This window comes from Heptranchias perlo, chromosome 16 (assembly GCF_035084215.1).
Source record: "Heptranchias perlo isolate sHepPer1 chromosome 16, sHepPer1.hap1, whole genome shotgun sequence".
Classification (NCBI taxonomy): domain Eukaryota; kingdom Metazoa; phylum Chordata; class Chondrichthyes; order Hexanchiformes; family Hexanchidae; genus Heptranchias; species Heptranchias perlo.
In genome coordinates this window covers 17,461,510-17,605,688 of record NC_090340.1, presented here as the reverse complement: position 1 = coordinate 17,605,688, position 144,179 = coordinate 17,461,510, and the positions used below count along the sequence as shown (strand labels likewise).

Genomic DNA, 144,179 nt, shown 5'->3' with positions numbered 1-144,179 from the left:
GTGATTTTAGCAATGATATCATGTTACACAGGAAATTCAAGTAAGTATCTCCCAACCTCCTTACTGTTTAATGATGGGTAAATTCAAGTGTTCTGTATTAGGTGACAGAATCTTCAAACATTACAGTCCACATTTTCTCTTCCATTTCTTGGAGATGAGGCTGCTCAAAGACTCCTGTTAACCTCCTGTTAATCATTGTGTGAATGCATGTGAATTGTTGCTCTTTGCTTCATATCCTCTTTGATGTTGGCCCTTCATCATGTCTCTAAAGCAATTACCTTAGATTTACCAAGGGAGACCAACATGGGTGACAGTTGCATTTGTACAATAATGATGTCTGTGATCCTCTCAACACTTTGATTAAACCACAATCATCTTGAAGTTCATTCTTCTGTGTTTCCTCATTTTGAATTCTGTTCTTTCTGTTAACATGCAACTCATCCCAATAACCAGCCAGCTGTCTAACTGACTGGATGACAATTGAGGGAAGAAATTGCCGTGGGAGAAACAAGGAGGAGATGAAATGTTAAGAACTGAAAACATCAGAATAAGAAGTGCAGCCTATTCTCAAAACACTGAAAAATTAATAGTTTCTACAAGTTTATTCGGTTTAGTTATCCATTTACCTCTGGCCAAAGGCTAGTCAGGTGGATTCAAAATCTCTGGCTATGAAGGGTTCAAAGAATACAAGGTGGTAAAATCTCAAATAACTTGCTGGGTGGAGGGAGTTAGGAATCAACACCACAGTATCACTCCCCAGTTGCAAAATGGGACGTGGCTGCAGTGCTGGATGCTTGTTTCAATTGAACCATGTTATAGAAGGTCGATGTTGGCTGGAAAAGCCTGATGTTCCAAGCACAACATTTCTCTCCTTTAATAAGTGCAAACACACAAAAGTTGCAATAAGAAAGATTGTATACCTCTCAGATTTGTACTGTTATAGAAGTCCAATATACTATCCAACAATATTAGTTAAGAGATTCAGGCCAGTGCTGCAATGGGCTGTCTGTTTTAAAAGGATTGTTTTAATCGCAGGGAGTTTGAAGGCGATTGGTCTTGCACTACCTTGTTGAGCTACTTCCCACCTTTTTCACTGGGTAAGTACAAGTTTGTCATATTTCATGCTCACTGCTAACAAAAAATAATTGATATTTATTCATATTTTAGTCATTCTTTCTCCTCAACTCACAATTTGCAAACTTGACAAATGGGCATGTAAATAGCAAATTAATTTCAATATAGATAAGTGTGAGGGGGTGCATTTTGGTAGGAAGAATAAGGAGGCCACATACTGCTTAGAAAATAAGAGTCTAAATGGGGTAGAGGAGCAAAGAGGTCTCGGTACAGATTCACAAATCATTAAAAGTAGCAACGCAGGTTAACAAGACCATTTTTTAAAAATTGCAAATAAAGCACTGGGGTTCATTTCTAGAAGAATAGAATTGAAAAGCAGAGAAGTTATGTTAAATTTGTATAGAACCTTGGTTAGACCCTATTTAAGAGTACTGTGGACAGTTCTGGTTTCCATATTACAAAAGTGATATAGAGGCACTGGAGAAGGTGGAAAAAATATTTAGAAGATTGATACCAGAACTGAGAATTGTCTTAACTATCAGGAAAGACTGAACAGGCTGTGGCTCTTCTCTAGAAAAGAGAAGGCTGAGGGGTGACCTAAGAGGTCTTTAAAATTATGATGGGGTTTGATAGGGTAGACCTGGAGAAAATGTTTCCACTTGTGGGGGAATCGAAAACTAGGTGTCATAAATATAAGATAGTCACTAATAAATCTAAAGAAACTGACATTGTTCTCCTTCGAGCAGAGATGGTTAAGGGGAGATTTAATTGAGGTGTTTAAAATCATGAAGGGTTCTGATAGTTAATAAGGAGGAACTGTTTCCACTGGTAGAAAAGTTAGTAACTAGAGGACACAGATTTAAGGTAATTGGCAAAAGAGCCAGAGGTGAGATGAGGGAATTGGATAAATGCTTGAAGGGGAGAAAATTGCAGGGCTATGGGGAAATAGCAGGGGAGTGGGACTAATTAGCTAGCTCTTTCAAAGTGCCGGCAGAGGAATTATGAGCCAGATGGCCTCCTTCTGTGCTGTAAGATTCTATGATTCTGTGAAATTCAATAAGGAATTCAGGAGTGATTAGAGAGTGGAACTTGCTACTACGTGGAGTAGTTGAGGTGAATAGAATAGATGCATTTAAGGGGAAGGTAACACAAAGATTGGTGGCATTGTAAGCAGCGTAGATGAAAACATAAAATTACAAAGGGATATTGATAGATTAGGTGAATGGGCAAAACTGTGGCAAATGGAATTCAATGTAGGCAAATGTGAGGTCATCCACTTTGGACCAAAAAAGGATAGAACAAGGTACTTTCTAAATGGTAAAAAGTTAAAAACAATGGATATCCAAAGGGACTTAGGGGTTCAGATACATAGATCATTGAAGTGTCATGAACAGGTGCAGAAAATAATCAATAAGGCTAATGGAATGCTGGCCTTTATATCCAGAGGACTAGAGTACAAGGGGGCAGAAGTTATGCTGCAGCTATACAAAACCCTGGTTAGACCGCACCTGGAGCACTGTGAGCAGTTCTGGGCACCGCACCTTCGGAAGGACATATTGGCCTTGGAGGGAGTGCAGCGTAGGTTTACTAGAATGATACCCGGACTTCAAGGGTTAAGTTACGAGGAGAGATTACACAAATTGGGATTGTATTCTCTAGAGTTTAGAAGGTTAAGGGGTGATCTGATCAAAGTTTATAAGATATTAAGGGGAACTGATAGGGTGGACAGAGAGAAACTATTTCCACTGGTTGGGGATTCTAGGAGTAAGGGGCACAGTCTAAAAATTAGAGCCAAACCTTTCAGGAGTGTGATTAGAAAACATTTCTACACACAAAGGGTGGTAGAAGTTTGGAACTCTCTTCCGCAAACGGCAATTGATGCTAGCTCAATTGCTAAATTTAAATCTGAGATAGATAGCTTTTTGGCAACCAAAGGTATTAAGGGATATGGGCGAAAGGCAGGTATATGGAGTTAGATCACAGATCAGCCATGATCTTATCAAATGGCGGAGCAGGCACAAGGGGCTGAATGGCCTACTCTTCCTATGTTCCTATAAATACACGAGGGAGAAAGGAATAGGTTATGCTGATAGAGTTAGATGAAGTAGGATGGGAGGAGGCTTGTGTGGAGCATAAACACTGGCATTGTCCAGTTGGGCTGAATGGCCTGTTTCTGTGTTCCTGAATTAGCTGGGCAAAAAACCTACTTGTAGGACTCCAATAAAAATGCTCTGTAATTAGCTGTTAGGCAATGCATAAATGGGACAGGATGCCTCACCGCTTGATTTTCTTCCTCGTTTCCTATTTTTTTTTATTCGTTCACGGGATGTGGGCGTCGCTGGCGAGGCCAGCATTTATTGCCCATCCCTAATTGCCCTCGAGAAGGTGGTGGTGAGCCGCCTTCTTGAACCGCTGCAGTCCGTGTGGTGACGGTTCTCCCACAGTGCTGTTAGGAAGGGAGTTCCAGGATTTTGACCCAGCGACAATGAAGGAACGGCGATATATTTCCAAGTCGGGATGGTGTGTGACTTGGAGGGGAATGTGCAGGTGGTGTTGTTCCCATGTGCCTGCTGCTCTTGTCCTTCTAGGTGGTAGAGGTCGCGGGTTTGGGAGGTGCTGTCGAAGAAGCCTTGGCGAGTTGCTGCAGTGCATCCTGTGGATGGTACACACTGCAGCCTATAAAGAAGCATTGTATCTTGTCCAGATGGACAAGTCGAGATGGTGAATACATTTAACCATTTAATACATTTAAGCAAAATGCTGCAGATGTTAGAAATTTGAAATGAAAACAGAAAATGTTGGAAACACACAGCAGGTCAGACAGCATCTGTGGGGAGAGAAACAGAGTTAACGTTTCAGGTCGATGACTGTTCATCATTCTGAGCATTTCCAGCATTTTCTGTTTTTAGTTGGGAAAACATTTATATGGGGAATTGTAAATGAGGACTCAATATTAGGTTTTTCTATTTGGCTTACCTATCCTAATAGTTTTAATAACTTCAATAAGCATTTCTTAATACTAAAACACTCATACTAAACTAAAATTTGCAGAGGAACTAGTTTTGAGAGGTCATATACAGGACAAGGTTAAAGCCTGGTCACAGACATTAAATCATTAACAGTCTGAGAACAGACACAGGATGTACTAGGCATGGGGCCAGATGATCAGGAGACCATTTGGAACACGAAGAATGAATAGAAAAATATCAAGAAAAAGCAAGACAGTGAAGGACAGGCCATGGAATGTAACAATGGACAAGTGAGAGATAATGTTGTGTAGGCGCACAATTACATAATGAACGTCACAACATGGTGACATAATAGGCTAACGTACTCGCGCATTAACTGGACGTAGGTAGAACGTGTTGACGTAATAGCATCACGTTAGGAAAATGTGATTAACCCTATAAAAGATACAACGCTCCAGAGCTCCGTAGGGACTTCGATCTAGCCTTGCTGAGGCTAGCGTGAGCAGTTAGGACAACGAGCTTGCAATTTTCCTGATGAGTGTTGCTCATGAGCTACTATCAGTACCAGTGTTACGGGCACTGCATGTAATGGGTTGTGTTGTGTAAATAAAATATATTAATCGGGCGTCTCAGTATTTCCTGGTCCTCGAGTTTGTTTTAGGGGTCTGGATGAGAGACTATCCTGCAAAAACCCAACACCCAATGCACAGTGCGTTGAGACAACATTGTGAAGTACCACTGAACAACTACATATCTTGTAATCTTCATGTCAGAAATTGGGTTCTATTTTGTGAAGTCTTTGTGGGGTGGAAAGTAAATTCAATGTCTAATTCTAGTATCTGATGTTCCGAAGTCTCTTACCATTTCCATTTCAGAGAGAGTCTGTGGCTCTTATATTTATTTCAGATCCTCCTTCAAAGAAGTTGATTGTCATGAGATGTTCTAGAAGAATAATTAGCACCCTGGAATACAGCTCAAATGCTTATTCCTTTGCAAAGATTGAGCACATATGGTATTGACTAATTTTAAGCAGGAATACTATGACGACTCTGGTCTAACACCTCATTCCATTTCGGTCTTAACACTTTGTTGTCACCTTCAGAATGGGCTCATCCAAGAGAGATAATCTGCCACCAGTTTTACATCCCCTTGGATTTCCCCACCAACTTTTCTAAATTGCAGAATCTAATCTTCCTCGTACTGTAGAGAAAGGATTTGGTCTATGACATAAAGTCTTAAGTGTCTTACCGAAGTGCTACTGGTGGATACAGTATGACCCTTCCCATTACTACAATGTGACTTTCACCTTAAAGGTGCTAACTTCTCTCCACACCGTACGAACATACAAAATTGACGGGCAGGAAAAGACCAGCTGGTCCATCAAGCCTGCCAGCACCATGATGGCCAGACGATCATGGCTAAACATTTCTTCCTTCCCTCCCACCCACCCCCACAGCCATGTAATCTCCATGGAGAGGCAAAAAATCCAGAGAAAAATCCCAGGGCCAATAAGGGAAAAAATACTCTGGAAAATTCCTCTCCAACTGCCTCAGGCGATCAAAACCAGTCCAGGAGATCACATGGACCAAGTGTTATCTATAAAGACACTTACCTTCTATATGATGTGATCTTGCCCCAGTGAGGAACTGGTCCCGCTCTCTCTTGAAGGCGTATGGAGAGTCAGCATCCACCACACCAGCCGGCAATCTATTCCAGAGGCTCATTGCTCTCTGAGAAAAGAAGAATCACCTAACATGCAGTCTATTCCTACTCTTACATAGTTTAAAACCATGTTCTCTGGTCCTCCCTAATCTGTTAAACTGGAATTATCTATCAATAGGGATGCTATTCAGTCCTTCAATTATTTTTATAGACAACTATCAGATCACCTCTAAGTCTACGCTGCTCTAAAGTAAATAGATCAAGTTCCTTGAGCCTATTTGAATAGCTGGGGTTCTTGTGCCGACCGAAAAGGTGCTATACCAGGGGGTACACTACGCGGTAGCTTCCATGATTCTAAACCTCACAGAGATACACTTACCTGAGTGGTGCCCCAAGGAGACAGAACAGCTATACCAGGCCCTGTTAAGAGAAATGTTCAGGAAATTCTATGAGTTCGATTTTGCCAATGTAGACAAAACAGAACTGTACACTACACACACTGAGTACTTTAGCAATGCGGGGAGACAAAGAAGGGGAGCCTGGAATTATGTTTTCACAGCATATAATACAGGATCCTCTGTGATTAACAGTCTGGATGACATAGAATTGCAGACACAAATAAACGGTTTAAAAACACAATTACGAAAAATCTTAACAGAGGAGAACACAGTGGGAGGCTCAGAGCTACACGAGGACCAGGCCATGACGGTCCATTTAAAGGAGATTATTGCTGAGTTGGAAGGGCACGCCAAAACAGTGAATGCACTCATTCGAGAAGATAGGAATGCATCAGACCAGGCTGCACAGAATGAGGTGTGCGTGCTGTACGGGGCATGGTTGCTGGGCGAGGGCCGCAGCAACCTGGAGGATTTAAAGCAGGGTTGAGTCCTCTCCTGGATTAGCAACAAGCACCTCGCAGCCCTCCACCCATTTGAGAATTCACTAAGCCTGTGTCAGTTCCGCCTAGCCTCTGAAGCCTACCCTGTCCCAGTAGATTGTGGGCGCTCCAACCACACCATCATGGGTATAGTAGTGAGGATGCCGGTCATGGGTGGGACAGCCCGACCTGCACCGGTATATAGGGTGGAGAACATTGGAGTCATTCAAGGGGGTGCACACGTCCGTTTCGCAGCGGTCCCACCTTACGTCATAAAGTGGGAGCACATGATGACAGGTACAGACCTCTCCGGATGCCGGAGCCGAGGTTCACACGTAGTACTGTGTCCTCAGCACTTGAATGCCTATTCCAGACCACAGTGCGGGTTTAAAACTGCTGGTGCACGGCCTATATACTGTACCATGGAGGTAATGGCACAAGGCCATGTTCCCCCACAGGTAGCATATATAGGGGGTGGGACATATTGTGTCACCACAAGTGCGCCCCACTACCAGCTTGGACAGCACATCTGGTGTCTGGTAAGTGACAGCAGTTTTTGTTTTAAACCCAAGGCAGAAGTTCAAGTGGCCCATGAACGGATTGTCCCCATTCCTGAACCCTCCACTGTTCACCTCACTGCTAGGGAAAACATTACCAACCTGCAGAGCTATGTCACACATTTCGGTTACGAAATTCCCCCTCTACCAGAACATCTTACTAAACTGTAGAGTTATAACAAAAGTATTTCTATACTTTGGAACAGAAAACACACGAGATAGAGGGAGAGATTCAAGATATCACAGTCCCACCCTGGTGGGACATTTTCGAAAACATAGAGGTCCCTTCATGGGTCAGACTGACTTCCCACATCCTCGTGGTTTGCCAGCTGGGAATAGTGTTGTACTTGTTGTGCTCTCAGTGCAAGGGAAAAGGCAAAATCCTAGAGTTCCAAAACGAAAGGACCTGGAAGAAGCATTACGCTAAGGTGGAGAGAGATACACCTGTTTGAACCTTTCATATTTTTTTTTGTGTTCCTGAAGAAAGGTTGTTGTTTTTTTTGTGTTCGGTTATTTTTAAGAAAGACTTTTACGTGTTGTTTTCTTTTAATAAAGATGTATGTGCACCAAGTGGGGTGTTGGACCCCCTCCATGTTTGGATGTATGTAAATAACTGTATTTTGCTTTTGCATGCTTACATACACCACATTTTTAAAGAATGGGGAATGTATGTGTCATGAGATCTTAGATAGGTAATTGCAGGGGAAGATTGACTATGGAGTATCGGGAATTTTGCTCACCTTTTTCCAGTATGATACTTGAAGCAAGGTTTAAGTATCACGGGGGGGAGGGGGTGCTGAAGGGTTCCTCAAAATTCCCACATTTTTCATATCATCAACAAGGATATGACTTTTGGACTTTTATGGCAGAGGACCCAACTGCTGGGTTAAATGTGGAACCCTGCAGACAGGACGTTAGGCCCATGAGGGCCTGGGACTTGACATGCCCGGGCTTGTTGGGTGCAGTGTGGATTGTTGCCTGAAACCAGACAACGAGAGGAGACAGAATACGCATTTTTCCCTTTAAAACAATCAACCCAGAGAAAGACTTCATCTTACACGAAACTAAAGCCCATCAAAATCTTGCATAAATAATCACTAAAGCAGGGAGGCAACAATGGAGCAATTATGCAAGCTATCAAGACTTCATATATACAATGGCTTTCGGTTCAAGACTAGTTACGGGGGCAGGAAGGCAACGATAAACATTATGCAAGCCCATTAAAAACAACAAGACAACAATCACCTGAAGAAGCCCACCAAAATCAGACAAAGAACTAACCTTGATTTAGCGCTCAGATAAGAAATTATAAAACAGTATAACTGGGCCACCAGTTACAAAGGGGGCAAGGTTGTAAGCAGGTTTTTGATCAGTTTAAGCAGGGAGAGATAGCTGAGCCAAGCGGAGGAAGGAGATCCGGATGTTCGCAGGCCCGCAGGCAACATCACGGCGAGGGGCACGGCGTGGCAGGCTCAACCGAAGACAACAAGGCCGCAACCGCAGCCCTCCATGAAGATCGTCCACCCACAACTGCGCCTTACCGTACCAACAGACTCTATCCAACTGAAGAACCTTCGCAGATTCCACAGACCAGGACCACGTGGGGACGGCAGGCCCCAGAGGACACAAAGAGCGTACCCCAAAACTGCAACCAGCTTACCTGACTGGATTTCGAACTGTCAAGGAACCCTGGTTGGTGAGCATGATCCCTGACCTCTCCTAGTTCAATTTAGTTAGGTTTTGGGGGTGGGACAAGGGTAAGGGGATTAGTAGCGTGATTTTCCCTCGTTATGCCGTGTGTTCCCGATTCTTAACTAAGTGTACTTTTGTAGGTCTGTATAATCTCAGTGTAATCCTAATGTTATAAGTTCATTTGTGACTTCAATAAACCCAGTTTTTTCTTGCACCAAAACCAGTTGTCTGCTGCAATTTTTATCACAACCCCCAAATAAGTCCAAGGTCTAGAACCAAGGGAGTGGGAGCGATTCGAACCGCTCAGAAGTCAGAGGTGAAGCTGACACACACAACCACCCCCCTACAAAGCTAGGAATCATTCTTGTAGCTCTCCTCCGGACCTTTTCCAAGGCCACTATCACCCATCAAATCGGAGGACCAAAACTGGGAACAGTACTCCAGATGCGGGCTGACCGGCCTGTGTAGTGTCAAAATGGTGTCCTTTGGTGTTCATTTATACTGACCGGTTCTAGTAATACCAATATCCTGTTAGCTTTAGCTACAATTTCTCTGCATTGGTCATGAACGTTCAGTAATCAGTGCACAATAACACCTAGATCTTTTTCTCTGTCAACCTCTTTCATTAATGTTCCCTGCAAATAATACGTGTATTCTGTGTTGGCCTGACCATCTTAACCCTTGCACAGATTTTGGTGTCATATGAAAACTTGCTCACTATACTCCCAACACCACTGCCCAGGCCATTAATAAAGACTGTGAAGAGTAGCGGGCCTAGGACTGATCCCTGGGAGACACCACTAGTAACATGTCTCCAAGCTGAACCACATCCATTAACTACAACTTTTTGGTTGGGGGTTTGGGGCCAATTCCTAATCCAGCATTTCAAATTTATACTGATACCACAAGATTCTATCTTGTGAAGTAACCTAGTGTGAGGTACCTTATCAAAGGCTTTCTGAAAGTCCAGGTAGACAATGTCTACTGGATTTCCCTCCACTACCCTATTGACCTCTTCAAAAATCTCTAACATTTGTTAGGCACAACCTATTTTTTCGAAAGCTGTATTATGAATTTCTGATGGCCCCTTCCCTTTCCCAGTGATCATAAAAGGCATCTCTTATGATCCCTTCTAGCATCTTCCCAATAATGGATGTCAGGCTGATGGGCATGTCATTCCCTAGCTCTGTTTTGTCCCATTTTTTTGAAAATAGGAACTACATGAGCTAGCTTCCAGTCTAAGGGAACTATCCCTGATTCTATTGAACTATTGAAGATACGGGCAAGGGAATTACGGAGTAGCTGTCCTATCTCTTTAATCACCCTTGGATGGATATTATGCGGACCTGGAGCCCTATCAATTTTGAACTTTCCTAATCTATCCAAGATGACATTACCATCTATTTTAATATTAATAATGCTATTCAATACAGAGCATTCCCCATCTCGAACATAAGCATCATCTACAGGAGTATAGACTGATGTGAATTAGTCATTTAGCAGCTCTGCCATAACCTGAAAATCATTTTAAATCCCACCTTTAGTGGCCCTATATGGTCCTCAATAGTCTTCTGACTTCTGACATAACTGAAAAAGCTTTTGCTATTACAGTCACAATTACGCACCGTTGTCTTTTCCAGAGATCTCTTGACTACTCTTATGGCTGTTTTTGTCTCCCTTAATTGTATGCAATAAACCTTGTTTTCACTTTCTATTAAAATCCACACACATGGCTAAGGCTACTCAATATTTGGATGGCACTAGAAGGCTTACAATCCACCTAACTGATCAGTCAATTACCTCTTCTGCTCTATTCTTCCTATTAACCCACTAGGTTCTCCACCTACATGACGGCATGGGGTGCTGATTTGAATTGAATAATAAGAATTAATGATAGAATGGAGTATATTTTCTCCTACGACTAATGTTAGTGGGAAAAGTAAGCACAAGTATAAAGTGGGATTATCTGCTTTATACTCATGGTATTGAGCATTGGAAAATAAGCCACAATATCTTATCACCATTTTCTTTACAGAGTTTTTGGTTAATAAATACTAAAGTATTATGCACCAAGAAAATGTGGGACAGAAACATATATTGAATGGAATTGAATTAACACAGGAACAGTTAGAGGGACCTGAGGCTAGTGGTAGATTCATCTCTTTTGATGTCCAGGTAAAGCAATTTTTTAAAAAATGGATAGGATATGTAATCAGATTAAAAGAACGTAGGGACGATTTTCCAAATGTGCATTATTGGCAGGAGGACTTGACCTTTGGCCTGGCATGTTGAGAAATAACAGGCATGCTGCCCATGATTTTGCATCCATCAATTTTCATAAAATCAACCCTTATAAGTTTACAGATGTTATGATAAGGCTTTACAATGCACTGGCCAGAATGCATTTAGAATGCTGTTCAGTTTTGTCCACTGTGCTGCAAAAAAAAAGATATATGGGAACTGGGTGGTGCAGTTGGTTAGACACTGGCTTTTCACCTCTGGGTTTAAATCCAGGCCAGACTGCTGGGATGAAAGTATCCTCTGTCTGTAAGGGTCCTATGTGAACTGTATTTGAGCCAATGAGGTTCCCGATGAGCATGGGCTCACAGCACAAAACTGTCCCTAAACCAGCACTAATTGGCAATCTCGCTCAGGGAGGCCACTGGATGGCTGGTGTGGGGAATGGAAAAAAACATAATACAGATGCATTTGGACATACTCTGAGCTAGCGGCAGAGTAGAATGAGCTTTACCGTTCATTTGGGAGTGCTTGAAGCTGGCGCATCCTGAAATGGAAAGAGTTCCATTCCCGACCACTAACATTCCCTTGATGAATGTAAAAAAAATAGGGAAAAAAGGTGCGTGACAGATAGTGGGCACCAATGTACAGCACAAAAGATAGATCTAACACCTTTACCGTTTGCCTTTTTCCTTCCTTCCTTTATCTTGAACCCATGGCAGTATGAATATGTTACTCTCAGCCTCACTGATCAAACGCTTTTAAATGGGTAAAACTATTTCCAATTTAAAATAAATTAGACACACTTCAGTGGACAAATCTGCTGTTCCCTTTTCCAAATTGTTTTACTTTACTGTAATACCATGAGAGGAAGCTACCATAACAAAATGTCACAAGGATGCGGGGTTGAAAACTGCTAGAAATACCGTGGTTTTCTATAAGCTTGTCTTCTTACCATGACTTCATCACAATTATGATGTAGTCCTGCCCCAAACAGAAGTAAAAATAAATCGAAACCACTAAGCCCTTTGGACTTGCTACGGTTTTGAGAACTGGGCCCAAAGTAATCTCAGGTTTTCTCTGCTTGACACAAATGCATGTAGTTTCACACCCAATGGCATTTGCGCACATGGATGACGCAACTTCTTCCATGCGGACTCTTCATTCAAAGAAGCTCTGCTTTAACTTCATATCCATCAATATTAATTTGTCCAACATTATTGCACGCTGTTCTGATGCCGATGGTACTTTATCTTTCAAACTGGATAAAATAAGAAGCAGATGTTACAAAGACACATTCAGTGATCTGTCAGTTTAGAAAGTGTACTTGTGTGCCATGGAGTGATACGTTTGGGTTAGTGCCTGTGATTCCGCATATGGTTATTTCCCTACTTCAGCTGTGCCATCACAGAGATGGATAATGGAGGCTAGTTATTTCCCACAGAATTCGTAACATCTAAGCCTTTACTGCCCCTATATCATTCTAGTGTACCTCCCAGCAGCCAGCTGGGAGGTACACTAGAATGATATAGGGGCTCTTCATTTGGTGAATATTGTGTGTTCCAGTTGGTGCTTTCTCCCAACACCTTTACTTATGTAAACAGCCTGATGACAGTTTCCGCAAGTAGGCCGAGTTTCCTATCAACTAAAATCTGCCATTTTATTCATTGCCATGTTGGTTTAGCTTACCCTAGGTTCAACAATTAAACCCAGATCACAATACACTGCTCACTGAAGAATACATGCTGTCACATGAGGAGGTGAAAAAGATCACACTGCACCATTCCATCTGAGCTGGAACTAGTATCCAGATTTATTTACCAATAAGATAATACAATAAAATACACAGAAGCCAAAATGTACAAAAATCAAACGTCCATACAAACTAAGTTGACTGTATTAAAACAACTTTGTGCGATTCTACTAACTTCTCTCAACAAGCTCGTATAAAGACACAGTCTCCGGCGGTATATAAATAAGATGATTCTTTTTACAAAGGTCTATCCACAACTGCCATTAGTGGTGGAGGCACAATAATTAGAAAATTGAAGACTACAAGAAAGTCCCTAGATTATATGGATGTTTTTCTTTGAAGTTGAAACAATTTATTTATGGCAGTCAGGCAATCAAATTATTAAGTTTTAAAAACTTTAATCAGCAATGGGAAAATAGCTTGTGTTACAAGTTCAGGTCTCTCGTTAGATATTCTCTGAATTACACTGATGCTGGTCACTCCCATCGGCAGCCTGAGTGTCTTACGTGTAGGGGTGTTCCCATACTGCTCAATATCTAACTATATGATAACGTAATCCAAGGGTGTAACAATAAGACCCCCTTGTCATCTGAACTGCATGTCTTTTGCATGTGTCTCTACCTGCACCTCTCCAATGTTTATTAAGGCAGACCGAGAAAATAGTTGATAAGGTGAGGCCAGATACGAATTGTGGGGCTCCTTTATTTCAGAGACAGCAAGTGAATGTACAGAGCAACAGTCATGATCAGACTCATTTTGTTCAATCAGCACAACTTGTCATCACGTAATAATGCTAAGTAATGAACACGCTACATTTCCCTGCATTGTCTTGATTAACTTAAACAAAATAACTTTAACTACCCTCCTGAATTCTACCCTCCTGATTCTGGCCAAAGCCTGCCCCAACAGCTTTCTGTTTAAAAACCTGACTGTTAGGGAGATAAAATAGGGACAGAATCTCACACTATGTTCACAACCAAAGGGAAGTACAACGATGTGGAGATGCCGGTGATGGACTGGGGTGGACAAATGTAAGGAATCTTACAACACCAGGTTATAGTCCAACAGTTTTATTTGAAAATCACAAGCTTTCGGAGCTTACCTCCTTCGTCAGGTGAGTGAGTGAAACGGTCTCAAATCGCATAGCATATATTAGGCTGGGAGACGATCACACCCAATCAAAGGTGTCGTTGGTGTTCAGACAGGTTAGCCACGGAAAACATTACATCCCAGTATACTGAATACACAATGGGTCAGATTACAAAGCCAGAGAGAAAAAGAGACCCGAAAGGCAGAGAGAGAGAGAATGACAAGTTGTATTAAAAACAGATAACTTTTTTTTCTGCTGGTGGGGTTACATGTAGCGTGACATGAACCCAAGATCCCGGTTGAGGCCGTCCTCATGGGTGCGGAACTTGGCTATTAATTTCTGATCGACGATTTTGCGTTGTCGTGTGTCTCGAAGGCCGCCTTGGAGAATGCTTACCCGAAGATCGGTGGCTGAATGTCCTTGACTGCTAAAGTGTTCCCCGACTGGGAGGGAACCCGCCTGTCTGGCGATTGTTGCGCAGTGTCTGTTCATCCGTTGTCATAGTGTCTGCATGGTCTCGCCAATGTACCATGCTCCGGGGCATCCTTTCCTGCAATGTATGAGGTAGACAACGTTGGCCGAGTCACAGGAGTATGAACCATGTACCTGGTGGGTGGTGTCCTCTCGTGTGATGGTGGTATCTGTGTCGATGATCTGGCATGTCTTGCAGAGGTTGCCGTGGCAGGGTTGTGTGGTGTCGTGGACGCTGTTCTCCTGAAAGCTGGGTAATTTGCTGCGAACGATGGTCTGTTTGAGGTTGGGTGGCTGTTTGAAGGCGAGTAGTGGAGGCGTGGGGATGGCCTTAGCGAGGTGTTCGTCGTCATCGATGACATGTTGAAGGCTGCGGAGAACATGGCGTAGTTTCTCCGCTCCGGGGAAGTACTGGATGACGAAGGCTACTCTGTTGGTTGCGTCCCGTGTTTGTCTTCTGAGGAGGTCTATGCGATTCTTCGCTGTGGCCCGTCGGAACTGTCGATTGACAAGTCGAGCGTCGTATCCCGTTCTTACGAGGGCGTCTTTCAGCGTCTGTAGGTGTCCATCGCGTTCCTTCTCGTCTGAGCAGATCCTGTGTATTCGCAGGGCCTGTCCATAGGGGATGGCCTCTTTGACGTGGTTAGGGTGGAAGCTGAAAAAGTGGAGCATCGTGAGGTTGTCCGTGGGCTTGCGGTAGAGTGAGGTGCTGAGGTGCCCGTCTTTGATGGAGATTCGTGTGTCCAAGAAAGAAACCGATTCTGAGGAGTAGTCCATGGTGAGTTTGATGGTGGGATGGAATTTGTTGATGTTATCGTGTAGTCTCTTCAGTGATTCTTCGCCGTGGGTCCATAGGAAGAAAATGTCGTCAATGTATCTGGTGAATAGCGTTGGTTGGAGGTCCTGTGCAGTGAAGAAGTCGTGCTCGAACTTGTGCATGAAAATGTTGGCGTATTTGGGTGTGAATTTGTTCCCCATGGCTGTTCCATGTGTTTGGGTAAAGAACTGGTTGTCGAAGGTGAAGGCATTGTGATCCAGGATGAAGCGGATGAGTTGTAGGATGGCGTCTGGAGATTGGCTGTTGTTGGTGTTGAGTACTGAGGCTGTTGCAGCGATGCCGTCATCGTGGGGGATACTGGTGTAGAGTGCCGAGACGTCCATCATGGTGAGAAGTGTTCCTGGTTCGACTGGTCCGTGGGTGCTGAGTTTTTGTAGGAAGTCTGTAGTGTCGCGACAGAAGCTGGGGGTTCCCTGTACGATAGGTTTCAGGATGCCCTCGACGTATCCAGAGAGGTTCTCACACAGGGTTCCGTTGCCTGATACGATAGGACATCCGGGTGTGTTGGCTTTGTGTATCTTTGGGAGGCAGTAGAAGTCTCCCACGCGGGGAGTACGTGGGATGAGAGCACGTAGGATGCTTTGAAGGTCTGGATCGAAGGTCTTGATCAGTTTGTTGAGCTGGTGGGTGTGTTCTTTGGTCGGATCTGCGGGTAACCGTCTGTAGTGTTCCTGGTTGTCCAGTTGTCGGTATGCTTCTTTGCAATAGTCCGTTCTGTTCTGTATGACGACGGCTCCTCCTTTGTCCGCTGGTTTGATGACGATGTTGCGGTTGGTCTTGAGAGCGTCGATGGCGTTGCGTTGTGCTCGGGTGACATTCTGGACTGTCTTGTGAGTGCGGCTGATGAATCTGGCATTGACGCATCTCCTGACAGCTTGAGCATACATGTCAAGCTTAGGGCAGCGACCCTCCGGAGGAGTCCAGTTTGATTCTTTCTTCTTCGGTTGCTATACCGCGGATCCCTCTGTCTGCTGTTCCGGATCGTTGATTGTCTCATTGGGTTCGCTGCTGAAATCTTGGGATTTGTGGAAGAATTCCCGGAGCCTCATTCTCCTGATGAATTCCTCTGTGTCCGCCGTGAGACCGATGGGGTCCATTTTGGTGGTGGGGCAGAAATTGAGCCCTCGGCTGAGAACTTCGATTTCGTCTGGTTGAATACTAATGAGCTAGGCACTAAAATTGCTTCTCCAAAGACTGAAAACAATATGGAATTTATTAGCCTGCCTTGGTAATGATAAACACCTCACACCCCTTGTGTTGGGAAGTATCCTCAGCCCAGGTGTTAGGCAGGGGCTGTCGGGCACAAGTACTTCCCTTTGGTTGTGAACATAGTGTGAGATTCTGTCCCTATTTTATCTCCCTAACAGTCAGGATTTTAAACAGAAAGCTGTTAGGGCAGGCTTTGGGTAGAATGCAGTATGGTAGTTAAAGTTCTTTTGTCTAAGTTAATCAAGACAATACAGGGAAACGTAGCATGTTCATTATCAGTAAGCCTTGACCTCCTCTTGCCTTCTCTCACCCTTACACCATTGTTTAGGACTGCTTTGTTACTGCCACCTGATGCTGCTCCCTTAATGACAGCAATCAAGAGGGGCATTGGATTCCATCATCACGTTGGGGGGATGGGGGAAGACAATGTACCTGGTGTAGTCACTGATGGGAGAGGTAATAAAGCTCATGATAAGGACTTGGGTGTAGTCTGGAGCATTACCAGTGGTATGACTAAAACGTACACCCACAGACTCCCCACGCAATGTGATGTGAGCAGTCCCATGCGGCACGGGCTGTTTTCTGGAACTGTTCAGAAGTGGTGAGCCTGCGTGCACTGTATACAAGTCACTTCTGTACAAAGTTCCAGTCTTAAACTGGAAATTAGTTGAGGCAAATAGCATAGATGCATTTAAGGGGAAGCTAGCTAAGTCCATGAGGGAGAAAGGAACAGAAGGTTATGCTGATAGGGTTAGATGAACCAGGGTAGGAGGAGGCTCATGTGCAGCATAAACACCGGCATGGACCAATTGGGCCAAAATGGACTGTTTCTGTGCTGTAAATTCTATGTAATTCTATGTAAACTTGCTCACTGGATAAAGTAATCAGTGATCAGCTTAACCGTTTGTTATAAATGTACATTGGAGAAGGTGAAATGATAAGTGGGGTGTAAATGTCAACTTCTTTTAAGCTCCTTTTTCCTTTAGCCTGTAGGAGTCTGGTATCAGTGTGCAGCATTGATCTCAAATGTTTATCACAACTCCAGCTTTTAAAACATATTAATTAGATGGAGATTTCTGAGTAGATGCATTCTAATGCCTATAATCTCAGTGAAGCAAAAGGAAACTGGTTGTGCTTCACTGCTGCCTAGTGTCTGTACAGCTGAAGTGGTACAGTGAGAGTGGGAGTATTGACTGTTCTAAAACTGGTTGTATTTGCTATTTTATGATTCTGGTTGTACTTGCTCTGTTTTGACTGTGACAATATAATCTGACACCTCCACCTGTTACACCATATTATGTACATACGATCTTACGAATTAAGAGCAGAAGTAGGCCATTCGGCCCCTCGAGGCCTGCTCTGCCATTTGATAAGATCATGACTGATCTGATTGTGGCTTATGTGTTTTTCCATAGGAGAGACAAATCATTGGCTGCTCATCAGGTCCAAGCTGTTTGCATGACCAGACTGTTGCACGATATCACAGCTTTAAGAACTCAGGTACGATTCATATGCTGGTAGTCCCAATTGTCCATGGGAAGTACCCTGAAAAATGGTGCAACACAAATGGTTTTATGCATTTTGGGGTTCCTGACTGGCTTTCCCTCTGTTGCTGCTCTTTTTATATATTAACTAATTTGGTGTAAAATTTAAGAGACATGGCTACAATACAAAGCTAGCTAGTAAATTAATAGGTATACATTATTTAAGCTGTGAGGAGGACACAGTGTCTGCAAGGGGATATAGACAGGTTAAGTGAGTGGGCAAGAAGGTGGCAGACGTATAATGTGGGAAAATGTGAGGTTATTCACTTTGGTAGGAAGAATAGAAAAACAAACTTTTTTAAATGGTCAGAAACTATTAAATGTTGGTGGTCAGAGAGATTTGGGTGTCTTTAAGCATGAAACACAGAAAGATAACATGCAGGTACAGCAAGCAATTAGGAAGGCAAATGGTATGTTGGCCTTTATTGCAAGGGGGTTGAGTATAAGAGTAAGGAAGTCTTGCTGCAATTGTACAGGGCTTTGGTGAGACCACACCTGGAGTACTGTGTACAGTTTTGGTCTCCTTACCTAAGCAAGGATATACTTGCCTTAGAGGCGGTGCAACAAAGGATCACTATATTGATTCCTGGGATGAGAGGGTTGTCCTATGAGGAGAGATTGAGTAGAATGGGCCTATAGTCGCTGGAGTTTAGAAGAATGAGAGGTGATCTAATTGAAATGTATAAAATTCTTAGAGGGCTTGACAGGGTAGATGCTGAGAGGCTGTTTCCCCTGGCTGGAAATTCTAGAACTAGGGGGCATAGTCTCAGGATAAGGGGTGGGCGATTTAGGTTTGAGATGAGGAGAAATTTCTTCACTCAGAAGGTGGTGAATCTTTGGCATTCTCTACCCCAGAGGGCTGTGGATGCTGAGTCGTTGAGTATATTCAAGACTGAGATCGATAGATTTTTGGACACTAAGGGAATCAAGTGATATGGGGATAGGGCAGGAAAGTTGGGTTGAGGTCGAAGATCAGCCATGATCTTATTGAATGGTGAAGCAGGCTCGAGGGGCCGTATGGCCTACTCCTGCTCCTGTTTCTTAAGTTTAAAAAAAAAATTTAAAAGTGATCTAACTGTATATAACATACAGAGGACTTGGTCCGGTATGTTTCCATTTGGACTCGAGTCCTTGTCATATGTGGATGTTGTGGAGCAGCCTGGAGTTTAGCTGTTAGTTGTTGTGCTGCCAGAAGTCAGTTCCAGCATCAACTCAGTGTGTTCGGAGTTATGGGCCTATATTTTCCTCCCCTTTATCGTCAGTTTTTGGATGGCATTGGGGCAGGGGGGGGAAATCGGCCGGGGACCATTCTGCCAGCTTCTCCACCAGTTCTGGGATATTCTTTCAGAAGTGATGGCCCGTATTTAGGCAGGTTCATTCAAACGGAATGCTAATAAAGATAACACATCATCTGACGTCTTTTCCTTCATTAACACCTTAGCAAGGATGGGCATTAAGAATGTTGTTGCACTCCGGCATCGATTGTTGTGAAGGAGGCAGAGGGGGTTTTAAATTTTAAATGGCCTACAAGCCCAGTGCAGTTGATCATTTGGGTGACCAATTGCATTTGACTAGAATGCCAATTTTAAAATTTAAAAAAAAATGGAAGATCTCTTCAGCTATCCCAGAGGCAGCCAGCCACGCCCACGGCCTGTAGCAGCGATATTCCCCCCACCCACCCCCACCCCGCAGAGGCAGACTCCCCAGTGTCACCGGCAATCACACTAATAGCACACCCAACAATATTTAAATTAGCTAACCCATGAAAATCCACCTGAGTCTTTCTTAGGCCTGGATAGAGCCTGCCTTGGGCGCGACGGGTGTGAATAGAGCCTGCCTCGGGGGCTACGTGCCTGGATAGAGCCTGCCTCGGACGCTACGGGTGTGAATAGAGCTTGCCTCGGGCGCTACAGGCCTGAATAGAGCCTGCCTGTGGAGCTACGGGCCTGAATAGAGCCTGTCTCTGGAGCTACGGGCCTGAATAGAGCCTGCCTCTGGAGCTACGGGCCTGAACAGAGCCTGCCTCTGGAGCTACGGGCCTGAACAGAGCCTGTCTCTGGAGCTACGGGCCTGAATAAAGCCTGCCTCTGGAGCTACGGGCCTGAACAGAGCCCGCCTCTGGAGCTACGGGCCTGAACAGAGCCCGCCTCTGGAGCTACAGGCCTGGATAGAGCCCGCCTCTGGAGCTACGGGCCTGAATAGAGCCTGTCTCTGGAGCTACGGGCCTGGATAGAGCCCGCCTCTGGAGCTACGGGCCTGAACAGAGCCTGCCTCTGGAGCTACGGGCCTGAACAGAGCCTGTCTCTGGAGCTACGGGCCTGAACAGAGCCTGTCTCTGGAGCTACGGGCCTGAATAGAGCCTGCCTCTGGAGCTACGGGCCTGAATAGAGCCTGTCTCTGGAGCTACGGGCCTGAATAGAGCCTGCCTCTGGAGCTACGGGCCTGAACAGAGCCTGCCTCTGGAGCTACGGGCCTGAACAGAGCCTGTCTCTGGAGCTACGGGCCTGAACAGAGCCTGTCTCTGGAGCTACGGGCCTGAATAAAGCCTGCCTCTGGAGCTACGGGCCTGAACAGAGCCCGCCTCTGGAGCTACGGGCCTGGATAGAGCCCGCCTCTGGAGCTACGGGCCTGAATAGAGCCTGCCTCTGGAGCTACGGGCCTGAACAGAGCCTGCCTCTGGAGCTACGGGCCTGGATAGAGCCCGCCTCTGGAGCTACGGGCCTGAATAGAGCCTGCCTCTGGAGCTACGGGCCTGAACAGAGCCTGTCTCTGGAGCTACGGGTCTGGATAGAGCCTGTCTCTGGAGCTACGGGCCTGAATAGAGCCTGCCTCTGGAGCTACGGATCTGGATAGAGCCCGCCTCTGGAGCTACGGGTCTGGATAGAGCCTGCCTCTGGAGCTACGGGTCTGGATAGAGCCTGCCTCTGGAGCTACGGGTCTGGATAGAGCCTGTCTCTGGAGCTACGGATCTGGATAGAGCCCGCCTCTGGAGCTACGGGTCTGGATAGAGCCTGCCTCTGGAGCTACGGATCTGGATAGAGCCCGCCTCTGGAGCTACGGGTCTGGATAGAGCCTGCCTCTGGAGCTACGGATCTGGATAGAGCCCGCCTCTGGAGCTACGGGTCTGGATAGAGCCTGCCTCTGGAGCTACGGGTCTGGATAGAGCCTGCCTCTGGAGCTACGGGTCTGGATAGAGCCTGTCTCTGGAGCTACGGGCCTGAACAGAGCCTGCCTCTGGAGCTACGGATCTGGATAGAGCCTGCCTCTGGAGCTACGGGTCTGGATAGAGCCTGCCTCTGGAGCTACGGGTCTGGATAGAGCCTGCCTCTGGAGCTACGGGTCTGGATAGAGCCTGCCTCTGGAGCTACGGGCCTGAACAGAGCCTGCCTCTGGAGCTACGGGTCTTAATAGAGCCTGCCTCTGGAGCTACGGGTCTGGATAGAGCCTGCCTCTGGAGCTACGGGTCTGGATAGAGCCTGCCTCTGGAGCTACGGGTCTGGATAGAGCCTGCCTCTGGAGCTACGGGTCTGGATAGAGCCTGCCTCTGGAGCTACGGGCCTGAACAGAGCCTGCCTCTGGAGCTACGGGCCTGAACAGAGCCTGCCTCTGGAGCTACGGGTCTGGATAGAGCCTGCCTCTGGAGCTACGGGTCTGGATAGAGCCTGCCTCTGGAGCTACGGGTCTGGATAGAGCCTGCCTCTGGAGCTACGGGTCTGGATAGAGCCTGCCTCTGGAGCTACGGGCCTGAACAGAGCCTGCCTCTGGAGCTACGGGTCTGGATAGAGCCTGCCTCTGGAGCTACGGGCCTGAATAGATCCTTGCCTCACAGCAGTTCCAATGGGATTACCACTGAAAAGGAAAATCCAGCCCATGATTTATGGCATGAGAATTACGGATTGGTTGAATGCGCTGTGCGATGTATTTTGTATTAGTTTGTGATTGTGGAGAGTTTTTTTTCCGGATTTGTCCCCTTTCCTTCCCTTCTCTCCTGATAAAGGTGACACATGCTGAGGTACAGTTCAATCAGAATGAACTGCTCAAGTGACCATCCTTCATGTGTGATTCTAGATGATTAGTGAGAACCATCAAAGCAGAGCCCAATCCTGTCCTCCTTGATGTCCACACACCCACACCTTCCAGTAAGGGGGTCGCTGGAAAACTTGGGGAACCCCAACTGTTTTTTTTTGACCTAACACAAAAACATATCAACTTTTGTCTGCTTTAATCCGTCTTTTGGATGAGACATTAAACTGAGGCCCCGTCTGCTCTCAGGTGGAGGTGAAAGATCCCATGGTACTATTTCGAAGAAGAGTAGGAGAGTACTCTCTGGTGTCCTGGCTAATATTTATCCCTCACCCAACACCACTGAAACAGATTATCTGGTCATTATCTCATTGCTGTTCGTGGGACCTTGCTGTGCACAAATTGGCTGCCGCATTTCCTACATTACAACAGTGACTACACTTCAAAAGTACGTCTTTGGCTGAAAAGCACTTTGGGGCGTCCTGAGGTCATGAAAGGCACTCTATAAATGCAAGTTATTTTTTCTTTAATATGAGAAAAGCCAATGCACTGTTAGTTACAGAAAAGACTGGTGGAGCTGGGCTAGTGGCTGATGGAGCTAATTATATGTGTTGATTCTCTTGTACAGGTGACCTCGCAGAAGGAACAGATTGAGGCACTGACCAGTGATCTGGAGAATGCACATGAAGCCAATTTGCGTATAGGTGTGTTTTTCTCATTTTATTCCCATTTGGAGTGAGTGGAGGAAAGCTTTGGAAAGATAATGGTTGGAATTCCTTTATTTCGTGATTATATTGCCGCCTTGTACCCAGAAATGGAATACTTACTTCAGACCAGATACACTGGTGGCAGTAAAAGTGTTTAAATCTGTGGGGACATGTGCATATCATTCTATAATGCATAGCACAATAACATTGTGTGGATCATTGTGTAATGCATTTATGGCTGTGAAATGTAGGACCCAAACCCACAGGTGGTTTGAATTCAAACCAGAACCAAATCAGCAATATACCGTGGCTTCCTTCACTCCAGTTTGCATAGTTTGGGATGGCTTAACCCCACAGCAGAGCCAGGATTTCAGCCGGATTCAGAGGCACTCTAATCCACAATGTACATTGCAACCAGGATAATTTTCTTATTTAAAGTGGACACAAAATCTATTTCTTGTAAATCAGCCTTCAAACTGAATGTAATTGTAACTTATTACAAACTCAAAGAGATGAAAAGCAGTAGTGCCGCAATCACAATACAACAGTTAGTCACATCGTTCACTGGGGAAGGTCAGTTTTAGAAGTGTGCAAGACTTGCATGTATTGTGTGATTTCCTCTTCCTATGTAAGTACCACACCTGGAATCAGGTCTGGTTCTTGCCGCCTCTGGGGCAAGGTTCTTGAAATCTTTTCCTGCCATTTTCCTCCAGCTTTCCAGGTCCCACATGTAGCATTCTGCCAAGATTGTGCTGTTCTCTGCAACAAACGGAATGCAGATTTCCCAGCCTGCAGCTTGGTTTCCTGGGTTCAGGCGGCTGCAGAGTATCTCTCAGGATGGTTTAAAGTTGCACTCCCCACTGTTGTCAATATAGCAGCTCCAGGAAGAACAGAGACATCAACTATAGTTGACGTCACTGGAGCTGCTATATTGACAACAGTGGGGAGTGCAACTTTAAACCATCCTGAGAGCTACCCAGCAGGGTGGGAGATCCTACATGGGGACCACCATGCCAACAATAAATTTGAACTTTTTTTAAAAAAGTAAAAGAAGTTGTATGGCATGAATATATGAAATTCCATTTAAAAAAGGATGAGCACTTTGAAACAAAAACTCTCCCTAAACATTCCTTCCTCTTTAATGAGGAGCTCGTCTCTTCTATCTGTAATGGAACTTAAATTGAGACCAAAGAAAAGGTTTGTTATAATAAGATTCAAACATGTATAGAATGTAAATTCTCTAAGCAGTTCTCAGAGACTCCAAACTCATGCACGTTTACCCTTTTAAACCACAGTACTTGAGCGTAATGCATCTTAGTGTGACTCAGTAGTTTATTTTCTGGAAACCAGCATTCCATCCCCTCCCCACCCCCCAAAATGTGCCCTCTTAACGGAAAAATCATGTACCTTGGGGTCCCTGATGGCTCAGTGAGCATGTCCATTGAGTTGCTTAGTTTTACAGACCAGGAAGGTTGCAGATTTGATCCCCAATCCATGCTGATCTCAGCCCATCATGGTACAATTGGCCTCAGGAAGGGAAGTTGAGCTGGGTCAGGAAGGGAAGTTGAGCAGGATTCCTGCTTCTGATCACTAAGAAGTGTACATGTGCAAAAATTGGACAAGGATAGGATTGGGCTTGACTGTGATACCCATCATGGAGGGATAGTCTGTGGATACTAACTAAGTTCACACATTAACATGACCACTTGAAGCTATGCGCAAACCTATTCTGTCCTCACCCATGGGTGAGGTAGTGGAAGGTGCTTGCACCCAAGGAACTGTACCCCAGCAGGAGTCAGGAGGGGTAAATTGGTGTGAGAAAAAGGGGGAAAAAAAGAGAAATGTTATATTCATTGATCAAGGAGTGCTTTGAATAATCTGGTACTAATGACTGATAACTTTTAAGACTGTTGCAGATTGAAGCAATTGTTTTTTCTGCTGTTCTAGAGAAGAGGTTCCTGGATTAGAAGCTGAAGAAAAACAATGAACTGCTGGACATGAGCTGCATAAACACAGGTATACAGGAGGTGGGGTCGAAAGGCCAGCGCATAGGAGGTGGGGTCGAGACACAGATATCCTGGAGGTGGGGTCGAGATGCAGGTATACAAGAGGCAGGATTGAGACACAGTTACACAGAAGGTAAATGCAAAGGAAGCAGGGTCAAGACACAGGTATACAAAAGGTAGGTGGACAAGAAGCAGATACACAGAAGGTGGGGTTAAGACCCAGGTACAAAGAAGGCAGGTACACAATAAGCACACCTCTCTCCCTGTCTGTTTCTCCCTTCACCGTATGTGCTTCTCTCTTTCTCTCTATTGACTGTGCTTCTCTCTCTCCCCTACCTATTCTCTTTTCCCTCGTCTGTTCTTCTCTCTCTGTCTCCCCGTCTGCGCTTTTCTCACTTCCCATCAGTGTTTCACTCTTGCTTCCCTGACCCTTGTCTGTGCTTCTATCTCCCTTCAGTCTGCACTACCATTGTAGCCATTACAATGTCAAAATTGGAGTTTATTGTAATGTTTTCCCTAATCTTGCTTGCTGACGCACAGCCCTTAATTCTGTCCACCGCTAAAGAGATTTAATCCACTGTACTGACACCTGCAAATAGCATCTGACTTTCCCACATCCATAGCCTTTGTCCTGTACACTTGTTGTATTTCTTTGAATCATTACAGAAAAAAAATAATCAGGTCTACAGTTGTTTTTTCTCAAAGTTCCTAATATGAAAAAAGAATATCCTAAGAGAAATAATCAGTAAAGTGTTTACTACTGATCAGTAAACACATGGATACAGCAACTGCAGAGGTCAGAAGCCGGCAGTGTCTGGCCCAGTTGCTGTTTTATAGGCTTTGCTGATAGCAGCAGCAGAGGAGCTACTTTCACAGTAAGTAGCACTTCTGTCTGGGCCCAGTATTTATGGGCTTCCTTGAAGACATGTTGAGTAAGCAGGCTTTCTTTGGACCGGGACCAATTTCACTGCAGGCTCAAATCAGGAGGTAAGGAGCAATGGTGGGCGGCAGGCAAAGGTGTAACAATGGCAGAATGGCATGTGAATACACCCAGCACCTTTAGTCTAACTTTTCAAAACCTTGTGCCATACAGGAAGTCTCGCACTTTTACTTCTGTTGGCATTGTCATCTGCAAGCCATGAAATGCAAATTGTTACTTTTTTTAAATCTCAAAATTCATATTTGCTATGCACAAATTTGCAAAAAGAAAAGGAAATTTGCAATAAGATGCCTACCCTTGAATACAACATTGCTACTTTATCGGAATTTGGGCTCCACACTATTTACTTACTTCAGATCATCCATTCTACAGATATCCCATTGCTTTGAAAGCTTATGTGACCTGGAACCCGCTACAGCCAAAGCATTCTTTACGTGGGAGTTCAATGACTGCAGCAGTGCTTTATCAAGGCATGGTGATAGCCAAATGTGTGGTTAAAATGCCTGGATGAGCAGCTCCCTTGCTGAAAGAGGGCAGAGAGTTAACCTAAGCACAGTGTGATAGCTGAGTATATGACTAATATCTGAATAAGCAGTACTGCATTTCAGTACAGAACCCACGGTCTATATCATATAGTTTGTGGTTAGCTTGGACTTCCATGCTGCGCAGGTGTTTTTAACAATCCACATTATGCCCCTTGATATTTAAATTAAGAGTCGTACTGAAATTGGAGGCCACGAGTCAGTGGACCACATCACTCAATTCAGATAAAACATTTATTAACAGCAGCTAATGTCTAATTCCGTCTCCTCCCACTTATTTCAGAATTGGTCCTGGATCTTGAAAGTACATATATGATTGATGTAGGTGACCTGCTGGAGCTGGAATCCAAATTACAGCAGTCAGAAGATAGAGGCAACATGCAGAGCACTCGCTGCAATGCAAAGAGCACCCACTGTGAGCAATATTGCATATTTCCTTCCTATTTCCACCATTATTTTCCTATTAATCACTTATTTGCTGCTGTGCCTCTCCCTCCCACACAGGAGCGTGGGATGGTGTGGCAGCAGACATATCTGACACAGGTACAACCCCATCATTGCCTTAGGCAGAAACATTTCTCCACTGAAAGACCATTTTGATCTATAAACTGGCTTTGGGTAGCTCTGTCGTAGAAAAGTTCTTCTGTTTCTGTGGGGAGAAATGAATATACAAAACTGTCTAGAGCTATCCACTTTCCTAAGAGCAATGGCTGTGTACACCAATTTAGTGTGACCATAATTGTAATATTAAGTGTGTGCCTAGTGCTTCTTACCATGGTGCTTCCCCTTGGTGCCAGTGTGTGAAGTATGTGCACTTAACCCAAGCCTTGTACTTCTCCTAGGTGCTACCTCTGAAGCAGGAGTGTGTGAGGTAGTTGGCTGCTGCGTTGTGATAGAAGCATTCTGAGACTCATAGCAGCTAAGTCTTGCGATGGATCTGTTGCATGCTGCACCTTGTGCTGCTGCATCGCCAGCCTGGACCTGCATCCTTTCTGACCCGTGCACATGTTGGGGGTATGTGTGCACACTGGTGCTTGCAGCTATCCTTGCTTACCTGTATGAATGTTTGTTTCCTTTCCTAGCCAGTTTGCTCTATTAATCTACTCTACTTTGCTAGCTTTTTAACAAGTCAAGTCCCCACAGCCCAACTGCCAATTGCAGTGAGCTCAGGGAAAGATTTCCAGGTGGGGGGGTGGGATTTTGACTGGAAGCAGGTTTCAGGCAGGCGGGATGCAGGCTAAGCAGCAAACCCCCCCCCCCCCCCCTCCTATGACGTCATCAGTTTGAGGCCCGGGCTAATTTAACCCCCATGTTTCATTTACACCTCCTGCCCACCCAAAGCGAGCAAGAGGCTGCAGCTGGCTGGTGGGCAGCTGATTAAAATTTTATGGCCCGGAGGCCGGAGGTTATAGAAAACGCCCAATTTGAATTTCCGTTGAAATCCATGGAAATTGGGAGGTTTCTATAGCAGGCGGCCAATCTGCAACGCCAGTTTTACGCCTGGGCAGCAAGTTGTAGATCTACCCCATTGTATATTTCTGTTGCCTTCTCTGGCAAAATATCTGAGCAGGGTATGTGTCGAATTATCCTCTATGTAGGTATCTGATGCCCTCTCTTATTGGTTTAACAACTGACATTTAGGCAGTAGACATCTATGATCTAAAAACAGAAAATACTGGAAACACTCAGCAGCTCAGGCAGCATCTGTTGGGAGAGAAACAGAGTTAAAGTTTCAGGTCGCTGTCCTTTCGTCAGACATCTATGATAATTGTATTCACTCCATGTTTTTGATTGTGCAGTAGGTAAAAGCCCAGTGCAGCGGAACTCAGCTGCTGAAGAGTACAAAGAGATTGAGCAACAGCTTATCAGAACTATGGCCAAAGAAGCAAGATTGAAAAACATCCAGTTTGAGGTGGCATCTCTCCGTAACATACAAATTAGGGACCCCCTCCCCCCTCACTTTCTTCCATCCTACCCTGACGCTGCTGACGTTTTGTTCCATGGATGTAGGCTATCTTGCAGTGTCTCACCCAAAGAGCTATGGGCGAGCCTAGAGAATGAGTGTCAGCAGGCTATTCCACATCCATGTACTTTCCAGTAAGAGTCACTGGGTAATGATCAGGAGCAGGATCCCTGGCTGATTTTTACCTTCCTAACCCAAGAGCATTCTTGTTCTTACCAGCCATCCACACATGTATATATATTTTCCAGCAGAGAATCACTGAATAGCAATCAGGAGTAGGTTCATTGACTAAGCGAGTGATACTGAGGTCAGTGTCTCAATGCCACTGTGGCTGAGCTCAACTAACTCAGCACTGAGTATGGATTGAAACTGGGCCATTTTGGTTTGTATGGCTCAGTATCACACCATATGACTTATTTACCTCCTGACCTATTAGAGGAATCAAACTTAATTTTTGTAGTCATGAAAAATTAATTGGTATGGACATAATTTCTGTCTTGTTCTTCCTTGTTGGCAAATCTGCCCGAGGACACACTGTGGATGGTTGAAAGCTGTATGAATAGCATGCTGGAGCCCATGTACAGAACCACCATGTGTTACTGGGAGGGGTCTGGACTGTGCAGAGCGACTCCAGCACAGAAAGGTTTCTCTAAGGAAGGTTGGTATGTGAGTTTGAAACTGTGCACAATGAGGGCAATATGTTACAGGAGGAAGAGGAAATTGATGTTGAGTGGGTCAGCTTACATCTCCCCCTTAGTTGATGAGCCTTGTGATCTGGACATCATGGAACCTGTTTTTAAAATAAGGAATGTTGTCTGAGTATCCAGTGTTGGTAGACATTGGTACAGGCCAAGCCATGATCTAATTGAATGGTGGAACAGGCTCGAGGGGCTGAAGGACCTACTCCTGTTCCTATGTTGACGACATACCTGAAAACACAACTTTAGGTTCCATATGTACGCTGCTGACACCCGCTCGAGCTCACCACCACTTCTCTCGACCCCTCCCCTGTCTCTCATTTATCACACTGCTTGTCCGACATCCAGTGATGAGCAACAATTTCCTCCAACTAAATATTGGGAAGACCAAAGCCATTGTCTGTGGTCCCTGCCGCAAACTCCGTTCCCTAGCCACCAACTCCACCCCTCCCCGGCCACTGTCTGAGGGTGAACCAGACTGTTCGCAACCTTGGCAGCCTATTTGACCCCGAAATGAGCTTCTGACCACATATCCACTCCATCACAAAGACCACTCACTTCCACCTCCGTAACATCTCCCGTCTCCGCCCCTGCCTCAGCATCTGCTGCTGAACCCCTCACCCATGCCTCTGTTATCCCTAGACTTGACTATTCCAATGGTCTCCTGGCTGGCCTGTCATCTTCCACTTTCCACTTGACCTTATCCAAAACTCTGCTGCCTGTATCCTAACTCGCACCAAATCCCATTCTCCCATCACCACTGTGCTCGCTGACCTACGTTGGCTCCCAGTCCGGGAACGCCTCAATTTTAAAATTCTCATCCATGTTTTCAAATTCCTTCATGGCCTCGCCCCTCCCTATCCCTGTAATCTCCTCCAGCCATACAACCTTCCGCGATCTCTGCGCTCCTCCAATTCTTGCCTCTTGCACATCACCGATTTTAATTGCTCCGCTGTTGGCAGCCGTGCCTTCAGCTGTCTAGGCCCTAAGCTCTGGAATTCCCTCCCTAAATCTCTCCGCCTCTCCACCTCTCTCTCCTCCTTTAAGAAGCTCCTTTAATCTCTTGATCAAGCTCTTTGATCAAGTCATCTGTCCTAATATCTCCTTATGTGGCTCGGTGTCAAATTTTGTTTGATAACCCTCCTGTGAAGCACCTTGGAACGTTTTACTATGTTAAAGGCACTATATAAATGCAAGTTGTTGTTGTTCCTACTCTGTGGGAACCTTCTGATACAGTAGATCTTATAGATAATCTTTTCTGTTATAGATTTTAATGATGGGTTGGTTCTATGGCCAGATATTGTACTTTTCTCCCAATGCCTCCACTGCCTGTATGTTCTCAATGGTAAGTAACAGCTTGATTTTATTACTGAAATGTCCTCTATTTCTATTTGTGTGTTATTAGGTCTGTGATTGAATCTGTTAAGATGAATTGATAGTGAAGTGCAAATAAAAATTAATGGAGCTTATGTTTGAGAGACCTGGTAATTGTCTAGATCAGATTTTACAGTTATTTATGACCTTTATGTGTGAATTTTAGCGAGAAATGATGGTGCTGGGGAATGGAACACTCAATAACGGCATCAATCACTGCTGGATACACAGTAAATCTCTACCTATTCTGTCCAACAGTCCCAACCTAAGAAAAAACATCACTGTAATGTTTATATATTTTCCTCTCTGCAATTGCCACTAATGCCAAATTAAAAGCAGTTTTGTACCATGGGCTTATGTCCACTAGGAACTAGGCTTGAGACTGCTGTAACATTTTAGAACTTTTATCTATATGGCCTGGAAGGTTATAGTTTGCTGTAAATTATAATGCTGCTATAAAGTTTAGATTCAGTTTACAAAGGGTTTAACTCCCAGTGATGCAATTTTTTGTCTTTTAACCTAACATTAAAAAACCTGTGGGCGGTAGGTGAGGCCTGGGTGATTGGATGTATTAACAAGCTATCATGAAGATAAATGTTTTAGACATCAGATTGTTTACCTTTGTATGTTACAATGAAGTCCGTTAAGGTTTGGTCCTGGATATATTTGCCTTTATGATAGAATAGTTTTCATTCAATATGCTCAGCAGGGGGCTTGGCTAAACAAGACACACTGCAAGCTCCTACATCAAGGGGTGGCATTTCATTCAAGGTGGTAACTTTGACTGACAACTCGGTGGGCTAATTTTCCAGACACAGTTGAGGGAGGCTTCAGGGGATCTCTCCTCTTCACCCCTCCCTCTACTCACAGAGATGCATATGCTGCTTGTTGCTTAATACCAATTATCTTAAGGACAACTAGCTTGAAAGTTTGTTTTCCGTATAGCAGTAACAGTGTCATATATTTTTATGGTACAGGGAGCTATAGGACATTGGTGAATCCTGCTGTGAAAACTGTATTCAATTCATTCATATATTTCTTGTTAAATAAACAAATTTATTGGCTTATAATTGTGCCACATCTCACCCAATTGCTTTTCAGTCTGCCCTCTGTAAAAGCAGTGCAATGTAATCTTTTCTGACAGAGTTGCTTTGTGTTGGTTGATTGTATTGGCACTCACTACCCTGGCCACCTTTTCCTGTTGTGCTACTCTTGAGGCCTGTGACACTCCTCTGCCTAACTTCATGGAGAAGTGCTTCTACAGTTTCCAAGAATTCTGGAGCTCTCTGCCTTCCTTCAGACTCTGCAGACCTGAGAGACATTCTTTTAAGTCAAGAATTTTTAGTTCTACTTACAAAACCAATTTGGCGCGCTGTCCCCTTTAAACTGCAGTGGGCCTTTAAATCGTATAGCACTATACTAGTTCCCATCCTCCAAATGGTGATTTCCCAATCACCGCCATTCAGAACAACAGGAGCTTGTTGTCATTGTTAAAATCAGGTTGACCCCTGAAAGTGTGATAGGGTCGGCCCAGATCTCACAGGCAGGCACTAATTGCTCTCTGCCATATTTGCATTCAGGATTTCACCCGATCAGAAAATCCAGGCCAGAGTTTCTGTGGCATTTTTCATCCAGCGACAGAGAATGAACCTATTTATTACATAGGAAAGTTAATTAGATGAAAAATCTCACATGTAAAACATTCCTGGGCTTAATTAATTTATGCTAAACAGGTGTCAAATTATATTAGTATACCATTTATTTAGTTCTAATTGTCCATTTGATTTTCCCTAGTTGTGCAGCGTGATGGTCTGATCCAGAACAATTTTTGGTGATCAGATTCCTCCTCTTGCGAAGCCTGCATTGAAGTTAAACCCTGATTGTTTTAGCGGTCACTCTGTTTTAGGCAGTCCTATTTTTAGGCACCAAAGCCACTCAGCAGTCCTATTTTTAGGCACCAAAGCCATTCAAGCTTTAAAGCTTCATACCATCTGTGTCAGTGTTTTCAAACTAGGTTCCTCATGGATTGCGGACACCTGTAACTGCATGCAGATATCGATGTGTTCTGGGCAGTGGTGTGGTTTCAAATGGAAGAAAGGAGGTCCTATAGAAAGCGCACACTTATAACTCCATACAGTGCAGTTACAGTCTGAGGGGTAATTCTATGGCTATTGCTGTATATCATTCCAGATCTAAATTTTCCTAGCTGGCTAGCTCTCTCTGTGCCACTGTCCAAGAATCAAAAGATACCCATCTACACCCAATGGTGACCCCATAGCTGGTGTCAGCTGTGCAGCTCTCTCCTCAGAGAGGAGAAATAAAATGATGGCATTGGAAAATATGACTGAACCTACAAGTATCTCCTGTTGTGATTCGTGCTTCTCCAGATGTTTTTTCTTGTGTCCAACACAAAAGCTAGCTCCCATAGGCAAGCCCACACCTCATAAGAACTGAAGTGACACCTTGACCTCGATATTAACCCCCTCCCCAACCCCGTGGAAAAACGGGGAACGCGACCCCAACTTGCTGCATTTGCGCTGGTTTCAAGCCGTGTGAGTGTCCCGTCTTGGAGAGGTGGGACAATCCATTGACATGTTTAAATCAGGCTCCCACAGTGCAATTGGGAGCCTGATTTAAATTTAACAGTCGCAGCGCGGGTTTCCCAGGGCTCAGGGAACCCGGCAGTAAAGGGGAGGCGGAAGCTGCCTCCTCAAGAAGGTAAGTGCCTTTTACAGCACTCCTTGTGGGCCAGGAGGAGCAGGAGTGCTCCCCACAGTCCCTCAATGAAGCCTTTGATATCCCCTCTGCCAATTGCTGCCTCTCTCTCCCTCTTACTGTGATCTAGACCTCCCCCATTTCCACCCCCCCCCCCACAACCCCAAGCATCGACGTGTTCTCCATGCCACGATCGCGGCCGACCTCCCCCCACCCCAAGCCTCGATCTCCGGCCTTGCACCCTCCTGCAATGTTCTCTCTCTTTCCTCCCCCCCACCCCCCAGCCTAAAGCCCCGCTCTCTGGCCTTCCTCCTCTCCGCCCTCCCCATCACGGGGGCGGTCCCTGGCAATCAAGGGTCCCCGGTTGCAGCCTCCTGCCGCCCGGCAGCTGGCCACCCTCTAAATTTGGCTGGCTGCCGGACGGGAAACAGTAGAAAAAGATTACATGAGGTCCTGCTGTTAAATTCAGTAGGACTGTGTCCCCTGCCTTGACATGATCCCCAGTCGTTTTTGCACTCCCTTGCACCCTCCCCGCCTCCCTGTAAATATTGGGCTCCTTGTGTCCAAAATAATCTAGGATAGTGTGCCCTTGGTGAAGAATAGATCCATTTATTATCTAGATTATAATTTTCACTATGTGCTGCATCACTTCAGATGATTAATATCAGTCACACCGACATTTTCATAAACTAAACAGGGGTTGTTCAGGGATAATCATTTACAAAAGCAAACAGTAACCGCAAGTTGTTGAAGTCAGTCCAAATAACGCCGCAATTTGAACCTAGTTCATGAAAGGGTTAAATAAACAAACTCGTCATTCAAGTTCCTTTGAGTGGCTTTCTGACAGAACTTTAAACAAAGGTTAGACAAACACATCAGAGAGGGACTAGCCATCCAATCTCTACCAATTACAGTCTTTATCAAAAATATGTAGGCGTACCTATGTGTCCTCCACATATGTTGGGGCCTGGTTAAAAGCAACACTAACTCATGTTAGAAGTGCCTGATCCTGAAACCCATAAAATTCTTTGAACTACAATCTTGACTTTGAGAAGTAATTCTGCATGACCAAAACACTTTACCGTAAGAATGAACAGAAGGTTCATAATAATACACAAAGGTATACTGATGGTCACTTGTGGTGTTTGACCAGTGCAGTCTTTGCTAGGGTTGTCCCAATTAGATAGACTTCCATCTTTTCTAGCACTTGGTAAATAATGAACATGTGTATGTTAGTAATCAATAATATTGGCATGACTGCCTTCTTCCTGATATACTTGATGCAAAGTCATGACAGCAGAAGCCAATTTCCTACTATGGAGTTTTGTGACTGGTATCTTTCTTAAAAGAGCCTTTTTTTAAAGTGATAAACGCAGTACGACAAGGAAACACATTAGCTATGAATTAAAATACACCATTTTTATCACATCATGTTCAACACTTACCTGCTCTAAAGTGAGAAAGTTGGGTTTCAGGGTATTCTACATCCCTGCCAGAATCATGTAGGTTTTTGTTCAGGCCACAGTGGGATAGATCAGTGAGCATAATATGGTGCAACCAATTGGGAAAAATGAGCAGTGGTCCATTATACCATATTTCCACCTATTTAGTGCCCCGTCCAACTTTCCTATCGGATTTATACTGGAGCCAGAAGTGCCCGTTAGTTTGCTGATAATCATATTAAAATTAACTCTTGATAACGTTATTTAAGCACCTGAGCAATTTCCTAATGTTCACACAGGTACAGTGCTCAGTCACCTAAAATGAACATCCAGGGCTGCTAGGATGTGTTATTTACAGTTGTATTTAAAGAGCCCTATAGTAAGACGTAACATAATATTTCAAGGTTATTTCTGAATTTTTTTTCTTCCATTTACTATGTTTCTTTCCTGTTTCTATTAAGTTGGGCAGGAGGTTTCATGCCAACTGACACTGTTTTTTTTTGTATGTCAATGATATTGGGACAGTGGGTTTCCTAGTTGGAAACCCCCTTGTTTTTTACTTGGAAGAAAGAGGAAGAGCTATGGGGGGTTGCCAGGTTAGTCAGCCTGCACCAGAGGCAAAATATGCCCACCTGCCTGGTACCCACTCACTCACCTAACTGGCAATGACCTTGCAGACCTGGCTGCACAGGCCATAGGTCAACAGGTAGCCAGGCGCAGGAGCTGCTGCAAGGACACCTCACCTCGTCCTCTTTTTCTCTACTTCCTTCCAGGCATGCTGCAGTGCTGTCCTGTGGGGAGAGTGACCTGAGTGGCAAACAGGGCTACCCTCCTTGTTATCACCTCATTCTGAACCACCTCCACTTCACCAGCCATTAAACCTGAGTTGGAGTACTGCATGGCTCCATCACTTGGCTGCAAACATGGTTTTCTGCTTCCGAATTTATTGTGCAAGTCACTGGGTTTTTCCAGGAATTATTATTACCCAACAAATATTGCAACGGTTGAAATGTACATGAAAAATTCTTAGTGTCTTTGTAATTGCTACTAATATTTTTATCCCCATTTGCAGCCATGTTCCCTCAAGTTAACCATCACCCCCTCTAAGCAGTTCCTTAAGGACTGCCACCTCCCTATGTGAGTGTTTAATTTGGGCTGAGAGCTCACCCACATTATGTAAATAAAGCTGACCCCACAAAACCAGGTGAGATCAGCACACGAATGATTGAGTGGATGCTAATAACGCACTGCTCAATAATGCCTGTTTAGAGCCCAACTGGAAAATCTACCCAATTGTGGATCTGATTTATAACCTGTGCTGTGATACAGGAATTGTCTTGTTTTATTATTTTAATGAAACAAAGTAATATTCTCTGCTAGAAGATCTCAATTTTTAAAAAAAATTCTCTCTGGATTGTGCACAATCCCATTTAAGGAGTGTTTGGTGTCAGCCGTTGTTCAGTTGGTAGCACTCTTGCCTCTCAGTCAGAAGGTCGAGGGTTCAAGTCCCACTCCAAAGACTTGAGAACAAAATCTAGGCTGACACTTCAGTGCAATACTGAGAGAGTGCTGTACTGTTGGAGGTGCCATCTTTCGGATGAGACGTTAAACTGAGGTCCCGTCGGCCCTCTCAGGTGGACGTAAAAGCTGGGGAGTTCTCCCTGGTGTTCTGGCCAATATTATCCCTCAACTAACATCACTTAATGATCAGAAATCATTTTTTTTTAATCATACTGCTGTTTGTGGCACTTGCAGTGCACAAATTGGCTGCCGCTTTTCCTACATTATAACAGTGACTACACTTCAAAAGTACTTCACTGGCTGTAAAGCGCTTTGGGATGTCCTGGGGTCACAAGTTTGTTCATTCTTCTTTCTTAATACCATTCTACACAAGAAAAGGAAGTAGGCTAGATACTGGGGCTGTGTGATAGGATATACAACAAACGTCAACATGCAAACTCTGAATTGATCTCCACTGAGATTGGTCCCCATATGGACAGCTCTACTTACTAATCCTGTAATACCATTACATATTTATCTGTTCAGCATGAATGTATTTATACGCTGGTGCCATTCAGTTCTTGGATTGAAGTCAAGCCACCTGTAATGATGTGAGAGAGGCACTAAGTGCTTTCTCACTGAAAGTGCCTTGTGCCTAGGGGTCCCTACAATTAGCTTGAAAAACACTGCCGCAGGAAATCATGGCTGTCAGACTGAAGACTTGCCTTGCATAGAAATACTTTAATTTGTCATGTCAGTGGATTAATATTAAGTGATTTCACAGCACCGGTTTGTTTCTGTCCACAGCCTAGCTTGATACCATTGGCGAACGTTTGCATCGGAAATGCAGAAACTGTGATTGCTAAAAACAGAGAAAGGTACTAACTGCATGATACAATCTGTACGACATTCAGCTGTACTGAGATACTGAAGAGTACAGAGACCGACGCCCCAATATTGGCGGGGTAGGGGGGAGGGAGCGGGGACACGTGTTTCTGGCCAGGAAATGCAGGGAACGGGGAGATCCTGCCGAATTTAAAGGCAAGACCTCATCAGCAATTTTTTTACTCTGTTTCCCTCCCAGCAGCCGGCCAGATTGAGAGGCTGGCCGCTGCCAGATGGAAAAGCCAGCGGTAGAAGGTCGCAGCCGGGGACTACTGGGGACAGTTCCTGGCAATCGGAGAAAATCGGGCCATCATGGTGGGGGGGCTCGGAGCACAGCAGCGAGAAGGGAGGGGGAGATCGCAGGGAGTGGGGGTGCTGAAGATCACGGGGGGCGGGGGTCCTGAAGATCATGATGAGGGGAAGCAGATCATGGCAGAAGATTTGCTTAGGGTGCCGGGGACGAAGCACTCCTGCTCCTCCTGGTCCACAAGCAGTGCTCTAAAAAGCACTTACCTGCTGGATGTGTCGGCTCCCACCTCTCTCTTTAGCTGCCGGATTTCCCGAAGACACGCAACACTTATTGGATTACTCTGATATGTTGTAGCGGCAAATCAAGTCCGCAGAGAACACCGGAACAATGGGGAGAATCACAATGATCCAGAGATGGAGACGCGGAGAAAATCCATGATTTTGCTTTTTTTATACATCGCGCAGCAATTTTACCGTCCACTTCTTGTAGCGGGCAAATCGGGTTAACACCAACACGCCCGCTATAAGCGGTGACGATTGTACTACAGGTGAATGACTGACAGAATTCTTCAAGGCTTCTGATGTATTCATTTTACCACCGTGCCACCATTATTTGGTCTCACATGATCCAACTCTCAACTTGCTGGGTATCTGCAATGATACCCACTGCTGCCTAGGCTTATGACCGTTCTGCAGCATCCAGCAAATCCGATGCAATGAGACACATGCCAGATCCACTATCAATCACATCATAGGCATGCTGAAACATCGCTTTCGATGCACTGACAGGTCAGGGGGTGTCCTTCAGTATAGCTCAGCCAAAGTTGCCCACATCATCATGGTCTGCTGCATTCTCCACAATCTGCCAATTAAAAGAGGCATCCACATGGAACGGCTACAGCTAGGAGCCTGGAGAACCAAAGCAGGCACCAACACAAGCATTTTGGCAGCTGCAATAGCCATTTGGCAGACTTTTATACAGTACATTTTCTCACAATGTCCCCATGGCATTCCCATCATCATTACTCCCTGCTCCTCTTCCTCCCCGCTTGTAAAAAATCACAATCACAACATTTCCACTGCCACCCTATAAATCTACCAAACAGACCCAGCATCTTCACTATACATGTCTTTTCACAGTAACACAAATGAAACTCTTGTGCACATGCTAGACCTCCTGTGCCAGACTATTTTATTTTCCAAAATGTGAGGTTTTTCCAAATCTAGTGCCAGGTACAACGGTACTTCCCCTTCCTAACAGCCAATATGTGTGGTGCTTGACTGACTAATTTGGTGATTCTTCTCCATGCAATCTCCTTGGATGAAGCCTTTGATGTCCGAGCAGCTGAGTGACTTTAAAAGCTTCCTTAAATTCAGGTAGCTCTCGATCTTATACATGTCTTTGTCACCTCCAAAGTCTATTGCTCCAATACTCTCCTTGCCATTCTCACATTCTCCACTCTCCATAAACTTCAGTTCATTCAAAACTCTGCTCACCCATTACCACTGTCGCCATTGGCCTGCATTGGCCTACCAATACCTCAAATTTAAAACTCATGTCCTTGTGTTTAAATCCCACCATAGTCTTATCCCTTCCTATCTCTGCAGCTTCCTTCAACCCTGCAGGCCCCTCCCTTCCCCTGAAATTCTCCATTCCTCTGAACTCCGAACTCTTCGCATACCCTCCTGTCTTTGCCTCACCATCGGTAGCTGTGTCTTAAGCCACCTAGGTCTCACTCTTGGGAATTCCCTCCATAAATCCTCTGCCTCTCAACCTCCATCTCTGCCTTTAGAACTCTCTCTAAACCCCAATTCTTTGACAAGTTTTTAGTTACCCCCCCCCACACCTCCTTTGGCTTGGTGTCCATTTTTCCTTACACTTCTGTGAAGCACCTTGGGATGTTTTTCTACGTTAAAGGTGCTAAATAAATTCAAGTTGTTGTTTGTTGTGTGAGCTGAACCCCAAGATAGATCTGCTTCAGGCTGCTGCACTTCTCCATGTAAGGGGGCAGCTTGGCTCTCCCTGCTTTCTGGCACATGTGAAGTCATTGAAGAGGGGTGGCAGATTGGTGTGGATATGTTGTCATCAAGAGGGACAACATCATCGTCCATTATGGTGTGTCCTACTCATGCTCACAGCTTCTGTGTCACTGTGCCTGCTCATCTGTAGGTGAGCAGATCCGACTGTGTCAGTGACATTGCTGAATTCCCCCTCTTAATCGCACACTCCATCTGGACAAGTTGATCAGCTAATCTTACGAGTAGTTGATATTCCGGCCAAACTCTAGCATCTCCTCCATTGCCAAGGAAACTTGGTTTCTTCTTTTGTGCAATTATTCATCGTCCCCTCTGCAACTCAGATCTCTCTTTAAAAAGTCCAAGTATGTTTAAAGACTTAAATACTGCTCTTGTATTGGAGGAAGGTCATCTAGCAACTCTCTAATGTTCCTGGGCCAGATATAAGAAAAAGTTTGCTGTTTGATAGGTGATCTCACCCTCTCTCCATCACAACCTTTCTCTTCTTCCTCTATTTATCAATACTCCTATGGCTAGTTCTCCTCTCAACTTTCCACTCTTTTTCCTTCTAAGCTGCAAATGCAAAGTCCTGCATGCTTTTCCTCCTCAATGCGTTGTGCTGACATCAAGGCGTATTACGTAGTCTTCTCCTCTAATTCATTCCTTTCCAGGAATTCTAAACTGTGGAGCTCCTTATCTACCTCAGCCTTTCCTTCCTCCTTCAATCTTTAAGCTTTTAAAATCCAAACTTGGCATCACCTAATCACTACTACCTGGTTTACCTCACCTCTTTTACTCTTTTCAACCTTGGTTGTTCCTGCACTGTGGCCCTTGACATTTCTCTGTGGTTTCAGCAGTGCTGAGACCTGCAGTGGTCAGACTGAACCCAAAAAAAAATAATAGTAGACATAGTAAATAATTCTGAGGGCCAATGAGGAAATACAAATATGAAGAAAGACTTGAAATAGTGAGGCTGTTTTCATTAGAATAGAGGAGATGATGGAGGTGTTTTAAATTATGATGGGATGGGACAGGGTAAGTAGAAACAGACTGTTCCCAGTGATTGAAGGGTCTAGGACAAGGGGACATAGATATAAGATTAAATGTAAGAGATTTGGGACAGCGAGCAGGAGAAACTTTCTTTTACGCAGGGCTGTGAAGCTGTGGAATTCACTACCGGAGTTAGTGAGTGAAGCACAGACTATGTCAACATTTAATAATTGGTTAGATAGGTGGTTGAGGAAAAGGGAAATAAAGGGATATGGGAGCAGGGTGGGCACATGAGATTAGGACTCCTGCTTGTGTGAAGGATAAGCACCATCACAAACTAATGGGGTTAATGGCCTGTTTGTGTTGTAATTTCTTTGTAAAGCGGAAACATGATTAATTCCTCAACCTGCAACTAAAATGAAGACCTTCCTGATAAAGTTAAAGTTTTCTATATGTGTTTCCTGTGTTGCAGAGACTCCCTGTCGAAAGGGTTTGACTCCATTTTGGTAAGTGTTACACGCAATGATTCAGTTGCGTACTATAAAAGAGTCTGAAGCTTGAAATGTGGTTAAATCTGAAAGGAGAGTAACTAAATCCATCACAAAAAAATTCTGTTCCCATATGTTCTACGGTGAAGAGTTATCTGCAACGCCTGTCTGTTGCTGGTACAATCCCCACTGCTTATAAGGGGTGCGTTCGTGCAAACACAATTTGCCCGCTATACGCGATGGCGATAACGCAGTAACTTTAATAAAACTCAAAATCATTCCAGTCGCAGTGCCATACATTTTTTGGAAACTTCCCAGTGGCACAGTAGTTTTTGTATACTAATACTGAGCCATGGGGTGGATATCTTTGACAAAGGACTGTAATCCAGAACACGCACGCTGGCTTGCTCCACACACAAGTGCGCAGTAAATAATCAAACAACCTGCAGAGAACAGAGGGCACGTAGACCCAGGAAAATGAGGGTCTCTGAGTCAGCCATCGGATCAAGTGGGTCTCGTCACCCAGGTTTAGCGTGGGAGAGCAGGTCCGGCCTGTCTGCAACCAGGCTGCTGTGTTACACAGTGGTGCTCAGCTGGTAAATAATCTTCTCAAAGAGCAGCCCGACACATGAAAATATTGCCTCAAAAATAACCCAATAAATAGAGCCTGTTGGGAAGCAGAAATTGATGCTTTTAAATTTAATGTGAAAAAGTGAGTTATCACAGCTGTTTCTGCCCGAAATAAATGGAGCACTTAAGATGCTATAACCGGCAACTTTGTTTTAAACGTGGACTTTTTAAGTAGCATGGACTATAGTAAGCATTTTAGGGCTGATTTTCCTAACCCTTGCCCTGGGGAATTCCCAGGTCAAGCAAAAGGGGCCCTTTAACGCTGCCTGGGATTTCCAGGTCTTTCCTATTCTGAGTTAGGGCATGATCTGCTAAATAATACCTGCGCAGTATAAGGGCTGGAGCTTGGCCTCCTCGACAATAAGTGCATGTTACTCGGAGGCATTTAAATGTGACAAGCAATTTCCAGACCAAGACCAACTCTTGCTGGGCACCACAGCGCAAGGGCCCCTAGAAAACATGGCACTGTGGCCTCCCCTTGCACCCCTGAGAGGCTACAGTTGTGCCTCACATTCCTGACCCCTCCGCTGGCACTAGAAGGCAGGCCTGTGCCGGGAGTGCTAATCCTGGCAATCCTGAGCCTGTCCAGGAGCAGGGCACATCCTGTCCAGCGCCAGGACGGGGGAGGGTGGTGGAAAAGCTGCTCTTTTCGATATTTGTTTATTTGAAATTCATTAGTGCAGTGACCAACATACAACACTGAGCAGCCGGGGTCCAAATAGGACCTTGTAATAATGTGCGCTATACTTCACAAAATGGGACATTCCATTAACTGACCGTCCTCATGCTGCTTGCAGCTTACTCCAGCTATTCATGTTAGTGTTGTCTGACAGGATTATTATTAACCAGCTGAACTGGATTTTCAGCATTTATCAAATAATCCTGCTACATGTATAATACCCTGAATTAGGGCACAATTTGCTATGTAATTTAGATATAGTATAATACCCCAAGTTAAGGCATGATCTATATTAACACTAGTACAATATATCACTGTCAAGGCATGGTATGCTATATTAACACCAGTACAGTATAATACCCCAATTTAGAACATGGGGGGCTAAATTGAGCCGGGTAGCGCCTAATCTGTAGGCGCTACGTGGACATCTAAGCCCTGAAAATGGTGTCTGAGATGCGCGCGCTCGCTCCTGTCGTGACGTGCGCATGATGCCATCTTGGTAAAGGTAGGTGCGTGCGTGTGTAACTAATGAATGCCGACAGCATGTAGAGTAGGGAGATTATGACATAAATCAGTGTGCAATGCTGATTTAAAGGGACCGCTGCTATTTTGGAACTCCACGCTCCAGCCAATGCACTGTCTTAACCTCACACAACTGAACAGGTCTTAAGCAGCGTGGAGGGCCCCCTACCAGTGATATTTAAAGGGATCATGCAGGAATTACAGGATAGTTGCTGGATTATTGCTTCTGGCTGCTGATGCTTGTGTAGCTGTTTTTGAAGGTCTCCTGTACTTGAATACTAGGACTAGGGGACATAGCCTAAAAATTAGAGCCAGCACTTTAAGGAGTGAAGTTAGGAAACACTTCTACATGCAAACAAAACAAGCAAGTCCTATATAGGATTAATGTAGGTATGCTGCAAATGTTATGCTTAACATAAACGGTAAGGGATCCAAAAGGAAGCCGGGGTGGGTGGGGATTGAAATTCCGCAGAGGCGGGAGTATAACCGGCACTGTGTCTCTGGAAGTGACTCTGGGAGTAGTACCATAAAGCAGGTGTGGGTGAGGACAGTGCATGTGCGCAACTCTGAACATCCATCAAGCTCTATGCTTATGTCCCTCTGTTTAATTTGCAGACCCTTCCTGTGGGTTTGCTGATATACAGGAGCACCACATCCTCTGACCACAGCCCTGAAGGACCTTATCATAGTCCTCACTGATAGAACCTTGCAACTCTTCTTTGCAATTTCAAATGTGTATTGATACAAACATATGTACAAATCAGTGCAGAGTTTTCCCATTTTATAGTTTTTTAATGGGATAAGGTAGGTGTGCAACATAAAGTAACTCAGTAAAGATATTAACAGCAATGATTCCTAGATGTTTCTGTGAGGCCAGTGATGATGGAGAATGTTAGATGGGTGTTCCTGCAGCTCTGATACGATATTATTGTCAGGGTGCTGATTTACACTCCACATCCAATTGATAAGGTACCCTGAGCAACCAGGAAAATCTGAGCGAGGATGGTCACTTTAAGAGACTTCTTTCATCCATGGATCTATCGGCTTTTTCACTCTGTACTGCCAACTGTCTTCGCCAGTTGGGTGGCATCTGTTCCATATGCATGAGAAGCCTTTTCTCCAGCATTATGCCACATTACATTTTCAGCCTGTTTGCCCCATTCTATTTTTAATCAACATATCTGAGAGTTTTTTGGGGTTTTAGTGTGTGCAAGTTCTAAGATAACCTGATAACCCAGTGAAAGATCCCACCAGAGATTAAGCTCTTTGCTTTTCCGAAACGTGTCTAGTGGAGAGTAGGAACTGTGACAGAGTGAGTACAAGGCAGCTCACTCTTTGAGGTTTTGCTATCTCCAGGGGCCAAAATTCCTCTGAAGAGAAAAGTAGATATGAGTTTAACAAGTGGTGTAAAGGCAGTAGAAAGCACAAGTGGACTACTTAACATAGAATCATAGAAAATTTACGGCACAGAAGGAGGCCATTCGGCCCATCATGTCCGCGTCGGCCGAAAATGAGCCACCCAGCCTAATCCCACTTTCCAGCACTTGGTCTGTAGCTTTGTAGGTCACGGCACTTCAGGTGCACATCCAGGTACTTCTGAAATGAGTTGAGGGTTTCTGCCTCTACCTCCCTTTCAGGCAGTGAGTTCCAGACCCCCACCACCTTCTGGGTGAAAAAAAATTTCCTCAGCTCCCCTCTAACCTTCTGCCAATCACTTTGGGCTCGATTTTAGCGTCGGGTTTCCTGTGGGTTTCCAGCGGGGGGGCCCCGAAAATCCCGATATCCAGTCACGTGACCGGATCGCGCCGAGATCCCGGCCACTTCCGGGTGCCGCGCTGACGTGCGGGGCTGCGTGCGCAGGCCCCGCTGGTGGGAATCCCGCAGGCAATTAAAGCCAGCGGGGTTCCACTTGAGTATACTTACCTTGCTTGTTGAGGTCATTAAATGAGCTGAAGCAGCTGTCAAAACAGGAAGTGTGGGATTTTAGCTTCAAGGCAGTGAGTTTCACGCACTGGGGGAAACAGTCTCCCTTCAACCGGTCGTGTTCCAGCCAGCAGCCTGTGGCAGCTGCCAAGGTGCACTCCACAGCGGGTGGGAGAGCCCTCACCCACGCAGGAGGCCACCGCGTCACGTAGGGCAACCCCTGCCCTTCACCACCCCCCGCCAAGCCAGAGGACAGACCGACGTGAAACCGCAGCCCCAGTGCGAGGAACCACCTACCTACCCTACACAACCCCTCAGACCAACACCTGCCAGATGGGTGGTGCGTTGACATCCTCGGAGGATGAACAGCATGACCAGCCCCAGCAGCCTCGCAGTCCACGCCGTCCGCCTCGGAGACGTGGAGCCCCCCAACACGGTCCTGTGGCACACCCACCTGCACAGCAGGAGGGAGGGCAACCGCAGAGAGAGACGCGTCGCAGAGGGCACTACCCTCGCCACAGGGTCCACAGACCGAGGCGCAGCTCCCCGGACCTCTCCGAGCAGCAGTGCACACGGAGGCGCAGATTCACTCGACATGTAGTCGTGGACATCTGCAGCCTCTTTCATGCCGAGCTGTTCCTGGCTGGCCCCAGCACCATCTGCTTACCTGTCGCTGCCAAAGTCACCACTGCCCTCCACAACTTCTCCTCCGCATCCTTCCACGGTGCAGCCGGGTACACCACCGATGTCTCTCAGTCGTCTGCGTGGAAGAGCCCTGCAAATACACCTGCACCTACTCTGCAGTAACACAATGGGTGGCATCAGTGGTGGCTCCTCATAGTGATACCCAGGAGCGGGCATTATTGGACACAACAGACAGGATTCGGGGAGACATGGCAGTGGTGGTGCCAATATAATGTGTGATGTTTGTTGCTCCGAAATTCAATATAGGTAACACCCATGGCAAACCCTCAGACACCCTTGTGCATCCCCTTCATGCTCACGACACGTTTGCCTTACGCTGCCTACTGCACATATGCGATTCATGCCCTGTGGCTGCAGCACAGGTGGTGGCAGGTTGAGTGAGGCTGGCCGTGAGGGAGATGCACGAGAGGGTGAGTATGGGATAGAGCCATGAGATTGTATGAGGATTGGGTTGCGTGTTCGTGGCGGGGTGAGTACTGGCGAGGTGAGTAGGTGCAGGTAAGATGAGGATGGGGTTTGAGTGGGTATGAGGGGTGATGTGACAGAGTAGTGTTGGCGGTGCCGAAGGAGATGTGGGGTGGGGGCAGTGTTGTGGCAGACGGAGTGTAGGGGAAAGACTACGTGTTCTCACTGTGGCTGACCTACTGAGGTCATTGGAGCGCCTCCTGCACTGTATGCAGGTGGGCCATATGTTGGTGGTGCAGGTGACCCCCTCTGCCACCTCGAGCCAGTCCTTCTTGGTGGCAGAGGCAGGCCGCTTCCTCCCGCCCGCCGGGTGGAAGATCTCTGTCCTCCCCCTCCTCCTCACCCCATCTGATGATACCTGGGGTGAGGCATCATTAAACTGAGAGCAGCCTTCCCCCTGGGCTGCTCCATGCTGTAATTTGTTCCATTGGTTGCAGCATCTGTCAGTGGAGGACTGCCCCTTTAACTAGAGAGCCTCCAGCTGACAGATCGTACTGCGCATGCGCAGCCCGCCCGACGCGCAGACCAGCAGCGCGGAGCCCGGAGGAGCAGGTAATTGAATCCCATTAGTGTGTTGCCTGCCACGATCGCGCGGGCAACCCACTAATTTCACCGGGCGCGTTGACCACGCTCCCGAAACCAAACCCGCCGGAAACCCGCAGGCCTGCTAAAATCAGGCCCTTTAAATCTATGCCCCCTGGTAATTGACCTCTCTGCTAAGGGAAATAGGTCCTTCCTATCCACTCTATTGAGGCACCTCAATTAAATCACCCCTCCGCCTCGTCTGTTCCAAAGAGAACAACCCCAGCCTATCCAATCTTTCCTCATAGCTAGAATTCTCCAGTCCTGGCAACATCCTCGTAAATCTCCCCTGCACCCTCTCTAGTGCAATTACATCCTTCCTGTAATGTGGTGACCGGAACTGTACACAGTACTCAAGCTGTGGCCTAACCAGTGTTTTATACAGTTCTAGCATAACCTGCCTGCTCTTATATTGTATGCCTCAGCTAATAGAGGAAAGTATTCCATATGCCTTCTTAACCATCTTATCTACGTGTCCTGCTACCTTCAGGGATCTGTGGACATGCACTCCAAGGTCCCTCACTTCCTCTACACCTTTCAGTATCCTTCCATTTATTGTGTATTCCCTTGCCTTGTTTGATCTCCCCAAATGCATTACCTCACACTTCTCCGGATTGAATTCCATTTGCCATTTTTCTGTCCACCTGACCAGTCCATTGATATCTTCCTGCAGTCTACAGCTTTCCTCCTCACTATCAACCACACGGCCAATTTTTGTATCATCTGCAAACGTCTTAATCATGCCCCCTACATTTAAGTCCAAATCATTAATATATATCACAAAAAGCAAGGGACCTAGGACTGAGCCCTGCGGAACCCAACTTCCAGTCACAAAAATACCCGTTGACCATTACCCTTTGCTTCCTGCCACTGAGCCAATTTTGGATCCAACTTGCCACTCTCCCTTGGATCCCATGGGCTTGTACTTTTCTGACCAGTCTGCCATGTGGGACCTTGTCAAAAGCCTTGCTAAAATCCATGTAGACTACATCAAATGCATTACCCTCATCGACCCTCCTTGTTAACGCCTCAAAAAATTCAATGAAGTTAGTCAGAAACGACCTTCCCTTAACAAATCCATGCTGACTGTCTTTGATTACTCTGTGCCTTTCTAAGTGATTGTTTATCCTGTCCCTCAGAATTGATTCCAATAATTTGCCCACCAACGAGGTTAGACTGACTGGCCTGTAATTATTCAGTCTATCCCTCGCTCCCTTTTTAAACAATGGTACAACGTTAGCAGTCCTCCAATCCTCCGGCACCATGCCTGTATCCTGGGAGGATTGGAAAATGATGGTCAGATCCTCTGCTATTTCCTCCTTTGCTTCTTTTAACAGCCTGGGATACATTTCATCCAGCCCTGATGATTTATCTACTTTCAAAGATGCTAATCCCCTTAATACTTCCTCTCTCACTAAGTTTATTCCATCCAATATTTCACACTCCTCCTTCCTTAACTACAATGTCTGCATCGTCCCTCTCTTTTGTGAAGACAGACTCAAAGTATTCATTAAGAACCATACCAACATCTTCCGTCTCCACACATAGGTTACCTTTTTGGTCTCTAATAGGCCCTACTCTTTTCTTAGTTATCTTCTTGCTCTTAATGTATTTATAAAACATCTTTGGGTTTTCCTTGATTTTATTTGCCAATATTGTTTCATACCCTCTCTTTGTTTTCCTAAATTCCTTTTTAATTTCACCCCTGCACTTTTTATACTCCTCTAGGCTTTCTGTAGTATTGAGTCTCAGTTTCTGATTTAAGCTTTCCTTTTCTGCCTTATCTTACCCTGTATGTTCCTTGACATCTATGCTTAATACTGCTCTAAGGATTTGTGCCTCACCAAAAATGGATTAATTAATATGAGGAAAAAGAAGGAAAAGAGCCAATTATTATTTATTGAGGCTTTGTTAAGGTCATTGTTGAAGTACTTTTGCAGCATTCCGCAGCTACACGGTCAAATAGAAGTGAGTAGTTTACTCTACATCAGATCTGGCGTTAGTCAGCTTAACAAACAGGAAACTTTTGAAGGATCAGCACAACTGTGACTCAAGTGAAAAGTACAGAGAGTGTTTTGTCAGCAATCGTGAGTGTAGGAGGTTTTGGCAGGTATGTTGCAGTGGTCGAGGTTTAGAGGTCAGCCTGAAACACAGAAGACCTAGGAAGCAGGTGTCTTGAAACAGGTACTACATTAGCTAGCTGCCTGGGCATGGCAGAGGAAAGTGCATGAGGAGGCTCAAACTCACCTTACCCTTAACATTACCCTCTTCATGGGCAGAAAGAGATTCCGTTCAATTAATGTGCAGATGGTCTGTGACCATATACACAAAATTCTGCACTTGTTGCCTGCTTATTGCTCTGGTAGCAGTCAAGATGCCTTCCTTTTATAGCACGCTACCATTATTTGAAGAGCCTTCTTGGTGACCTCTTCAGCCCTGGCTCACTACCTACTTGTGACAGCCATGAGCCACATGTTAATAACAGGTAGTCGCAAGATCCCCTTCTGGTTTGCCTTTACTCACATCTGTTTTATGTTGCCTTATCCTAGAAGAAGGTGCAAAATGTACAAATGTTGAAATTATGAAGATCAAAGATATCCAAATGGCTAACCTACAACAACTTGTGAATCCATGAACGTACAGCATGCAAGTAGCTTTTGTTGGAAGGGTGCTTTATGGGCACAATGAGATTTGTGTGCAACATTAGCTTCATATTTCTGTGCCACGTACAAAGTCCTGCAACAATATGGAATCTGTTGCTGAGTTCAGGTTTGACTGCAGTTTCGCTGTGATCTTGATCTGTGAAGAGAGCAGATGTATGTATGAGTAAATAAGCGCATTTATCCGTATGGGTACTGCATTTCCGATACATACTCTATTACATACCTGTTCACAATCGCTCTGTGTGGACATGTTCCTGTTACATATGCAAATCATAGAATATATCAATAATACTTATGGTATGTACCATGAGTTCTGTGCTGTCCTCCAACCTCCACAAATCCCTTGTCTTCTAAGGTCTCCCTCCTGAGCAGCTTGTAAAAAGCTTCCTCGTGTGGAGTCAGTGATCTGTGGTCTGAGGGTCCACCGTCTGTTCCATGCTGTGCTCTACGATTATGTGCAAGGTTTGGCTTTAAACGTAGTGAGACATGGTGATTTGGCTGTACAGTGCGTTGTTTCTCGCATCATTAATATCATTTACATAATTGCTATTTTCACTTGCTACGATCTTGTTGACATTTGTGTGCGTCAGTGCAGCATATTATAGTATAGATGTTTTACAAATACAACTTTCCATCACATCCATGGATGCCCCAAGCTGCTACTTTGCATTAATATTTATGCTTCACTTTGTGCTCCTCTTTAAATCTCGTAACATATTTCTCTTTTTTTTGTCCGCTATCTCTCTACGATGTGCTTCCACTTCTGCCTTTCCCTTTGTATGGTTAGGGGCCATCACACGCCGCCACCCCCCCCACCACCACCAATTGTCCCTGCAATGCTCCATTACACAGTTCACAAGGACTTGCATTGCCTGGTTGATAAAGCAAAATTTTCTTTGCTGTTCTTGAGCTATTCTATATTATGACTATGCGCTCCACAGCTCGATTAATGAACTGACTAAGTCAAGTGACTCGTTAATTGTTTGAGAAGTGTTAAGGGATCACTACACATCTGTAATTCATTGTATGTGAAGCATTTTGGAATGTCCCTGAGAGATGTGATAAATGCAAATTCTTTCTTAAATGTCAACTACTGTGAACAAAAATCGCCCAATGAAAGGAAAATTTTATTCATGTGGCAGCAGTTTGGAAGAAAAAACAAACCAGAGAGTTGCAAGTAGATCGTATATCCACAAAATGTATGTGGAAACATTTTTACACTCACCCAGCGCTAGCACGTAGGCTTTACCCAAAGCCTTACATTTCTGATCCAAATCAAAAGATTTGCCATTTTCAAAATCAGAAGGGTGCAACTGCATAAGCCCCACTCCCTACCTTTACTTTAACATGGGACCTTAATGCAACGGCAGATTTCTAGACCCACAGTTTCATTTGTCTAAGTGTCATTTACACTTTTTTTTACATGGAGGCGGGAAGGGAGCGGGATGGGGGTAGGAGGAAGAGATAATCGGACACGAAACCCAGAAGTAAAGTTGGTGGGTTGCAATCTGCAATCGCGACCTTAATGAGGGCAATAAATTTTACTTCTGGGTTTCGCACCCGGCAGCCAGCCTGGTTGGACAGGCTGGCGGGCGGGAATCGGAGAGGAGGGAGGAAGAGATCGTGGGCCCTGGAGGACATGGGGGAGGGGGGTGGGCTGTGGAGGACATCACGGGCCAGAAGGTGATCAGGTTGTGGGGAAGATCGGAGGACAATGTGAATGTTGGGGGGGCGGAGGCCATCTTGGGGGGGGGGGTGTGGTGGCCGTCGTGGGGGTCCAATCGCGCCAGCAGAGATTGTTGGGCCTGGATGTAGCACTCATGCTCATCCTGGCCCACAAGCTATGCAATAAAGGCACTCACTTCATGCATCCAGCCCTTCCCACCTGCTTTCACCTGACATGAATCAGAAACAATGGGAAACCTGAACAGATAAGGTTAAATTCATTTTACGTTTCTAATACCCAAAAATTTAAGTGCCTCAACTGTCGCAATGAAGTATATTGCCCATTTAAGTATCAGCCTGCCGGCTTTAAGTGGGGACGGGACTTCCGGTTTTCTGTTGTGCACGCGCATCCTAACACACCGGGGTTAAACCTGGATGTGGGCGCATTGGAGCCAGGATGCAGTCTTGCTGAAGAATTCAACTATTTTCACTACCCGCCCCCAGCCCACCTGTTTTTGGGGGTTAAAATTAACCCCCATGTATCTGCCCTGCACTGTACTCCTCCAGCATAGATGCACCTTATCTTCTTTAGTATAAGAGGCTATATGGATACAGACACTGCCTTAAATCTGATAATTGTGCATGTTCTTTCATTGTTTGCCAGTCACACTGCCTTTTGGTGCCCTGTGGATTTTCACTTATTTGTAAAGCGCTTGTTTGTAAAGTTAATTCTGACCAAGACCGCACCTAAAAGTAACTAATTAGAAGGTAAGCAACTCTTAAACCATTTTTTTGGTTCAGTTTGTAGATTATAATGGGTTAATAACTCAGTTAAAATACTGGACAGAGGAATGTCACATCACAAGAAATTGCAATGGGTCTATCCACTAATGTTTAGCCTTTTATCCCTTCCCTCTTTACCCTCCAGCAGACCATTTTAATGGATGCTCCATTCACATTTATCAGTTATGTTTCCTCTAAATCAGAACAAATCATAAAATTCAGGTCTAGGCATCTCCTGGCCTCCTCCTGTTCCTATTGACTCTCGCTGGCAGTAAGCTATAGTGGAGGTGATCTCTGGTGCCTAATGTATTGCAAGGGCCAGGCATCCACTTGATTTTTCTTTGTTGCTGAGGCTACCTTATCAGTAGTGTACAGCGGACAGTACTTTAATTTGAATGGTGACATAAAGGTGAATAATGTATTTGTCTAACCCTCACCTTCCCTTTAAGCAGATTGTTCAGTGAGGTGATTGATTGATTGCTTGCTCTATTCATTTGGTTGCATGTGAGGCAGAGTGTGCACAGATCAAATTCCTTTATATACAGGTTCACAGCCTTGATTTGCTATTCTTGTTACTGGGACTGATTGCAACAGCAGCAGCACCACTTCTCATGAAGAGGCCTTGAGATGATGATTGGGTGCCAGTCTGTGATAGAGTCGCTTCAGCGTGTACCTTCATTGTAATATTTATAAGTCTGTAATTTGGTTTGGAAAATGACAAAGAAAGCAGTTACCCATTTTAAATCTCCGATAATAAAACTAAGAATAATGGATGTCACTTTGCTGAGAGTGCACTGCAAATGTGCCTGATGTGACCGCTGTTTTCTGGGGTGGCTTGGAAAAATGCAAAACATGAAAGCTTCATGATGTGGTAACCTTCACTTCTACAGGAAAGGCTGTGCCTGATCCAGGTATTGTGAGCAGGGCAATGTGCAGCAGCCTATCTTGTGAAGTGCAGACACCGGATAGGTCACTTGACATGTCCAGGTACAGTTTCTTGGCTAGTGATGGATGTGACCAAAATGCTGCAGAACCTCTGGATCATTCCATGTACACGTTATAAAGGATTCGCAATATTTCACACCAAATTGTTCATAATCTCTTGTGTCTCTTCTGCCACACTTCTGCTTGCTTTCTCAAGCCATTACCAAAGCAAGAGAGTAAAGATATGTTGTACACTGCAGCCTATAACAAGCCCTGTAACTTGGATCAACTTGTGGAAGAGCTGCCAGTGCCTTTTTAGACCATTTCCACATTTGATTTTCTTCTAACTGGTGAAAATTATTTTAAAAGGAAGGAAAAGGAAAATGCCCCAATAAATAATAAAAATTGTTTAAACAAGATTAAATGATGGAGTAATTATACAACTTATATAAATCTACATTAACTGGGCTGCTTTATGAACAAGAGTACAACAATTTGCATTTATATAGGGTCTTCAATGTAGTAAAGATGTCCCAAGGCACTTTACAGCTGCATAAGGAAAAAAGAGACACTGGGCTGAAGATGATGTTTGGAGGGGTGACCAAAAGCTTGATCAGAGGTTTTAAGGAGGATCTTAAAAGAGAAGAGGGAGGTGGAGGAGGTCAGGGAGTGCATTTCAGAGCTTGTGGACTAGACGGCTTTAGGCATGACCGATAATGGAGGGACGTGGGGGTACATGAGGCGAGAGTTAGAGGAACAGGGGGAAGAGGGTAGTGCTGGAGGAGGTTGCGGAAATATGGAGAGACAAAACGATGGAGCAACTTAAACATAAGGATGAGAATTTTACAAGAGTGTGAATACCAGGTTTGTCAGTGAGCAATTGATTGTACTCCACGTATCCCCCAACCACTTACACTTCAGTGTTTCGTATCAAAAAATGTCACAATGTAATACTGGAACAGGAAGTTACCTACAGCCCTGTGACATCAGAATCTCCTATATTGTGACTTCACAATTAACGGCACAATCCAGAAACAGTAAAGAGTAACCAAGGAGAACAGTCATTAGAGGACTGACTGCAGGACATACGCAATACTGGATACCTCTATCATGGTACAGTAATTCTGATTTTTTTTTAAGAATAATTTTGTTCAGTTTGTAGATTGTAATGGATACTTTCCTGAATATTGTCCAGACATTAAAGTTTCTGATACATTTCTTGTGTGCATTTATGAATTTTTATAACAGAGGACCTTTCAAATGTTTAGGCCTGAGTCACATTTGTCAGGTTTATTTGTCAGCTGGACTGTACCTTTAAGGCCATTGGATTGTCTGGTGAACTCGTTCCATATAGGGCCCTTGTAGCTGGCGGAGAAAAGGGACTTTCATCCAGCCTGGGCTGGATTGAGTCTCGGAAGTGAAAAAACAGTGACCAAACACTGCATCTTCAAGCCACGTTCCTCCCTAAACAGCAGAACCTAACTAGTGTATAATGAGATTTTTTTGTGTGTGTCTGTATATTTAAATTATCATAATCATTGGGTGAGCTTGACTTAGGTGGTAGACTCTTGCCTTCAACTCTCATAGGTTTGAGACCACACCAGGATTTGAGCGGGCTCTGGTCCGACACTCCAGTGCGGTGATGAAGCAGTGCCATCCTTCAGGTGAGATACGAAACCAAGGTTTGTCTGCCTGTTCAGATGGATGTTCTTCTGGTGACCTGGCCCCAACCAATACCACCAAACAAAAACAGATTAACTAATTATTCATCTCATTTGCTGTTTGTGGGACATCACTGGTGCATTGCTGCCATGTTTGTCTACATAACAACAGTCACTGAATTTCAACAGTAATTACAGCTGCGTGAAGTGCTTTGAGACATTTTGATGTGATAAGGCACTTCATAAATTCAAGTGTTTTTCTTTCATTGTTGGATCTCTGTTGATGTGAAGTTTTTCCCATAAAATATTTAGCTACATTGAGATCTGGTGCTGGGATTGTAGAGAGTGTTTTACACTATGCTTCTGGAGAGCTGCCTATTGTGTCTCCATTCTGTGGTACGCTGCATTAATTGTTTCACACCGCAGCCAATAACGTATGATAAATTCAATCTTACAATGCAGAATTTATTTAAAAGATGTAAGTTCACATGCATTGAGGATCCTGGTGTAGGATGTATGATATAGAAAGCATACTTATATTTTATAGTATCTAGTGATGATGGTCTCTGCATTAGTAAATCACACCATTGCATCTCAATAAAGTCACCAAGGTGTCTACATATATGCTTGATACCCACGTGAAGAAATCTCTTTGATACGCTTCCTAAAATCTCAGTACATGTGGGTGAGTTTAACTCTTAGGGCATTGCAGTGCACCTGTGATTTTCTGATGAGGCTAGTGCTGCATGCAGGTCCTGCCTGGGGCTCGGGGCCTCACAAAGTTCTAGTATTATTGTCCAATGGCATGCTGCGCCTATCAGGTTCAGCCGCCTGTAATCACCAGCAAGGCCCCTGTTCAATTTTGCAGTTCTGTTTTAAAGATTTTAATTTTTCTTTTCACGATATTTAAGGTCTCCCTGCAATATAGGCAGGTTCCATAGGCTTTTTGGTACAGTCCCATCTTTGCACCCGCAAGTCAGAGGATTGCAAACTGAAGCCCTGAACCTTCATCACTTTGAAGTTTATCCCTTATTTCCTCCCTTTGCACTTTCCAAACTCATCTCTTCCAGGAGACCTATCTCCTGCTCCTTTGATGCTCTCTCCACTCCACTCCTGCTCACTCAACCACCCTTCCTGTCCCCCAAGACAGCTGACATTGTTAACGGTTCCTTTCCTCTAGCACTGGCCCTCTCCCCTTCAAAACTACTGTCATCAGCCAGCTAGTTCACAAGGTTCCCTTGATCCATTCATCTTCCCTATCATCCCATTCTTAGCCCCCCTAAGGTCCTCGAGTATGGCATCGCATCTTTGCTCCTTGTCCATCTCTGATGTTCGAATCTCTTTCGTCTGGTTTGCACCCATCTCACAGCACTGAAATAGCCTTAGCCAAATTTATGAGTGATATCCTCTGTGACTGTGATCAAGGTGTATTATCCCTCTTTACCCTCCTGCTCCATCACCTCGCTATGGTATCCATCCCCATGGGACAGCTTTTGCATGTTTCCAGTCCTACCCATCTGACTGAAATCAGAACATCTCCCCAAAGGATCTATTCTTGCCCCCTGCCTTGTCTTCTGCCCCTCGGTGGCATTATGTGTATGCGTGAAGTCAACATCCATATGTACACTGATGATACCTAGCACTACCTATTCAGCACTACCTAGTCATCACTTCTCTCAACCCTAAAACCGTTAGTGTGCTGTTGGCTACAACTTGGATAGACCACAACTCCCTTCAGCTAAACATCAGGAGGATCAAAGCAATCATTTTCTGTGTCCACCGTAAGCTCTGCTCTCTTGCTCCTGATGCCATCACCCTCCCCTGACAATCACTCAGGCTGCATAAAACTATGCACAACTTTGGTGTCACCTTTGACCTACAGTTGAACTTCATACCCCACATTCTTTACATCTGCCAAATTCCTTGCTTCTACCTCAGCAACGTTTTCTATCTCCACCCCTACCTAACCCTCTCCCCCTTTGCTGCTGAAACCCTTATCCTCAATTTTTCACTCCAGACTCCCATTATTCCAGTGCTCTCTTGTCCTACTATTGTCCACCTTCCATTAACTTAAACTTGTGCAAAATGCAATTGCCCATATCTTATCCTGCACTAAGTATTGCTTGCTCATCAACCCTGGCCTTGCTGACCTACATTGTCTCTGTACCCAATAAAGCCAATTTAAAATTCTCGTTATCATTTTGAAGTCCTTCTGTGGTCTTTCAGCTCTGTCCATGTGCCAACTTCCTCCAGCCAAACATCCCCTCCCACCCCTTCAATCCTCTACCTCCTTCAGCCTACCATCGTTGGTAGAGCTGTCAATTGCCTTGACCCTACTCTCTTGAACTCCCTCCCTAACCCCTATGCCTTTCTACATCTCTGTTCCTTCTTAAACTCTTTTCCAAACCCACCTTTTTGATCTAGCCTTCAATAACATCTAACCTCTCTCCCATGGCTCAATATCCATAAATTATTTCTCTGTAAAGTACCATGGGACGTTTTATACATTAATGGCACTATATAAATGGAACTTGTTGTTGTATTATAACTTCAACAAATACGGCTAAGCAGTTTGCAGGAATTCTTTGTAAAACTATACTGGGAACTAGTTTCTGATCATTATTTCTGTATGACAGAAAATTAGTGTAAGCATTTTAATATCTAGAATAATTGTAAATACTGCAGGTATCAGTCTGTCTTTTCCCCAGTAGATTTTTTTTCAAATTTTTAAAAATCTTTTATCCAGAAATCTCTTGTTTGTGATAAAGAGTGAAGACTTCTGTTGGAAATGTCAGTCGAACTGCAGCCTAACAATACCATCAGTGCTGAGAGACAGCCACGGGGTAAGAATACAAAACATCCACAACTGGAGAGTTCACTGGCACAGTAAACAAAAAACTACCACATTTACCTTATCATCAGCAAATTATCTTCATGCATACTTCAGCTCCAGGAGTAATGCTTTAGACCAATCCAGCCTTATTGCAAACTCAAGGTCTAACCATACTCCCAACCTAGGTTCAATTATTGAGCTTTCTGCAAAGCCCAAATCATTATGCCATGGGTGTAGCTAGAAAAATAAGGGTCTGTTGTTGCTCCCTTGTGTAAATTGTAACCTCAATCCATAACCTTTAGTACTGCCAACTTATGCAATTGTGGTCCTAACATTTATTCATAAATTCTTCATTGTAGATTTTCTTAAATCAAGATTATAGGCAAACTCTATTGTGTTTCTTTGATCAATCTGGATCTTAGAGCACTAATAATGCTAATGTAATCCCTAGGCTATGATCATCTTCTGGCTGTATGCAAGTTAAAACATCTCAGGTATTTTTAATAAAATGCTTAAGTATTTTGTCATGATCATAGCTGTGCATGCAAAGTAGCAGTGTGTGTTGTGTAAAGTTTCCTTCATGACAGCGTTGCTTGTGGTTTTGACTGTTGCTTATCATAATACAGTACAGCTGTTAACATTGTATACTGTACTGCTACTAGTCAGCAACCTCCTTCGTTATTGGTATTGAAGATGGAAAGATTAAGCATAAAGATTCTTTTGAGGTTAAGTGCACAAGTAGAAACAAAAATGAGGGGAGTGGAGGGAGCTTTCCTCATGTATTTTGTTACAATTATGGTTGAAATGGTACTATTGAGTACCCTGTGTGACAGAGTATATAAGTTTACTAATTTTTATTTTTGAAATGATTATTATTGAGAAACTATCTCACAGATTGTTTGTGGATATTGCTGAGTCTGCCACTCATTGGGTGAACCTAAGGCTGGCTAGGGTAGTACTACAAGTTACTGTAAAGGTAAACAACGGATTGCTGCAAAGGTTGAGATTACTTTCTGTAAATCTTACAAGGTGATCTGCTCAATGGTTAACACGTTGAGTTTTTAAACGGAGAAAGGAGAGGAATAAAAGGTGACTGCAAGAGAAGTAAGTCTGAACATATAGTGCTATGCTGAGTTTGTACAATTACAACTACTACGGGATTATCGTTTATATTCCATTTGGTATTGTGTATATATCTCTATAAGCTCCCCTCCCATTTGTCTCTTTTCAAGGCTGAAGGGCCCAAATTTTATCACATTTCCTCACAACTCAGTCAGCGAGCATCTAGCTCAACTAGCATCAGCGACATGGTCTTTCATTGGGAATGCTTCCCTTGTGCCTCACTGACCAGAACAGAACACAATATTCAATGGAATACTCTATTTTAACAAGACAGGCTGAGAAATACTTTTCAAAATAAATAATTGGGGCAAAGGAAATTTAACTATGTGTCTCAAATGCCAAAAAGGCTGTCAAACGTGTATACAAATAAAATCTGCCAGATTTCATATTTGAATTGAATGGCTTGGCCTTTCCCTCAAACATAATGGCCCAGATTTTGCTGTGAAAATGATGGTGAGGCTAACAGCACTCACCATTCTTAATGCGCAAATCAGACAGCAACTTCTGGCGAGTGGCGATGCGCAGTTAAACACGAAAATCCAGAAGTTGCTGTCCGAGATGTGCTGCTCCTCCGTAAGCTACATGAAAATGGCATCTCGCCGTCTGGCTCCCCGTTTAAATGTATTGAATGGCTTGAAGCTCCCATACTGATATCATAGATAAGGACTAAACTCGCCACAATAAGTTAGGGCTTGTCCATTCCAGTCTAAGCACCCTTTCAACGGTGTGATAAGTCTTAATTACTGCCAAACAACCTCTCTGGCACTGAAAATTAACTTTTATAAATGGAGTCTCATTCCTTCAGCTTTTAATTGTTGGAGATTTTTTAAAAAATATAAATACTTTTTTTTCCCTTTTTCCTTCTTTCTCTTTTATCTCTCTCCCTCTTTATTTCGCTTTCTGTACCTGATTTGACATTGCATTCACTATTCGAACTTACACTTCCTGGTTCAGAAATTGTGCTGCTTATTAGCGATTCTTCAATCTGGTAATGGGGAGACACAGTTGCTTGCCCTGTTCACACAGATCCCAGATGCCCTGTAGAGGGCGCCACGTTGTTTGGATTGCCTGCTAACAGCAACTTCCCGTGCAAAACCCCATAGAAAGTCTATGGGCAAGTGCAAATGTAACGAATGGCTAACACCGTGCACAGCAATATCTGGCCCATTGTTGGAGTACAATCAATTGCTCAGTTTGTTTCCAATCTGGTGGAGCCTCCTTGAGTTAATTGACTCCCTCATGAGGACTGGTGGGGTTACGTGTAGCGTGACATGAACCCAAGATCCCGGTTGAGGCCGTCCTCATGGGTGCGGAACTTGGCTATCAATTTCTGCTCGACGATTTTGCGTTGTTGTGTGTCTCGAAGGCCGCCTTGGAGAACGCTTACCTGAAGATCGGTGGCTGAATGTCCTTGACTGCTGAAGTGTTCCCCGACTGGGAGGGAACCCTCCTGTCTGGCGATTGTTGCGCGGTGTCCGTTCATCCGTTGTCGCAGTGTCTGCATGATCTCGCCAATATACCATGCTTCGGGGAACCCTTTCCTGCAACGTATGAGGTAGACAACGTTGGCCGAGTCACAGGAGTATGAACCATGTACCTGGTGTCCTCTCGTGTGATGGTGGTATCTGTGTCGATGATCTGGCATGTCTTGCAGAGGTTGCCGTGGCAGGGTTGTGTGGTGTCATGGACGCTGTTCTCCTGAAAGCTGGGTAATTTGCTGCGAACGATGGTCTGTTTGAGGTTGGGTGGCTGTTTGAAGGCGAGTAGTGGAGGCGTGGGGATGGCCTTAGCGAGGTGTTCGTCGTCATCGATGACATGTTGAAGGCTGCGGAGAACATGGTGTAGTTTCTCCGCTCCGGGGAAGTACTGGACGACGAAGGGTACTCTGTTGGTTGCGTCCCGTGTTAGTCTTCTGAGGAGGTCTATGTGATTTTTCGCTGTGGCCCGTCGGAACTGTCGATCGACGAGTCAAGCGTCATATCCCGTTCTTACTAGGGCGTCTTTCAGCGTCTGTAGGTGTCCATCATGTTCCTCCTTGTCTGAGCAGATCCTGTGTATTCGCAGGGCCTGTCCATAGGGGATGGCCTCTTTGACGTGGTTAGGGTGGAAGCTGGAAAAGTGGAGCATCGTGAGGTTGTCCGTGGGCTTGCGGTAGAGTGAGGTGCTGAGTTGCCCGTCTTTGATGGAGATTCATGTGTCCAAGAAAGAAACCGATTCTGAGGAGTAGTCCATGATGAGTTTGATGGTGGGATGGAACTTGTTGATGTCATCGTGTAGTCTCTTCAGTGATTCTTCGCCGTGGGTCCATAGGAAGAAAATGTCGTCGATGTATCTGGTGTATAACGTTGGTAGGAGGTCCTGTGCAGTGAAGAAGTCGTGCTCGAACTTGTGCATGAAAATGTTGGCGTATTGGGGTGCGAATTTGGTCCCCATGGCTGTTCCGTGTGTTTGGGTAAAGAACTAGTTATCGAAGGTGAAGACATTGTGATCCAGGATGAAGCGGATGAGTTGTCGGATGGCGTCCGGAGATTGGCTGTTGTTGGTGTTGAGTACTGATGCTGTTGCAGCGATGCCGTCATCGTGGGGGATACTGGTGTAGAGTGCCGAGACGTCCATCGTGGTGAGAAGTGTTCCTGGTTCAACTGGTTCGTGGGTGCTGAGTTTTTGTAGGAAGTCTGTAGTGTCGCGACAGAAGCTGAGGGTTCCCTGTACGATGGGTTTCAGGATGCCCTCGACATATCCAGAGAGGTTCTCACACAGGGTTCAGTTGCCTGATACGATAGGATGTTCGGGTGTGTTGGCTTTGTGTATCTTTGGGAGGCAGTAGAAGTCTCCCACGCGGGGAGTACGTGGGATGAGAGCGCGTAGGATGCTTTGAAGGTCTGGATCGAAGGTCTTGATCAGTTTGTTGAGCTGGTGGGTGTGTTCTTTGGTCGGATCTGTGGGTAACTGTCTGTAGTGTTCTTGGTTGTCCAGTTGTCGGTATGCTTCTTTGCAATAGTCCGTGGGCTTGCGGTAGAGTGAGGTGCTGAGGTGCCCGTACCTCGAAACCAACATAGAGTCCATACTCTCAACCTGTACTCAGGACACAGCAGACCAGCTACGAGACACCGCCAAATAGACGAGTCAACGGAACTACGCTGCCTACATGAAAACCAAGAGCAGGAAGCTTGAGAAACTCGGCATCACCACCAGCATCAACCAAGCCTCCCCCAGTACCACGGTTGCAACCACAGGGAAGTCTATCGTCAATTTGTCCGACCACACCCTTCAACCAGACGAAATCGAAGTTCTCAGCCGAGGGCTCAATTTCTGCCCCACCACCAAAATGGACCCCATTGGTCTCGCGGCGGACACAGAGGAATTCATCAGGAGAATGAGGCTCCGGGAATTCTTCCACAAATCCCAAGATTTCAGCAGCGATCCCAATGAGACAATCAACGATCCGGAACAGCAGACAGAGGGATCCGTGGTACAGCAACCGAAGAAGAAAGAGTCAAACTGGACTCCTCCGGAGGGTCGCTGCCCTAAGCTTGACATGTATGCTCAAGCTGTCAGGAGATGCGTCAACGCCGGATTCATCAGCCGCACTCAGAAGACAGTCCAGAATGTCACCCGAGCACAACGCAACACCATCGACGCTATCAAGACCAACCGCAACATCGTCATCAAACCAGCGGACAAAGGAGGAGCCATCGTCATACAGAACAGAACGGACTATTGCAAAGAAGCATACCGACAACTGGACAACCAGGAACACTACAGACGGTTACCCGCAGATCCGACCAAAGAACACACCCACCAGCTCAACAAACTGATCAAGACCTTCAATCCAAACCTTCAAAGCATCCTACGTGCTCTCATCCCACGTACTCCCCGCGTGGGAGACTTCTACTGCCTCCCAAAGATACACAAAGCCAACACACCCGGATGTCCTATCGTATCAGGCAACGGAACCCTGTGTGAGAACCTCTCTGGATACGTCGAGGGCATCCTGAAACCCATCATACAGGGAACCCCCAGCTTCTGTCGCGACACTACAGACTTCCTACAAAAACTCAGCACCCACGGACCAGTTGAACCAGGAACACTTCTCACCACGATGGACGTCTCGGCACTCTACACCAGTATCCCCCACGATGACGGCATCGCTGCAACAGCATCAGTACTCAACACCAACAACAGCCAATCTCCGGACGCCATCCGACAACTCATCCGCTTCATCCTGGATCACAATGTCTTCACCTTCGATAACCAGTTCTTTACCCAAACACACGGAACAGCCATGGAGACCAAATTCGCACCCCAATACGCCAACATTTTCATGCACAAGTTCGAGCACGACTTCTTCACTGCACAGGACCTCCAACCAACGCTATACACCAGATACATCAACGACATTTTCTTCCTATGGACCCACGGCGAAGAGTCACTGAAGAGACTACACGATAACATCAACGAGTTCCATCCCACCATCAAACTCACCATGGACTACTCCTCAGAATCGGTTTCTTTCTTGGACACACGAATCTCCATCAAAGACGGGCACCTCAGCACCTCACTCTACCGCAAGCCCACGGACAACCTCACGATGCTCCACTTTTCCAGCTTCCACCCTAACCACGTCAAAGAGGCCATCCCCTATGGACAGGCCCTGCGAATACACAGGATCTGCTCAGACGAGGAGGAACACAATGGACACCTACAGACGCTGAAAGACGCCCTCGTAAGAACGGGATATGATGCTCGACTCGTCGATCGACAGTTCCAACGGGCCACAGCGAAAAATCGCATAGACCTCCTCAGAAGACTAACACGGGACGCAACCAACAGAGTACCCTGCGACAACGGATGAACAGACACCTCGCAACAATCGCCAGACAGGAGGGTTCCCTCCCAGTCGGGGAACACTTCAGCAGTCAAGGACATTCAGCCACCGATCTTCGGGTAAGCGTTCTCCAAGGCGGCCTTCGAGACACACGACAATGCAAAATCGTCGAGCAGAAATTGATAGCCAAGTTCCGCACCCATGAGGACGGCTTCAACCGGGATCTTGGGTTCATGTCACGCTACACGTAACCCCACCAGCGAAAAAAGTAATCTGTTTTTAATAGAACTGGTCATTCTCTCTCTTTCTCTTCCTTTCGGATGTTTCTCTCTCTCTCTGTCTTTGGGCTCTGACCGTTCGTATATTCAGTAGTCCTGTATGTAATGTCTCTCTGTCTGAACACTTTGATTGCCTTGACAATGGGCAGTTGGAGAGATTATCTGTAATCACCAGGCATCGTTCTCTGACTATATATATGGTAACCTTCATGGAATCCCACACTCACATGACGAAGGAGAAAGACTCCAAAAGCTTGTGATTTTCAAATAAAACTGTTGGACTATAACCTGGTGTTGTAAGATTCCTTACATTTGTCCACCCCAGTCCATCACCGGCATCTCCACATCATGAGGACTGTCAGCCGTTCCTCAGTTTCATCCTTTCACTTAGCACCCTGAGACATATATCATCCATCCCTGGAGATCTATTGGTTTTGAGCCTATGACATCTATGCGAGTGATATCGAAGTCATTACGTTGAGTCGTAGAACCTGCTATGACGGTTAGTTTCTCCCCCTCATATTTATTTCTCATTGTATTGTCCGAATACTTTTAGGGTCACGTTTCTTTAATCTGCACTTAGCAGTCCTTCGTATGTACCTATCCTGCTGGATGTCCTTACAGCAATTCCGCTTGTCTTAAACTGAAGTTTTCATGAGCATGACCCCTCAAGCACTTTGTTTAACACTTTTCTCTCACTGCAGTTAAAGTTGGCCCTTTTAAAGCTGCATACCTGAATATTGATTTGCGGTACTGGTTTATGCCAAATCACATCCAATTTAATCATGTTATGGTCACTGTTGCCTAAAGGTGTTACTACCATCTATTCTCAGGATGCTACTTGGGTCACTTAGCTTTTTCAGGTCGAATAAATAACAAAACCTTTTAAAATTTTATTCTCTTACAGCTGCTACTTATAGAAAATGTCATTACACTCTAGGTTTGATTGTTCTGATTAGATGGAGGAAGTCTGTTCTGGGATGGAACATGTTCCACTTTTTGCAGCCAGTATCGAGCATTTTTTGATCAGGTACCCACAGAGAGGATGCCGGCTAAAACTCCTTCTACAATGCCCATCAAATACTTCTAAGCCGTGGTTGCAAGTTTCGGGTCTGCCTTAGATATTCTCTCAGGCACAGCAGCGCTGGTCACTTTTATAAGTGATCTGAGTCTTATGCTTATGAGTGTGTCCATACTGCACATTATCTTACTATACGATAGTGTGACCCGGGGTGTAACAATAGTGCCCCCTTGTGATCTGGACTGGATATTCGTGTCTCTCACACACGTGCTTCTCCAATCTTTTCAAAGGCAGACTGAGAAACACTTGGTAAGACGCAGTCAGATACGAATCATTAAGCTGCTTTAGTTCACTGACTGCAAATGAACAAAGAGAGTAACAGTCAAAGCAAATTCCAATAGCTTAATCTGACTTTTCTCCTCATAAGCATAAAAAAAAAACGTGTGCCCTGTCCCTTTTTGTGGGCTGACTGACTTGTTCCTGGCATAATTTTTCCTTCTAGGCAACTTCTAACTGCAAGCACTGACCTACATGTTTGTTTCCAGCTGTGGGCCTTGCGCCTACATCGCGCAGTCGCTTATTTAAACTTCACTGCCCCAACCATACTTTTTCTTTTCTTTCCTGTTAATCCTGACGTCAGGAAGCAGAGTCTCTACCACCTTCCCATGCAGGAATTCACCACCGGGCCTGTAAACAAAACCAACTGCCCCCTCTCCTGGGAGTAAATTCTTCGCAGACACCTTGTGCTGTGCCTACATGAATAGAATCAGCCTCACCACACAATAGGTGTGAATATTTGTTGGCCACCTGAAATGAGATGGTGAATTGTTTAACGTCCCTGATCAGCCTGGCTAATGGGCCTGGAATGAGACAATAGATCCTCGTATCAGTTTGAACTAGACATTCCCCAAACTGGCTCATCTGGCTTTAATACATGTTGTTCAATGCATGCAGCCTGTGCCCCTTCTTTTTAAACCTGTTTGAATTCACTTTGTTTTTTAAAAAAACCATTAAAACATAACCGAATCCCAAAAAAAAGATCAAAAATCCCGCAACGTGACACCAGGTATAACAGGTAAAGCTCCCTCTTACAATACCCCTGTGATGTGCTATACCTCAACCTCAGAAGCACATCTTTACTATCATATTTCCAATTTCCACACCAGATATTAAGGTAATTCTCAAAAGAACCAGAGGTGACCTAAGGAAAAAAAAATTACACAGCATGTTGTTATGATCTGAAATACAACGCCTGAAAGGGTGGTGGAAGCAGATTCAATAGTAACTTTTAAAAGGAAATACTTGAAGGGGGAAAATTTGAAAGGCTATGGGGAAAGAGCAGGGGAGTGGGACTAATTGGACGGCTCTTTCAAAGAGCCGGCACAGGCACAATGGGCCGAATGGCCTCCTCCTCTGCTGTATCATTCTATGATTCTATGATATCTTCATGGAGGAAAAACTGCCAGGTTACTGCCAAATTATGGATAGTCTTGTGCTGTGGACTTGTTCCCACCAGCAACTGGGCTGAGACTACCCAAAGGTTTCACTCCTTTCAGGTTCCACTTAGATTTCACTCAAGATCATTGCAGCCAGCAGAGAAAGGAGACTTTCATCGTGTTAGTCTGGGCAGGGTAGGAACTCAGACCTTAGAGCTGAAAGAATCATGCACTAACCGACTGAGTCATTCAACCATCTTGTATTTACTCTGAGTCAAAGATTAAAAAATTGGCTAAAAATTGACTCTGAACGTCCAGATATCCAGCACATTGGAAAAGACACTGCAGCCAATAAGGAACAGAACAGACGAAGTAAAGCACTGAGATGAGGCTTATATAAATAACCCAGTGTGGGATGCAACCATTCACAAATCTGTGAGAATGGCCTGGAGGATTCCAATGCAAAATCCTTAAAGAACCAAGGAGATGGTTTCTGGTAGGAACAATAGTATCAAGACCTGAAATGCTCAAGTGTAACAAGCTCATGTCTATTTTATTCAGTTAACTGTTGGCTGCAACTTGCATCAAGACACTCTTCCAAGCTTTATATTAATTCGCAGTAACCTTGAGAAATGAGTGAGCCTTTCAATGACAAATGTCCAATTAACTGCAGCAATCGACTGCTAAAAACAAAAAGAACGCACAAGTCAGTTTAATGTCATACTGACATTTTGACTTTAAAACGAAGCTTATTGATAACTTCTTCAGCCTGCCAAAACACACTGTTAGGAAAAAGAAACACTTGGAAAAAGTTGAGAGGTGCACTGATAACTGAGGGGTGTGAACCTGAAAGGAGTGACCAACCAAGTATGAACAGATCCTGGCCCTCTGAGTCAAGTTTAGTAACTTAAAATAGAACTGTATCACTTGACCACTGTGTGACATTTGCCGTGAATTTGACTAGAACATAATCCTGTTCCTTTTCATTTTGAGTAGATAATGTCCTTCTTGGGAAGTTTAAAGCATCTGGAGGCAAAACTGCTAAAGACTTTGTGTAAGTAGGAAAAAGCTGGTGATGTGAAACACTTCCACTGAGGAAATGACCAATTTATAAAATAAAACATGAAAACAGGAAAGGATGAAATAGTTAGCAACAAAAATCATGCTAAAAGGAGTAAGAGAAGAAAAGTGGAAAAAGAAACGGCAAAGGAAAACTAAAAGAGAGCCTTTGGGTATGCTTGTAGCAAAGTATTGCTCTTCAAACAGCACAGGGGACCGAGTGGTATACTTGGTTGGACACTGCCCTTTCACCTCTGCGGTCTGGGTTTGAATTCAGCCCAGACGGCTAGGCTGGAAGTGCTGTCCTTGCTAGCTGTCTCAAACCTGTTCTTAGAAGGCACGAATGCACAGCATAAAACTGGCCATGTTGAACTAAATTGGCTGTCTTACACAGAGAGGTCGGGAGCACCGTTCCCTCTAAGGCGCACACGTGCGCAACAGTGTTGTGTGCCACACACTTAAACATTCCATCCGCGCACCAAGCCAGTTTGTGTCGAGTTAGCTGATATCAGCGGTGGGAGCGCTGCCTGTGATTCTCTGTCCCGGGGCAAGGGTTTCTCCTCATGATCATTATCGAATGACCCCGACTGAAAGCTGTGGACGGCCAACTGGCCGGACGGTGGGTGATAGAAGATTGGATCTGTCTGTCCTCAGTGGTCAGATTCCTCGCTGACGTTCCCTGCCTGGGTGCACCTGTAGATAATGCCTGGTGGGTGAAGGACTGGAGGGTTTTCTGTGGCACTATCGGCCAGTGAGAGTTGACACCTTCAGAAGAGGGAGGGAGAACTTACAAGGGCAAAAGGAGAGTCGGCCCAGGCACGTTTGGAAGTCTCGCGATAAACCTCGTTACACAGCAGCCCAGGGTAACAGTAAACAGCGAGAGGTCAGTCGTACTGAGTCAGCCTGGCTGGCTGTGGGAGGCATATAAAGCTATTTGGTTACATGGCAGTGTTTGAATAGCTGAGTGTGATCCTGTGTGACACAAGCCAGCTGTTCCCCAGTATCAGCACTGCTCCATTAACCCATCACTCAGGACTTGGCAGCGCTCCTGTATTTGCACAGGGAATCGCTGGCTTCTTAAAGGGACAGTGCCCTTAGCAGTGTCCAACTGATGTTTGGTGTAAATCTTCAGTGGGTGTCACATGGGGCAATGGAATTGCTCCTCTCTGGCCTGTGAGATACCTTTAATTCACAGAAATCCCATCAGGGAGACTCTAAACTAGACATTTAGAATAATCTTGGCCATTAACAGGACATTTCAAATACACAGTCAAATCTGAATGGTTGACTGATAATAAATGATTGTTTTATAGAATGTGCTGCCTCTGGTCAGGGATTGTTACAGGTGGTGGTCATTGTGGATCTGTACAGGCCTCACTGTTTTGTATAGCATTCATGTCAGCTGTGGCTCAATGGGTAGCACTCTCTTACCTCTGACTCAGAAGGTGGTGGGTTCAAGTCCCACTCCAGAAACTTGAGTACATAATCCAGGCTGACACTCCAGTGCAGTACTGAAGGAGTGCTATACTATTGGAGGTGCTGTCTTTCGGATGAGTCATTAAACTAAGGCCCCATCTGTTCTCTTGAGTGGATGTAAAAAAAAATCCCACTTTTTGAAAAGCAGGTGTGTTCTCCCTGGTGTCCTGGCCAATATTTATCCCTCAACCAACATCACTAAAACTGATTATCCGGTCATTATCTCATTGCTGTTTGTGGGACCTTGCTGTGCACAAATTGGCTGCTGCCTTTCCTACATTACAACAGTGACTACACTTCAGAAGTACTTCATTGATTGTAAAGCGCTTTGGGACGTCTAGAGGTCATGAAAGGCGTTATAGAAATACCTTACCTTTCCTTAAATATATAACTTCAATCTTTGGAAACAAATGGGGAAACGGTGTGTATGACCAAACTGCACCCTGCCTTACACAGAGGCAGCCAAACGATGAGACCTGCAAGATGTACAATTGTAATGCAATAATTTTTTAAACCCTGCTGAGGATTCAACGGAGGATGGGGAGGCGGGGGTTGAAGCTTTAATTAAACTGCTCCCTATCCCAGAATTCACACTGACTGATTTGACAGCTGTTTTGTATTTCTGACTCAATTTAAAAATTCTGATTGCACACAATTTATTTCTGTTTGAATCGGTCATATAGCTGATTCAACAAAAAGCTAATTGGAATCGTTCCCATCAGATAATTTTTAATAAAACATAACGAGACTAGTCTGTTCAATCCTAGTACAACTTAAGAAATCCATTTCATAAATTATATAAATTTATCATCCAATATAACATTAAATTGTTACTATTATCTGTTTTTTTGTACATTTGTTCTGTTTGTTATATACCCTGAATAATGTTTGCTAAAAAGATGTTCCATTCAAAGTTGTGATTTTTTTTTTACGGTGATGCACACAGCCTTTATATCGGTGCACAAACCCAAGTTCATTCCGCACATGGCCGAAAAAAATTAGAGGGAACGTTGGTTGGGAGTATGGCTGGAGTACACAAAAGAAATGCCACACTGGCACAGTAGGCAGTGCTCTACTAGGTACGGCAGATCTTTGAAGCACTTATTTGTCCTCTGCAAAACAGAAGAAAAATAGACAGAAACCCATTATGCCAGGGTCTGACTCCACTGCAGTACTGAGGGAGTGCTGCTCTGCCGTAGATGTCTTTTTTTCGGATGAAACGTTAAACTGAGGCCCTGTCTGCCCTCAAAGGTGAACGTAAAAGATCCCACAGCACTATTTTGAAGAAGGTCAGGGGAGTTCTCCCGGTGTCCTGGCCAATATTTATCCCTAGACCAACATTACTAAAACAGATTTATCTGGTCATTTATCTCATCACTGTTTGTGGGACCATACATGCAAATTGGCTGCTGCATTTCCCTACATTACAACAATGACTACACTTCAAAAGTACTTCGTTGGCTGTGAAGCACTTTGGGACATCCTGAGGCCGTGAAAGGTGGTGCATAAATGCAAGCTCTTTTTCCTTTTTTTTTTCTTTTTCACTTTTCATCCTCAGAATATAGAAAATAATAAATTATCACATCTCCTGTGCTCAAATTTAATGTAAAAGTGGACCAGAGACAGGGCCTCTGACCAGAATGTGGGAATTCACTACTAACACTCCATGGAGCCCCCTTCCCATCTTCTACCTCTGATGGCTTCAGATGGACAGGACCATTGCTGTCAAGATGTACTGTCAACTATTGGACAAAGGAGGTCAGATGTGTATCTCTAATGGCTTTGCACTTAACAAGCATTAGCATATTAAAACATCTTATGTTACACTGCAAGGTCTCTGTTCTTTTACTGATGCATATCAGCCAGTTATTTCTTTAAATGAATCTGGTTTAAATCCTTTATGTATCATAACACAAAATGAAAGAAGCCAATATAATATATCGTAAACAAAATGCTTAATTTTTGTTACATTGATAATGTGCTATATAAATACAAGTTCTTCCTTTCTTTTCAGTGCAATGTGCACTCTAATACCTGTTCATGGTTTCCAACAATGATGCTAAACTTGTTTTCAACACAGAACAGCAGCAAGATCCACTTCAGCAAACTGAAAAATGAAGATGGTGTTCCAATGGGAAACAGAGCAAGTTTGTGTACAAAAACAGCACCAATGACTATCAAATGCTAGGGCACTTTTCAATGTTCAACAGCTTATAATTGGGGTACAGCTTCCTCAGTTCATAACTGCACTTGAACTTTGCAAAGATGCTGGTGATGTTTGCACTAACGGCTGATCCATTGTTACAGGTTTCATGAACCACGCAGTGATGGCTGTGTCCTCCAAGAGATGATGAAAGAAATGGGCAACATGGAGGAAGTTTATAGGCAACTGGAGAAGCAAAACAACCAACTGGTTAGTACTGGAATAGAATGATATGGAGGAAGTGGCCTTGGGCAATGAGATCAGACAGCAGGCCAACCTGGGCACTGGGACAGTGGGGCCATTCAGACAGTGAGGAGACTTGAAGTAGTGGGACCTTGTACACATAGAGAGGATGCCTGGGCAGTGGGATCAAGCAAACAGCAAACAGATCTGGGGCAGTAGGATCAGGTTCAGACAGTAAGGAGGCCCGGTACATTGAGACCACGTACTGACAGAAAGATAGTAGGACTAGAACAACCGAACAGTGAACTACACGGGGGGAGCTGACTGAAAGCTTCGAATCTTGATAATTGTAGAATCTTGCAGCCCAGGAGGCCATTCAGCCCATCGTGCCTGTGCCAGATCTTTGAAAGAGCCATCCAATTAGTCCCACTCCCCAGCTCTTTCTCCATAGTCCTGCTATGTTTTCCTCTTCAAGTGTTTATCCAGTTCCCTTTTGAAAGTTACTATTGAATCTGCTTCCACCACCCTTTCAGGCAGTGCATTCCAGATCATAACCACTCGCTCACAAAAAAAAAATCTCATCTTTCCCCTGGTTCTTTTGCCAAAGCACAAAAATTCACTAGAAAATATAATTTTAAAAAAATCTTCTCTTTACTGGCCTAATAGATCTTGGCCCTCATTCTAATTGCTATGCAGCAATTGCATCATTTTATTGGTGCCAATGGTGAATTGGTGAAGCTGCATGGAAAGTACAAAGAATTCTCATACCTACTCAGGACTAAGGATACAGCTTTGAGCTCCATTTGGAGGCACCTAACGTAAAGTTAAGTCCTGGCTTTTAGCTGAACATTAGGAAAGTTGAATAATAAAGAACCACAGCCCCCAGCGCACCCACCCACACACTAATCTCACACACAGGAACCCCACCAGGCCAAGCATCAAGCAAAGGAAAACTTTAAGAGCCCAACAGGCCATGCAGCCTGTATTCTAGCTGGCCATACATCACTGGGTATTAACATTGAGTGCGATTTGCTGTGACAGTTCAAAAAGGAATAGGACAAGTTCCTCACTGGCTAATATCACTACGTCCAGAACGTAGGTGTGATTGGGCTTGTACCTCACGGTCACTGTGATCTCTTGTTTTTGGAGAGGAATGTCCCAGAATTTTTTCACCTGAATTGGCCTAGGACTTTTTTTGCCTCTCCCAGGAGATTACAAGACTACTAGAGAAAGGGAACACTGGGAGTCACAATGCTTTGTTTCGTCATGACTGTTTGGGAAAGGCTTGTTGGACCAACCATTCTTTCGCTGTCTATCTTTTTGTATATTTAACAGGATAGACTGCATTATACTTAAGTCAAGAATAATTGAGTGACTTCAGGAGTTTTGCTTAGCTTTTGCAGTAGGGGGTCTCTCCACGACTTGCTGGCTATGACCCACAGATCAGTCCCCTAGAACAATGACACTAAGACCGGTGTCCCCCTATAAGGTTGCACGCTGGCATGTGACTATCTCTCCAGTTTTTTTAAACATCCAGGGAGTACTGCCTCACTATAAGCTGTATCTTTGCTCCTCTGTGCATAGCTTTGACCCTCACGTGTAGATAATGCAAACCGAGCCAGGACACATGCAGAACGTTTTCACCAGAGTGCAGAGCAGCACATTTAGGAGGAGCGTAGAGTGCTCGGGCACAAGCCAGCCTCATTTTAATACCGTGGGTGAGCTCTAGTCATGGAACACCCCAGTGATTGGGTGAGCAAGAAATTGTGTGCTGCTGCAGCATTTCAAGTTTGGAAGGCAGCAGCCTTGTAACCAAAACACACATCTGACAGGAGCACAGAGGATACCCTGTTTCTCCACCACAACCTTCTATTAATGCAACATAGTGAGCATATATGTTACTTATTTATGAGAAATACAGTCTTATTGGCCTTCGTTCTGGGATACCTTTTAAAGGAATCTGGAGCTATATCTTGGGCATTATTGCACGAAGACCACAGTTAATATGGAACCATTAGCGGCACAAAGCTAATCAGAGGGCTGTGTGGTAGCATGTAGATATGTAATAAATAAAGGAACTAGGTTTCAAAGGTAAGTTTAATGTTGAGGGTTAGTGCATGAAAACAATCTTTTTGACCTTTCGAGAAGAGTAAAGTTTACAATCATTGTAAATGTACTGTTTGTACTGAGCGCTTCATTTACCTGTTTGATGTTCAATAAATTTTATCTGGTGAATTATAGACTGAGCTGCAGGCTAATAGAAGCCTATTTATAAATTGTTTGCATTTTTTAGTCTACATCTAAAGGGCTGAGAACTGTTGATGCTGTTTGGTCTGTGTATAATGTGTATTTCAATTTTACTACAGGAGCAGCAAAGGGAGAGCCTTCTTGGCCAGTTCACTTTCTATGAGCAGGAGGTAAGCCAGTGTTTTCTATTGTCCATCCTCTTCATGCTATTGCCCTCAGATTGCCTCATGTTTATCTCACTTCTCCCCGCAGTGTGTCCCGTGCACCCGCTGTGTCTCCCCCCGCGCGGTGTCCCGTGCACCCGCTCTGTCTCCCCGCGGGCGGTGTCCCGTGCACCCGCTCTGTCTCCCCGCGCGCGGTGTCCCGTGCACGGCACTAAATTGAGCCACGTAGCATCCATTGTTTTGGCGCTACACGGCCTCTCCAACATCCAAGATGACGTCTTGGTTGTGCATGTCCATTTCCAGCGAGACGTGCGCTGGACGCCATCTTAGTATAGGAGTTAGCGCATGTGCAAATACCGAACGACGGAAGCATGTAAAGGAGAAAATGGATACAATCAGTGTGCAACGCTGATTTAAAGTGATAGACACATTTTTGGGACTTAACGCTCAACCCAACGCACACTTTTAACTCCAACCATCTGAACCTGTCTTAGAATGCCGAGAGGACCCCCACCAGAGCTATTTAAAGGGACCATGCAGGGCTTACAGGTTAGTGGCTGGATTATTGCTTCTGGCTGCCGAGACATTTATAACTGTTCTTGGAGGTCTCCTTTATTTGAATCCTAGGACTAGTGGACATAGCCTAACATTTAGAGCCAGGACGTGCAGGAATGAAGTTAGGAAATGCTCCTATACACAAAGGGTGGAAGAAGTTTGGAATGCTCTTCTGCAGACGGCAGATGATACTAGCTCAATTGTGAATGTTAAATCTGAGATTGATAGATTTCTGTGAACCAAGGGTATTAAGGGATATGGGGCTAAGGTGGGTATATGGAGTTAGGTCACAGGTCCACCATGATGCCATTGACTAACAGAACAGGCTCGAGGGGCTAAATGCTACTGCCACTTGCTGCCTCCTGATATGCGGCTTCCCCTACAAGAAAGCGGGACGTGTCTGGGTGATGTGCCTGTCATGGTTGAATAGCTGCCAGTGTGTGTGGCCTGTCAGTTGTGGGTGGCCAGCTTCCAATAGTGGTAATATGTAAGGGTGAGAGGAAGCATCTGATTGGAAGAGTTGAGTCGTGATGTAAAGAGTTTATTGGTATGTGGGTGATGGGGGTGTAGTGCGTGGTGCAGTTGGTAGGAGACGCCACTCGACAGTTGACCTCACTCACCTTGACCACTCATGTCAAAGTATTGAAACTTTGAATTTCTTCCTGCACTGCATCCATGTTCATGATGCTGTGTGCCTGGCATTGACTTCGTCCCCCGCTGCCTTCCGCTGTCTTTTGGGTGTACGTCTGGAGGGCTTCTTGCCGCCCCCCCCCCCCCCCCACTGCGGCTATAGGATGAACCTCCTCTGTCCACCTCTTGCACCAAGGCTTCTAGTGCATCAGCAGAGAACCTTGGTGCTCACACTCTTGCAAGCCTGGTACAAACTCAGATCGGCAGATTGGTGAGGTCTGGCATGCAGATTGGAGGAATTGAGATTTAGTAGTGTGCAATCGTTATTCAATGTTTTAACATAACTCATCAGTTTGTAAACATAAGGACGGGAACTGCATCTGTGTTTTGCATGTGCGATGTCTGATCTCAGTTCACACTCCGTGCAGACAGCAGACTGTTATTTTCAGCAAATAACAGGTACCAGCTACCTTTAAGAGATTTTTAAGAGACAGCCTGCCTTTAAGAGATTGGGGCTTTTTCTGCTGGCGGGAAGTGCGAATTGCATTGAATCCTTGTGTGAACGCTGATTCGGAACGCTGCTTGAAGGTAAGTCTTCAGGCCTTATGAGGGTCTCGTCCTGCCTGCGCAGGGGTCGTTGGGCGTGGGGGCAGAGCGGATCGCGCAATATGTCCTGCACACCCACTCTCTTCCCCGCGCAGTGCGTCCTGTGTACCCGCGCACAGTATATCTTGTGCACCCGCTCTCGCCCCGCGCGTCCTGTGCACCCGCTCTCTCCCTCCCTGCACGCAGTGCGTCCTGTGCACCTGCTATCTCCCCGCACGCAGTGTCTCCCTTTGCACTACATGGCTGCATTTTTAGAGAAATTGTGATGTATTATGTGAGAGATGTGTTTTGGGTCTCTGACAGCTGGACGATTCAAGTTTCATTGGCAATCACTGGCATTTTGCAGAGTTGGAAAATTTGGATACACTAAAATACTCACTGCATTTCATTGCACTGTCTGCAAGACCATATTCTCTTCATTGCCAGTGACCACATATAACACACCTCCTATGACATTTTCCGTACAACAGCAGCAAAGAACCTCTCTAGCAGTGCACTGCATTGTAATGATGAATTGCTCGAACTGGTGAGGTCACTGGGCAGACACACTGTTTCTCATTCTTGTTTTGATCCAGATTGACAAGCTGGAGAATCAGAGATGTCAGCAGGAGCACATTGTCGAGGACATGATCAGTAAGGCAAAGTTCCTTCATGTAAGTTGCATTTCACTGTGACAAATATAGCAGTGATATTCAAGTGTTGTTACAGAAATGTTTATACAAAAATACTCCTGGTATCTGACAACTACATGTGTTTTACAGGAGGTGCTGGATGAAGCCAGAATATTATCTGAAGACAGAGATCACATCATAACTGTGGTAAAATGCCTTCAATCCTTCCTCAGGATACACAGTTCCACGATAGACCAAGTCCAGGCAAAGCTGAGCCTACTCACTCAGTCTGGCTGCTCTGGTCACTGGGTCATGGAGGTGTTCAAGAAAAATAGATTGAGCCTCAACTTACGGGCTGAAGTGTCAGGGGTACGGCGGAGGGGCTGGGAGACAGGGAATCTTAAGGTAGTTCTGCACGGCTGTGCTAGTTGCAGGATAAGTGTTATTTTATCCTCCCAGGGACGCATATTTCCAGCCAGCCAATCTGTTGTCAGACACCACCCAGAAGTGGAGCTGGCAAATCCGGTGACAGTGCACCAGGCCCAGGAAAATGTTTCTGTCCTTTGCCACTAGAACAAGGCAAGTGGGGCAGTTTAGATTTCTTATGTAGTCGACGGTGAAAGAGCCTTTTTTTGCCGTCAGCTGCAGTTTTATAATTTAAAAAGCACCTATAGCCTCTAATGAGCTCAAATGAGGAAGCATGTAGATCAGACAAGAGGGCATAACTCCCTGACTCTATACTGTTCCATCATGTCAGGTCAAAATATACATTGGATGTAGGGCAAAGCTCCATCGATTGTGCTCCTAGAACGTGCCTTAGCTGTAAGCACAGAAGAATATCTCTCCTGCAGCAGTCTAACTTTTTCATTTCCTACACAGTTATTAACTAAGTACCATGTTGGGCCTGAACTGTAGCGAGGTTTGTTCTGTCAACTTCTGATCACTTAATAACCGGGATTGACACGGCCCCAAACTCAGCCTGTTACCTCACACATACTTTTAGAAAAATCTTTAGCTGTTATCCATTGCTTGTTCCAACTATCCTAAATCAGGGATGTTCAAGACTTTTGTCTTCATGGACCACTGGTTCATACCATCGGGTCCTTGTAAAAGTTTAAATCCACATTCGCATTAATTTGCATTGATCGCTAATTGCTTATGTTAACATATGTGTTCTGACAGAACTTATTCACCATTGAGATAACAGCATTAAGGAAGTGGTAACAGGGCTCTTAGAAAATCATAGTATGATTAGGCAGAGTCAACATGGTTTTATGAAAGGGAAATCGTGTTTGCCAAATTTATTAGTTTTTTGAGGATGTAACTAGCAGGGTAGATAAAAGTGAACCAGTGGATGTAGTACATTTGGATTTTCAAAAGGCATTTGATAAGGTGTCACATAAAAAGTTGTTACACAAGGTAAGGGCTCATGGGGTTGGGGTAATATATTAGCATGGGTAGAGGATTGGTTAAAGGGCAGAAAACAGAGAGTAGGGGTAAACGGGTCATTCTCAGGTTGGCACGCTGTAACTAGTGGGTGCCGCAAGGATTGGTGCTTGGGCCTATAATCTATATTAATGACTTGGATGAAGGAACAGAGTGTAATGTATCCAAGTTTGCTGACGATACAAAGCTAGGTGGGAAAGTAAGCTGTGAGGAGGACACAAAGAGTCTGCAAAGGGATATAGACAGATTAGGTGACTGGGCAAAAAGATGGAATTGATGTGGGGAAATGTGAGGTTATGCACTTCGGTAGGAAGAATAGAAAAACAGATTTTTAAATGGTGAGAAACTATTAAATGTTGGTGTTCAGAGAGACTTAGGTGTCCTCGTACAAAAAAACCCAAGAAGTTAGTATGCAGGTACAGCAAGCAATTAGGAAAGCAAATGGCATGTTGGCCTTTATTGCAAAAGGGTTGGAGTACAAGAGTAAGCAAGTCTTACTACAGTTGTACAGGGCTTTAGTGAGACCTTACCTGGAGTACTGTGTACAGTTTTGGTCTCCTTATCTAAGGAAGGATATACTTGCCTTGGAGGCAGTGCAACGAAGGTTCAATAGATTCATTTCTGGGATGAGAAGACTGTCTTATGAAGAGAGGTTGAGTAGAATGGGCCTATACTCTCTGGAGTTTAGAAGAATAAGAGGTGATCACATTGAAACATATAAGATTATGAGGGGGCTTGACAGGGTAGATGCTGAGAGATTGTTTCCCTTGGCTGGAGAGTCTAGAACTAGGGGGCATAGTCTCAGGATAAGGGGTCGGCTATTCAAGACTGAGATGAGGAGGAATTTCTTCATGCAGAGGGTTGTGAATCTTCGGAATTTTCTACCCCAGAGGGCTGTAGATGCTGAGTCATTGAATATATTCAAGGCTGAGATGGATAGATTTTTGGACTTTAGGGGAATCAAAGGATATGGGGATCGGGCAGGAAAATGGAGTCGAGGTCGAAGATCAGCCATGATCTGATTGAATAGCGGAGCAGGCACGAGGGGCCAAATGGCCTACTCCTGCTCCTATTTCTTATGTTCTTATTAGGAGCAGCCTTTTCCAAACCTCTATGCCCAGAAAATTCAAAGAAGTTAAACCAGTGAATATAGGACCAAGCTATGTGGGATTTGAGGGCCAGATTGCTAGAGCTGTGGGCCATGGGTCTCAGTGTGGACTACCCTGTCCTAAACTCTGCTTCTCTCCACTGAGCTTTTCTCATTCCTTTCAGAAAAACCTGTACATTGATCAGCTGATGAACACACTTGAGATGATGTTGAAATCAAACATGGTAAGTCATGTTGCTCAGAGGGGTTAGGGTTTAACAATCCTGTAACCATGTAGCACTGCAGCTGTAGATACTAACACAGTAAACGAGTGTTACTTTAACAAGTTTGAGACAGTCACCCTGCTTCAGTGACATACAATGTCTATGGAACTAGAGGAGTTGTATATCTGTCCAAGAATGTAGAAGACAGTCTACCCCGCTGTTTCTAAATTAGTGGGATTACTAGACTAGGGCTAGTGAGGCAGTCAGCCTAAAGGCCACCAACTGGAATAAGGCACCTGCTAACAAAGTCATGGACAACTCAGAAGTACAATTTCAAAATTTATGGACAACATGAAATTGGGGGGGGGGTAGTTAATACAAAGGAAGAATGTATTAAAATGCAAGAGGACATTAATAAATTTGCACAATGGGTGTGTAATTGGCAAGTGAATTTCAATATAGATAATTGTAAGGTGGTGCATTCTGGTAGGAAGAATAAGGAGGCCACATACTGCTTGGATAATTGTCTAAACGGAATAGAGGAACAAAGGGATCTGGAGGTACAGATACACAAATCACTAAAAGTAGTGACGCAGGTTAATAAGGCCATAAAAAAGGCAAACCAAGCACTGGGTTCATTTCTAGAGGGATAGAAGTGAAAAGCAGAGAAGTTATGTTAAACTTGTACAGAACCTTGGTTGGACCACACTTGGAGTACTGTGAACAGTTCTAGTCTCCATATTACAAAAAGGATACAGAGGCATTGGAGAAGGTACAAAACAGATTCATGAGGATATACTTAACAGGCTGGGGCTCTGTTCTCTAGAAAAGAGAAGGCTGAGGGGTGAGCTGATAGAGGTCTTTAAAATAATGAAAGGGTTTGATAGAGTAGATGTAGATAAAATGTTTCCATTTGTGGGGGAGTCCAAAACTAGAGGTCATCAATATAAGATAGTTACTAATAAATCCAATAGGGAATTCAGGAGAAACTTCTTTACCCAGAGAACAGTTAGATACATTTAAGGGGAAACTGGATAAGCACACAAAGGAGAAAGGAATAGAAGGGTATGCTGATAGGGGTAGATGAAGTAGGGAGGGAGGAGCATAAACGCCAACATAGACCAGTTGGGCTGAATGGCCTGTTTCTGTGCTGTGGACTCAATGTAACTCAAGAACTTCCTTCAACTTAACATTGGTAAGACCAAAGCCATCCTGTTCAACTCTCACCAAAAACTCCACATCGTGCCACTTAGCTCCATGGTTGAGCCCTTCACTGTGTGAAACTCAACGTATTATTAGCTGAGCTTCAAACCCCACATCCTAACCACCAACGACACTCCCTGCCCTTTTCTATCTCTGCAACATCGGTGCCTTGGATCTACCTCACCTCTGTTAAAACATTTATCTGCGACTCGAGTACTCCAAAGTTCTACATGCCGCTCCTAAATTTAACCCTTCGTGTTCTAATGTCTAAAACTACGCCATCAACATCCTATCCTGCTACCTTATCACCCAATATTAGCTCCCAATCCCTCTACACAATGATTTTAAAATCCTTCTCATCTACAACCCCCTCCATAGTCTTGCCTCGCCACTCTGCACCTCTGCAAATTCCTTCAGTGCTATGTTCTACCCTTGTAGCTGTGGCCTCTTTTGCATCCCTCTCAGCCATAGCCTTCAGCCATCCCAGCCCCATACTCTGAAATGCTCTTTCTAAATCCCTTCACCCTTGCTACCTCTCTCCTTCAAAACACACCTTAAAATCTACTTCTAGTGAGGGAGTACTGCACTGTTGGAGCTCCTGTCATTCAGATGAGATGTTAAACAGAGGGCGTGTCTGCTACCTCAGGTGCACGTAAAAGTTCACATGGCATTATTCAAAGAAGAATAGGGGAGCTCTCCCTGATGCCCTGGTAAACATTTAGTCCTCAACCAACATCACTTTTTAAAAAAAAAATACTGGACTTATGTGGGACCTTGCTATGGGCAAATTGGCTGTGACCTTTGACTACACTTCAAAAAGTACCACATTAGCTGTGAAGCACTTTGGGATGGCCTGAGGTCTTGAAAGGCTCTATATAAATGTAAGTTTTCTTTCTTTTTTGAATCTTGCCCTCGGTCATCACTCCTAATCCATCTCCTACTATTGTCTGGTTGTTTTTGTCGCTGTGAGGCACGTTGGGAGGTTTTATTACATTAAAGGTGATATATAAATGCAAGTTGCAGTAATGAAAGAAATTAGTAGGATTGGGGGGGGGGGGAGTGGGACTGAAGGTCTTTAGCATGGGGGCTGGAAGAGAGAGACAGAGAGAAGGAAGGGAAGAAAGAAAGAAAGGAGTGATCCTGACACAGCTTTCAACAGGTAGAAATTCATAGCAATCACGCTGCATGAGCAGAAACAAAGAGCAGGTGATGAAAAACCTTGCCATCTACTAGCACACATACTTCCTCACCCCATCAATCACCAGACCAGTTCCCACTCCAGGAGTCAACACTGTATAGCTCATTAGTTCATTTCCCACTTAGGATTAAGCAGGTCACCACTATTCTGCACTGGCTCATTTTTCAAATGGATGCTCTATTGCACTGATCTACAGCAGCATCATTGATTTGTCTCTACAACTTTTTCCATAGCATCTAAAAGATGAATGCACTCATCTACAGAAAGAGCTGAAGAGCTTGGAAATAACACAGTGAGTATCTAACCCATAGCTAGTGCATGACTTTGTGTAGGCTGCCACACACATGGTGCATGTCCTTTCTATACTGAACAGAACTGAAACCATGAAATTACACAGCACTGGTTACCACCATTTCTAGTCCAGCTGAGTGCTCACTCATTGCTGCAACATTAAGAATTCATCATAATGACGTAAAAGGTATCAGGAAAATTGGCACCCACTTCCACTTTACACAATCACTTCGTGAATGTGATTCAAAGAATCTAGAGACTGCATAACAGTGCAAGAGCTCAGAGTTACATGAACTGCAGAGACAAATCTGCTTTAGGAAACAAGAAGGCTGCTAAAGCAAGGGTGCTGAGCACCCAGTGTGCAGTAATCGAGACTAGACATCATCCCTTAATTGTAACATTCTCCAGTACATTCCTCACTCCGCATTTCCCACTAATACATTCTCTAATATGCTGCTCAATCTGATCTCCACATCTCTCACTAAAACATTCTCTCGTATACTGCTCAATCTGATCCACTCTGCATCTCTCACGCTCTAACGTGCACATGCTGTAAAACTGTAACAATACCAAGGTGTTTTGGATACTTCAGAGTAGTGTAGTGAAGAAAGAGAAGTATATCGGAGCAGGGCTGGGAGAGGATCAGAAAGTATTAAGAGGGGGCATAGGTACATCAGATAGCACTGCAGTGAGGTGGGGGGGTTACATCAGACTGTTGCACTGAAAGATGTGGGCTACAGTAGTCTTATAGGAAGGAGATGGGTGTGTTGGTGAGGGATGTGGGTATGTATCAGAGTATTATGGTGAGGGGTCAGGGTATATCCAAGTTAGTGAAAGATGTGGCGTAAATCAGAATGTTAGTTAGCAGGTGGCACATCAGTATTACAGTGTGAGATGTAGCATAAATGAGAATGATACAGTGAGACATATGAGGGAATATATCAGTTATTATTAGGGTGTGCGGTATCTCAGTGTTAAAATGAGGAGTTTGGGTACATCTGTGCTGGTGTGGGGTATATCAGTGTTATAGTAAGAGGATGAAGATTTCAGTGTTACAGTAAGTTATGGGGGTATATTAGCATTACTGGGGTTTACTAAAATGCTCCCCAGCCCAATGTACAAGTCTCCCTCTCACGCTGTCTGATTCGTTACTGAGCAATTTATAGCTCCCTTATTAATAAAAACTATAAAATACTATTCCAAATAAAATGCATTTTTCCACTTTCAACCTACACATCAAGAACTTTTGTCATACCACAGGGGAGGGAGCTCACAAGAAGAATAGTGTCCCTTTAAGAGTTTCTGCTGAATGACTAGCTCCTATTTTTTATATGGAGGTTGAACTTCATTCAGAATCTATGTTTGGGTTTGCATAGTTTACAGACCAATAGTGTTATGGAGGGAGAAGGCTTGGCCACCTCAGCAGAGAAATATTACACTGTGCAGAGAATTTGTCTAACAAATGGGACACTATAGGATTACATTTCACCCTCCCAGCAACGGAGGCACTTCAGCACGTCTACTAATGGGACGATCACAAGTTTACATCGGCAGTTTGCATTATAAATGTGGCCATGGAATGACTTTAAAATGGGGGCTGAACTATGTCACCACACTCTGAACCAATCATTCCCCACCCACTAACCTTGCTTCGCCTGAAGATTACACAGTCTCCATTGCCCATGTGCAATGCCACGGGAGATTGACTCATGTATTAAAAGATATGGTGCTCATGTCTTAAGTGTAACATTTACATTCTGTAACATTTCTGGCATACCGGTCAAGCTTAAACCTACCTATTTATTACACTGACCTGTTAATGACTCAAGTTTAATTTTTAAAAATCAGTTTAAACATCTCCCAGCTCAATCACGAATGCTAAGTGAAACCTGTAAACATTGGGCCCCTCACCTGCTCATTCTTGCTGCCTCTTGGTTCCTCCACCACCCCACCCCCTCACTGCAGAGTGCCCATGTCAATCCTCACACTTCCTAGCCTCTGATCCACACCCTGAGAAAAGCACTATAGCCGCATTGCCAGACGGGAGCTGGCTTTGTCCAGAAGGTACTTTAAAAGAATTTAAAAGTTTGTTCCTAGGGTTCCCCACAAACTATTTTCCCAGCACTGAAACGGGGAGCTGTATCTTCATTATTTAAAGTACATTGTGTGCTTACGCAGTAATTACCAGCACAGAGTCATTCTTACAGTAAGAGCACTTTAAGCACTTTAAATAACTAAAGCAATCTGCCAGTTTAGTGCTGTGTTAGCACTGTGGTAAAACATTAGTGAGGGTGGGAAAACAAATTCACAAAGGCTTACATAGTCTTCTTTATCTCCTCCCCCCCCACCTTAAAAATACTACCCGACCCCAACATCATCACATCCCAGGTCCTCTCCCACCCAACATCATCACATCCCAGGTCCTCTCCCACCCAACATCATCACATCCCAGGTCCTCTCCCACCCATCATCACATCCTAGGTCCTCTCCCACCCAACATCATCACATCCTAGGTCCTCTCCCACCCAACATCATCACATCCCAGGTCCTCTCCCACCCATCATCACATCCTAGGTCCTCTCCCACCCATCATCACATCCCAGGTCCTCTCCCACCCAACATCATCACATCCCAGGTCCTCTCCCACCCATCATCACATCCTAGGTCCTCTCCCACCCATCATCATCACATCCCAGGTCCTCTCCCACCCAACATCATCACATCCCAGGTCCTCTCCCACCCATCATCACATCCTAGGTCCTCTCCCACCCAACATCATCACATCCTAGGTCCTCTCCCACCCAACATCATCACATCCCAGGTCCTCTCCCACCCATCATCACATCCTAGGTCCTCTCCCACCCATCATCACATCCCAGGTCCTCTCCCACCCAACATCATCACATCCCAGGTCCTCTCCCACCCATCATCACATCCTAGGTCCTCTCCCACCCATCATCACATCCCAGGTCCTCTCCCACCCAACATCATCACATCCCAGGTCCTCTCCCACCCATCATCACATCCTAGGTCCTCTCCCACCCATCATCACATCCCAGGTCCTCTCCCACCCAACATCATCACATCCCAGGTCCTCTCCCACCCAACATCATCACATCCCAGGTCCTCTCCCACCCATCATCACATCCTAGGTCCTCTCCCACCCAACATCATCACATCCTAGGTCCTCTCCCACCCAACATCATCACATCCTAGGTCCTCTCCCACCCAACATCACATCCTAGGTCCTCTCCCACCCAACATCATCACATCCTAGGTCCTCTCCCACCCAACATCATCACATCCCAGGTCCTCTCCCACCCAACATCATCACATCCCAGGTCCTCTCCCACCCAACATCATCACATCCCAGGTCCTCTCCCACCCAACATCATCACATCCTAGGTCCTCTCCCACCCAACATCATCACATCCTAGGTCCTCTCCCACCCAACATCATCACATCCTAGGTCCTCTCCCACCCAACATCATCACATCCTAGGTCCTCTCCCACCCAACATCATCACATCCTAGGTCCTCTCCCACCCAACATCATCACATCCTAGGTCCTCTCCCACCCAACATCATCACATCCTAGGTCCTCTCCCACCCAACATCATCACATCCTAGGTCCTCTCCCACCCAACATCATCACATCCCAGGTCCTCTCCCACCCAACATCATCACATCCTAGCGCGCAATCCTCTCATCTCTCCAACTGTCCCAGATCCCTGCGGCCTCTGCAGTATTTGCCACTTTCCCTGCCAGTGCTCCCAGCTTGCTGCGCCACTTTCCCAGAGTTCAGCATCCCATCCACTGCTCCCAATTCCCACCATCCAATAGATCCCTTACATCACTCCAAATCCTGTAACCCCTCTGCCAATCTTTCCAGTCCCGGAGATTCCCATCCCAGTACATCCACAAGCTCCTTCCCCAACATTCCTATATCCAAGACCACTTCCCTGCCCCCACCCAGAACTGCCACACCCAGCAGGCCCTTTCACCCACTCCAGATCCTAGAACCCTTCCCTAGTACTCCCAGACCCAATACCCCTCTGTTCCTGCCATTCTCTTCCCTCTAGACCCCTTGAACTACCTCCCAACACTACCAAACATAACCTGCAACCCCCTGCATTTTCAAACATCTTTCCTGCCACCATCCTGTGTATTCTGTCCTTTAAATAAAGCAAAACATAAAATTGAGTACGTAAGTAAAAGATACAATTTCCACAGAAATATGGACAGTCACATAATACAACTGAAAATATCACAAGCAGTCCCATAACATTTTATAATAAAAATGAATCATTCAATTGTAAGTCAGTGATCGTTATATTTTAGTGATAAAAGAACATATCCTCCGACTGACCATGAGCAATGCCACGGGAGATTGGCCAGCACACGTAAATAGAAGTCTCGCAGCGAACACACGTTAAGACTTATACTCCAAAGTATCAAAAAAAAAGCCAAGCATTTCCTGATAGTTTTTCTGACCTTGGGGAAGAGCCAGGGACGTTCAAGTAGCTGGCATTCTAGAAACAATTACTCTCCAATGGACCTTGAGATGTGCCTATTGGCTCGAGGCTTTAAGGGGACCCACCGCTTTATACACAGATCCACCTCAGCAGCAGAATAATCCACTGTGCGTTCCATGGCAATAATATTCCTGCCCTTATAAACCAATGTATCCTCCAACATATAACTATGATCAACTTTTTTCTTAACCTATTCTATTCCATTGCTATTTTAGTCTAAAAGGACTGGAACAAGCTGTGGAGAATGATGTGCAGCCAGAAACACCAAGAGCTTCCTCCTTCACCTTTTGTTTCCCGTTCCTTCACAGAAACAAAACCAAGGCACCAAAGGACAAGGTGAGCAAGTGTCCTCAAACTCAGTGCTGTTCTAGGGGATGGTTTTTATGAGAAATCAGAATCGCCTTCATTAAGATCCTTTGCCAAAGTTATCTGGGTTAGTTATCAGGAAATGTGGGTAGTAACATAAGAAATAGCAGCAGCAGTAGGCCATATGGCCCCTCGAGCCTGCGCCGCCATTGAATAAGATAATGGCTGATCTTCGACCTCAACTCTAATTTCCCATCCGATCCCCATATTCCTCGATTCCCTTAAGGTCCAAAAATCTATCGATCTCGGTCTTGAATATACTCAATGACTGAGCATCCACAGCCCTCTGGGTAGAGAATTCCAAAGATTCACAACTTTGAGTGAAGGAATATTTCCTCATCTCAGTCCTAAATGGACGATCCCTTAGCCTGAGACTATACCCGCCCCCCCCCCCCCCCCCCCCCCCAAGTTCTAGACTCTCCAGCCAGGGGAAACAGCCTCTCAGCATCAATCCTGTCAAGCATTTCCAAGAATCTTGTGTGTTTTAATGAGATCACCTCTCATTCTTTTGAATTCCGGAGAGTATAGGTCCATTCTGCTCAATCTTTCCTCATAGGACAACCCTCTCACCCCAGGAATCAATCTAATGAACCTTTGTTGCACTGCCTCTAAGGCAAGTATATATCCTTCCTTAGGTACAGAGACCAAAACTATACACAATACTCCAGGTGTAGTCTCATCAAAGCCCTGTACAACTGTAGCCTTACTCTTCCTTACTCTTGTACCCCAACCCCCAGTAACAGGTTTGCCTTCAACAATGCTATTTAACTGACTGTATTCAATACTGGAACTGAATCACCACCTGCAGGTCCTGTAAGGAACCCTGAACAAACAGCTGCAATTGTTTGACTTTTGTTCTACATTTAAAAAAAAAATTTCCTCCTCTCCTGAAGGCACTTGACTCATGCTGACCTAGGTTCACAGGTGCCCTCCAGTACTTCATGCAAGTGGCTATTTATACGTGAGCCTTGACAGTAAGCATTGGCAGGATTCTGTCTTCACCTGACATCCCCATTACATGCACTTCCAGCAGATTGCCAGATAGTGATCAGGAACATTCAGCCCCTCGTGCCTGTTCCACCATTCAGTTAGAAAACAAATGGAAGCCTCAGTCAATTCTGCAATCCTTTACTCAGGTGCTGTGACTGACTGAAATTGGCTAACTGAACACAGGTGGGGGGAATCAAACCTGGAACCTTCCTGGTCTGTATAACTCACTAGATAAACTCACAGCCATCAGAAGGGCCATGGTGGAGGACTTTACACCAAATAAATATGGTAAGAAACAGAGGCATGTCCCTTTATAACACTGCTCTTTTTCACTTACAGAGAGGTCACAGTTTGAGGTGCAAATGAAGAGCAGAGAGAGGCTGGTTTTATTTTGTATTCCTTTCTGTCCTTTGTTCTGTATTTTAAAACATTTAAACCGTATTTCCTTTTCCCATGAAGTCATGTGTTTGTGTGTGTTTTTGCTTTAAAAGAAAATCACAGCACTCCTTTTTAATCAGACCCAGTCCTTTCGAGTGAGCCCAAAGCCTGCATTCACATGCCCACCCACAGGAGAGGATAGAGCTGTGCCCAGTGACTGTGCACATATTTATTCATTCTTATGCACTCTCTTGCTACCAATTTTTCACCAGCTCCCAGCAGCAGGATTTTGCAGTAGTGGCAACAGGAACTTATACTGGGAGAGAATACAAAATCCAAGTCCTCAGGCTGCATTTCATCGCTACAGAACTAGGTGACTATTGTAGATCCCCACCAATCTATAATAGACACCTCTCTGCACACAGTGCACTGCTTTACACTGTTAGGCATATTGAGCAGACTGGAACAGAAGTCCATTTCCGCTCCGTCCTCTTCTCTGACCATGTTCCACGAATAGGGCAAAAGATGATTTCCATTCAGTCCTGAGGAGGTACATTTTCTCCCAACGCAGGACATTCCCTAATATTTCAAAGCAGAGATACTCCAACCTCACTGCAGTGGGAATGCAGATCCATCCAATGGGATCACCATCCAGTAAGCAGTGGGGTGGGTTATGTTCCATGGCGATCTCCAAGCTTTGTAATCCCTGAAATCTGTAACTTTCAATGCAGGCCAATTACGCATAGACTGGTACACAAAGTGCTCTGTCCACCCTCCCCCCCCAAACCCTCCCACCCCCAAAACCACCGATAGTTCGCCGACAGTGTCCTTGTTAAGACGTGACCTGGAGCCGCTGCTTCCAACAGACTACACGGCGTCTGCATCAACAGGGGCCTCCCTTCAACATGGTCAACACCAACAGCTACAATCGCCGAGGAGACACTAGTCACTCTCAACTCACTGCACACAAGAGGAAAGAAAGAGAATCCACACGAGAGGCCAATGATATAGTAAGGTTACAGCACAGAAGGAGGCTATTTGGCCCATATTTTGGAAACGTTTCTCTATTTTAAAGTCAAACAAAAGGTTATAGAGGTGCATTTGTTTTTTTACATTCACTTCATAGAAATATGACAAAATGATTCACTGGAGAAGTGACCAACACTAAACACTGCAGATTAATTTATGTACATTTTTTTTATATATATATTTTAATCACTTGTACATGCTAAACTGCTTCATTGTTCTCTCTCATTTAAAATCACTTATGAGTGATATGCATTATGCCTTTCTCCTGAAGTCTCCATTTGCTTCAACTCCAGCCAAACTGCGCCACAGAGCACAAGACACTGCAAGACTGTACACACAAGTTCTCAGTGTTAGCTGGACCCATTGGCTGAAGGGATAAGTGGAAGGAATTACTTAGTTACAGAGAGTCAGTGGGACACGTCTAGAAGCAGAGAACCCTCCCCCTCACTGTGTCTGGGGTGGGAACAAAAACATTAAGCAATCTTTGAAACTGGAGATTCTGAGTGCAATTAATAGGGAAGCGGACTCCACTGCACACAGTAAAAGGAATTGTCCAATTCTTCTACAGTACAGGAGGCTAGGCTTCCTCATCTTTACCAGCAGACAGGTGCAGAGGGATCCTCTAAGAATAAGCCCATAACAAATAACTTTCTTTTTAACACTCTTCTGGAAGTAGTTAAGTTGGAATACGTTACCACAGTCGCTCTGGCTCCTCACCTTAATGACCATTCTTCAGGTGTCAACCTGGAAGGTGCACGTTGGCGGGTTATTCAATCATAAAGGGAGTCAAAGCTCAGGGTCATATTATCCTCACCCACCGTCCACACATACACTTTACAGCAGGAGTCACGGGACAATGAGCAGGGGCAATATACACAAATGCCTTTTGAAAGTCCATATACACATCAACCACAGGAGCAGTGGATACAAGATTGGCTAGGGGACAGAAAACAGAGAGTAGTGGTGAACGGTTGTTCTTCAGAATGGAGGGAAGTATACAGTGTTAGGCTCACTGCTCTTTTTGATATATATTAATGACCTGGACTTGGGTATAGAGGGTATAATTTCAAAATTTGCAGATGACACAAAACGCGGGTATGTAGTAAACAATGTGGAGGATAGTAACAGACATCAGGAGGACATAGACAGACTGGTGAAATGAGCAAACCGATGACAGAAGAAATTTAACGCCGCGAAGTGTGAAGTGCTACATTTTGGTAGGAAGAATGAGGAGAGGCAATATAAACTAAATGGTACAATTTTAAAGGGGGTGCATGAACAAAGAGACCTGGGGATATATGTACACAAATCTTTGAAGGTGGCAGGACAAGTTGAGAAGGCTGATAATAAAGCCCAGGATCCCATATGCTTTTTTAATAGAGGCATAGAGTACAAAAGCAAGGAAGTTATGCTAAACCTTTAGCAACATGGATAGGCCTCAGCTGGAGTATTGTGTTCAATTCTGGGCACCACTTTAGGAAGGATGTCAAGGCCTTAGAGAGGGTGCAGAAGAGATTTTATTAGAATGGTGCCAGGGATGAGGGACTTCAGTTACGTGGATAGATTGGAGAAGCTGGAGTTGTTCTCCTTAGAACAGAGAAGGTTAAGGGGAGATTTAATAGAGGTGTTCAAAATCATGAACGGTTTTGACAGAGTAAATGAGGAGAAACTGTTGCCAGTTGCAGAAGGGTCGGTAACCAGAGGACACAGATTTAAGGTGATCTGCAAAAGAGCCAGAGGCGACATGAGGAAACATTTTTTTTTTACACAGCGAGTTGTAATGATTTGGAATTCACTGAAAGGGTGGTGGAAGTAGATTCAATCGGAACTTTCAAAAAGGGAATTGGATAAATACATGAAAGTAAAAAATTTACAGAGCTATAGGGAAAGAGCAGGAGAATGGGACTGTTTGGATAGCTCTTTCAAAGAGCAGGCACAGGCATGATAGGCCGAATGGGCCGCTCCTGTGCTGTACCTACTATGATGTTATGAATACCACCTCCTCGAGTTTTAGAACAGGGCTTGAACCTGAGGGTTTTCTGGTCAGTGTGGCCTGGTTCCTCACTCAGCAGTGCATTTACCCACTGAGCAAGTCACCTTTAACAAGTTTAACAGTCAAATGTTGTTTGATTGTTCCTGTGAAGTGCCTTGGGACATTTTACTACGTTAAAGGCACTATATAAATGCAAGTTGATTGTTGTTGTCAGAGCCAATACCATAGAAAGAATCCAAACCCTGTGTACACAGTATTCCAATAATGAAGTGTGCTGCGTAAGTTCAGCATCACTGGAGTGGAGTGCATCATGTGTGTATTTGGAGCCCCAGAAGTGCTGGAGTTATGCCCTTGAGTACTGTCTCTCAGAGTATGACAGGTTTGCCCCAGATTCCACAGAGTGAATTGCCCGCAGTGCCGGGATCCAAGCAGATGGCAGGCATTTCCCTGCACCACAAAGGGAGAGAGAAATCAGCACTGACTGGGACTAGATTACCTGTCTCTCGGCTGGGGAAATGCTATATTCCGGGGGCTCCAAAATTAAATTAAGATTAGAAAGGAACGTTCCTTGGAATGCAAACTCTTTCCGCCTCTTTCCACTTAATTGAGTTTTCTCCAGGGACCAATTAGAAAATTGCACTTCCCAATATCTCTTGTAAGATCCTCCTCCAAAATCAAAACATTAAAAACTACAATTTTGTGACAGATAGACAAGAACTGCAAACTATACAGTTCAACAGATACATTCACTGGGTCAGTCAGAAATAGCAACCAGCAAATAGTGAAGACTAAAATCTGTCCACAAGCAGAATGTCCCCTTTGAATACTAGATCAAACCTGCAAAATATGAGATCAGCTGGGAGTCTTCCCCAAACCAAGCAGCATGGGGTAAAATTAGTAACCGGAAAGTTGGAATGCCAGTAAATCTGGCACCGAGACCTGTGCCCAATTCTGCGACCTGCTTTCTCAACGAATGTGAATCCCCACCAGGAGCACAAGCCCTTCAAACACACCCGTATGCCTGCGCCATAAACACCTGCACATTGAATTGAATGCACACACTCGTACATTTAGCCCAGATACAAGCTGCATCTTTCAGTTTTATACTTCGACATAATCTGATCATTGGGTGGGATTCCCTTTCATTCCACATAATATTATTAACTGCACCTGTGAAAAGCTTTCCGTGTTTCTGTGACTTACTATCAGCCTAGAGAAGCTGGGGTTGTTTTCCTTAGAGCAAAGAAGGTTAAGGGGAGATTTAATAGCGGTGTTCAAGATTATGAGGGGTTTTGATAAGAGTAGATAGGGAGAAACTGTTTCCAGTGGCAGGAGGGTTGGTAACCAGAGGACACAGATTTAAGGTAATTGGAAAAAAAGCTGGAGGGTGGGATTGAGAATTTTTTTTACTCTGAGTTGTAATGATCTGGAATGCACTGCCTGAAAGGGCAGTGGAAGCAGATTCAATAGTAACTTTTAAAAGGGAATTGGATAAATACTTGAAAAGGAAAAATATGGAGGGCTATGGAGCAAGAGAGGGGAGTGGGACTAATTGGATAGCTCTTTCAAAGAGCCAGCACAGGCACGTTGGGCCGAATGGTCTCCTTCTGTGCTGTATGATTCTTGTCACCACCCATTCAAAAACACTTGCAAAGAATAGCCATCATACCAATGGGGAACTACTGGCAATACTGTCCTCTTAAGACTGCACCCTTGCAAGAGTCTCGACAGAGGGAGCAGCACAAATAGAAACAAAATTAGCATGTAGATAAAACAAAGCAAATAACCCCACTAGAGGTGAACGAGATAGGAGATGGTGACACTCCCTGCATCCTCCACTTTATCAGATGTCTGAGTGGAATCTGTAATATCCACTTGCCAAGATAGGTCTGGCAGTGAAGTGACAGTCAGTATTAGTCAGGACCAATGCCAGTTGCCACTAAATGATACAAATCGACACAACAGCTCCACAACCAAGAATTGTAATGGGAGGTGAGGGGTGTGGGGTGCCAGATCCCCGATGACCAGAGTTAAGGCCTTTAATTCAGGAAAGTTTTAAGAGCAGATTCCTTATCTGATGGATCTCTAGAGGTTTGGGACCTTCTGAGCTGTCAGGATACAGATGGTCAGAACTGAAACAGGTAATGGGCAGGACAGTGCAGCGATTGCAGGTATCTAACAACTGAAGGAGGAGCTTCGATCAACATCTGGCGGTAACCAGTCGAGCAGTGCCTTAATCAACACCTCGACCATGATACCAACTGGGGCACCTTTACTGGAGGAGTCAATACTGAAATCTGTGTCCTTCACTGGACAACCATATTTCCAATGGAGATCAGTGGACAGATAAAATAACCATGAAAGCTGCTGCATTGTGATAAAAACCCAACTGCTTCACTAATGTCCTTCAGGGAAGGGAACCTGCCACCCCAACCCAGTCTGGTCTACATACGACTCCAGTCCCACATTACATGGTTGACTTTTAGTGGCCTCGGGGCAATTAGGGATGGTCAATAAATACGGCCTTCCCAGCACCGCCCACATCCCGAGGATCCTGGCTTTCCCAACTCTCATCCTACATAGTCCATGGGCAACATAATCAACTGCACCATCCCTACCACAGCCCCAATTGGGTTTGGCTAACACAGTTCAAATGAGAGATGCTCTTGCTCTGCACTGCAACACTGCACAGTGACCCACTGGGAGAATGAGTGTGGATCTTGCTCTGTATAGCAGCATACTGCACAGTGACCCACTGGGAGGATGAGTGTGGATCTTGCTCTGTATAGCAGCATACTGCACAGTGACCCACTGGGAGAATGAGTGTGGATCTTGCTCTGTATAGCAGCATACTGCACAGTGACCCACTGGGAGAATGAGTGTGGATCTTGCTCTGTATAGCAGCATACTGCACAGTGACCCACTGGGAGAATGAGTGTGGATCTTGCTCTGTATAGCAGCATACTGCACAGTGACCCATGGGGAGAGTGTGTGGATCTTGCTCTGTATAGCAGCATACTGCACAGTGACCCACTGGGAGGATGAGTGTGGATCTTGCTCTGTATAGCAGCATACTGCACAGTGACCCACTGGGAGAATGAGTGTGGATCTTGCTCTGTATAGCAGCATACTGCACAGTGACCCACTGGGAGGATGAGTGTGGATCTTGCTCTGTATAGCAGCATACTGCACAGTGACCCATGGGGAGAGTGTGTGGATCTTGCTCTGTAGAGCAGCATACTGCACAGTGACCCACTGGGAGAATGAGTGTGGATCTTGCTCTGTTATAGCAGCATACTGCACAGTGGCCCACGGGGAGAGTGAGTGTGGATCTTGCTCTGTATAGCAGCATACTGCACAGTGGCCCACGGGGAGAGTGAGTGTGGATTCACTGTAAGCATTCCAAACACAGATGGAATTAATGGTGTAAGCAGATGGCATCACACGGGACAGGACGGGCTTGATAGACCAGCTGGTCATTTCCTGTCCTTTATCGTATGTTTTGAAATAGCTACTTTGAGGGGAGCTCATCTAATTTTATCAGCAATAGCATCACTGAGCTGGGTTAAACAGTGGTCTGTCTCTCCCTTACAAAACAGCTGCATAATTGTGGAAAAATTAATCTTTCATCTACCTCCTCGCCCCACAAATTCACCATAAAACAGTAATCTAACTCAACTTCAACTTGATGAGCAACTTTTAATTTTTTTTTAAAAAATTACCATTATATTTATTGCCTTTTTCACTTCAGGATCAATAAGAGACATCCTACTCTGAATGGACATGTTAGGGTGGATTACTTTGACCGTGTTACTAGCAATCAGCTGGATATTACTGCCAAGCTCCTAGTTTCCCTTTAACAAGAGGAACACAGACCTGCATAATTGAGCTCTTGGACACAGAACTGCACAGGCTCACTGCAGACTTGGCAAGGTCTTGGCCTAGAGTTTCAGGCTGTTTGTACACATTTGGCTCCTGGAAGCCTGGTAAAGAGTACTCTGCTGGCACAGATCCATGGGGAAGGACGAGGGAAGAGGAGAAAGGAGAACATTTGTCAGGATACTTAATTTTCTGCGATTCGCTTGCCGATATTGTTTGGTGCACCTCAACCCGTGCCCACTGTGCCATAGAGGCCTGCACCTACAGCACCATCAGTAAAAGGGTAAGTCTGTACTCGCGTGCCACCAGTGGCACTAGGATTGCAGTGCCAGGCCTGTACCTATTTCCCAAACTCATTTGAGTTCATCTGAAAGAGGGAGGAGACAATAAACACAGACGGCTCTAAATTCCGTTCGCAGAACGACACGCGCTTTGCTTCAAGAGATTGGAGCCCCGGCTCGCACCGGAGCCACATTCTCCGCTGTACGTTGAACCAAGAAAACCCAGGAGCGGTACCTTCAGACGCCTCTGGTTACATGAGATGCAGATCAATTCTTCAATCTGTGTATATATACAGAGTGTGAGAGTCAGGAGAATTAGCTATGCAGACCAACACCAGTTTAATGGTCTTCAGCCTCCCCCACCCTTCCCTTCTCCTGGGAAGCACGTGACTGACCCGTCACCACCTTGAACCTCCCGGAGAGTGCTGCCGTGGCTCTTATTTCCCCTGAAAGCTGCTCAGTTCCATCTCATCCTTCCTCCTCTTCTGTGCAAACAGGGAGCTGAATGGGTAGAGTTTGGCTTTTGCCCGGAAGCGCTGTCCGGCAATCTCAATCTCGTAGTCCCCACGATTGACGAACTCTGGGGTCACCACCAGTTTGACTCCGGAGTCTTCGTCATAGTGATGCACGAATCCCAAGCAGACGTGCCGGGTCAGCGTGTAACTGTAGGCGCTGCTGGTCGTCATGCCAACGTAGTGGCCATTCCTGTATATGGGCTCGCCCCACCAGGGCCAAAGGTCGAGGTCAGTGTCATGATCATCCAGGATAAACATGGTGAACCGACGGCAAACTCCCTCCTGTCTTTGCTGCAGCAGGGCCTCACGGCCAATAAAATCAGTCCCCTACAATTAAACAAAGAGCAGGTTAACCCCAGAAAGCAGAGGCAATATAAGCAGCACCACTCTCTGACTTCAGAACCATCTGTGTTTTATTTTCTCCTGCCCCCTTTAAAGAAAAAAAGACTTGCATTTATATAGCACCTTTCATGACCCCATTAAGTCCCAAAGCGCTTTACAGCCAATGAAGTACTTCTGAAGTGTAGTCATTGTTGTAATGTAGGAAACACGGCAGCCAATTTGCGCACAGTATGCTCACGAAAACAGCAATGTGATAATGACCAGGTAATCTTTTTTTAGTGATGTTGATTGAGGGATAAATATTGGCCAGGACACAGGACAGAACTCCCTTGCTTTTCTTCGAATAGTGCCATGGGATCTTTTACGTCCACTTGAGGGCAGACTGGTTTAACGTCTCATCCAAAAGACGGCACCTCAGACAGAGCATCACCCCCTCAGTACTGCACTGGAGTGTCAGCCTGGATGGGAATTGAACCCACGACCTTTTGACTTACAGATGAGTCTGGCAGGTAGGTCACATCTACAGTCAAACGCTAAGACAGGGCTCCTTTCCGACATCTCGGGAGTATCTCGCATCACTGTCCGCTGGGCCCTTCCACTGTCCTTTTCCCTCCCCTTCTCCAGCAAGGACGAGATAAGGTGAATGGGTCAGCAGCGTTTCGTGACACAAGCTGACCTGAAAGGTACCAAACTAGCACACACCTGACAGGTAGGCAGGATGCATAGTCAAACACACAGATATATTACAAGTATCTCCACACTCTCCCCAATATTTTATACCCAGTCGCTATTCATTTAACCTGTGAAGTCGCACCAGTTAAGCTCCAGACACACAGAAGTACCTTGTCAAATTTGACTCGGAATTCACGACCACATTCCAATGGTGTTGAAAACGTGTCCAGGTCCTGACCCCAAAACGCAAAGAATTTTTCGATCCGTAGGCTGCGCAGTGCGTAGTATCCAGCATTCCGGATTCCATACTTCTGCCCCACATTCATGATTTCATTGTAGACGTGAAGTGCGTACTGAAAAATGGATCAGCAGAGTCAGAGGCAACACTGCTCAACCACCAGACTGGCTTCTGCAGAGTCTCCTGAAGGTGCTGAATCTTGCTGGAGTGCAGTTCTGCAGCAGGCAGCCACCCTCCAGTATCTCAGCCAAGTGGCCGTTTTACATGTGTGAACCTAGACGAGTGCTGGCAGGATATTCAACAATAGCGAGCGCCATAGCTGAGACCGATCCTGGGTGTACCTGATGTCCACACACATTAATGTTCCAGCACAGTCACTGGAGATCAGTCAAGAGCAGGAGCCATGGCTGATTTTTACCCTCTCTCTGGTCCAGAGCACTGAATCCAACTGTAGTGCTCCAACAGCCAGCTCAGTGGAGATTAACAGACTTGGACCTTCCTACTCTGAATGGTTCAATGCTTTTGCCCACTAAACTATCATCTGTATCGCTTGAAATTTGCTAAATATAAATCTGCATTCTCATAATTTTCACACTGACAGATAGCCCCAGGCATCTTGTAATCTTCGAGAACAAACCCGAATGACAGACCACACTTGGGGGCTGTTGTGAGACATCTAATATAACGGGGAATTTTATCTAACCAATACACAAAGCTATCAGTTAATAGACTGGGTGACAAACGCTTAACTTCACCGCGGCACTCACCTCGATGGGGATGTACAGCATGAAGCCAGGCTCTCCCGTATGAGTCATACTCATCACCCGGATACCGTTAGCATAACCGACACTCATCTCCTGTTAATTGGAGACACACAGTAAATACAGTGGGTTACCAGCTCATCCAGCTTGCAGTGTCACCACTCTCAGTAAACACTCGCACGTCAATGGTAAAGATGCAACACATTTAACCCCCTCCCCTCCGTAAACAGACACACACACACACCCTCCTTAGTAAACAAACACAAACACATCCCCCCCCACATATACGCACCCTCATTAATGTCCTTTTTTAGGACAGTATTGCAGAGTCTAATGCTGCATGATCTGTGAAGTTATTTGCTGTGTACGTAACTTCCACCCACTACTGGAATTAATGAAGCTCTTTCGATGTATTATGGAGGCTCGGACAGATTCAATTCTATCACCACCTCTTCCTTTCTCTCACAGGAGACCGAGGGCAAGGTGGCTGTTCTTCCGCCGCCGTTGAAGAGCCAGCAAATGGGGCATGACAGAGGCGGAGAATTGGAGGCAGAGAGAATGGTGGAGAAGCTTTCCCTCATATCATTGCTACCTTCTGGTTGGGGCAACACCGAGTTGGGCTTTGCAGGTCCTGGAGCTATTGCTCTCAGAGACACAGCACTGCATAGGTTACGTGATCAGGTGGCTGCTGTCGAGTTTCTACTTAGGCTTAGCTTTCGATCTCAAGACATGGAAATCCCAGTCCTGCTGCACTTGGCTGAATGTTTGGTGCAGGAACAGAAGTTAGTAGTAACACGGGTAAGAGATTCTTCCCTCATCCCCACTCTCCCAACCCCAAGCACAACAAGCAAGTAGCATTCCTTACTCAGGGAGATTGGAACCACACGCCAGCTGTTCAGATCAACCTGACAACTCCAGCCTGGCCATATGATCTGTCCAATACTACGTCTCTGGGAACCATTAGAAATTAGCAACACACTATAGTAACAGCATGGAGGCAAACTGTGCCACTTCCACTAAAATAAGCACCCACAATATAAACAAACTTAAAAATAAGGGTGCAGGCTCCTCCTTCTCAAATATCATTGTATATCTAGGATAAAGCTGATAGGTATTGGTGTGATCAGCTGGAATTTCTCGCTGTCTGTGTAGAGACAGGGTATCTAGCAGGTAGTTGTGGAACACTGACCGGTCTCATACAGTCACTGTACAGTAGGATATCTGACAGGTACTGGGACAATACACTAATTAACCAATTTCTCAGGGGACCATTTGAAGTTGGCACCGGTTTCATTCTAAATGGGTACAGTACACAGCTATTAGAGGCTGAACCTCTGACATATTCAGTACGTGCTGACAACACACTTACTTAACCCACCTTACAGAATAGCGAGGGGAAGTGATCTGGAGTCATCGGTACATAGGACAACTCAGACAGGACATCCATTGCACGGGGACCGATCAAATTCAACGCTAGAGAGAAAAAAACAAGCCAGGGTTTTACACCATTACAGTGATCGATTCTCCCCACATTAACACCCCAAAACCCACAGCACTGATCAATTATCCCCAATTCACTTCACACAATCTGCTTGTGCAAGCAAGGTTGTGTGTCTGTAGCATTAAGCATGTCTGACAAATATCTACAACAACTTGCATTTATATAGCGCCTTTAATGTAGTAGAACGTCCCAAGCCGCTTCACAGGAACGATTTTCAAACAAAATTTGACACCGAGCCACATAAGGAGATATTAGGATACATGCAGGCTACGCCTTGATGGATCTTTGCCATCAGAATTTCATGCAACATGGAATGAATAAAGAAGTACCAAAAGGTATAATACAGGCAGTAAGGTAATAGCCTGGAATCCAAAACATACAAGATGGAATACAATGGTACATAAAACTCTGGGATTTCTCACAGCCAGAGGCCAAGTTTCTACATTCCAACAGCTCCCACAAACAGAAACTGATAGGGCTGGTGCAGGAGGAGATTTCTAGCAAGTCTCAGCAAAGCCTAAAAATGAAGTCTTTGGGATGAACAGAGTGCACGTAATTCTATATGCGAGAGCAGAAGGAAAAGGGTTAGCTCAATAAGACTAATGGCTCTGTTGCTGAAGATGTAAATGGAGGTGTCTCCCGATAATGGCATTACCCCACTCTCCGACAACCAGGTCTCAGAGTCAATGCAGTCAACATTGAAGGATACAGACTGCCAACCCTCTGCATAGCTCGAGGGATAGTGCCCAGCTCTACCTGCTGGATGAGCTCATATAGTGCACTGGCTCAGTTCCAGCCGTGTACAGAAGGGACATCCCAGCTTTGAAAAGGGTACAGAATAAGGCAACTAAACTGATACCGGGGATTAGGCACCTGAGCTGTGAGAAGAGACTAAGGAATCTGGGAATACTTGCACTGGAGAAAATGTATCTCACAGAGACCTTACTGAAGTTGTCACGATTCAAAGGAGTACAAATAAATTAATAAATTGATGTATTGTCAAACTACATAACTAAGAACCACGACCTCATGCTCAGAAACGGCAATGTGAACAATTTGAACATAATTACTTCACAAACAGCGATGAATGTGTAGAACGGACTGCCCAGGGAGATAGTAGAGGTTGATGGTGGCAGCTTCAAGAGAGGAAAAGGTGATTGAAGGGTATGAATAGTGTGGTATTTTTGAACTTTCTGACTGGCTAGGTGTACACTCACAGTCTTTTCCAGTCCTATACATTCCTAACTTCTAACCCTACATTGTGATCACATGGATGTGCCCTACAGGACAGGTAGATAATATCCAGATAGCTGATAATTGTTAAAGAGTTGGACTTTGAGCAACAGCAAATTCACCTAACCTGCCCCGGCTCACCCAGTACACATAAAAGCAGAAGATAATTACAGATGAGGAAGGCCATTCGGCTCATCTTAGTTCATCCAATTAAAAAGACCATATACAGTCCCCATTGAGGTATCCAATCGTTTCTTAAATAATTCCAGAGTCTTTGTCTTCACTATTCTATTCAGAAGTTCATTCCATATATCGTATATAAAAGAGCTTCCTGATATCAGTCTTAAATTTGCCTTTTACTAGTTAGAACCCGTATCTCCTTGTCCCACTGTTACGAGATTAGGGTCTTGCCGTAGATACTCTCGAATACACAGTACCGATCACTCCTGTAACCGATCTGAGCATATTATGTTTATGGATGTGCTTGCACTGCCCAAAATCTAACCATAAAATAGCAAAACCCAGGGCTGTAACCTAGTGACCTGAACTGGATAGTCATGTGTTTTACATTTGTGCTTCACAAATCTTTTCGAACGCAGATTTAGAAATGACTTGGTAAGACCAGGCCAGATACTAATTGTTAAGCTGTTTATTTCATAGTAAGTGAAATAGCAGCAGTTATGATGAAACTCATTTAGTTCAATCAGTACAACTTGTCTTCGCGTAATACTACAAAATAATGAACACACCACATTTTCCCATGAGTAGGCCTTGATTTAAAAAAAACCTAATCTTCTGCATTCTTCTGAGCCTGGCCAAAACCTGCCCTCACAAGTTTCAGTTTTAGAACCCTGACTGACTTTACAGCCTTTGTTGGACTTGTCAGATTGTCTGTGTCTCTGTCTCTATTTTTTAATCTCCCTCTGTTCACAGCCAGAAAGGATCATAGACTTCCCAATGGGTGTGAGTTGTTTATTGACTGCAAAGATAGAGTAAGGAATAGCTTCTTATTTACAGTCCATGAGGAAACACCACCAAAGTTTAGCTCATTAGCATTTTAATCACCTACCATCTCAGTACTGTAGAAACCCAGCTTTTAAAAGTGACACTCCTCCTCCTCCTCCTCCTCCCCCACCCCCACAAAATCCGTCCTGTGGAAATATGGTTTTAAAAGTTTGGAGTCATTTTCCATATTTACCTTTTCCGTACCATTTAATGTTTTATATACCTCTATAAAATCACTTTTCAGGCACCTCATTTCAAGGTTGAGAAGCCCAAGTTTCTGAGCCCTGACACTAAGGATCGACCTCATGGTTTTTCAGTGAGCTGTATTCTTCTCCAAACCACATTCATCGCTTGAATGTCTGTGTCTCTGTACCGAGAGCTGGACACAGTACTCGAGACCAGTCTGACTAGAGCACCATATAGTTTGATCATTACTTCCCCCGACTTGTATTCGGCCACATAATTCAGCATCCAATCACTTTGTTGATTGTTGCTCCATCCTTTCGATACAAAGGTGAAAAAGTAGGGAATTTTTGGGATAACAGGCAGGCTGATGTTTAAACACGCTGCTTCAGACAGAGCCAGGATACAAGCTCAAGTCTACAGTTCCCCACATAATAAGTAATCCGACTGTGCCGGTGACAGGAGCAGGCACGCTCCACAGAGACTGAGGTCAAAGATAAAAGGTCAAAAGCAAGTCCTCCAATGGCTTCATTCCCCCAGCTGTCAGTCAGGGCACGAAACTCTAAATGACAACAATTATACAAATCCTCAAACAGTAGTTCATTAGCGATCACAAAACATGCAGTGTAACAGTTCCCAGGATCCTTGGTGGAATCTGCGACTCTGCCACCTGAGTCCTACACTAAAGGGCAGTGTCAGAATGGGGAAGTGAAATACTCTCCCTTACTGAAGCAGAAATTTGATCTTTCTGAAATTAGGAAGCTCTTTTTCACACAATATATGGAATGAATTTCTAAAGTAAAAGCGGCAAATCGGAATGAGGAATTATCCACAGTCCAAGAAATCGGGATCAATGCCTAATGACTGGGGCTGACTGTGTGATCCACTGCTGCTAATCACTCGGGTACAATAACCATGTAGTCAATGGCTGCATGAGGCTCAAGTGGAGTTATTAAGGCCACAGCCTCCTGCTGCCTGTATGAATAAAGAATATTAAATCTTTCACTCCAGCCTCAAACACAATTACCAGACTCCGTTTCATTACAAAAAGTTCAAGAAAGGCAGGTAATCAACTGAAAAAAGACTTGTTCCTCCCATTGCTCCGGTTCCCTCTCTCTCTCTGGTACCAGGCACTCCATATGGTCAGCACAGTGCTGTGAAAAGTTACTGAAAACATTTCTTCCCCATGGAATAAAACTCAACCTTTTTTTTAAACCATGAAGCCCTCCTTTCCCAAAAACAGAGAGTGCAAGTCGTTCAGGAAACGCCTCTCTTGAAAGTAGCTGAGTGACAAGATGTGACTTGTGCCACTAGGAACAGCTAGCTATATTAGGGGTGGTATGCGACCTCCACAAGCATGCAGTACCTGTGTATTTCCAGGTCACATCCTCCAGCTGTAGCTGACTGTCTTTGGGCATATGTTGTTTGAGCCAAGACCAACAGTGCACCTGCTGGTCCGTGGGAGAGATGATAAAGAAACTGAAAAAAAAACACACGTGTTAAATTCCAACACAATTTACTCCACACACAGCACACAAAAGACTTAACATTATTGTGGAGACAAGTGTCAACACAACAAACCTCCACTCTACTCAATGGTGTGGAGAACAGCTCCAGAACAATGAGGATTACATTTTAATTTCCTCAATTACTGCTCTCTCTCAGGGACCTTTTGTCTAGGCCCTCTGTTATATGTTCAGTTCCTGTTAACATTGTTTAAGCTGCTCTCCTTACTGTATGTTTCATTCTGGTACAGTGCTCCTTCCGTTTGGTTTTTTGTTTGTCGCTGACCTGCACAAAGTTATTCTTACTGCAATAAAGTGCACAGAAACTCTTTGTAAAACCAGAATACTTTACATAAACTGGCTGGTAGAATCCCAACAGGGCGGGCAATAAATTAATGAGAAATGTAAGTTTAATATGGGACAACAAAGTCAAATAAAATGTAACAGTCAAAGAATAATATACCGATATATTTTACTCCTTTTGTGGGGGAAGGTCCCAAATCTCCTCAAATTAGTTCAGCATCTCCATTACAGTGAGCCTGGTTCTATAATGGAAAACAACATCACCACACAATGTACGGAAGTGTGATGAAGTGGTAGAATGTACGCAAAGGTACCATCAACAGATGAGCTCAGCTCAACACTTTGTCTCCACAGACTTTGGCATTCACCAGGCCGAGCCGAGCCGAGCCGGGCACGTTCTGCTGAAAGTGCGCAGTGAACCTTGGGTACCAGAGAAAACACCAACAGCCTTTGGACACCGTTCTAACATGTGGCTGATCTCTTAAAATCTGCTAGAACTGATCAAGCAAACCTGGGCAAATTTCACACCCTTGCGCATGGAGTGTCCTGTGCCAACATTTTATTTTCCAAATCAAATGCCGAAACATTCACACTTTCTCCTGAGCATTCCTTCAATAAAAACTGTCGCAGCCACTGTATGAAACAGAAGCTGTGATGGTGATATTTCAATGGCAGGTTTTAATTTACATTGTGCGTATCCCTGTGTGAGGAGCTTTACTGGCCTCCAGACATGTGAACAAGTACCTGCGTTTGTTGAGTCGCACTACACTGCAGTCATTCTGGTAGCCGCCCCGTTCATTCAGCATTCCTGTGTGCACAATGTGTCCCACAGGAACATCCAAGTCATTAGAGCAGAGGTGCTGCAGCATCTCGAGTGCCTGGCCACCTGAGGACTGGAGCAGACAGTCTGATCATCACATGTATGCACACACACTGGAGAATAACTTTTTTCCGGTATTTAAGCAGATTTTCACCGATAAGTTCCCAGATTTTAAAATTATTCGGAATCTGATCACTGTCTGAAAACTACCAGACTTACCAACTCGTTAATTTCTCAAAATGTGCGACTGTCCTGGCCAACATTTCTCCCTTAACCACCAGCACCAAAAACGGATTAGCTGCAGTCTCCTCTACTTCGGGGAAGATTAATTAGGACCTTGTGCTGTGGGATCTTGCTATTCACAACATGGGTGCCGCTTTTATCTACATAACAGTCACTGCACTTCAAAACAATTCATTGTACGGGAAGGGCTTTCGCACGTTGCTAAGCCATGGTAGGGTGCTAAAGAAATGCAAGATGTTCTTTCTCAGTCATGAGAATGTGAGCTACACATGGAGATGATGACTGGTGTAGTGTTAAGAGGTCGCTCCTGTACACCATCAAAAAAATGTTAAAATATTGGTATAACCAGTAAACAGAATTACGTGAAAAGGGGTACACAAAGACTTTAACTTCGATTTTTTATTAGAGTGAATTTCCATCCCTTGGAATCTTGCCTGGATTTAAGCTTTCAAAACATAGACTGACAATGAAGAACTTCAATCCTACTCCATGTCCCTTGGGCAAATCCACCTACCAAACTGGACATAATCAGAGAAAGGGAAAGTGAACAAGTCAGGAAATGACAGGCCAGTTAGTCTTACCTGTTCTGAGAAAACTTCTAAAATCTTTAATAGGAGATGAAATGAGCGAACACTCTGAGAAAGGCAATGGGCTAATCAGGGACGGCTAACATGGATTTCTAAAGGGCAGGTTGTGGTTGAGTAAGTTAATTGAATTTTTCAAGGAAATCCCAGATATAGGTATAGATAAAGGGAATGTGATAGATGTTGTATATGTGGATTTTCAGAAGGAATTTGATAAGGTCCCACCTTAGGAGAAATGAAGACACATGGGAATTAAAGGGAATGTAGTTGCACGGATTAAGACAGCGTTATCCACAAGAAATTGCTGACTAGCCACAAGTATGGCTACGGCAACATTGTTTTAGCCACGTGCACTAATTTTAGTAGAAAACACCTTATGTACTCACACAATACAGATAAATGTACTTCATGTGTGTTTATTTACTTAAACATCTACCACCGTTCAGTAACCAAGGAAGTAAAGCACTCACAACGATCAAAAAACGCACACACTCTGCTTTTCGACTTCCTGTTTTACCAACAAACGCATAAAGAGATGTTAATAAACATGCACACTGTGCGAATAAGAGTATTGAGATCATGTGCCCAACGGTGTTTGTTACCCATTTCTTATTTACTAATCAGAAATGCAATTAGCCACATCTGAATTCCCAATTAGGTACATGTGGCTAGTGGCTACTGTATTGGACTACACTGACTTGAGACAGTTGTAGGGGCAGAAAGCAGGGTGTGGGTGTAAATGAATGTTTTTCAGATTGGTGAGATATGGGTAGTGCTGTACAGCAGGGACCTCCCCACTGTTTTTCATTTATGTAAATGATTTTGCCATAGGCACAAAAGGAATGATATTGAAGGTTGCAAATGATGTAAGATTAGGAGGCATGTCAAACTGAGGGGGATTGCAGTCTAACAGACAGTTCAGGAGTGGCTAGACAGTTTGCAAACGCAGTTCAACTTTACAAAACAGAACAGTGAAAAGAAATATACCATAAACAGTAAGATCCTTAACAGAATGAAGGAAGAGAGAGGTCTAAGAGTGCGGATGTATAGATCTTTAAATGCAGACAGAGAGGGCCATAAAGAGGTAAATGGTGCTGAATTTGTATTAGGCCCACTGGATTACTGTATGCAGTTCCAGGTATCCCATTAAAGGGAGGATATCAGAACCATGGAAAAAGTATATAACAAAGATTTAATCGAACAATACCATGAACAAGAGGTTATAGCTGTGAAGAAAAATAGGGATTCTTTTACTGGAACAGTGAAGGATAAGACGGGATCTAATGGAGATTTTCAGAATTATAAAAGGTTTTGAGAGGGTAAATAGTGATTGTTTCCTCTGATTGGTGAATCTGTAAAAGGCACATAAATTCACACAGAGGGTTATTAGAATCTGGAATGATTTACCACAAGTGGCTATTGAGGCAGAAACTATATAATTTAAAAGGAATTGGGTAAGTATTTGAAAAGGAGGAATATTAAAAGGATATGGGAAAGGGCACAGAAATAGAATTAGTGTAGATTACTCCAGTTAAGGAGATCGAACAAGCACAGCTTGATGGGCCGAATGGCCAACTTCTGTGCTGTAGTTTCTCTGATTCTAGGTCCTGGAACCTACTTAGTGTATCGCACAAGGACAGCATGCTGGTACAAACTTCAGCTCCTCTCTACAGTCTTCATCACTGAATATGCTGCACCTTTAACACACAAGTGGTTCTCATGGGCTGGGTGTGCTGCATCCAGGGAAGACAACATGAAGTTGCAGGGCACGTTTACTTCCCACTTCACAATTAAAATGAATGAACTGTTATGACACTTACCGATTGATGATTCCCATCAATTTTGAATCTCAATAATTTGTGATCTTCAGTTTCCAAATGAACACCTTGGCCTTAAACAGCCCATGGCTCCACAATGTGTCACTGCCGTTTGTCCCTACTGAAGACCCCTTTCACAAAATTTACATCTCAACAGCACCAGTGTCAGCCACTTGCTGGCACTGCATTTGTTTATAAACCATATTTCACAATTTCACCCATTTTCTTCAATAACCACATTTTAAAGCGAGTCCTAAATCAAACTGCTTTTCACCTAAAATTCATGGACTTGTGCGATTTCCTGAAATCTTTCAATTTATCTGAGCTGCATACCATCCGGCTCTGTGCACCTTTTCAGCTGCCTGGTGTGGAGTGTGGTCTATTCCTCTCTAGTGCAAAGGCAAAGTCACTCATGTGATTGCGTTTCATACACCTTTCCATTGCCTCCAGCGACTGCCAGCCACCAAGTTCCCGATTGCCCACTGGAATACCCAGGCTCTCCACAACCGTCTCCTTTCTATTCCCCCTCAATTTCAGTGACCACTTTGATGGATTTAAACCACGTGCAGTGAATTCAAGAGCGAATCACTCTCGAGGTCTCCGTGGCGATGGAGACAATGGTAATGGATCTGCAGTTCAGGTTTGAAACTTCCAGCTGCTCGGGTTTCACGTTCGAATTCCCAGTCCAAGGTCTGCTGAGGAGCATTCCTATACTTCACTTTTCTTAGTTACACTGTCCTTTGGTATTTTTCAGCTACTGAGGTTTTTAAGACTATGAGATATTTTTGAGGACTCCCATTAGTTTCGATCCAGCTACAACACCCACTCCTGCTTCAACAGAAACTTACACTGAGTTCAAACTTGGTGAAAGATGACATGTCAATAACACAAACAGCCTCCTTGCAGCACGTGACCTCTGCTCCCACGATGTCAAACCAATCAGGTTTGTAGAAGGTCTTACTCTGGTCCAATTCCAGCAAATCTGGGAAGACAAGAGGAGAAGGTTCAGAGACTGAGACTACAGACCCATGTGGGACAGACAAGAGAGGGTTCAGAGACTGAGACTACAGACCCATGTGGGACAGACAAGAGAGGGTTCAGAGACTGAGACTACAGACCCATGTGGGACAGACAAGAGAGGGTTCAGAGACTGAGACTACAGACCCATGTGGGACAGACAAGAGAGGGTTCAGAGACTGAGACTACAGACCCATGTGGGACAGACAAGAGAGGGTTCAGAGACTGAGACTACAGACCCATGTGGGACAGACAAGAGAGGGTTCAGAGACTGAGACTACAGACCCATGTGGAACAGACAAGAGGAGAAGGTTCAGAGACTGAGACTACAGACCCATGTGGCACATCAGAGCCAAGTTGCTCGGACTGGCGAAGGGTTGGAAGTGGTGTACCTTAGGGGTCAATGCTGGGTTCAATTTCGTTCTCTGTATATATAGATTATTGTACTTGGTATAGGGAGCATCACCTTGATATTTGATGACAAGATAAAAATAGGAGGTTTGGCAAACAGCGGGGAGGACTGTAAAAGACTTCAGAAAGAGAGACAGTTAGCTGATTGTATCCGTCACCTGACTGCCCAATTTAATGTGGAATAATGTGAGATAATGCATTTTAGGAGAAAACCAGGAAAAACACGGAGGTGTGGATTAACAGAGACCAGGGGTTCAAATACATAATTCCCAGAAATTGCAAGCGGAGGTACAGAAAACCATAAAAAAAGCAAATGGGTTTTATAAATAAGGGAATAGAATGCAAGAGTAAAGAAGGAATGATAAATTTGTACAAATCATTAGTTAGGCCACAGTTAGCATCCTGTGTCCAGTTTTGGAAGCTCCATTATAGAAAAGACATTAAACCCATAGAAAGTGACAATATAGATTCACCAGGACGATGCCAAGGATGGGAGCCTAGGGTCGTGAGGAGCGCCTTGAGATACCGTAACTATTTCCACTGGAACAGTAAAGGATGAGAGGATTTAACAGACTTTTTAAAATTTTGAAGAATTTTAATAGGAAAACACAATCGGTGATGAGGGGTCATAAATTTAAGGGCATGAGGAGAAAGATGTGGAGAAATTTCTTTACACAGAGTTTTTGCACGTGGAATGTTTGTTGCAGAGAATGGCTGTGGCAGAGACCATGAAATCGTTCAAGGGAAAATTGGATAAATATTTGAAGCACAGGAAAATACAGGGCTATGTGCAGAAAAAGCAGGGCAGTGAGGTTAGTTTTGGATTGTTACAGAAAAAAGCCAGCATAAGACACGATGGGCCAAAATCCCCATGCCCTGTGCTGCAAACTTCTACGATTCTACGACAGACACAACAGGAGAAAATTCAGAGTAAGACTAAGACCGACGGACGGGAGCGGCATCATAGACTGGATTACAGTGTTCAGCATTCAGTGCAGTCAAACAATTCTTTAATGGTCACAGTTAAGTGACTGTGGCCTGTATGATTTCTCCAGTTGCTGGAAAGGATTAGTGCAAGTATGAAATAATTCATCTAATGTAGTGGAAATTGGAACACTTAATTATTTGTCGATTACAAAACAGTAACACGCTAGCACACGACAGGATAGCTCAACAACAAATCCAGTCCAGAGTGATGCAAAAATAGACAAAGACAGGGACTGCTTTTCAGACCTTAACATTATAGACATGGTGAGATGCAGAGAGTTTGGTACTATGTCCTCAGGCCTCACTGTTACAGACAAATTAGCAGAAGTGCTGTGGATTTTCAGATTTCAACTGCTTTCCATGAAATAGAAAATTTTACCCCATTTCCTGCAGGAATTTCAAATACAGCAACAGCCTTAAACTCAATCCCGATTCAACAGGAAAAGAAAGCAAACTGAGGCAAGGCGCTGGCTGGTAGTCCTGATGGACTGCACTGTCTAAAAAGGAACATTTCCAAAAAATTAACACTTTTTAAAAAAAAGTGTCAGCCGAGGCTCAATGGGAGCACTCTCGCCTGAGTCAGAAGGTCATGAGTTCAAGTCCCACTCCAGAGACTTGAGCACAAAATCTAGGCTGACGCTCCAGTGCAGTACCAAGGGCGTGCTGCACTGTCGGAGGTGCCATCTTCGGATGAGACATTAAACCGAGGCCTTGCCTGCCCTCTCAGGTGGATGTAAAAGATCCCATGGCACCGTTTCGAAGAAGAGCAGGGAAGTCCTTCCTGGTGTCCTGGCCAATATTTATCCCTCAACCAACATCACTAAAACAGATTATCGGGTCATTATCACATTGCTGTTTGTGGGACCTCGCTGTGTGCAAATTGGCTGCCTCGTTTCCTACATTACAACAGTGACTACACTTATAAATGAACTTCATTGGCTGTAAAGCACTTTGGGACATCCTGAGGTCGTGAAAGGCGCTATATAAACGCATGTTCTTTCTTTCCTTTTAACCGAGATTTGACCATCTTACTTATACTGTGAGCTCCCCCCCCGTGGAGTCAGAGTTACCAGTTGATCAGCATACAGGTCACCATTGCTGAAGTCATCTTGTTCGCCCAGTATCTAGCACCATTAATGGTAGAGATTTAGGTCCAACAATTTCATACAACCACCGACAGCAACAATACCGACACCAAGAAGGCGTGTTGCTTTGAGCACTGGTGAAGTACACAACACCTACTCACCCTTCCCAGGAGGGACGAAGTGCTTGACTCTCTCAAAGCCGTGCTTTTCCATCCAGCGTGCACCTTGTGCATCCAGGCGGTCGTACAGGGGAGAGGTCCTGAGCTGTCGGCCAGTCTGGAAATCCCAACGAGGAACTTTCAGCTCATACATCAGAGCTGCAATCGGAAGGGAAACAAAAAGGTGAGCAGTTTTTAAACTGGCCCACAGCTTCTCCATACACAGCTACATTAAGTTACATTGAATCTATAGCACAGAAACAGGCCATTCGACCCAACAGGTCTATGCTGGCATTTATGCTCCACACGAGCCTCCTCCCTCCTTACTTCATCTACCCCTAACAGCATACCCTTCTATTCCTTTCTCCTTCATGTGCTTATATGGCTTCCCCTTAAATGCATCTATGCTAGTTGCCTCAACTATTCCTTGTGGTAGCGTTTTTAGCACTCTCTGTGTAACGAAGTTTCTCCTGAATTCCCAATTGGATTTATTAGCAACTATTTTATATTGATGACCTCTAGTTTTGGACTCCCCTACAAGTGGAAACGTTTTCTCTATGTTTACCCTATCAAACCCTATCATTATCTTAAAGACCTCCATCAGGTCACCCCCCAGCCTTCTCAGAGCCCCAGGCCCAGAGCTGCTCTCTCTGTCTGTAATCCAGGGTCAGTCACTTAACACTCAGACCAGCAAAGGGGTCTGTAAAAAAGGAACAGACACTAGCTGCTCATTTAAATGGTTTTAGGCAGTGAACTAAACGAAAACTACAAATAATGGGCAATCTTCAAAACAGAAGATGAGCTGAACAACAGAGTTTAGCTAAAACACTTTCCTGCCTATGCGATCAATGGTCCCCAGACTTAAAAAAATACATCAGATTAACACGGGTCACATCAAACAGCATTGCACTGCATTACTGTGGAAAAACATCATGCTTTTTGTTTTGTATTTATTTGCTTCCGTTTCTCCCGTTCTGATCTCTGTGTCATGCACCATCTCCGACCAGGCTGGAATCCTCACACATTGTACGGCAGCTGAACATTGCGAGCCTCAAGGGCAACTGGCCACTTTGCATTTCACAGAGGTGTGCAGGGACCTTCCTCTTTGTGGGCAATGGGAGCCTGGCAGAATTTAGGAATTCATTCTGTGAGGAGCAACAGGCGAGAACCTGCATCCTGCCACTCCATTTCCCTTTTATCTGGCAATTCGTTAACCACACCACCAGCTCCCAGATCAACAGAACCTTCCCCCCACCCCTCCAGGTCCTTCAGCACAGAGCAGCATTGCCAGACTCCCCACCCAGCCAGTACCCTTTTTTTCTACATCCAATATATTCATCAGCGATAAAGGGCTCCATAGCACAGTTCCAGGCCCATCTCCTGCTCCCAGTTCCTGTCCTTTTACGTATCAGTTCCTTGGAGACTTACGCATCACCTCCATGACACGATGGCGGAGGAACGTGCGGCTGCTCTGGAGCGCGCCAAATCGTTTGATGTCCAATGGCCAGACATTTGTTGAGGGGTAGCCATGGACCATCCACTCGGCCAAGAATCTGCAGAGAGAAAGAAAACACAGGGTCAAAGATAGAGTCTACTTCAAACAACTGAAAATTTACAGGAAATGGTCATTAAAAAAAAATCATACTGCAGGAGCTGGAGGACTGTGAGGAACTGGGATTAAACACTGAAATAAATCAGCTACAGCTAAGAAAGGGCAGCTCAGTTATGTTCAGGTGGTCAGTAGTATCATTGTGTAAAAATAGAGTCCTCACACCACAATCAGTGAATATCCAGAACAACATCGACCAATCAACTGTAATAAGTCTCTTCATGATCGTCTAGGTTTGCAGAATGAACATTTTCCATGAAAACTGATAAAGACAAGGTCCTTACTGGCCCAGAGCAATCTGCAGTAGATTGATGCCTATGTCCAGCCAATGCACACAGCAGCATAGGTGTCAGAGTCCTGCAAGACTCTCGAATCCCACCTGTACACTCAGGGAGGAACAGCAGTATGTCACAGCCCAGCAGGACTCTGCAATCCCAACACATACCTCAGACAAGATAGTTTGCTGAAATAGAGTTAACATTTCACCTTCTTCAGTTACACTGTACTAGTGAAGCCATCTCGGGCCACAAGCTGAAAGGTGACCAACAAGTAAGGCTGAGTGGGTCTAACACGATGGAGTGCAGAATTTTTCTGTCTACATCGACTTAGTGCTGAACTCGAGACATCAGTAAGTCACTATGTTTTAGGGTCTTTTACTTTAGTAAACCTTGGAGTGGAGGCACCAATAGCCAAAAGGTATCGGCTCGATAAGAAGGTCCGTGGAATTAGAAACCAATCGCAGGCCATGTGTTCCCCTCCTCTGTCCCCCCACCACGCCCCCCAATCTCTGCATGGTGTCTATTACACCCTGTAACAAAATATTCTGCAGAGTCTCCAATGGTAAAACCACAAATCAACGAGCACTGGAGACTTGACACTTTGTGAACAGCACAAAATGCGAACCCTCTTAAAATGGGGGGCGGGGTCCGATGAATAAGTAACTTTCACCAATATCCCCACCCCACGTTACAAATAATTCCCTGGCATAGATACAGGTAGGTAACCAGTTCTCACACCCGCCAATGAATCACATGATCTGCCTACCAGGTGTTTGGGGAGTAGAGAAGGGGGAATCGCCTGACTTTTCCCTCCCCATGAACTCAGTGCCTCATCATCTCTGCTCTATGGCCACGCTCATTACGAAATGTTTCACCCGCTCGTGTTCAAACTGCGTCCCACCCAGGGGACAGCGAGCCACTCACTTCCCAGCTCCGCCTGCGAAGGACGAGCCGCTGGAGTTCATTCCCGCCAAAACAAAGTAGTTCTGCACAGCTGCCGACTCTCCCATGATGCACCTCATGTCAGCAGTGAAGGATTCTGGGCAGTTCACCAGCTGCAGGATCTCGGTTGACTCCAGGGACGGCATCCGTCGCAGCAACGCACTCAGCAGTGGCTCTGGTAACAGAGGACAGTCACGGCAATAAATCAGACCAGCTCAACCGCAATCATCCTGCAACATCATGCTTCTGGGGTCTGATACTTGTGAGGGCTCCACGGAATTCATATTCAGTAATAATCCCATTCGCCCCTCCCAGTCCGGTTTGCTTCCCCCTCCCCCACCCTGCTGGAAGGTGCTGGCTTTCTGGGATACAGTTCCAACAGCCACAGACACCTCCCCCCACAAAACCATTCTTCAAGCTTGATCATCATCAAGATATCCACCACTGGAGGGCATCACAACCAAGCCCAGCCTTGTCCTCATCCAACGTCCATACACTTGTGCTTTGCAGCAGTCACTGGATAGGGACAAGGAGCAGGACCCTGGATGGTCTTTTCCCTCCCTTGCCCAGGGGTGCTGAGGCCAACTGTAGAGTCCCTGCGGCTTCCCTGGCTGAAATTGGCTAACTCCAGGACGGATTGGGAATCCAACTCGGGGTGATTCTCAGTGTCTCACGTAGTGCTGCTTTTACCCATGAAGTCATCGGGGGAGCTAAACCCTTGTTTACTTTGAAGAATCTGGACTGAGTGGTTTGAAGTTGACCCTCCCGCAGATACACTTTGGGTCAGTACTGACAAGCATAAAGCTCCAGGTGAATCCACAAGGGCCCCAAGAATGATTCCCAGCTTAAACAATCTTAGTTACCCAGAGAAGCTTAAAAAGCTGGGTCTATTCACTTTACAGATGAGCAGATTTCCGGGTGATTTGATAGAGGTATATAAAATAGTAAACGGGCTAGATTGTCTTCCTATTGATAGATTGAGGAAGATTGGGGTCATGTGCAGAAGCTATACAAGGGTATGGCTAGGTTTAGATGTTAGGCTGTTCTTCTTTTCCTAGAGGACAGTGGACCTACGGAACAAGTTGCCAGCTTGTATGGTGAGTGCTGACTCTCTGCAAATCTTCAAAGGAGAGCTGGACCAATTCCTGGCTGGGGCAGAGATGGCACCTAATTGAAGGTAGGTGAAATATCAGGTTATATAAGCATGGTCAATATGGTCTCCTGGACTAGTTTTGATTGCCTAAGTGGGTCAGAGAGGAATTATCCAGATTTTTTATCCCCACCATTGGTCTTGGGTTTTTAAATCTGTTTTTTTTCCCTCTCCCAGGCTGCATGGCTGGTGGTGGGTAGGGGGCTGTCTAATCACGATGCTTCAGGCATCTTGACCGTGTGGGGCAGGCTTGATGGACCAGATGGTCTTGATGGTCTTTTCTTGCCTATTATTTTGATAAGTTCGTAGTACCTACAATTCCAACTCTCTGCAAGATAACTGGTCCAAATGTGGACAAGGTACTGAGCCAAGCCCATATCACCAGCTCCACGGCTAGTTCATTATATCACAAATCCACACAGCCCCTTAAGCAATGGCTTTCTGAGGCAATGCAGGCTCCTTCGGGCTGAGAAGGAAGCTCGGGGGGGGCGGGGGGGGGTTATCGACACGCTCTCTATTTATAGAAAAGGGGAGCGTCTGCAGCAGTGAATCCACAGTTAGTTTCCTCTCTTACGTTTCCTCTCTTACAAACTCCTCTGTAGCTACATTGCTAATTTCTGTTGCACCTGCCCCTGACTGTTTAATGGCTTTTCAACACCTGCTATAACTTCTTTCATCTCCCATCCAGTAGGCTTAGAAGTGCCTACACATACATACAGCAATTGTCTGGCTCTGAGACACACAAGCACTGACGTGCCCAGCCACAGCAGTGAGCCATGTCCATCTGGCCTCCATTCCCCCTGACCACATACCGTAGTGATCCCAGTCCTCAAGCATGCTTTGGAACTCCAGCTGGTTCCTGCCCTCTGTGAAGATAGGTTTCGGGTTCTTTTCAAATCCCCCGGACAGCACGCCACCCTGCCAGTTGCGGACATAGATCCTACCGTCCAGATCCATGATTACTGGGAAAGGAAGGAACACAGTTGATCAGAAAACACACAGCACTGTGAAAGATATGGGGTGAAGGAGGAGATTAAAGCTACTTCAGATAAGAGTTCGGGCAAAAGATACTTCAGTGTATGCCCCATAAAGTCTGCATTTCTGTTCTGCAGGCGAGGACAAATTTCTACTGTTCTGAGTTTTGGAGCAGCCTGCTCACCAGCAGGAGGTGAGACAGCTGGTAAATATGCATAACCAACACGTCGACATAAAACGGTTTCAAACAACATTTCAGCCAACGAAGCTGCACACAGGACAAGGGAAAATGCCAGTCTACACCAAACAGCAAGACGAACCCTTTCATGGGCCCACTACGTGTATCAGCAAAAGGTGGCTCTCTCAGGGGAGACCAGATGTGCGGAGTTTCCTCCAGACAGCCAACAGCTCAGAATATTTGGAACTACTCCACACGAGAAAGAAAAAGCCCCCCTCACCCCCCGGGGCAGAAAGCGCCGCCCCTCCCTCGCCAGGTAGAAAGCAGCGCCCCTCCCGGGACAGAAAGCGGCGCCCCTCCCCCCCTCCCGGGACAGAAAGCGGCGCCCCTCCCCCCGGGGCAGAAAGCGGCGCCCCTCCCCCCCGGGGCAGAAAGCGGCGCCCCTCCGCCCCCCCGGGGCAGAAAGCGGAGCCCCTCCGCCCCCCCGGGGCAGAAAGCGGAGCCCCTCCGCCCCCCCGGGGCAGAAAGCGGAGCCCCTCCGCCCCCCCGGGGCAGAAAGCGGTGCCCCTCCCACCCCCCCGGGGCAGAAAGTGGCGCCCCTCCCCCCCCCGGGGGCAGAAAGCGGCGCCCCTCCCCCCCCCCCCGGGGCAGAAAGCGGCGCCCCTCCCCCACCGGGGCAGAAAGTGGCGCCCCTCCCCCACCGGGGCAGAAAGCGGCGCCCCTCCCCCACCGGGGCAGAAAGCGGCGCCCCTCCCCCCCCGGGGCAGAAAGCGGCGCCCCTCCCCCCCGGGGCAGAAAGCGGCGCCCCTCCCCCCCCGGGGCAGAAAGCGGCGCCTCTCCCCCCTCTCCCTCCCGCCCCGGGGCCGAAAGCGCCGCCCCTCCCTCACCGGGCAGAAAGCGCCGCCCCTCCCCCCCACCCTGGGGCAGATAGCACCACCCCTCCCTCACAGAACTGTTCCCACTTCAGGTAAGGCCCTCAATTTTACAGCCCTCCCCTAGCACTTTGACTCCTGCTACAGCAGAACATTGAAGTGCCACAGAATTTGCTTTTCACCAAATTCCTGACTCCTTTTAGTTTGCTCATCGGATGTGTTTAAACTGATCTCATTCAAATCATGGACAACAAAACCACAAACAAACTCCTTTACATTAGTCAGCACGGACTGAGCTGTTGGTATCCGTCTCATCAGCTCCTCACATGCTTAATGACGACTCTGTTGGCTTCGTCAACTCAAGGGTTTGGTTTGATCCTCAGCTCTGCCCATCACTCCAGCATTGGCCAGAGACGTGAGGAGTGTTCTGGCCTGGGTGGCCAGATAAGAGTGCTCAGATATGAGTGGCTACCTCACCACATAACACATTGTGTCCTGTGGGATGTCCACTGGAAGCACGATAGCAACTGTCTCTTCTGGCCAAACAGCAGAGGTTGTGTGGATGTAAGAGATTTCACTGGGGACGCAAAGGGGGAGTAGAAGAAAAGGACCCCATGGCCTTCAGTCCTATTATTACTGAGATATTTGTCCAGCTTATCTTTAAAGCCTTTAATTGATGGTGCATTAACCAGTTTGAGTCTCATTATTTGATCTAATTTACCTGCTCCAACAGACTGAAAGCAACAATCACAATTTCTCCCAAAGTGCCATCAACGAGCTTCAGGGAGCACACGGGATTGATTCATATTTAAAAACCGTCTCGATGTAAACAAACTGCTGATTACAGCAAGGTGTCCGTGAAGTCAATCTCCCTACCTGGAGTGTCGAGAGGCAATCCCTGCTTGAGGGGTCGTGTCACCAGGTAGAAGTGTTCACATGGATGCAGCGGAACGGTCACGGGCTCCTCGCTGACTAAACCAAGCTCATAGGCCCACTGGCCAGGGACAAAGAAGGAGAGAGAAAAGTGTTAGCTTCAGATACCAAATCCAAGCACAAAACGTGCACTGTAGCACTTCGATTACACACACGAGTTCGACTGCAGAACCGTGACAAGCCTATTCTGCGGTTGTTAATTCCTACACTCCCGGAGACTCGATGCTGATAAGTATGAAGCCAAAGGGAGGAATGGAAAGAACCAAACTACTCCAATACCAGACCATTTTTAGAACAATCCATGAATGTTGTATGCTGCTCACCAAAGTCAAAGTTAGTGATACTGGATCCTGAGGTTTAGGCATGGGATGAAGAAATCCAGTTTACAACTGTGAATTAGAATGAATCACCATGAAGGTGTCAGTCCTGTTCTGCATCAGTCACCTCTGCAGACAGAAGAATCGAATTTAACAGGGGGAGGCATATGGTATCATCCACCTGAGTTACACCCGCCTTCAGCATCCTCTGATGCATCTGCCCCACCCATACAGCATAAGAGATGGGTGGGCAGCTCAAGGAGGCCTCTCAGAACTGCCACAGGGGCTACAGACCACTGACATCTCAAATCTTCAGCCTACACTACATCAAAGGAACAGTATTGCTGTTGAGTTCAAGGCTGCAAGTGTGGAGGCAGCCAAAGGTCATGGACCATCACTGACCAGTACTCAAGATACACAGAATATTATCCATTGTAGTCTACCTGAAATTAAAAGGAGAACATTCACTTCTCCCTCACTAACCAATATTTATGCTGCTACGACAGAACTCTCAACATTTCATTTTGTTTGAAATTTGGTTCGAGCTCTGTTCCACATCACTATTTCCTGCCTTTCTGATTGATGGGAGGAGCTGGGGGAGGGAGCGGACCGAATGGAGGTTCAGCAGCTTCACTATTGGTACAAACGACGAGAGCCAGCGACAGTGTTAAGCTGATCCGTGGTCTGTCTGGGTCACTTACCTGTCCTGCACAGTTCACAAAGTATTCACACTCTAAATGCCCTCTGTCAGTTTCAACTCCAGCCACATGACTCTTCTCAACCATCACATGGTTGACACTGGTTCCTTCATATATCTGGACACCTACAGCAAACAACGGGTTTAACCAGCAACCAGGTATCAGAATTTACATTCATATAATAAAACCTGCTCCAACAACAACTTGCATTTATACAGCGCCTTTAACATGGTTAAAAACGTCCCAAGGCACTTCACAGGAGTGTTATCAAACAAAATTTGACTTTGAGCCACATAAAGAGATATTAGGACAGGTGACCAAAAGCTTAGTCAAAGAGGTAGATTTTAAGGAATGACACAGAGAAGAGCTAGAGGCTGATAGGTTTAGGAAGGGAATTCCATAGCTTCTTCTGGTACAACTACAGCTTGCATTTATACAGTGCCTTTAATGTTGAAAACCATCCCAAAGCACCACAGAGGCAAGAGGAGAACGGACGCCCAGCCAATGGATAGATTATAAGGGGTGACCAAAAGACTTGGTTAAAGAGGGGGCCCCCAAGGAAAGTCGTAAAAGGATCAGAGAAGTTTAGGGATGGAATTCCACAGAATGGAACCGTTGTGGCAAAAGGCACGGCCACCAATGGCGGGACACAGTACCCTGTGTTCCCAGGCTCATTAGACATTCCATATTTCCAGCAGTATGTCACGTGGCCAGCCTGCTTCTGACCTCACCACCCAACACAGAGATAAAGCAGGGTTGAGGTGCCGTACACAGCACGACGGGGGGAGAGGGGGTGAAATAAGGGGTGGAACGGATCACTCTCCAGTGGCTGGAGTCATACCTAGCACAAAGGAAGATGGTAGTGATTGTTGGAGGCCAATCATCTCAGCCCCAGGACATTGCTGCAGGAGTTCCTCAGGGCAGTGTCCTAGGCCCAATCATCTTCAGCTCCTTCATCAATGACCTTCCCTCCATCATAAGGTCAGAAATGGGGATGTTCGCTGATGATTGCACAGTGTTCAGTTCCACTCGCAACCCCTCAGATAATGAAGCAATCCATGCCCGCATACAGCAAGACCTGGACAACATCCAGGCTTGGGCTGATAGTGGCAAGTAACATTCGCGTCAGACAAGTGCCAGGCAATGACCACCTCCCCATGACATTCAACTGCATTAACATCGCCGAATCCCCCACCATCAACATCCTGGGGGTCACCATTGACCAGAAACTTAACTGGACCAGCCATATAAATACTGTGGCTACAAGAGCAGGTCAGAAGCTGGGTGTTCTGCAGCAAGTGACTCACCTCCTGACTCCCCAAAGCCATTCCACCATCTACAAAGCACAAGTCAGGAGTGTGATGGAATACTCTCCACATGCCTGGATGAGTGCAGCTCCAACAACACTCAAGAAGAACGACACCATCCAGGACAAAGCAGCCCGCTTGATTGACACCCCATCCACCGCCCTAAACATTCACTCCCTTCACCACTGGCGCACCGTGGCTGCAGTGTGTACCATCCACTGGATGCATTGCAGCAACTCACCAAGGCTTCTTCGACAGCACCTCCCAAATCCACGACCTCTACCAACTAGAAGGGCAAGGGCAGCAGGCACATGGGAGCAACACCACTTGCACGTTCCCCTCCAAGTCTCACACCATCCCGACTTGGAAATATATCGCCGTTCCTTCATCGTCGCTGGGTCAAAATCCTGGAACTCCCTACCTAACAGCACTGTGGGAGAACCTTCACCACACGGACTGCAGCGGTTCAAGAAGGCGGCTCACCACCACCTTCTCAAGGGCAATTAGAGATGGGCAATAAATGCTGGCCCTGCCAGCGATGCCCACATCCCATGAACGAATAAAGAAAAATACTTCCTGAACTCATCCAACAAGGGGAGCAGAAGCTGAATGGCAGCCGAGGTGAAGATTTGATCTCAGACGCACAAGTTAGGGATCATAATCTGTAGTAGAAACTGAGCTGCATGTTAACCCCGCTTGGAGTGACCACCTTCAAGTCCTTTCACAGGTCAAAGCACACTGAAGGTGGGATGGGGGGAGAAGGTTGTTAATACTCTAGGTTCTATTGTAAGCGAAAACAAGCCAAACATCAGGGGCAGCGTATACAATCTGTTATATATATGAAACAAAACTTTTGTAGAAGCATAATTTAATTGTTCATGGTTAGAAAATAAATCAGACTGAAATGCGATCTGTGCGGAAACTCACCGTTGCGCACAGCGGCTGTTGCAAATGCCTGAGCAACATCTGGGGGTGAGATGACTGCATCCCCTGGCACGTGCATCGCTCCAACCAGGTCGTGGATGTTTACCAGAGGGTGCAGCTGCGCAACCTGTTTTGGGCTGATGATGCCACAGGAGATCCCCATCACCCTGACAACATACATGGAACGACACATTTAATACTTCACTCAATACACGTCTTACAGAACGCACACACTCAAAGTGGGAAAGCAAGCACGTTGGTGTGCACTGCTGTGCATGTGGACACTATCGATACAATTAGACAGCAGTGATGATCACAGGACCTGCTATGACTACCGAGTAACTTTCACATGCACATACATTTAATACAAGAGTGGTCAATAACAAAACAGGCCGTTCACACTTTCACAACAAACTCCTGGATTCCCAGGGTCTGCTGGAGTGGGGCCTGTGATCTCAAAGTGGCTCTATTACAACCCAGTGTGTCAGTTAATACTAGCAGAAACATTTTAGACACTGGAACAGAAATTACCTGATCATAAATTAAAAGCTTAATATAACTTCGCAGTTGCTTCCTTTAACCATTGCACAGGGTTTGCGCTTTGTACGTTGATGTCCAGTGAAAGTTACAGATCCATTTCTCCTCTCACAGTTTCTCCCACAACCCATATATCTCTGCAGCCAAGATGGAGGACGAGTGGCTTGCACCGGTGCCAGTCCTGTCCACATGCCCTGAGGTGCATGACAGTGGACGGCACCCACCCATTATCCTCCCTCCCCTCCCCCCGGGGAAATGCCCGGCCTCAGCAGAGCCAAGATCAAGAATGCAGCCGAGTGCTGGGCTTGAACCTGTGTACTTGGCATTGCACACTGGAGGTGCTCCTAATATACAGCGTCACTGTAACACACTGAGTTTTTCAGAAATTGTACCTATACTTACCACAGATTTTGATGTACAAGTCGCACATTCATGATCAATTAAAGCCCTATTAATATAGGGGAGTACTTAGTGACAGTAATACGTGCAATTTAAAACCCACATTCAATGGTAATATATACATACATTTTCCCACATTATCTCTGATCTGTGTTGTATAGCCAGCACTGAGCAAAGGGTCTGATGAATTAACTGGTGAACACATCAGCACACTAAAAACTGATAGCTTTTAACACTCGGAATATCTGATCATCACCAGATTTGTACCAGAGAGTCACATTTGCCTGTACCAACGTAAGCCAGCATTGTCATTCGTTCAATCCATTCCTAGATTCTTGTGACCCTATTCTGAAATTCAGACTGCATTAACACCTCACCACAATGTGTCCACCGTTTAATCAGTAGCCATAGGAAGCTCCACTAACAGTCCCACACAGGCACTCTGTAGGACACTTTACACAAGTTTCAACCATCAGGCACTGTCTTTGTAGACAGTCAAAGAGGACACTAAGAACGGAGGGGTCGGACACTTCTTTTACTTACTGTAATCGTGAGACAAGGCGGCGCAGGGAGATCAGCCTGTCCTGGGTATGAGCCAGTGAGATTGAACCAGTCTGGATATAACCTGGTAAAGGCAAGAGGAGACAAGTTGAAGCTGTGGTTCTGTGCTGATACACTTTTATTATGCACAATGTTCAAATGTTGTAACCATTCCCCATGTACAGAAGTAAACCAGTGTAATCGATCGCTGTAACCACTCCCCATGTACACAAGTGAACGCAGTGTAAACGAACTCTGTACCCACTCCCCACGTACGCAAGTGAACACAGCGAAATGAACACTGTAACCACTCATGTACACAACAGCGTAAACTGAAACACTAACTACTCCCCTGTACACAAGTAAACATTGTGAACAGCAACACTGTAACCACTCCCCACATACACAAGTGAACAGAAACACTGTAACCATTCCCCATGTTCACATCTGAACAGTGAAAACGAACAATAACCACTCCCCATGTACACCAGAAAACAGTGTAAACAGAAACAAAGCAACATGTACATGTACACGTGAACAAAAACACTATAACCACTCCCCATGTACACAAGTGAACACAGCATAAACGATCACTGTAACCACTCCCCATGTACAGAACTGAATAAACAGAAACACTGTAACCACTCATGTACACAAGTGAACACAGCGTAAAGGAACACTGTACCCACTCCCCATGTACATAAGTGAACACAGCATAAACAAACACTGTACCCACTCCCCATGTACATAAGTAAACAGTATAAACAAACACTAACCACTTCCCATGTACGCAAGTAAATAGTGTAAACTGAAACACTGTAACCACTCCCCATATACACAAGTGAACAGAAACACTGTTACCACTCCCCACATACACAAGTGAACAGAAACACTATAACCACTCCCCGTGTACACAAGTGAACACAGCATTAACAACTACTGTAACTACTCCCCATGTACACAAGAGAATACAGTGTAAACGAATGTTGTACCCACTCCCCATGTACACAAGTAAACAATATAAACAGAAACAATGTAACCATTCTACATGTACACGAGTAAACAATGTAAACGAACACTGTAACCACTCCCTATGTGCACAAGTGAAGAGGGTAAACAGAAACACTGTACCCACTCCCCATCTACACAAGTAAACAGTGTAAACAAACACTAACCACTTCCCATGTACACAAGTGAACAGGGTGAACAGAAACATTTTAACCATTCCCCATGTACACAAGTAAACAGTGTAAACAAACATTGTAACCACTTCCTATGTACACAAGTGAACACAGCATAGATAGAAACACTGTAACCACTCTCCATGTTCGCAACTGAACAGGATAAACAGAAACAATGTAACCAATCCCCATATACACAAGTGAACAGAAACACTGTAACCACTCCCCAAGTACACAAGTGAACACAGCATAAATGAGCACTGTAACTACTCCCCGTGTGCAGAAGTAAACAAGTGTAAATGGAAACACTGTAATCACTCCCCATGTACACAAGTGAACAGGGTAAACAGAAACACTGTAACCACTCCCCATGTCCTAACAGCACTGTGGGAGAACCGTCACTACACGGACTGCAGCGGTTCAAGAAGGCGGCTCACCACCACCTTCTCAAGGACAATTAGGGATGGGCAATAAATGTCGGCCTCGCCAGCGACGCCCACATCCCATGAACGAATAAAAAAAGTAAACAGAAACACTGTAACCACTCCCCATGTACACAAGTAAACAGAAACACTGTAACCACTCCCCATGTACACACATGAACAGGGTAAACAAAAACACTGTAACCACTCCCCGTGTACACAAATGAACAGAAAAACTGAAAATCTCTATCCTTTACAATGCACAAACATTTACCCATCCCCCAACTACCTGTTAAACCCCCCTCCCCACCGAAAACTGTCAGTCTGTTAAGCTCCAGATCCCCACTATACACTAACTATGTACTTATTTGGGTATAATTTGAAAGTTTGTAAATGAGACAAAACTCAGAAATGTAGTAAACGGTGTTCAGGATAGCAACAGACTTCAGGAGGACAGACAGACTGGTAAAATGGACAGACACATGGCAGATGAAATTTAACGCATAGAAATGTGAAGTGATCCATTTTGGTAGGAAGAATGAGGAGAGGCAATATGAACTAAATGGTACAATTTTAAATGGGGTGCAGGAATAGAGATTCCTTTGTGGGGGGGGTGCACATATGCAAATCTTTGAAGGTGGCAAGACTTAGCAAGGCTTTTGACAAGGTCCCACATGGTAAACTGGTCAGAAAAGTAAAAACCCATGAAATCCAAGGGAAAGTGGCGAGTTGGATCCAAAATTGGCTCAGTGGTACGAAGCAAAGGGTAATGGTCGACGGGTGTATTTGTGACTGGAAGGCTGTTTCCACTGGGGTCCCTTGCTTTTTGTGATATATATTAATGATTTAAACTTAAATGCAGGGGGCGTGATTAAGAAGTTTGCAGATGATACAAAAATTGGCCGTGTGGTTGATAGTGAGGAGAAAAGCTGTAGACTGCCAGAAGATATCAATGAACTGGTCAGGTGGACAGAAAAGTGGCAAATGGAATTCAATCCAGAGAAGTGTGAGGTAATGCTTTTGGGGAGGGCAAACAAGGCAAGGGAATACACAATAAATGGGAGGATACTAAGAGGTGTAGAGGAACAGAGGGACCTTGGGGTGCATGTCCACAGATCCCTGAAGGTATCTGGACAGGTAGATAAGGCGGTTAAGAAGGCATATGGGATACTTTCCTTTATCAGTCGAGGCATAGAGTATAAGAGCAGGGAGGTTATGCTAGAACCGTATAAAACACTAGTTAGGCCACAGCTTGACTACAGTGACAGTTCTGATCACCACATTACAGGAAAGATGTGATTGCACTAGAGAGCGTACAGAGGAAACTGATGAGGATGTTGCCAGGACTGGAGAATTTTAAGCTACGAGGAAAGACTGGATAGGCTGGGGTTGTTTTCTTTGGAACAGAGGAGGCTGAGGGGAGATTTAATTGAGGTGAATAAAATTCTGAGGGGCCTAGACAGAGTGGATAGGAAGGACCTATGTCCCTTAGCAGAGAGGTCAATAGCCAGGGGGCATAGATTTAAAGTAATTGGTAGAAGGATTAGAGGGGAGCTGAGGAGAAATGTTTTCACCCAGAGGTTGGTAGGGGTCTGGAACTCACTGCATGAAAGGGTGGTAGAGGCAGAAACCCTCATCGCATTTAAAAAGTACTTGGCTATGCACTTGAAGTGCCATAACCTATAAGGCTACAGACCAAGTGCTGGAAAGTGGGATTAGGCTGGACAGCTCTTTTTTAGCCGGTACAAACATGATGGGCTGAATGGCCTCCTTCTGTGCCACAAATGTCTATGGTTCTATGAGGACAAGTTGAGAAGGCTGTTAAAAAAGCATAAGGGATCCTGGGCTTTATTAATGGGGGTACAGAGTACAAAAGCAAGGTAGTTATGCTAAACCTTTAAAGCACACTGGTTAGGCCTCAGTTGGAGTATTGTGTTCAATTTTGAGCACCACATTTTAGGAAGGATGTCAAGGCCTGAGAGAGGATGCAGAAGAGATTTACTAGGGGTGGGGGACTTCAGTTATGTGGAGAAATTGGAGAAGCTGGGGCCGTTCAATTATACTAATATAGACTGGGATAACAATAAGGGGCAAAGAAGGGGAGGAATTTTTGAAATGTGTTCAGGGTAACTTTCTCGACCAGTACGTTTCCAGCTCAACGAGGAATGACTTGGTTCTAGGGAATGAGACGGGCCAAGTGGAGCAAGTGTCAATGGGGGAGCATCTAGGGAGCAGCAATCATAGTATCATAAGGTTTAGACTAGCTATGGAAATGGACATGGACCACTCTAAAGTAAAAATACTCAATTGGAGTAGGGCCAATTTCAATGGGATGAGAACAGATCTGGCCCGGGTAAATTGGAATTAAAGATTGGCAGGCAAAACTATAATTGAAGAGTGGGTGGCTTTAAAGAGGAGATGTTTCAGGGACAGACAAGGTACATTCCAACGAGGGAGAAAGGTAGGGCAACTAAAGCCAGAGCTCCCTGGATGACAAAGGAGATAGAGTAAGATGAAACAGAAAAAAGGGGCGTATGACAGGTGTCAGGTTGATAACACAAGTGAGAACCAGGCAGAATATAGAAAGTTCCGAGGGGAAGTGAAAAAGGAAATAAGAGGGGCAAAGAGAGAGTATGAGAATAGGCTAGCGGACAACATACAAGGGAATCCAAAAGTCTTCTACAGACATGTTAGCAGTAAACGGGTAATAAGAGGAGGGGTGGGACCGATTAGGGACCTTAAAGGAGATCTACTCATGGAGGCAGTGGGCATGGCTGAGGCACTAAATGAGTACTTTGCATCGGTCTTTACCAAGGAAGAAGATGCTACCAGGGTCTCGGTAAAGGAAGATATAGTTAAGATACTGGATGGGCTAAAAATTGAGAAAGAAGAGGTACTAGAAAGGTTGGCTGTAATTAAAATAGATAAGTCACCTGGTCCGGATGAGATGCACCCAAGGATGCTGAGGGAAGTAAGGGTGGAAATTGCAGAGGTACTGGCCATAATCTTCCAGACATCCTTAGATACGGGGGTGATGCCAGAGGACTGGAGAATTGCAAATGTTACACCCTTGTTCAAAAAAGGGTGTAAAGATAAATCCAGCAACTATAGGCCAGTCAGTTTAACCTCGGTGGTGGGGAATCTTTTGGAAATGATAATCCAGGACAGAATTAAGTCACTTGGACGAGCGTGGATTGATTAGGGAAAGCCAGTACGGATTTGTTAAAGGCAAATCATGTTTAACCAACTTCATAGTGTTTTTAGATGAAGTAACAAAGTGGGTAGATGAGGGCAATGCAGTTGATGTGGTGTATATGGATTTTCAAAAAGCGTTTGACAAAGTGCCACATGGTACGATTGCTATTAAGATTGCGGCCCAAGGAATAAAGGGGGCAGTAACAACATGGATACAGAATTGGCTAAATGACAGGAAACATAGTGTAGTGGTGAACGGTTGTTTTTCGGATTGGAGGGAGGTGTACAGTGGTGTTGCCCAGGGGTCGGTGTTGGGACCACTGCTTTTCTTGATATACATTAATGACTTGGGACTTGGGAGCAAATTCATAATGGACAGCCCAGGAAGGAGCTGTCGCTCAAGAAATATTGAGGAGTGGTGCTCTTCAAGCTCATCAGTAGTTGAGCCATTGTGATATTTCGGTAGGAAAAATGAGGAGAGGCAATATAAACTAGAGGGCACAATTCTTAAAGGGGTAGAGGAACAGAGGGATCTGGGGCTATAGGTGCACAAATTGTTGAAAGTGGCAGGGCAGGTTGAGAAAGCAGTTATAAAAACATAGGGGGTCCTGGGCTTTATGAATAGAGGCTTAGAGTACAAAAGCAAGGAAGTCATGATGAACCTTTATAAAACACTGGTTCGACCACAACTGGAGTATTGTGTCCAGTTCTGGGCACCGCACTTTAGGAAGGATGTGAAGGCCTTAAAGAGGGTGCAGAGGAGATTTACTAGAATGATTCCAGGGATGAGGGACTTAAATTCCGTGGATAGACTGGAGAAGCTGGGATTGTTCTCTCTGGAACACAGATGGTTGCGAAGAGATTTGATAGAAGTATTCAAAATCATGAAGGGTCTAGACAGAGTAGATAGAGAGAAACTGTTCCCATTGGCAGAAGGGTCAAGAACCAGAGGGTATAGATTTAAAGTGATTGGCAAAAGAACCAAAGGTGACATGAGGAAAAACTTTTTTTTTAAACATAACGAGTGGTTGGAATCTGGAACGCACTGCCCAAGGGAGTGGTGGAGGCACATTCAATCATGGCCTTCAAAGGGGAACTAGATAAGTACTTGAAACGAAAATATGTGCAGGGCTACGGGGATAGGGCAGGGGTGTGGGACTAGCTGGATTATTCGTGCATAGAGCCGGCGCAGACTTGATGGGCCGAATGGCCTCCTTCCGTGCTGTAACCTTTCTATGATTCTATGTTCTCCTTAGAACAGAGAAGGTTAAGGGGAGATTTGATAGAGGTGTTCAAAATCATGAACGGTTTTGATAGAGTAAATAAGGAGAAACTGTTTCCAGTGGCAGAAGGGTCAGTAACCAGAGGACACAGACTTAAGGTGATCGGCAAAAGAGCCAGAGGTGACATGAGGAAACATTTTTTTTAACGCAGTGTGTTGTAATGATCTGGAATGCACTGTCTGAAAGGGTGGTGGTAGCAGATTCAATAATAACTTTCAAAAGGGAATTGGATAAATATTTGAAGGTAAAAAATTTACAGGGCCACGGAGAAAGAGCAGGAGAATGGGACTAATTGGATAGCTCTTTCAAAGAGCCGGCACAGGCACATATGGCCTCCTCCAATGCTGTATCTAATGTATCATCATATTATGATACATGAAAATCCAAAAATATAAATTACGTATTCCAGTTACAAAAAGTGACGTGCTTCAGTCCGTGAACATTTACTGTTCGTCCATTAGGATGTGACGAAGCACTCCTCCCCAGGCGAAGGAAGATATGGCAGCCAACTGACCCAACCTACGAAAAACACCAAGCAATGTCAAAAGGAAGCCTTTACCTGTCTGGATGCCAGTTTCTTGTGCCAGTTGCTGATAAAGTTTGTTTGAATAGTCTGCCATCCTGGTTTCTATGCTGATGTGCTTGACTGTGCTTACAATGCCGCCACAGAGGCGCGTGGTTCCTGCGGCCAACCTGCCAACACCAACAGAACCAAGGGAAGCAGTGAGATACCAGAAGCACACAGGTTGGGATTGGACCATCTTTCACATATCCAGTCCCCCCTCCTTCCACACACACCAAGGTACATGCCAAGCACCAACATCCAACAGAATGAAGTTAAGAAGGAAATTAGACTTGCCGGTGGATAAACTTTGTTGACTAAATAGATCTCACTTGCTCAGCTCAAAAAATGAAAATAAAACAGCAACTAATAATATTCTTTTACACACAAAAACAGCAAGCAGCAAAGAGTACATAAAGTACAGCAGCACTGACTGTGAACCTGGGGCCAAATCCCAATTTCCAAACTTCACTTTCAGCTGTCCACAGGTATCAGAGTCCGCAGCTCTAACCTGCATTGTGTGAAATTAATCTGGTCTGAGCATATTGTTTACTTTACACAGTGCCGAACACTGACTGAATGAGAGTTGGTGCTAACAGTCCACATCCATTAAGGCTCATTAATCAGTGCTACTGCTACAGCACTGAACAACTGTGGGGACACAGACTCTCTCACACCCAATGGACCCCACCAAAACACAATCAGGAAGCAGTGTACAACAATGTACTGTAATTGATTGCGAACAAGGCTTCCTTGTTAGCTCAATTGGTAAATGCACCATGTGGTGTGACTGAACCCTACAAACCATGAAGGCCCCAGAGTTGACACCCGACTAGATAATCTAAGTGTCTGACTAATTTGATTGAATTTTTTGAGGAGGTAACAAGGAGGGTCGATGAGGGTAATGCATTTGATGTAGTCCACATGGATTTTAGCAAAGCTTTTGACAAGGTCCCATATGGCAGACTGGTCAAAAAAGTACAAGCCCATGGGATCCAAGGGAAAGTGGCAAGTTGGATCCAGTGGCAGGAAGCAAAGGGTGATGGTCGACGGTTGTTTTTGTGAATAGAAAGCTGTTTCCAGTGGGGTTCCACAGGGCTCAGTACTAGGTCCCTTGCTTTTTGTGGTATATATTAATGATCTGGACTTAAATGTAGGGGACACGATTAAGAAGTTTGCAGATGATACAAAAATTGGCCATGTGGCTGATAGTGAGGAGGAAAGCTGTCGGCTGCAGGAAGATATCAATGGACTGGTCAGGTGGGCAGAAAAGTGGCAAATGGAATTCAATCCGGAGAAGTGTGAGGTAATGTATTTGGGGAGGGCAAACAAGGCAAGGGAATACACAATAAATAGGAGGATACTGAGAGGTGTAGAGGAACAGAGGGACCTTGGAGTGCATGTCCACAGATCCCTGAAGGTAGCAGGTCAGGGAGAGATGATGGTTAAGAAGGCACACGGGATACTTTCCTTTATTAGCTGAAGCATATACTATAAGAGCAGGGAGGTTATGCTAGAACTGTATAAAACAATAGTTAGGCCATAGCTTGAGTACTGTGAACAGTTCTGGTCACCACATTACAGGAAGGATGTGATTGCACTAGAGATGGCACAGAGGACGAGGGTGTTGCCAGGACTGGAGAATTTAAGCTATGAGCAAAGATCGGATAGGCTGGGGTTGTTTTCTTTGGAACAGAGGAGGCTGAGGGCTGATTTAATTGAGATGTACAAAATTATGAAGGGCCTAGAGTGGATAGGAAGGACCTATTCCCCTTAGCAAAGAGGTCAATAACCAGGGGTCATAGGTTTAAAGTCATTGGTAGAAGGATTAGAGGGGAGCTGCGGGCAACATTTTTCACCCAGAGGGTGATGGTGGTCTGGAATTCGCTGCCTGAAAGGGTGGTAGAGACAGAAACCCTCATCATATTTAAAAAGTACTTGGATATGCACTTGAAGTGCCATAACCTACAAGGCTATGGACGAAGTGCTGGAAAGTGGGATTAGGCTGGTTGGCTCATTTTCGCCCGGCGGCATGATGGGCCAAATGGCCTCCTTCTGTGCCCTTCATTTTCTATGATTTTATGAGGACAGTGCTGCTAGCACTAGAACATAAGAAATAGGACCAAGAGTAGGCCATATGGCCCCTCGAGCCTACTCCGCCATTCAACAAGATCATGGCTGATCTTCTACCTCAACTCCACTTTCCAGCCCTATCCCCATATCCTTTGATTCCCTTAGTGTGCAAAAATCTGTTGCTCTCAGTCTTAAATATACTCAACAACGGAGCATCCACAGCCATCTGGGGTAAAGAATTCCAAAGATTCACAACCCTCCGAGTGAAGACATTTGTCCTCATCTCGGTCCTAAATGGCCGAACTCCTTATCTTGAGACTATGACCCGTAGTTCTAGATTCTCCAGCCAGGGGAAACAGCCTCTCAGGCTAGGAATCAATCTAGTGAACCTTCACTGCACCGCCTCTAAGGCAAGTATATCCTTCCTTAGGTAAGGAGACCAAAACTGTATACAGTACTCCAGGTGTGGTCTCACCAGAGCCCTAGATAATTGCAGCAAGACCTCCTTACTCTTATAATCCAACCCGTTTGCAACAAAGGCTAACATACCATTTACCTTCCGAATTGCTTGCTGTACCTGCATGTTAACTTTCTGTGATTCGTGTACAAGGACACCCAAATTCTTCTGATTACCAACATTTTTTAGTCTCTCATCTTTTAAAAAATATTCTGCTTTTCTATTCTTCCTACCAAAGTGGATAATTTCACATTTCCCCACATTATACTCCATCTGCCATCTTCTCGCCCACTCACTTCGCCTGTCTATATCCCTTTGCAGCCTCTGTGTCCTCCTCATAGCTTACTTTCTCACTCTGTTTTCTGTCCATGAACCAATCCTCAATGCATGCTAACATATTACCCCCAACCCCATGAGCCCTAATCTTGTGTAACAACCTCTTGTATGGCACCTTATCTAATGCCTTTTGAAAATCCAGATATACTACATCCACTGGTTCCCCTTTATCTACCATGCTAGTTACATCCTCAAAAAACTGTATTAGATTTGTCAAACACGATTTCCCTTTCATAAAACCGCGTTGACTCTGTCTAATCATATTATGATTTTCTAAGTGCCCTGTTACTACGCCCTTAACAATAGATTTTAGCATTTTCCCGACTACTGATGTCAGGCTATCTGACCTGTAGTTCCCTGTTTTCTCTCTCCCTCCTTCCTTGAATATCGGGGTTACATTTGCTACCTTCCAATCCACAGGGGCCATTCTACAATCTAGGGAATTCTAGAAGATCAAAACTAATGCACCTATTATCTTTTAAAACCCTAGCACATAGGCCATCAGGTCCAGGGGATTTGTCAGCTTTTAGTCCCATTAATTTCTCCAGTACTTTTTCTTTACTAATCTTAATTACTTTAAGTTCTTCACTCTCATTAGACCCTTGGTGCCCCACTACTTCCGATGTGTTTTTTGTGTCTTCTACTGTGAAGACAAATACAAAATATTTGTTTAACGTCTCTGCCATTTCTTTATTGCCCATTATAATGTCTCCTGTCTCTGCCTCTAAATGACCCACGTTTACTTTCACTAATCTCTTCCTTTTTACATACGTAGAAGCTCTTACAATCTGTTTTTATATTTCTTGCTAGTTTACTCTCATTCAGTTTTCTCCCTCTTTATCAATTTCTTGGTCTTCCTTTGCTGATTTCTACCACCCTCCCAATCCTCAGGTTTACTACTCTTTTTGGCAACATTATAAGCCTGTTCTTTTAATGTAATACTAACCTTAACTTCTCTAGTTAGCCACAGATGGATCACTTTTCCCATGGAATTTTTATTCCTCAAGGGAATGTATAATCGTTGAGAATTATGAATTATTTCTTTAAATGTTCGCCATTGCTTATCTACAGTCATAGCTTTTAATCTAATTTCCCAACCTACCTTAGCCAACTCGTCCCTCATACTTACGTAATTGGCTTTGTTTAAATTTAAGACGCTAGTTTCGGACTTAACTACATCATTCTCAAACTCAATATGAAATTCTATCATATTATGATCACTCTGCCCCAAAGGATCCTTAACTATAAGATTACTAATTAACCCTGCCTCATTGGCCTCAGTACCACTGGACTAAGGGAAGACAGGGAAAAGAGAGGGGAGAAAGTTAGCCTAGGTTCCCATTCCTCGCTGTGAAAAAACAGCACCTGTTGGATAAGGACAGATGAGGCTCGGATGTGATGAAATGCTCCTCCTTCCCTGGGTTGTGTATCCTGCCAGTACTCAACATCTACCCTCACACATGGGAGATCACTCAATGAGGCAAGGTGTTAGCGGCTGTGGACCCATACCACAACATACGTAAGGGGAAGAGATTAGAAAGAAAAATCCACTTAGATAGCAGCAGTAACAACTTCCCCATGCTCCAGTTCCAGAGTCAGACAGAATCCCAGGTTTACATTTACAATCATAGACTTATTTTTATTCCATTTGTACTGTGGCAATTGAATTGGAATGACTACAAAACGATATAAAGATTCTACCACTGTTAATTGAACATATGATGTACAGAGTTTTCTCTTAATGTCCGTTCTACTTTCAATTTTGTTCCCTCCTCTCCAAGAGTACAGCTACCACAAGCACTTACAGACCTCTGGCTCTTCATACAAGTAGTCACTGCTCGTGTGCGAGTCTGGAAGGGGAAAATGTGGGTCATTTGACCACAGGAGGCATCACCTAATATACACACCCCCACACACACTTTCTGCTGAGGGTCACTGGATATTAGGAGTAGGTGACCTGGCTAATATTTCCCCTCCCTGGCAGAGGGGCGCTGAGGCTGATTGTAGTGTCCAGCTGAGATTATCGGGTACGGTAGCATAGTGGTAACATTACTGGACTAGTAATACAGAGGCCCAGACTAATATTCCGGAGTCATGAGTTCAAATCCCGCCATGGCAGCTGGGGAATTTAAATTCAATTAATTAAATAAAAATCTGGGATTTAAAAAAAACTAGTATCAGTAATGGTGACCATGAAACTACCGGATTGTCGTAAAAACCCATCTGGTTCACTTACCCGGTCTGGCCTATATGTGACTCCAGACCCACAGCAATGTGGGTGATTCTTAATCGCCCTCTGAAATGGCCTAGCAAGCCACTCAGTTGTTCAAGAAGGCGACTCACCCCCACCTTCTCAAGGACAATTAGGAATGAGCAATAAATGCTGGCGCTGCCAGCGACGCCCACATCCCATGAACAAATAAAAAAAAAGCTACCTCACTACAAATCCGGGATCGCCCCTGAAATCTTCTGGGTCAGTATGCCACAATACCACAATATGTGGTTTATTTATAAACCAGGGAGGCAAGCTTCTACTCTTGTCCATAGTGCTATGTTGGGTGTGCTCTAAACAAACAGGACTCGTTTTCTGGATCCAGGGATTTTGAAATTCGCTGGCCATACCATGTGAAATACCTTTGAAGCAAAAAACAATGAATGTGTGTCCTGTGGAACAGATGGGGAACACCTTCTACAACCCAGCAGAGCCTGACTCAGGAGTACCTGTCCACTGTGACCCTTGAGCACCAAGTTACTCGAGCACCTACTGTTGAGGCTATTCCTGGACTGGTGTCACTGTGATGCAAACAGCTGAGGGCAGACAGTCTGCTCACATTAAGAACTCCTTAAAAAGTGCACTTTTCCTTCTATGTAACATGGCATAATTAATGGGAGCAGCCTGAGGTGATGATAAAACTGACCCTGATCATTAGAAACAGTGGTGCAATTATACTGAAATATCAGATGGCAAGTCACATTGCCTGATTTATCCTTTCCTCCCCTTAAATGTGTCACAATTTATCACAGTAATATGCTTCATCTGGTATAAGGTATCAAATGGCTGTACTGGATCTGCTTTTGACTAGGCAAAAAAAATATTTTCTCTGAATATTTTGGATAGCTGCACTCTCTCTCATTGCTTACCGTCCTTGCTCCAGTAACACAACATCATTCCAGCCCAGTTTGGATAGGTGATATGCCACTGACGACCCTACAATCCCTCCGCCACAGATCACAACTTGGGCCTGACTAGGCAGCGGCCTCACATTTGACTCAGGTGCTGTCGAGCTTCCTCTTTGACAGCTGCTGGACAAATGGCGCTGCATGGGGCGGACAACATCAGACAGCAGCCGAGGTAACATCTCAGCCCGAAGACAGCTCCGTCCAGACGCCGAGCAGCTCCTCATTGTTCACCAAGAGATAGACAGCTGAACAATAACACCTGAAACAATAAAAGACAAATTCTGCATATGGAAATAAGGAACAACTTGCATTTATACAACACCTTTAACGTAATAAAACATCCCAAGGCACTTCACAGGAGTGTAATCAGACAAAGAAGGAGACATTAGCATGGGTGACTAAAAGCTTGATCAAAGAGTAAGGCCGAGAGGTTTAAGGAGGGAATTCCAGAGCTTAGGGCCTAGACGGCTGAGGCATGGCTGCCAATGTGGGGGCGAAGGAAGGGGGGTGCACAAGAGGCCGGAACTGGAGGAGCTCAGAGTTCTCTGTGGTTGTAGGGCTGGAGGAGGTTACAGAGATGGAGAGGAGCAAGGCCATGAAGGATTTGTTGCAGATGGAGCTAATCATCTGAAGAAACTCCCTTTACCTTTCAATATACTGCGAATTCAGGTCGATGAGACACATTCCAATTCCATTTCTGTAAAAATCCTGTAAAGTGATACAGATGTGTAAGCCACATGTATCTATTTTACACAGCATCAAGACATACACAAACCTGCAATTTATACATCAGAGTTTACAGCTATATAATTTCACAGCTACATATATCCGTCTCCCCCAGCACATTAATCCACAACCACCTTATGAACTACGAGACCCTTCACACAGTAACCTGGTCTTCCTGGCACCATGACAAGATGCCTCAGAGCTCCCATGGCGATCCCAGGACAATGACCCTGGTTAGGCACCCCCACCTCTACAAACACTCTGACCCTGATATGCCACTACCACCACCCCCCTCAACCTTCACTCTGACCCTGATCTGGCACCCCTGCCCTTCACACACAATGTCCCTGATCTTGCACCCCCTGCCCTTCACACACTATGTCCCTGATCTTGCACCCCCTGCCCTTCACACACTCTGACCCTGATCTTGCACCCCCTGCCCTTCACACACTCTGACCCTGATCTAGCACCCCCTGCCCTTCACACACTATGTCCCTGATCTTGCACCCCCTGCCCTTCACACACTATTTCCCTGATCTAGCACCCCCTGCCCTTCACACACTATTTCCCTGATCGAGCACCCCCTGCCCTTCACACACTATGTCCCTGATCTAGCACCCCCTGCCCTTCACACACTATGTCCCTGATCTTGCACGCCCTGCCCTTCACACACTATTTCCCTGATCTAGCACCCCCTGCCCTTCACACACTCTGACCCTGATCTTGCACCCCCTGCCCTTCACACACTCTGACCCTGATCTAGCACCCCCTGCCCTTCACACACTATGTCCCTGATCTTGCACCACCTGCCCTTCACACACTCTGACCCTGATCTAGCACCCCCTGCCCTTCACACACTCTGACCCTGATCTAGCACCCCCTGCCCTTCACACACTCTGACCCTGATCTAGCACCCCCTGCCCTTCACACACTATGTCCCTGATCTAGCACCCCCTGCCCTTCACACACTATGTCCCTGATCTAGCAACCCCTGCCCTTCACACACTCTGACCCTGATCTAGCACCCCCTGCCCTTCACACACAATGTCCCTGATCTTGCACCCCCTGCCCTTCACACACAATGTCCTTGATCTTGCACCCCCTGCCCTTCACACACTATGTCCCTGATCTTGCACCCCCTGCCCTTCACACACTATTTCCCTGATCTAGCACCCCCTGCCCTTCACACACTCTGACCCTGATCTTGCACCCCCTGCCCTTCACACACTCTGACCCTGATCTAGCACCCCCTGCCCTTCACACATTATGTCCCTGATCTTGCACCACCTGCCCTTCACACACTCTGACCCTGATCTAGCACCCCCTGCCCTTCACACACTCTGACCCTGATCTAGCACCCCCTGCCCTTCACACACTCTGACCCTGATCTAGCACCTCCTGCGCTTCACACACTATGTCCCTGATCTAGCACCCCCTGCCCTTCACACACTATGTCCCTGATCTAGCAACCCCTGCCCTTCACACACTCTGACCCTGATCTAGCACCCCCTGCCCTTCACACACAATGTCCCTGATCTTGCACCCCCTGCCCTTCACACACAATGTCCTTGATCTTGCACCCCCTGCCCTTCACACACTATGTCCCTGATCTAGCACCCCCTGCCCTTCACACACAATGTCCCTGATCTTGCACCCCCTGCCCTTCACACACTCTGACCCTGATCTTGCAACCCCTGCCCTTCACACACAATGTCCCTGATCTTGCACCCCTTGCCCTTCACACACTCTGACCCTGATCTAGCACCCCCTGCCCTTCACACACTCTGACCCTGATCTTGCACCCCCTGCCCTTCACACACTCTGTCCCTGATCTAGCACCCCCTGCCCTTCACACACTCTGTCCCTGATCTAGCACCCCTTGCCCTTCACACACTCTGTCCCTGATCTAGCACCCCCTGCCCTTCACACACTATGTCCCTGATCTTGCACCCCCTGCCCTTCACACACTATGTCCCTGATCTTGCACCCCCTGCCCTTCACACACTATGTCCCTGATCTTGCACCCCCTGCCCTTCACACACGATGTCCCTGATCTTGCACCCCCTGCCCTTCACACACTATGTCCCTGATCTTGCACCCCCTGCCCTTCACACACTCTGACCCTGATCTTGCACCCCCTGCCCTTCACACACGATGTCCCTGATCTTGCACCCCCTGCCCTTCACACACTATGTCCCTGATCTTGCACCCCCTGCCCTTCACACACTCTGACCCTGATCTTGCACCCCCTGCCCTTCACACACTCTGACCCTGATCTAGCACCCCCTGCCCTTCACACACTCTGACCCTCATCTTGCACCCCCTGCCCTTCACACACTCTGACCCTGATCTTGCACCCCCTGCCCTTCACACACTATGTCCCTGATCTTGCACCCCCTGCCCTTCACACACTATGTCCCTGATCTAGCACCCCCTGCCCTTTACACACTATGTCCCTGATGTTGCACCCCCTGCCCTTCACACACTCCGACCCTGATCTTGCACCCCCTGCCCTTCACACACTCTGACCCTGATCTTGCACGCCCTGCCCTTCACACACTCTGACCCTCATCTTGCACCCCCTGCCCTTCACACACTCTGACCCTGATCTTGCACCCCCTGCCCTTCACACACTTTGACCCTGATCTTGCACCCCCTGCCCTTCACACACTCTGACCCTGATCTAGCACCCCCTGCCCTTCACACACTCTGACCCTGATCTTGCACCCCCTGCCCTTCACACACTCTGACCCTGATCTTGCACCCCCTGCCCTTCACACACTATGTCCCTGATCTTGCACTCCCTGCCCTTCACACACTCTGACCCTGATCTAGCACCCCCTGCCCTTCACACACTCTGACCCTGATCTTGCACCCCCTGCCCTTCACACACTCTGACCCTGATCTTGCACCCCCTGCCCTTCACACACTATGTCCCTGATCTTGCACTCCCTGCCCTTCACACACTCTGACCCTGATCAGACACCCCCTGCCCTTCACACACTCTGACCCTGATCTTGCACCCCCTGCCCTTCACACACAATGTCCCTGATCTTGCACCCCTGACCTTCACACACAATGTCCCTGATCTTGCACCCCCTGCCCTTCACACACTACGTCCCTGATCTTGCACCCCTGACCTTCACACACTACGTCCCTGATCTGGCACCCCATGCCCTTCACACACTCTGACCCTGATCTAGCACCCCCTGCCCTTCACACACTATGTCCCTGATCTTGCACCCCTGACCTTCACACACAATGTCCCTGATCTTGCACCCCTGACCTTCACACACAATGTCCCTGATCTTGCACCCCCTGCCCTTCACACACTACGTCCCTGATCTGGCACCCCCTGCCCTTCACACACTACGTCCCTGATCTTGCACCCCCTGCCCTTCACACACTTTGACCCTAATCAGACACCCCATGCCCTTCACACACTATGTCCCTGATCTTGCACCCCCTGCCCTTCACACACTCTGACCCTGATCTTGCACCCCCTGCCCTTCACACACTACGTCCCTGATCTTGCACCCCCTGCCCTTCACACACTACGTCCCTGATCTTGCACCTCCTGCCCTTCACACACTTTGACCCTGATCAGACACCCCCTGCCCTTCACACACTATGTCCCTGATCTTGCACCCCCTGCCCTTCACACACTCTGACCCTGATCTTGCACCCCCTGCCCTTCACACACTACGTCCCTGATCTGGCACCCCCTGACCTTCACACACTATGTCCCTGATCTGGCACCCCCTGCCCTTCACACACTATGTCCCTGATCTTGCACCCCCTGCCCTTCACACACTATGTCCCTGATCTTGCACCCCCTGCCCGTCACACACTACGTCCCTGATCTGGCACCCCCTGCCCTTCACACACTATGTCCCTGATCTTGCACCCCCTGTCCTTCACACACTATGTCCCTGATCTTGCACCCCCTGCCCGTCACACACTACGTCCCTGATCTTGCACCCCCTGCCCGTCACACACTACGTCCCTGATCTGGCACCCCCTGCCCGTCACACACTATGTCCCTGATCTGGCATCCCTTGCCCTTCAGCTATCCAATTTCATAGCTACATCATAATATAATTGGGCGGATTAACACAGTTTTATGAAAGGGGAATCATGTTTAACAAATCTAATAGGAGTTTTTTTGAGGATTTAACTAGCAAGGCAGATAAAGGGGAACTAGTGGATGTCGTATATTTGGATTTTCAAATGGCATTCGATAAGGGGCCACACAAAAGGTTGTTACACAAGATAAGGGCTCATGGGATTGTGGTTAATATATTAGCATGGATACAGGATTGGTTAACGGACAGAAAACAGAAAGTAGGAATAAACGAGTCATTTTCAGGTTAGCAGGCTGTAACTTGTGGGGTGCCGCAAGGATCAGTGCTTGGCCTCAAATATTTACAATCTATATTGATGACTTGGATGAAGGGACCAAGTGTAATGTATCCAAGTTTGCTGATGATACAAAGTTAGGTGGGAAAGTAAGCTGTGAAAAGGACGCAAAGAGTCTACAAAGGGAAACAGACAGGTTAAGTGAGTGGGCAAGAAGGTGGCAGATGGAGTATGATGTGGGGAAATGAGAAGTTATTCACTTTGGTAGGAAGAATAGAAAAACAGTATATTTTTCAAATGCTGAAAAACTGTTAAATTTTGGTGTTCAGAAGGATTGTACACAAAACACAGAAAGTTAACATGCAGGTAGAGCAAGCAACTAGGAAGGCAAATGATATGTTGGCCTTTATTGTAAGGGGGTTGGAGTACAAGAGTAAGGAAGTCTTGCTGCAATTGTACAGGGCTTTAGTGAGACCACACCTGGAGTACCGTGTAGAGTTTTGCTCTCCTTACCTAAGGAAGGATATACTTGCCTTAGAGGCAGTACAACGAACGTTCACTAGATTGATTCCTGGGATGAGGGTTGTCCTATGAGAGGAGATTGAATAGATTGGTCCTATAGTCTCTGGGAGTTTAGCAGAATGAGAGGTGATCTCATTGAAACATATAAGATTCTGAGAGGGTTTAACAGGGTGTATGCGGAGAAGCTGTTTCCCCTGGCTGAAGAATCTAAAACTAGGGGACATAGTCTCAGGATACGAGGTCACCTATTTAGGACTGAGATGGGGAAAAGTTTCTTCACTCAGAGGGTTGTGAATCTTTGGCATTCTCTACCCCAGAGGGCTGTGGATGCTGAGTCGTTGAGTACATTCAAGACTGAGATCGATAGATTTTTGGACTCGAGGGGAAATCAAGTGATATGGGGATCGGGCAGGAAAGTGGAGTTGAGGTCGAAGATCAGCCATGATCTGATTGAATGGCGGAGCAGGCTCGAGGGGCCGTATGGCCTACTCCTGCTCCTGTTTCTTATGTTCTTACACTGACCCTTGTCTGACCCCCCCCCCCCCAGCCCTTAACACACTCTGACCCGGGGTCTACGACCCCTGCCCTTCACTCTGACCCTGGTCTCTTCCTCTCCCCGGCCCGCTGTCCTTGCTCCCCTAACCTGTAATCCCATCCGCCCCCACTGTCCCTAATCCTTTGGTCAGACCCCCTCCTTCTCCTTCCGCCTCTCCCTCACCGACGGCCGGACCAACGGTCGCTTCCTGAGGCCGCGCTGCCGCCCCTGCTACCGCCGGTGTGTGTGTGTGTGTGTGTGTATGTGAGAGCCTGCAGCAGGCCATACCTCAGTCCCCGACCTCAGCAGCACGCCGACTGCCCGCTCCTCAACGCTTTTACCCCGAGCATATTCCGCCGGCTTCCACCGGCCTCAAGACGCACTAACGTCATCACGCATCTTCACAGGCACCGCCTCCGCCGCGCAGCGTCCAATCAATAGAGAGGCGGGTCCCTCAGACCCCGCCCCTTTCCCCGCAGGCCCCGGGCGAGAGTGATTGGCAGGTTGAGCACGTGGAGGAATTGTTGATTTGAAGGGCAAGTGGGAGGTTAGAGGAGAGACAGGGACCTAGAGACTGCAATATGGCTTCTTCTGTGAAGATCAGAGGCAAAAAACAATTGGATGATGTAAATGATTTTAAAAACACGTAAAAAGTAAAAGAATGATTCAGTAAAGGAAACTGTCGATTAAAAATGCAAAAGGAAATCTTCTGGAGGGGATAGTTATGGAAACACTTAATGGGTGCTTTTCTTGGTTTCCACGAAAGAGTGTGGTAGAAGTGGAGCTCAGATACCTGGAAATAGGGAAGTAGTACTGAAATTAATTGGTGGAACTCGAAGTGGAACAGACAGTGGGCCCAGATGGCATGCTGAGGAAAGTCAGAGAGGAAATAGCAGAGTTTCTGGCCATAATCTTTCAAACATTCTTGCAAATTGTGCCAGAGAACTGGAGGGTTACCAATGTAACACCTCTGTTCAAAAGGGCGGCAGGGATAAATCAGTGAACTGTAGAGCAACAAACCTAACATTAGTAGTGGGCGAGGTTCTAGTGCCATAATTTTGGATAAAATTAATACTTGGCTTAAATAAGAACACAAAAAATAGATTTGAAAAAGTCATCATGTCTGACAAATTTAGTAAAGTTCTTTGAGGAAATAACAGAGTGTATTGATAAAGGGACTGCGGTAGACTTCGTGGATATGGATTTTCAGTGAAGTACGGAGGGAATACTGCATTGCTGGAGGTGCCGTCTTTCAGATGAGAGGTCTGCCCTCTCGGACATTAAAAATCCTATGGCACTATTCAAAGAAGAGCAGGAGAATTCTCCCAGTATCCTAGCCAACAATTATCCCTGAACCAACACCACTAACACATTGTTCATCACATTGCTGTTTGTGGGGCCTTGCTGTGCACAAATTGGTTGCTATGCTTCCCTACTTTACAACAATGACTACACTTCAAAAGTACTTCATTGGCTGTTAAGTGCTTTGGCACGTCCTGAGGATGTGAAAGGGGCTATATAAATTCCAATTTTTTCTTTACCAAAAACAGAGGTGTAAGCAGAATCCACTTTAACTTTTAAAAGGGAGGTGGATAAATATTTGAGACAGAAAAAATTAAGAGTATGGAAAAGGGGCTGGGAATTGGAACTAAGTGGCACAGGTACTATGGGCCAAACGGCCCCCTTCTGTGCTATAATATTCTATGACAGATTATTGCGGATGTGCATGGTGAGTGTAGTTCTAATGACAGGGATGAAAGGATACCATCGATCCTGTAAAACACACACCGTGCTATACCATGTCTCCAAAAAGTATATTGAGACTTTTGGCTTGTGTTAAAAGTCTTTTGAATTTGATCTAACCGTGTACCCTTGGGCAATTTGACACCATCTTCCTTGGAGGAGTTTTATTCCCAGTCGTGTCGGTCAGTGGGAAGGTTTTAAACCGCTTGGGGTGCCATTGGTTGTGGGGTTTTGAGTGGGGAGGAGGGAAAGGTGGAGGGGAGGAGGGAAAGAGGGAGGAGAATAAAAATAATTTGTAGTAGCTAATAAGCTAAAGTGGCAACATTTTGAAAATCCTCACTAATTGTTTCTGCCTGGCTAAATTCTCCTCGTTTTATAAAAATGAGTCTGATACTTTTGGCTTTTCCCAATCAACAGCTGAATTACCAACAGTACATTAAGTTCCTTTATTTGATCTACCTGAGGGTTTGGAGCTGACTGATGCCAACAATGGGGGTGGGGTCAAATAATAGTGCTTATATAATTGAAACTTATACTTAAGATATTTCTGGATTTTTATATATACGTATATCAACAAAATAATTTGAACAAACTACTATTTTCCACTTAGCAACAATCTTATGAGCTCCTTTACTTGATCAGCCCGAGGATCCGCAATAGCTGCCAGCAGTTCATAGAATGGTTACAGCACAGAAGGAAGCCATTCGGTGCATCGAGCCCGTGCTGGCTCTTTATAAGAGCAATCCAGTTAGTCCCATTCCCCCGCTTTTTCCCCGTAGCCCTGCAAATTTTTTCCCTTCAAGTATTTATCCAATTCTGTTTTGAAAGCCACCATCGAATCTCCTTCCACCATCCTTTCAGGCAGCACATTCCAGATCATAACTGCGTAAAAGATTTTCCTCACGTCGCTTTTAGTTCTTTTGCCAATTACCTTAAATCTGTGCCCTCTGGTTCTCGATCCTTCTGCCAATGGGAACAGTTTCTCTTTATTTACTTTATCTAAACCCTTCATGATTTTAAACACTTCTATCAAATCTCCTCTCAACCTTTTCTGCTCTAGGGAGAACACCACCAGCTTCTCCAGTCTATCCACTTATCTGAAGTCCCTCCTCCATGGAACCATTCTAGTAATCTTGTCTGCACCCTCTCTAAGGCCTTCACATCCTTCCTAAAGTGGGGTGTCCAGAACATTGAAGGGGGTTAATTGAACTGAAGCACACTTACATACTAATTTGCTCCCCATCTCAGCAAAAACACCTACACCCAGGTCCCAAGTTGACCTGAGTGGTTGCCAGGGCAGAAAGGCTCGCCCTTGGATGCTCACTCCACTCCCTAGCGTTTGAGTCAGACTAATCGCAGGGTCCTTGTGAGTGGGTGACTTGCAGAGTCAGAGACTGGAGACAAACCGGGGGCTAGAGGACCAAGCAATGCCAGTCAATCGTATGACTCTTAAGGTTGAAGAGGGAGCAGTAGGCGGAGAGGATTCGAATGGCAGTCTGGAGCAGCTTAGGGCACGTGGTGAGGAAGAATAGACTGAGCGACCAGGGGGCGGTGGGTGGGGAGCGGTAATTATTAGGGGAGTGAGACTCAGCTGACAACTGCAAACTGCTCAGGAATTATGCAAAGACATCACTATAGATTTGCATCTAATCAGCCAAAACTTAAGGGTAACAGAACGCAGAAAATAGCATCAAAGATGGAAAGTTAAAAAAAATCTAAGATTAAAAACTTTGAAAAATAAAAATATAAATGGAAATGTAAGTTTAAAAGTTCACTGCGGGGAAACAAGATGGTGGCTGAGGTGGAAACAAAGTTTTCATGCCACCCATGATCGTGCAATCAGCGTGACAAGTTTACATAGGCGCTTTCCATCATAAAGGAGGATGTGGTCATTTATAATGGAGCAAGTTGACACAAAGTGGGACAAAACCGTACAGACAGGACCTGCATGCAGATGCAATATTTTTAATATATTAGTCAATTTCAGGTAGTATTGTACAAATGGTCAAGGCCAATTTGAATTTTTCAGGTCAAACAAGGTTAGAGGGTGGGTAGAATGGAACCAATAGGGGAGGGGGCGGGGGAGGATGGGAAGTGGGGAGATGACAATGGGAGAGGAGGGTATTGGATAGGGGGACAGGGTGGGAAAGGAGAGGGGGACAGGGGAGGGGGAAGAGAAAGGAAGTCCTAAGGAAAGGATTACAGGTCAGTGAAGGTAGAGGGTCCGATGCATGGAACAACCATTGGGGAGAAGAAGTACAGCAATGGTGGTGGGGGCTTCTGTGGATGGGAAATATTGTTAGAGCAGTTACTGTAAAAGGGAAATGAACTGGGATAAGGGTAGCCAGTGAGGGGAAAGAGATTGGAACAAGAAATGCAGCCAGGGGAGGGGCATTGGAGGAGGAGTTACAGCCATCGGTGAACAAATAGGAATTTGAACCAATGTGAGGGAATGAATGCATTCCATTACTTACTGCTCAGTGGAGTGGGGATCCATGATTCCTACTCAGCAAGGGGTGTCTATGTCTGAGGGGGTGAGAGTGGGAAGCTTTTATAGAATCATAAAATGATACAGCACAGGAGACCATTCGGCCCATCATGCCTGTGCTAGTTCTTTGGTTGAGCTATCCCAATTAGTCCCACTTCCCTGTTCTTTCCCCGTAGCCCTGCAAATTTTTTCCATTTTAGTATTTATCCAATT

At 45.3% G+C, this 144,179-nt stretch overlaps 2 protein-coding genes across 3 annotated transcripts; one reads left to right on the top strand and one right to left on the bottom strand.

The window, feature by feature from the left end:
- Nucleotides 1–47,929: 47,929 nt before the first annotated feature.
- Nucleotides 47,930–140,130, bottom strand: pdpr (pyruvate dehydrogenase phosphatase regulatory subunit). 2 transcript variants are annotated; one of them, XM_067997716.1, is made up of 19 exons: nucleotides 140,024–140,130; nucleotides 134,240–134,301; nucleotides 133,555–133,852; nucleotides 127,545–127,678; nucleotides 120,908–120,989; nucleotides 119,432–119,595; nucleotides 117,201–117,322; nucleotides 116,126–116,243; nucleotides 114,037–114,186; nucleotides 112,057–112,249; nucleotides 110,674–110,798; nucleotides 109,249–109,404; nucleotides 106,436–106,569; nucleotides 102,868–103,016; nucleotides 101,682–101,794; nucleotides 97,772–97,866; nucleotides 96,400–96,489; nucleotides 95,565–95,747; nucleotides 47,930–48,817 (listed from the first exon to the last, which is right to left on the bottom strand). In XM_067997716.1, exons 3-19 carry the CDS (start codon nucleotides 133,815–133,817, stop codon nucleotides 48,728–48,730), a joined length of 2,361 nt encoding a protein of 786 aa, XP_067853817.1. In that variant the 5' UTR covers nucleotides 133,818–133,852; nucleotides 134,240–134,301; nucleotides 140,024–140,130; the 3' UTR covers nucleotides 47,930–48,727. The 2 variants fall into 2 exon arrangements, with proteins under 2 accessions (XP_067853817.1, XP_067853816.1); XM_067997715.1 differs by lacking the exon at nucleotides 47,930–48,817 and adding an exon at nucleotides 87,732–94,707.
- LOC137333521 (protein KASH5-like) lies at nucleotides 65,677–86,753 on the top strand. Its single transcript, XM_067997714.1, has 10 exons — nucleotides 65,677–65,728; nucleotides 66,229–66,286; nucleotides 70,075–70,180; nucleotides 72,520–72,570; nucleotides 74,931–75,008; nucleotides 75,117–75,173; nucleotides 77,685–77,744; nucleotides 80,358–80,416; nucleotides 85,165–85,285; nucleotides 86,645–86,753. Exons 1-10 carry the CDS (start codon nucleotides 65,719–65,721, stop codon nucleotides 86,669–86,671), a joined length of 627 nt encoding a protein of 208 aa, XP_067853815.1. The 5' UTR covers nucleotides 65,677–65,718; the 3' UTR covers nucleotides 86,672–86,753.
- Nucleotides 140,131–144,179: the final 4,049 nt, after the last annotated feature.

Excerpts from the sequence above, each read along its gene's own strand:
- pdpr (XM_067997715.1), bottom strand. The coding sequence starts at position 133,817 with ATGAGGAGCTGCTCGGCGTCTGGACGGAGCTGTCTTCGGGCTGAGATG. Across the intron at positions 117,323-119,431 it reads AACAGCCGCTGTGCGCAACG|GTGTCCAGATATATGAAGGA; the intron begins GTGAGTTTCCGC and ends TGTTTGCTGTAG. Across the intron at positions 97,867-101,681 it reads TGTGACCTGGAAATACACAG|CGTTGAATTTGATCGGTCCC; the intron begins GTACTGCATGCT and ends TTTTCTCTCTAG.
- LOC137333521 (XM_067997714.1), top strand. Across the intron at positions 66,287-70,074 it reads AAAACTGCTAAAGACTTTGT|GTTTCATGAACCACGCAGTG; the intron begins GTAAGTAGGAAA and ends CCATTGTTACAG. Across the intron at positions 70,181-72,519 it reads AGAAGCAAAACAACCAACTG|GAGCAGCAAAGGGAGAGCCT; the intron begins GTTAGTACTGGA and ends ATTTTACTACAG.